The sequence below is a fragment of the Notechis scutatus genome, chromosome 2, assembly GCF_049901735.1.
Source record: "Notechis scutatus isolate UNSWTSFEM ecotype Mainland chromosome 2, rNotScu1.2, whole genome shotgun sequence".
NCBI classification, from domain to species: domain Eukaryota; kingdom Metazoa; phylum Chordata; class Lepidosauria; order Squamata; family Elapidae; genus Notechis; species Notechis scutatus.
This window is the reverse complement of record NC_142010.1, coordinates 248,769,338-248,873,509: the sequence shown is the minus strand read 5'-3', so window position 1 is coordinate 248,873,509 and position 104,172 is coordinate 248,769,338. Positions and strand designations below refer to the sequence as shown.

Below are 104,172 nucleotides of genomic sequence, written 5' to 3'. Positions count from 1 at the left end.
TCCTTGGTTGTTTTCTTACAGACATTTCATTAGGGGCCCTGATGGTGCAGGCTAACTCTGCCTACAGAGCCAGCAGTTCAATCCTGACCAGCTGAAGGTTGATTCAGCCTTCCATCCTTCCGAGGTGGCTAAAATGAGGACTCAGATGGTTGGGGGCAATATGCTGACTCTGTAAACTGCTTAGAGAGGGCTGTAAAGCACTATGAAGTGGTATGTACATCAGGTATGATGTTACCCAATTAGGTAATGTCAGTGCAAGTGAGTGTGGGATTACTCCTGTGTATACGCAAGAAATTAAGGAGTCAAACAGTCAAGCAGAAAACAGTACACTAATCAAGGAACTACCATGGGGGAATAAAACCACACCTACACTCATATTGGCAAGCCAAGGGACTATATAGGGCTTAGTTTGGTGGCCAGATTAATTAGATAAAGATCAAATATTATTTCAGTCAGTTTGGCTCCTGGTTATTTCATAGACACATTCATGTGATTTCCTTGTCTGTTGTGTAGAAGGGCTCAACTACTGATTCTCTCGGAATTTGTTTTTTTTTTTTAATTAATTTTTCAGTCTAGCCCATGGAACTGGGATTCCGCTTCTATCCAAGTGCAAGCTAGATTCAATCCTGCTTGGCTTTCTGAGATCTGGACCTAGTATGGCTCCAATTTCTTGGGATTGCCATCCTCATTCTACACAATTCATCTTTGCTTATAATTACTTAAAACAGATCCTGGGAGTTAAATGGGAATGAATTGCAGTTTTAGCTAAAAATATTACAAAATCAAAATACAAAATCAAACCTTGTGGTTTCCTATTTCCTGGCAATGGACTTAGGCTTTTATTTATTCTTACAGTTTCCCAAAAAACTGTAAACTGTAAAATACGGAGGTTTTTTGAAGTTTTTCTTGAATATTAACTCCCTTCTAAAAAGGACTAAACCAAGTAATTCACAGATGTGACACTAATGGGGATCAATGAAATTTCTACAGTAAAATTCAAGTCTCAAGTACAAATCAAACACCTGGTGATTTCAATAACATACTGTAGTTTTTTGGGGTGACAATATTGAAGTGCTTGGACACTCATCTTTGGGGAGCAGTGTTTTTTCAACTTGACAGTCTATCCTACAGACCAGTGGTGGGATTCAAATTTTTTTACTACCGGTTCTGTGGGCATGGCAGGGGAAGGATACTGTAAAATCTCCAGTCAGAGGTGTATTTGCCAGTTTTCCAAACTACTCAAAATTTCCACTAGCGGTTCTCCAGAACTAGTCAGAACCTGCTGAATACCATCTCTGCTACAGGCTAGGAATTCATTTGGCTTAGCTTTTTATGATCGGCCAAGGTGCTGAAGGTAGCTAGATTACAACTGAATTAAAGCACACAAAAATGCCTTAGTGCCACCACAACCAAGGCATGCCGTGGTGCCATGGTGAAACTTCTGAAGACCTCCTAGCTTGTGTTTCTGTACTTTTCAGCATTGGCGTTGTAGGTACATCAGTGTGGTGTCTAAATTTTACTATCCATGAAATTCGACTTATCTTGGCTTGGTCTTTTTAAAGACTTGGTGAAGTTCTGTGTTTTTTTTTAAAGCATGGCTTAGACGCACTCTGATTAATCTGTTGTCCCTGTATTGTATATGTAATTACATAGTACAGCATGACTCTTGCAGCTGCAAAATGTTTTAAAAATAAGGCAGGTGGGGCCTTTTGCTCTGCCTGAAGCCTAAAGGCCTGCCAAGATGGCGAGTAACAAGAAATTGCATCGGGTTGTCTATAAGGAGGCATAACATTTTATTCTGCAAGGCAGATTCAATAAGCTGTCAGCCCAAATGACAATATTGATCAATTGCAAAAGAAGGAAACATGACCTTTTCTTCCTGAAGGCAAAGGTAGAAGTAGGACAACAAAACTCATTCTGTCAACTTTGTCAAGTTGCCTTTAGTAATCTGGAAGCTAATATTCATTCAGCAGATCATTCCAGTTTTGAAGGATCTAATTTTTCACAATAGCCATACTAGTTTGGGGGACTTTTAACTTGGCTTTTCATTCTTCAAAAACACACATCATTAGACCTGCTGTATGGATGAGATGGCGGGGGGGGGAGTGTGTGGAGGAATTGGGGTTATATGCTACTTTGGTACAAAAGCCAACTATTGAATGCAAAGAACCAATGTGCGGACAACAAATGGTTTTTCTTAAATCCAGTGCCCTCCAGATCAGCATTTCTCAACCTTGCTGGCTGGGGAATTCTTGAAGTTGAAGTCCACATGTCTTCAAGTTGCAAGGTTGAGAAACGCTGCTCTGGATGCTCTTGTTCTGCCCTTCCCAGAATCCACTGTATACATGAAGAATGCTAGAATCCCAGCAATAACTACCCTGGGTTGTCCCCAGCTTGTAAGTCATTCAGATGTCTACCTTCCAGTTCCTGCCTAATCCATGTGGAAATATTACATAGACCTAGGACTTGGAGATGGGCTATGCATACTTAGCTAGCTGGGAAATAAAGATGCAGAATTTTGTCCTGATTATAGGAATTCATTGGTTGGAGCTCTGCTTGTGATTGAAAAGGAGGGACTGCAGGAAGAAATGTCATTCCCTTTTTCTGGCAGCTAAAAAGACCAAAGGAGTACATTATAGTTAAATGAATTTAAAACTAAATAAATAATAAATACATAAAAGTTAATAGGTATTATAGTTCCAAAGCATCTGAGGGCAAGAGAAGAAGTAATGGATGAAGCTTATCAAAGAGACATCCAACTTAGGGAGAAATTTCCTATCATGGAAAACAATCAGTGGAACAGTTTGACTCCAGAAGTTGTGGTGTATGGTGGTCTCTCATGAATAAAGACACTGAGGTGGTGTCTTGAAGCCGATCCATGAGACAGAGCAAACTCTGACATCCTTTTTATTAGAAGGAAATAGGACAACCATTTATCTGGAGTGGTAAAGTCTAAGTTTTAGGGTCTCCTTCTCTGTTCCAGCGCAGAGGTTGGACCAGAGAAGACCCATTTATTGGAAGGTATAGGTCTCCTGGCAGAGGTCCTTCCAATTCTGTATTTGTGACTTTGCTTGTCACAAAGTTTCAAAAGGTGATCACACAACCCCAAGGTACTGCAATCATCATCAATATGAACCCGTTGTTAAGCATCTGAATTTTGATCACATGACAATGGGGATGCTGCGACAGTGATAAGTATGAAAAACGGCCATAAGTTACTTTTTTTCAGGGCTGCTGTAACTGAGTGGTCACTAAATGAATGATTGTAAATCGAGGACTAGTTGTAAACCATTGATTTTTCAAATGAAGCTTCACCCTACTACAATCAGACAGCAATAGGAGGAACCATTGCACACAGTGCCAAATGTTTTTAAAAGGTTTTTCAAAAGTCTTGGTAATCTTTGGGGGTGACAGAAACGGGGCATTTTTCAGAGTCTTTGGGACAAAAATATAGGACTGTTATGAATGCCTGGCTGCTGGGCTACTTCAGGCTTTTATCAGAGGAAGTATATTCAGCAGTCAACATCCTTTCTTAAGGATGTATTTCATGTCTTACACAGATTTGCTCTAATAATAATCTGTTGTCCTTAAGAATCCTTAGTATTTCTGGTCCTGAATCAAACTGTATTATGTAAACTTTCTGCAGGAGGAAGCCGTGGGTGTGTATGGGGTATATATTAACACTATATGGCTGTAAACTAAGAAAGGTATGGTGCTTTTTGTTTGCTTGTGTGTTTGTTTTTGAGGCTATAAATCTTTTGCCGATTCTGGGAAGTTTGCATGTGACTCTTTGATAAGATCAAGCCCACTGGCACTGAAAAAAGTGACTTATGACCATTTTTCACACTTACGACTGTTGCAGCATCCCCACAGTCATGAGAGGCCAGGCGAGGAGATGCGTGCCTCGATGTGAGTGATATTGAGTTGGCCACACCCAGCTAATAACATGACCACCAAGCCATGTCCACCCAGTCACATGACCACCAAGCCATGCCCACCATCTAAGCCACGCCCACAGAACCGGTTATTAAAAAATTTGAATCCCACCCCTGTACTCAGGCAAATACCAAATTCCCCACTTACCAATAGCCAATGGCAGAAGACCTGCAGACTGTAGGCAGGGAACAACTTTGATTCCAGTTTTCTCAAATCTCACCCAGAATCCGAGTTGAATAACATCATGACTGTCCTCTCACCCCCTTATAAGGAACAGTGACAATTTGCAAGGATAGCAGTGGAAGGAAACAATGATCCCCAGATGTTAAGAGAAGAAGTCTGTTAAATTAGCAAGCATCAACAAAGATGAATCACTCCCAAGAGCAATGGAGGAGGAGGAGGAGGAGAAGAAGAAGAAAGGTGCAGGCAACTCCAAGAATAGACATTGAGAAGACAAAATAACAGGGAAGGGAAAATACTAGTCAGCAACCCAGATCCTAAAATCTAAACAACTGCACCTGAACCAAGAGAGAAAATTATTAGATTGATGATTGGGGTGCATGTTTCCAAATGCATAGCAATGATCATTCAGCAGTGAACATATCAGGGTTTTATTGCTGGAGTTGGAAAGGAAATACAGTTACTACCAACCTGCCTTCAATTGAGGACCTGTGTACTGCACGAATCAAAAAGAGGGCTGTGAAAATATCTACAGACCCCTCACATCCCAGACATAAACTGTTTCAACTCCTACCCTCAAAACAACACTATACAACACTGCACATCAGAACAACTAGACACAAGGACAGTTTTTCCCCCCGAAAGCCATCACTCTGCTAAACAAATAATTCCCTCAACACTGTTTAACTATTACAAAGTCTGCACTACTATTACTGTTAATCTCTCATGACTCCTTATCACCCGTCCCCTCCCACTTGTGATTGTAGGACTGTAACCTTGTTGCTTGTATCCTAATGATTTATATTGACTGTTTCCTAGTATGATTTGATTGCTGATTGTACCCTATGACTATCATTAAGTGTTGTACATTATGATTCTTGATTCTTAACGAATGTATCTTTTCTTTTATGTATACTGAGAGTATTTACACCGACAAATTCCTTGTGTGTCCAATCACACTTGGCCAATAAAGTATTCTACTTGAAATGCTTGGCTGTTGAAATACTGCCATCTAGTGACTACTTTATAATTTCATCAAAGAAAAAGAAAAAGAATAGGAATAGGAATAGGAATAGGAATAGAATAGAATAGAATAGAATAGAATAGAATAGAATAGAATAGAATAGAATAGAATAGAATAGAATTCTTTATTGGCCAAGTGTGACACACAAGGAATTTGTCTTTGGTGAACATGCTCTTAGTGTACATAAAAAGAAAAAAAATTCATTCATCAAGAATCATAAGGTACAACACTTAGTGATAGTCATAGGTTACTAATATGCAATCAAATCATACCAGGAAACAAATAAAACAATATAAATTATAAAGATACAAGCAGCATGGTTATAATTATAAGTGGGAAGAGATAGGTACTAGGGAGGATGAGAAGAATAATAGTAATACAGTCTTAGTAAATAGTTTGACAATGTTGTTTATTGTGAATCTAGTTCTTTTGGTGTGCAGTGCCTTATAGCATCGTTTGAGGGTAGAAGTTGAAACAATTTATGTCCAGGATGTGAGAGGTTTGTAGATAATTTCACAGCGGTCTTTTTGACTTATGCAGTATACACTGGCATACAGTACTAAAACCCATAAAAAAGGCATACAGTATTAAACCCAAGCCAATTCATTGAACGTTTTGATAGGACAAACTACTCTATGCTTCTTTCTATTTTTGTTCAGTCATTTTATTAATTATTCCAGGTCTTCCGTGTCAAGCTATGCACCATGCAAATTCAGCTAAATATATCCTCCTCTCCCTAAGGGATGATACTCCTCCAGCATCCTCAGAGGAAAAAGGAACTATTTTGAGCACCTTTGTGACAATCTACTACACCTTGGGCATGGCAAATCTGATGCAGAAAGAATAATATCCTTGCCAGTGGCCAGAGCAAAGGAGTTGGATATGGGAAGCACAAACAAAATTCTTTTGCATAGCTGAGTACTTCACCAGATAGCTCGGGGTCTTTCCATCAGTGGGGTAAACCAGTGCTGGAATATAAGTGTAAAAAGTTATCACCCACCCCTCTCCTAGAAGAATGAAATATTTTGGGGGATATTTAAAAGGGCGGAATATTATATTTCCCTAGATGAGAAATGGAGAAACATGTTTTTTTAAGACAGAAAACATACTCTAAGTCTTTCTTAATAGCCTCAGCAAATGCTGAGGCCAGCTTTTAGAAATGCAGATTTGGTAATCCATTCAAGACAGGGTATTATGAAACAAAGGCAGAATTAGGAAGAATGGTAGAATTAGCCCTCACTCAAGATCCAAACTAGGACAAAGTCATTAAGCCATAATAGGAATTGTCCAACATGCTTTCAGAACACAAGCCCCTTAATTTCATTGTCTCAGTTGCATCACCCCCATCAAACTTCAACCAAACCTGGGAGCTCTGACAACCGCCTACGATTTGTACTTTGCCTATAGAACCAGCTATGACCCCTACATGGCCCCATGGGAGTCTGACAACAACCAATAGAATAATGTTCTTGCACAGGAACAGTAAGCTCAAGTGCAAAGCCCAAGAGAAGGTATAAAAACCCCTCACTCTCAATTCCATGTGGTCAGCTGCACTAGAAGCATGTGCTTGCTGGTTCTGCTTCATCATTAAACCCTCTTTCCATTCAGCCTCCATGTTTCCAGGGTCTTTCTCCCAGCTTGGAACTGTACCAGATGGATATTTCTTCCCACATAAGGTTGATGGTTTAGCAATATAAAAATATAAATAATTAACCAAATAAATACATACTGGGTAGAATGTAGTCTGGATTCCCAGGAGGGAGGAGCATTTTAGAGAATCAAGAGGCAGCTTGGTTGAGGGGAAGAGGGTTAAGCTGCTTCTCCCTAGGTATTCCCACAGTATACCTTTAATAATGCAAGGAGTTTGCTTTAGTTTGGCAAGATTTCTGTCTGAGTGAGAAACAATCAAAGAAATTGCTTAGGAGATACTCAGCGTGTCTTTCTTGCTTTTTGGAGCCTGACAAATTGATTCAGGGTAGGGAAGATGCCTGCTTGAAGCATCAGGCCTTAAATGAACTTCCATTATTGATTTTTCCTTGACTTTTCTACCACCAAAGAATGTTACTGCAACCTGCAGAAGGCTGAAAAATGCCTAGAAGAATTTCAGGGGTTAGATTGGAAAAGAGCTGCCAAACTTAAAGTATGCACCAAAGACACTTGTGGCACTTGGCAGGTAAGCAAAAAAATTGTTTAAAAGTGAACTGATTAATAATGACAGAGATGCATTATCTGAACAGATTAAGGACAGAGGTGACCGATGGGCCACATATACAGGTATGTCCTTGGCTTACAACAGTTTGTTTAGTGACCATTCAAAGTTACAATGGCATTGAAAAAAGTTACTTATGACTATTTTTCACACTTACAACCACTGCAGCATTCCCATGGTTTGCCTTACCTAAATTGGCTTGCTTAAGGTAAAACTCAAAACTTACCTGGGGTCGTTTAAAATTAATTATTACCTAAGCTGACCAGGAAATGACCCCTTTCTGAGTTTTGAAATTCTATATCTTTAAAATGACTCCTGTTGATTGTGATGTGCCAATCCAAACAAAGTATTGTTAGAAGCATTTCTGAATCTTTTAAAAAACATGTTTTTCTAGATTTATGTGCCATATTTCCTCCAGAGGCTGAAGGCCCCATAACTAGCATTTTTTCCTTGCATTCTTCTTCCACAACTGCTATGTTAGATAATTTGGTTTGAGACTGGACCAAAGTCAGGGAACTTCTCTCAGTGAAATTAGACTTGAACCAGATTCTCTCCAGTAAACAATTTGGCAAGTGTACCAGAGGTGGTATTCAGCAGGTTCTGACCTGTTCTGGAGAACTGGTAGCGGAAATTTTGAGTAATTCGGAGAACCAGCCAATACCACCTCTGAGTGGCCCCACCCCATCTATTCTCTGCCTCCCAAGTCCTAGCTGATCGGCTGGGTCGTCTTTGGTTGCCCTGCCCAGGAGAACTGATCTGGAAAGCAGGTTAGCGGGATGGGGAGGGAATGGGGATTTTGCAGTATCCTTCCACTGCCACGCCCACCAAGCCACACCCACCAAGCCATGCCCACAGAACTGGTAGTAAAAACATTCAAATCCAACCACTGCTGGATATATATCTCAATAAAAACAGACTCTTCTGGAAAGCAAAAAAGCCTAAGATGTGATTAATTCTGTCCATATGAGATATTGGTACAGAATTCACTTCACCTTTAGGATAGGTGGGAAGGGTTCAGTTCCAAGTGGGAAGAAAGACACTGGAAACATGGGGTCTGCTTGGAAAGATGCTTTAATGGTGAAGCCGAACCACCAAGCTTGTGTGATTCTGGGTAGCTGACCACATGGAGAGTGAGATATATTTATACCCTCTGTTGGGCTTTGAACTTGCTTCCTGTTCCTGTGGCAAGAAATGTGTCCTGATCAGTTGTCAGACTCCCATGGGGCCACGCAGGGGTAACTTTGTAGGTTGTCTTGAGTCCCAAGCTTGGTTGAAATTTGCTGGATGATGCAATGAAGGGCCATGAAATGGCCCTGTCTGGAGGAAGTAGATCTTTGTTATGTAGAATAGACAGTTGCAGGTCTTAATGGCCCATTAACAAAGTAGTGGGGGCTGAGTTTCTGCCTCTCTGAGTTTCTACTGCTTTTTTTAGGGGAAATATGCTTCCTTTTTAATATATCCTAAAATATTTCATTTTTCTAGGAGAAGGGTGGGTGCTATCTTCCTACAGATAGAAGGAAAACATATTTTTTTTCCCTAACTGGAAATATTTTTAAGCCTCAAAAAGCCAGGGGAGTTAGACCTTATAAAAGCAACCCAAATTCAGTTGATCAATTTGTCTGTGTGGTGGTGGGGGAAATTCCTGTGTTATTACAGCAGTTAGACTTATCGGAGAATGAGTCCTATTAAAGGACTGCCTAGGGAAGACCACCTAAGATGGAAGCCCAGTTTTCCATCACAGCAAAACCAAACCTAGCTCAGTGGAGGTTATGTAAAATCTTATCTCTGCCATTGCATCCATCCATAAATGGTAGGAGCAAGGCTCAATTAGCTTTATGATACACATTGCATCAGGCCATTAAGCAGGTTGGTTTGGTGATGGCTTCCTAACCTACATGAACCCAAGCAATTTGTGAGCTTCATCGCCATTTTTCAGAATTATTTTTTTTCCAGTTGCTCACTGTGGTAGTATCCTATCCACATCCTACTCAGGTCGGAGCATTTTCAGCTTTTAAGCCTAGTTGGCCAGATGCTGCCAGTTGCCAGGCCATTTTCTTTACTAAGAGCATCAAAAATGAAGAATCGGTAAACAAATGAAAGATAATTTATAAGATTTTATTACTGTTGATACTTGAGAATTTACATGAAAACATGGTTCTGAAAGATTCTATTTCGTGGTTGGGGAGTGGAGGATTAATCTGGGATGCTTTTTAGGCAACAGTGGGACTCGGGTATATATGGAGATATTCATGACTCCATATGAGAGTATTATAAATGTCATAGAAGTACCAATAGAAGAGAATATTATAGCATTGATAATGTTACCTAGTTGGGTAATGAAACGTCTGCAAGAAAACGAGCATCAAGAACCCCACTGTCCCAGAAGTGGACAGAAATTGAAATATATTAAGAGGTTAAAATATTTGGAACGGTCCATTTTAGAGTCAACATTTTGCACCTCACCCTAAAACAGGCCTCCATCTTATTGAGTTTATTGTATATTGAGATTGAACTGGGACATAATCCCTGCAGCACTATTTTGAGTATTTCTTACTCCAAAGGCAGTCTCATTGAGTCACAAAAATGCTTACTGCCTGGGAATATATTCCAAAGTAGTTGGATAAGATTGGGGAATATAGAAGAGATATACTAATACATTACATTTTCTCCTTTTTATCTTTTTCAAAAATTGTCACTAGGGGCAGATTACGCTTGTATTTCCTGCAATAATACCCTCGATCCAGCCAATATAATTGAAGACCTTGGTGTAGACGCCAGGTTCAAGAAGTTGGGCACAAGGAAAGCGGCCCCAAGATACAATGCCTTGGATTTGTCCATTACAGATGAGGGGTCCCCCAGAATCACCCTGTTGAGAAAAATCAAACACGAAACATCACATTACTATCTATGAATGGAAGTGGAGCAAACGGTTCCCTTCCATCGTCCATTCCCATATAACCCCAAATGTTTTCACTTCGGTGTTCCCCAATGCAGGATCCTTGTACAATTTAACTCCTAGAGTGTCCCCCACCAGCATCAACGGTATTGAGTATATAACAGTAAATATTCCCAGGCAGTAAACTCTGGAAATCCTAGAAGGCACTGGAATTAGAAAAAGCTGTGACTTGGTATGTATCTTTCTACAAGATGCCTTCAAGGCTCAATCTCTTATCATAGCTTTGAAAACTGGCCCTGTTTCTTTAGGAGTCTGTCTTAGAAGGGATCATCTTACCTTACATGAATCTTTGCCTCCTTCCAGGATACCTGCACACAATGTGTTCTTCCCTGACATTGATGGGTAAGCTGCTTGACACACCGGAATATGGAGTATGTTAATGTCAACACAATGAGGGACTTCAGAATAAGTCACTGAAAAAAATAAAAATAGGTGAAGTTACACAGTTCCACCTTTCTCAATTTACCTCCTAGATACATAGAACTATAACTTCCATTGTTTCCAACCAATAGAGCTTATCTCACTGCCTCAGAGTAGAAAGTATTGTCTTTCAAGATGTCCAAAGGGGACAACTGGAAAAAATAGATTTAGTTAAATGTTTGCAAAAGGTGGTTTTTGTCAAGATATTAATAGGTGAGGGTATCTGAAGGCTTCTCAACTTCTTCCAGTGCTCTGTGCAAAGATTGCCCTATGGGCAAAGTAGGACTTTTGCTAGTTCAAGGGTCATATAATTGATCTTGCATCTTCTGGAGAAGATCTAGAACAGGGCTTTCCACATTTGGCAGCTTTAAGAATTGTGGACTTCATTTCTCAAAATTCCTCAGGCAGCATACTGAAACTTCCAAAGCTGAAGATGAAGCAGCCCATAAGCTTGTATTGTGAAGAAGAACAAAAAGGCAGGTATTGTATCTAAAAGATGAATATAAGTCTTAAGGAAACAAAGGAAAAATGTCATCTGAATCAGACAAAGAAAGCTGAGTCTGAGAACATGGAATAAACTCAATCCCAGCTAATCAACAAATAGCAATAGCACTTAGACTTATATACTACTTTACAGTGCTTTGCAGCCCTTTCTAAGCAGTTTACAGAGTCAGCATATTGTCCCCAACAATTTGGGTCCTCATTTTACCCATCTCAGAAGGATGGAAGGCTGAGTCAACCTTGAGCCTGCTGAGATTCGAACTGCCAAATTGCAGTCAGCTGGCAGCCAACAGAAGTAGCCTGCAGTACTGAATTCTAACCACTGCACCATTGCAGCTCTTACTGCTTTTGATGTTTGATGTTACATCAGTAGCTTGGTCTGAAAGTATAGTCAGAGATCCCTACCTTGAGGAGATGTGATTGTGCCCCAGCCCATAACACTGCAAAATGAGCCCATCCTGGGAGGGTTGGAAGGCAAGCTAAGAGGTGCGATGTGTTCACTATAGTTAACAGAACTGTTCAGCCTGATCAACATGATATCTTGGCCCCATTGGGTACAGTTCTTGGTACTGAGGCAACACAACTTCTCCTTCGGGACTCTTATCTGCTCATCCTCATAGTGTACATGTACATTATGCACACCAAGCCTTATCTGGATATCGTCCCTACAAGAAAAACAATGAAAAGTTAAGGAGTCCATGTGGTTCTGATATTAATGTTATGATTTCGTATTGCGCACATCCTCTGTCAACCCAACCTATTTCGAAGGATTGTAGGATAGATAAAGATGAACGCAAGATCTGCTCTTGTTTTAGAGAACTAATGAAGATTTTATTATTTATTTATTTATTTATTTGTCAAGTATGTATTAGATAACAGATATCAGTATAAACATGATTATTAATACATGAAATGGATATGAATAAAAGGGAACATTTGGACAGGGACAGTAGGCATGCTGGTGCACTTATGCATGCCCCCTTACAGACCCCTTAGGAATGGGGTGAGGACAACAGTAGACAGTCTAAGGTTAAAGTTTGGGAGGTTTGGGGAAGAAACCAGAGAGTCAGGTGTGGTGCCTTGCCCAGGCCTTTGACAAGGGAGAGAGAAGCCCCTCACATGTTTTTATCTTTTATGCTTTTTTAATTTTTAATTTTTTTTTGAAATTTATTTTCTTATTGCAAACCCCCAGAGCCAGGCAGCATATGGTTAATCTATTCTGGTTGGTTGCACAGTCAGTCAGATATTTAGACTGGATTTGCCATTTTTATCCACCTATCGAGTCCTTCCTGAGGACCTGGTGTAGGTAGATGTTGTGGTTCCATGGTATTAAAGGGATTGTCACAGGATGTAAGCTGTTCCAAGTAAAGCTGCCTTTTGCAATTGACTGTGGTGATTTTGTCAATGCTGATGTGAAGGTAATGTTCCAGATATTGTTGTGTTTGTTGTTATTGTATCCCAGAAAAAAAGGAAATACTATGGTGAAGTAGAAGGAAATTGTACCATAAATATAAACAGCATTGCTCAAGATATGATTGTGAGGGGCAGGAGCAGCAGAACGCTCATTCAAAATGCATAGAGAAGTCACTACAAATTAGCAGAAACATTATAACAAAACTCTGGATATTTAAGCACAATCTCCCTCAACCCTGCCACCTTCTGTAATGCCCTCACCTGTTGCAGTGTGCAGCAGTGAGCACCCATTCATGGTTGAGCAAGGTCCCTGAGCAGAATAACCCGGCAGAGTTATACAAGTATACAAGGAAAGGATGTTCGCTTTGGTAACATTCAGAACCTCCCACGATCAGTTTAATAATGGGTGTTTCTGCAAAGAAACCAAGAAGATTCACTGTTTGGCTGTGGAGTCGAACAGAATCACTTTTGTTAGTAGTGTTTCTATCAGTACAGTAATTTTGGAGGGGCCCAGAAGTCTGTGGGACACACAGCATCAAATCTGGATTATTTGCAAATCATATACATGCCTATATCAATATAGGTAAACTATCTGTGAATCTTTAAGTGATTAATATATGTGTGTGTGTGTGTGTGTGTGTGTGTGTGTGGTATATAGACTTATATACCGCTTCACAATGCTTTACAGCCCTCTCTAAGTAGTTTACAGAGTCAGCATAATTGCCCCCAACAATCTGGGTCCTCGTTTTACCCACCTCGGAAGGATGGAAGGCTGAGTCAACTTTGAGCCTGGTGAGAGTCGAACTGCCTAATTGCAGGCAGCTGGCATCCTGCAAAAACAGCCTGCAGTACTGCATTCTAACCACTGCTCTTTACACTAGACTATACTAAACTTAAATAAATCACAGGATGATATAATTCAAGGTGTATGAGTGAAATTAGGAGCTCTACCTGTGACAGTGGTGTTTACTGTACTGTTGCCCCAGCTGCTTCGTTGGATTTCATCATCATATGCAGACTCTATATCAAATGAAGAGCAAAGGTGACATATTAGGCCAAAAAACCCATTTAGATCAGCGTTTCTCAACCTCGGCAACTGGAAGTGAAATAGAAATTTTTAATAACCCCAGAATTCTCATTCAGGGATCATATAGTTATTTAAAGCAGTGTCTTGCTGCTGGAACTGTGGAAGCTCCTTATAAACAGGTGTTGTTGTGGTTAGCCGGCAGCAGGTGCTGAGGAGAGCGAGGACTCAGATGAGGGGCCAGGACCATTAGGGAGTGGACTGCTGCCTTCAGAGATTGTGGGGGCTGGCAGCAGTGATGAGGAGGTTCCTGAGGAGCCTGTGCCAAGTGCATGTGCGTGCAGGATTGCTCGTAGGAAAGAGCAGTTACAACAGCACAGGTGACTTGGGAGTAAGGCTGCAAAGTTATGGCCCCTCCTTCAAGAAGATAAAAGCCAGCTGTGAAATTAACCTTCTTTGCAGAAGGCAAAGACGTTTTGAAACAGCCTCGCGGACATTACAGTTGGTATTTGAAGACTCTTGTATTGTAAACTATTTCTTATCTGTTGTGTTTTGGCTGCCTTGCAAAAACTTGGCAAGGCTCTTTCTTGTCAGAGCTAATTAGTTGGAAGCAGCCTTTTGTCTGTGAAGAAACAAGATTCTTAGCTGAAACTTCAACAGATTATACTGCTGCCTTTGTCTTGTGTTTGCTTTCTTGGAACCAGGTTTGGGTCAGAACAGGTGTTCAGTCCTTTTCACACAGTCCCCCCGCATAGTGGGGGAACTAGTTCTTAATACAGGTAGTTCTTGACTTATTTAGCGACCGTTCAAGGTTACAACGGCACTGATTTAAAAAATGACACGGCCATTTGTCACATTGACTGTTGCAGCATTCCCACAGCCACGTGAAAAAAAACCAGGTGCTTAGCATCTGACTCCTATTTATGATGGGTGCAGTGTGTCCCTGGCTCATGTGATCAGTTCTCACAAGCGAAGTCAATGGGGAAGCCAGGTTCACTTAAGCACCATGTTTCTAACTGAACAATTGTATTGATTCACTTAACAACTATAGCAAGAAAGGTCGTAAAATGGGACAAAACTCAGGGTTAACAGATTTTTTTCATTTAAACAACAAGCATTTTGAGCTAAATGGTGGTTTGTAAGCTGAGGACTACCTGTAGATTGCTAAATCTGACTTTGCGGGTCTCTACAGTTCTACTTTCCAGGACCTTTTTTTGCACACCGGTTAAGGTCCTTGTACTGGAGATGAAAACTGGGATCATCTTAGTCAAATCAGGACATACAATGAACAGTAATTCCTGGGTTTCAGATTTACAATCCAGGAGAAAGTAAGTACAAACAAAAAGGGATTTTCAAGTCTCAGATCTAAAAAAAATAGTATACATCTCTGCAGTAATGTTGCAAACAGGTTAAATCTCATGATTCTGATGGCTGAGATCTAAGGCATCTGGTCTTATCAAAAGTTATGGCATATTTTGTGACTTCCGGTTTGAGCTTCTTCGGCGACAGACCGAAACCTCTTCTCTCCAAGGCTTCGATCCGTGCTCGCCGCTGGAGCACCCCGAGCCGGCTGGTTTCGGGGCTAAGCCACCCCGTAGAGGTGGTGAAGAGGGGGGAGACTGCCTGCAGGGTTGAGGAGAGCCACATCTCTCCTCCCCAGCTGGCCATTACTCCGTTTCCCGAAGGCGGTTGTAGCGGTGGTCAGAAATGGCCACCACAAAGAAGAACTCGACCGGAAAAGAATGTGCAGGAGGAAGATAAGAAGAGAAAGTTTTGGTTGACCGGGTCAAACAGCAAAAGCAACAAATAAGGTACCCTGGAATTTAAACTTAACAACATTGTTCCCAAAGAAGATTTTGAAGCTGCGAAGGAGAGAGAGAAGGGAAAGGATTAGTTTTTTTTTCTTCCCTTCCTTATACTGACAGCTAAGAGACTTAAGCAAGAAACTGGGGGGAAAATCCACTTTGACATTAATAGGCATCTAAGCTGAAAATAAAAGTCAAAGGGATAAATAAAGATTTCTGGACATTTAAAAGTTTTTAAAAGCTGGAAAGGAGAACAAAAAGAATAGAAGGGCAGGATCTGGAAAAATGGAGGAGACTGCCTGGAATTAAGGAATGGAACTGTAATTAAAAGGAACTTACAGTGAAATTTTAACAAGATTCCTCAAAGATACATTTTAATGGAAACTTGGTAACAAAATAATAGAACCCCAGGAAGAGAAAGTGGAAAATAGAAGCAAGTAGAAACAGCCTTGGATTATTTGGATTACTTGATGATTTTTGATTTTTGCATCTAGATGACTAAAATTAACTGGGTGGTTGTTTAAAAGTTTTTAAAATGGTATCACTCTTAGAAGAACAGAAAACGGAACTTAAAAAATGGAAAGAAGACACACAAGAAGGGAGAAGTTCTTTTGGCTTCGTGTCTCAATTCTTAGAAATGGAGATCTGGAACTATGAGAAGCAACAAGAAACGCTTGCAGAACAAGAAGATTGGGACAAAGAAGAAGCCATCTTTAATGATCAAATAATTTTAAGTGGGGGAGAAAAGGGGGAAAGAGGGGTGAAAGGTTTAAGATTAGAAAAACAACCAAAAAGAAGAACAATTTGAAAGATAAGTATAATATTAGAAAGCAACAGAAGAGGGGATTACAGATGAGAGAGTTAGAAGTAGAGAGACTAGGGGGTAAAAAGGGGAGGGAGAAGAAGAGGGGGAAGAAGGCAAGGAGCAGAAGTTGTAAAAGACAGAAACAAGAAATGGAGAAACAGGGAAAAGATATAAGGATTGTAACCATAAGTTTGTTTAGAGATAATGGGTGAAAATTTAATTGTAGAAGGGATTCTGCAAAGGTACATAAGATAGCTTTGTTATATTACAAATAGAAATAACTTTAGAAAATATGATGATGGGTAAAATATTTATTGTAATGTAGTGGGATGTTTGTTAATAAATAAATGAATTAAAATGATTGAGAGAATTAAAAGGGAACATTTTTAATTATTAGTAATGATTTATAAAAATATAAGTGAGAAATATGGGGGAAAAAAGAATTAACTATGGAAAGTTTATAAGTGTTCCCAAGGAAGTATGATATTCAATTGAAAAGAAATGTTAAAGATGTTAAGATTTTAATGCATATTAATGATAAAATTGAATTGGAATGGAATGTGTTTTATTTACATATATATATAATTTTTTCTTTTTAAGAATATAGTGTCTATTTTAAGAATGTACCAAGCAGAATTCGATTGGAAGTTATGTATTATATTGAATGCTATAATCTTAAAGCTATACATTGAAGCTTAAATAAGAGCTTGAATGGATAAAATTAAAGGATATAAAAGTGTCATACTCTAATTGGTAACTACAGGGAAAAATTTGCTTAATAAGAAAAGATAGTGTGAAATGGTAACAGGACAGACAAAAGTATAAATATAATGGTTTGAATTGAGATAATTAAAACAAAGTTGAGAAAATTAGAAGAGGGGAAAAACTATGTAGAAAATATAAAATGGTAATAAGATATGGAATAGAATATAAAAATGAGCATGAAATTGAGTTTTGTGTCGGTATGAAGAAGTGATAACCTGGGACCATGCTATTTTCAAAAAAGATGTTTTATTTGTATTTTGTTTTTGGGAAAACCCAAATAAAATTTTCAAAAAAAAAAAAAGTTATGGCATATTTTGCTCTGTTTCTTTGCTGCTCGCGGTATCACTGCCAGTCAGATTATGCTAATCAGTTGAAGGAAGAAGACTAGTTCAGATTAGCTTCTAAAAAGGATGGGCTTTTAGAAGAAATTGGTCCAGAGTCTGATCTTGCACTACTGGATTGCTAAGCAAAAAAAAAAAATAGGTGGCTTAATGGGGGGCAGAATAGGAGATAGTAGCAGAGAAAGTGGGGAAATGATTGATGAAAAATGGAATATAATCTATGAATTTGGATGGGAAGCTGATACCATTTGGATTTAGTTCACTAAAAACTGTTTGAGCCAACACTGATGGCAGTAAAATCCCTACAGGCAAGTTTTGATATTTCTTTCAGAAGCAATGACCCAGATGTTGCACGTTCTATAATGCAGCAAATCTAACAGAATGGGAGTTAACTTAAATCCAACAGATTTGTTTTACCAGTTGGAACAATAATCAATGGCCATTTCATACCCAATTTTTAAAAGACTATCCTAAGACTAAAAATCCTTCCCCAACCTTTTTCTCAATGAATTTTACATTAATATGTTATCTTCCTCTATTGAATTAGTTGCCAAATAAATGGAAACACGAAAGCACACCAAGCCATGCCTACTATACTTGTGATTATATATTTTTAATTGGCTAGTTTTGCTGATATGAATCAAATGTATCCATTCATATTATCATTACACATACAGCAATGGTCTTCTCCATTTGAACCAACCAGGCCTTCTTCCCCCACTCTCTACCTGTAACCTGCTTGTTCATCTAGACTTAATTTATTACATGAAATTTTACTCATGTAACTCGAGGTTTAAATTGAAAAGATACCTAAAGTCCTGTTTACCTTTTGTTCCATTGTCCAGGCTCTTACTGTAAGAAAGCTGTAGTATCAGAAGGCTTGCTAGCACTCTGATCATTGCCATAGCTTCCACTCTGTGTGGCAAACTGTTTGCTTGGACTTTAGAAATTTGGCAAGAATGCACAGATCAAAATATTTGATTAAGCACATTGTTTGCTTCCACTCCGAGGCCTAGATACAGATGTGAAAAAAGAAGCCAAGTTCTCACCCTTATATAAGCTGGCTCTATATCATGCACCCCGAGGCGCGAAAGAATACCGGTAATAAGATTGGATACCAGAGGTGGTATTCAGCAGGTTCTGACCAGTTCTGGAGAACCAGTAGCGGAAATTTTGAGCGGTTCGGAGAACTGGCCAAAACCACCTCTGACTGGCCCCACCCCCATCTATTCTCTGCCTCCAGAATCCCCCATCTATTCTCTGCCTCCCGAATCCCAGCTGATCGGCTGGGTCTTCTTTGGTTGCCCTACATAGGAGAACGGAGCTGGAAAGCAGGTTAGTGGGGTGGGGAGGGAATGGGATTTTGCAGTATCCTTCCCCTGCCACGCCCACCAAGCCACACCCACACAAGCCACACCCACAGAACCGGTCGTAAAAAAAAATTGAATCCCACCACAGAACTGCACCACAATCCAGCTGCTGTTTTTATTTTTATTTTTTGTCTCTAGGGCAAGTTTTCAGAAAAACAAATTAGATTTGGCATCCAAGTATTTTGAGAAGGCGGTTGATTATCTCATTTCAACAGAAGGAGATGTGGCTGCTATGTGTTTAAATTTTTTTTGTCTTGTGTATTTTATTGTAAACTAGTCACGTAAAAGTGAGACAGGCAGCTATATTTAGCTGAATGATTTGAAAAAATTTGTACTTCTTTTGGTACAACAAAGTGACATCAAATAAAAGAAGGAAAGTGAAATGAACTCATCCATACAACTTCCTTATACTGATTTGTTTTTCAAGATATATTTCATGCAAAATACACCGCACTTGTTTTTCTAGAGGCTGCTGAAAGGTATTTCAACGAGAGCTTGGTAGCCTACAAGGAAGCATTAGGAATGGACCATCCTCAGACAATCAGTGCCCTTAAAGTCTTCAGCAAGTGGACTTGCTGGAAAAAGAAAGGTAACCACACATCTGCTAGCATACAGCTGTGTACCTTTTGTCTATGCAAAAGCTGCAGGGAAGGACAGAGGCCCTCACAGCCAACAATAATAATCAGCTTGGAGGGATGTTCCCACCCCCCCCCCAAAAAAAATGTAGCTATAAATGGGATGAGGACAGGAGTGAGATTCGGCCGGCTTCCACCGGTTCAAGCGAAATGGTTGTTAAATTGCTCCCCGCTCTCAAAGTGGATCCTGGGTGCTCCGCTAAAATGGACAAAGGGGCAACGGAATCGTTGGCGTAAGGTAAGGAGAAGGCCACTTTCCCTCTTTCTTCTCCCTGCTCCTCCTCCTTCCCTCATGCCAGCTGCTCCATTTCCCATTTTTCCATTGCAGTGCAGCACCCAGGATCCGCTTTAATAGCCAGGGCTGGAGGGTAATTTAACAACTGGTTCGCCCAGAGACAAGTTGGCCATCGCAGGAGGCTTGTCCCGCATGTGCGGCTGAGCTGGAGGATGGCAATGGGCCACGCCTCCCACGACAGCCAACTTAAACCTGGCCAAACCGATTATTAAATTATTTGTATCCTACCACTGGATGGGGGGCCCTGTACCAAGGAGGAATATCGCAGCTGGATTGGGAAGAGATATTCCCTTGCGGGGAACTTACTCTTTTCTCAAGCATTATGGATTAAAAAAAATTCCTTTGGATTGGGAGAATTCAGCTCTGTAGAGTATGAAGAACTGAGGTCATCATGATTTCAAGAAACATAATCAATGAGCCCTAAAATTCAAAATGTTAACATAAGAAGCCATAACCTATGAAAGTCTAACATTTAGCAGGATCAAAGCAACAGGGATGCAGCTTTAAATTGCTGCATAATCAGTTGTTCACTAAAGAGAAAAGACTGGCTATATTTCAAAAAGACATATGTGGATGAATGATTGGATAAAGAAAAAAGTTAAAGATACAGTCAACCCAAAAGGAATGAGCATAAATAAACAAAGTATTTGTTTGGAGGACAGAAGTCATAAAAATATTTTAATTTTTTAATTATTTCTTTTAGCAAGCCTATGAATTACTCAAAGAGTCCTTTAAAACTCAACAAAATCCCTGCAATTATTTTAATAAGCAGGCAGCTGAACGATTATATATTATGGGCTGCATTTGTCTAGCGGAGGAGAAAATAAGTGAGGCCTATCAGCTGCTCAGTAAGATAATTACTAACAAGTTATACTATCAGCTTGAATAAAAAGACCATGTGGATGGCTTGTAAAATGTTTTGAATTTTAAATATCTGATAGTTGCAGGAATATCATTTGGAATTCATATTTAGGAATTTAATTTTTATTAAGATCTAACCTTGTGTCACAAAGTTGTTCCTAATGTTTGCATTTAAATTTATTATTGCAAGTGCCCTCAAGTTCAGTACAAAAACTTCATTCTGGTTGCTTCATGAACAAGAAAGCAAGGCTAATTTTATAGTTAGTAGCTCTAAAGCACAGCTTTGGTTTTAAGATTAGTTTTATATTTCAAAGTGGTTTTAAAAAAACATTGGTATACATAAAATAACCACAAGGAATTAATCGTCTCTTGCATTTTGAACCCATACAGAATGTGTGTGCAGATTCAGACTGCTATTTATGGGTCCCACCACAAGGAAACTAAAGAGATACAAGAGCTACTAGATATGATGAATAGGTAAGTTTTAATATTTTTAAAGAACTAGGATTGGAGGATATGCACAATAGATATCCAGGTTTCGTAGCAGCAAGGCTGGGTGGCTGGGAGACAATTCATGAGGCCCCTTACCAAGCAAAAATCTTAACATTACCATTCTAAGATGGTGCACAGAATTTTCAGTCAATTTGCATGAGTTTGTGTGCATAAGAGATACACACACGTGCATTGCACTTGCACTATTTGTTAACTACCATTATCAAATGTCACCTCTTTGTAGCCAGATGCGTTTTTTGTAAGAAAAAGCAGGGTTTCTTCAGGGCACCACTTTTAACTTCCATTTATAATGTGGATTGATCTTCTAAAGAGTTAGTCCAGTATTACCAAAATTACCGTAGTACCAAAACTTGTATCATTTCCTGCTTTGGAACAGGGGCCCTAAAGCTCCTAAACAATCATACAGAAAATATAGTGACTGAATTCATGCTAGCTTATGTCCCTTTTCGAAAAACTTTGTTGAAAACAAATGGGAGTCCAACCTAGAGAGCATCAGTCTTCCAAGAAAAACCAGAAAGTCCAGTTGCCTCTTGAAAAAGCACCTTTGGGACCTGGATGACAGAGAATCTCCATAGATTTTGTTAGCTAAATTCCACTTTTTAAAGAGTGAATGGAATAGAACCGTGTAATCCAGGGGTGGGATTCAATTTTTTAACAACCTGTTCTGTGGGCATGGCTTAGGTGGTGGGCGTGGCTTGGTGGTCATTTGACTGGGTGGACATGGCTTGGTGGTCATGTTATTGGCTGGGCGTAGCCAACTCAATATCACTCATATCGAGGCATGCATCTCCTCTCCTGGCCTCTCATGACTGTGGGGATGCTGCAAGTCGTAAGTGTGAAAAATGGTCATAAGTCACTTTTTTCAGTGTCATTGTAACTTTGAATGGTCACTCCACACAAGCAAAGTACCAGCAAAGGAGGGGGGAAAAACTCCAGAGAAGTTCCTGAGACAGGAAGTCTAGTCCTGCCAAGAATGTAATAAGAGTTAACAGAGAGGCAGTTTCTTTAAGCAACACCAGAATGTTTCCTTCCTGCCTTCCTTACAGGATTAGGCCAGTAACTTCTTCTAACAACCGGTTCTCCAAACTGCTTAGAATGTTAACAACCAGTTCTAGAGAATAGGTGCGAACTGGTAGAATCCCACCCCTGGTGTAATTCCATGATGGCGAACTTATGGCACTGATATCAGAAGTGGCATGCAGAGCTCTCTCTGTGGGCATGTGAACCATTGCCCCAGCTCAGCTGTGCATGCACACATACACTTCCTGCCAGCCAACTGATCTTTGGGTCTCTGCCACACATGCACGGGGGCGGGACACATGTGGGGGGCGTGCACAGGGATGCACGCACATATGCGTGCATGCGTGCGCATGTGCAGGGCATATGCACGGGCGATGCACAAGCATGCATGGGGCGTATGCATGGGGGATGGGGCGCATGCACAGGGATGCGCATTGCATTTTGGTGCCGAAAGGGTTTGCCATCACTGGATCAGAGTAACTGATTCATTTATTGATATGTGCCCCTAACATTTTCTTTGCTATTTTTTTCCTGCTGGATTGCAGGGGAACAGAAATTGACCAAGTGTCTAAAACAGGATAAAAAGCCAATGCTAATTTGCTCCATCCCAGATCTTTAGGCAACACAGGACTGGAATAGGAGACCGGAAAAGATATGCCTAATATACAAGAGAAATTGACCTATAAATTCTTGATTACATTTCTGCAACACACTTTTAAAATGAATTTCCATTCCTTTTTTAGAAAGTACTAAAAAGTAGTATTTTCTATTCCTGTACCAGCAGTAGTGTTTGATACTAGAGCATAACCCAGCTAGCTACAAAATGTGGTTAAAATTTACCTTTACAAAGAGGGTAGAAGGGGCGACAGACTCCTGATTTTAACTCTTCCTTCATGACTTGGTTTATCCGTTGTGCTACACCATAATGCAGGCCGTTTAGTTTGGATTTAGTTTACTGCAGAAGCTCAGCCTTAGGATATGACCCAGCATTTAAAATGACCCCAGTATGGTCAGCACACTCACACAATTTTACTACGAAAGGACACGTGTATCTTGATTTGTGGCTTCCCTATAAGAGAGTGTTTCTCAACCTTGTTCATTTGAAGATAGGTGGACTTCAACTCGCCATTTTTTTTACTTCATATGCATGCCAAGGTAAGGTAGATTCCCCATCTGGTCATTTCTTTGGCCAAAGTAGACACATCAGCTTCTCTGTCCACTTAAAAGTCCTGTCAACTGAGCTTGGACTTTCAATGGTGGTACTGATTTCCAGAGGTGGTTGGTAAGCAGAGGGAAGGATGACTAACAGTTAAGGGCTGTTTGTTTTGCCCACAGTGTAATGTAATGACACTTAGCACCTAACTGAATTTTAGAATCGTCTCTTTAAATTAGTTAATATGGTAGGTTTCCATGTTACTTTTTCTGCTGTGGGGAAAAAAATGTATTTTCTCTTCCCAATACATTTCTGGTCATTCTAATTCTAATTAACCAACAGAGATTATACTACCTGAGACTTCCCAGAAAACAACAACTGAATGAAAAACTGCTGGTGACCTTCTACCGCTTCACCATAGAAAGTATCTTAACTTACTGCACCTGTGTATGGTTTGCCAATTGCACAGTGGCAGACAGGACAGCACTCCAGAGGGTTAACGTCATTGCCCAGAAGATCATTGGTTGCCCTCTCCCCTCTTTCGAAGAGCTTTATAGCTCCCGTTGCCCTAAGAAAGTTCAAAACATTCTCAAAGATCCATCTCATCCTGGGAACCCTTTTTTCGAACTATTACCATCTGGCAGACAGTACAGGATAATAAAAACAAGGACAAATAGGCTGAAAACAGCTTCTATCCCAGGGCAGGAGCTCTTTTGAATTCCACTGTATAGTGCAGTTTTGGTGCAGTGTCAGGGGTTTTCAATTCAGTGCCTGGAGTGTGAAGGATGTGCGTTTGTGTTTATTTTCATGGTCATGATGTGCACTGAAGATGGTGTTTGATTTCATTGTACGAGGTGCAATGACAATAAAGTAAACTAACTAATTAAGCCACTATGAGAAAAGACAGAAGTAGGGCTAGAGGAGGGACACATCATATAAATTGTGTTGCCTCCTTCATTTTTCATCCAACCACCACTCCCTCCTCCATATCCCATTGAATAATTTTCCAAGCATAATGATGGTCTATTTTTTTTATAAAATGTTGAGTGTCCTAGCTTCTAAAATGGTGGTGCTAATTTTTCTTCCGTTTGCTTGGAAAGACAGGAAGCCTGAAAGAGGGGAAGTCCCTCCCACCCCCCCGAGTTCAAAATAGGAGAAATGGAAAGGGATTGCCTGTTACCTTGACGAAAAAAATAAAAATTACATTTAAAGTTATTTCTGAAAATATATTATGCAGTATATAAAAAGAGAAATATATCCATTCACAATTTGGGTTACTTTCTAGATTCAAAGATAAAGTATGTGATACAACCCAGTTTTGCTAAATCTTCCACCAGAAATTCAGTGAGTGACTCATTTTGACATACAACCAGTATCTCTTTCAGCTCTGTTTCAGAGGCTCAATTTCTAGCTTGTACATTGGGTACGTAAGCCTCACTGCCACGGATGTTCCTTGTAATTTTTACTTTCAGATAACTGAAATAAAAATACTTTTGGCTTTACCCTGCCCTCCTTTTGGACGCCAAGCAAAACCTTTGCCGGGGGGAAAAAAATATTGTGTATTCTCATTCTAGAACCTGAGCTGGCGTATTACACACATTCCTCCAGAGGAATTCGCAGCAGCTTCTTCAAAGCGTATTGTCTCCATCTGAATTTTTCCATCACCCTAGTTTTAAGGAAATCAGGTGTGGTTCACTAAATGGCTCAGGAATGTTCTGATCTCTGGCCTTTCAATTGTTCTGTTCTCTTGTCCTGTTTCTTTCCCAGATTGCCTTGAACTAAACAGTTTCCTCGGGCATTAATTCAGTGACATTTTCATGATAGCTACAGTTCTGCTTCTGCCACGTCCTCATCGGGACAACAGTAATATTCCACAAAGCAGATCTCTCCATCTTCGTTCCTTATCATATATTGCAACGAAAGAAAACCTCGGTTGTCTGTCCGAATGGATACTTTGCAAGACAGAGCTAGTGCTTTAATTGATGGCTTGAGTAATGATATCTTGTATCTGTAAAAAAATGAAAAACATAACGTCAAGTATAACATAGGTATAAGCAGCTGCCACTGTCTGAGTTCAAAAACCCGCAATCCTACACAAACAGCATTACTAGGTGGGAAAAGTGAAATGCCATCCTTTCTTTTCATGCTTTGCTTTCAGTCCAATTTGCTCAGCATTTAAAATGAGCTCGATATGATTAGCGCATTCACACAACTTTACCCTGGAAGGACACACCTATCTGGTTTTGCTTCCCTGTAAAACAGTGTTTCTCAAACTCAGCAACTCGAAGATTGTGGACTTCAACTCCCAGAATTCCCCAGCCAGTATGAGGAATGTAATCAAACTCCCACAGAAAACCACACTCCCAACCAAAACTGGCTGGACAAGCTACTGTATATAAACAGGGAATATATAAACAGCAAACCCCACAGAAAGCACCAAGGATGCCACAGATCAATCCTGAGGTGCATATATTCCATTTCTCTTTTCAAAAATATCCAAAATCTCACAGTATTGGACATCCTTGCTAGATTTCTCAATATCATTTCTGATTTGGGCTTTAAAAATTTTTTTTTTGACTGTGCAGGATGACATGTATGGCATTCAAAACGTTGTCAATCCTGCAACAAAAATTCCAATTAAACAATATTGATCACCTTTCTGGCCAGGAATATGCAGTCTAGGATAAATAGTAAGAGTTGTATGATACAAGTGGTCACCGTGATGCTTTGAAGGTAAATGCATTGGTGTAGCTCACCTGTTTGTTTGTGTTTCATTACAATGAAAGGCTTCAATAAGATCAGAATCTTTGGGGTAATCCAGGTGAGTGCTTCCAGCATTCCCAAAAGTAGATAATCTTAAGAAGAAAAGATGTACCAGACTGAATAACAAAAATAGCAATGTCGCATATGTAAACACAGTATATGACAAAATTGAGCAAACCTAATTTAGAATGTGTCATTAACACTCTAAATTACTGAAGAATTATGCCTGGCATCGAAGTCTTGAAAATATTAAATATTTTTGTCTAAGAGAAAGGAAGACAATGGCTGACTACTGCTGACCTCATTTTCATTTTGGGATTAGCAGGATTTAAGGAGCAAAATGAACTTAAGTCTTACAGAGTCATGTGACATGCATTATGTCCATTAAAAAATTAGCAAACGGTATAAAAGCTAATTTTTCCCTTTTAAGTAGCAAGAAGAGTTTTCAAATGTTCAAGGATTCTTGCTCCTGAACCATGCCGGCATACAATTTAATCAACCTTAGTCATTTCTGTTTCCCACTAGTTCTTCTGCCATTATAACATGTTTGTAGTGCTTTCCCTTTATCACTAAAGGAAGAGTGTTAAATTTCTGGTTCCTCTCAGTCACATTCCAAAATGGAAAACAGGTTCCTCCCTGGTGCCTCTGCTCATGTCATGAACCTCAGCACTACATCCTCTGAAGGCCTTGAAAGCATAAACATCTGCAAGACCAGCTGCAGAAAGGTTACTCATGGCTGAGCTACTCTGACTTTTGGCAGCTCTCCAAAATCTCAAGCTGTAGCTTTACTACTGGCTAATTAGAGGTCCTTTTTGCAGCTACAATTTTCCACATACATAATTGGGGTGGGGAGGAAGCCCTGGAATTCAACAGGACTTACGTTTAGATAAGGGAAGGGCTGCTGTGCTAGAGCATAATCAAGATTGAATTTTAAATATGCAAAAATACATTTAGCGTTACTTTCCATTTACTCATTTTATGCCACATGTCTGCACTGTGCTCAGGATCAGAGTTACCTGATTTTGAGCCATGATGATCAGACTAGGACAATTATTTCTACTACCTGAAATAAGGTTTGTCTGGAGACATTGTAATCTGCAGCACTTCACTGGTCATATCTAGTTCGGAAAACGCCTCTCGGAGTCCCTCTGACTGCAGGATAATTTTATTTACAACATTAGTACTGCAGAAGTCAAAATCGAGAATTTCTTCAGGTTCCTGAGTGTTGATTTTACATGCAGTCACCACCCCTCCTTCCTCCAGGTAGAGGGTTAGAGGGTAGCCATATCCCTGATAACACATCCGAAGGGCTGTCTGAGTTCCTGAAACGGAAAAAAAAAAACCTATTATAATATTGCAATTTAACTATGCCTATTCAGTAGAGCTGGGCAGTGTTTAGATTTAAAGCAAAAAAAGAGGTTTTGAATGGAAAGGGGTACCCATGTAGCTTCTAACAAAACTCTAGAAAGCACTTGCATCTGTTGCCAGGATTGTGTGGCTGCTCTTCACAACTGCAGCATGAGCCTGGAAAAATATGCAATTCAGGGCTTGCCAATAGCTGTACAAATGTGGACCATAAGTCCTCTGAAGCACCTTTCTGCCTTCAACTGTGAAGCCCCACATAATGGTCACAGTCTTCTTGGACTAGATCTCCACAATTTTCTTGGCAAGTTTTTTTCAGAAATGGCTTGCCACTGCCCGCTTCTTAGAGCTGAGAGAGTGTAATTGGCCCAAAGTTGCCTTGTTGGTTTCATGCCTAAGGCGATAAAAGTGCATGAGCTACACTGCAAAATGGCCACGCTCCTTCCTGATCAATCCATCAGTAGAACTATGGAAGAAGATATTAGGCATATTGATATGGGCAAATATGAGACATTTTTAAATTCAATTCACAGTTCAGGATAATGTTCACATAGTCGTAAGAAATAAGTTGGCATCATTCAGTACAACATAAACTCACACAATACCTGGCAAAGAATTTGTTCCAAAGATGGTCAAACAGTCCAAAAGTACAGACAGATTGATTCTGAACATCACAGATTCTTCTCGCACTACAAATTCTTGGAAAATTCCGGCCTGTAAATTAACAATTCCAGAAACTATCAGGCGAAGTAATATAAAAATGGCACTCTTATTTTCAAACTGCAATCCGATGGTGCTTAACAAGAGATAGATCAAGCAGAAAAGTGTTTTATAAAACAGCATATGGAACTGATAATTTGCAATAATACACACAAGGGCAAGGCTGGGATGATTAAATAAAGTCTACTAGAAACCCTGCTATGCACAGCAGGGCTGGAACAACCATTTCTTTATTTTCAAAATATCTTCTCTTCCATAAATACAAAATCTATTTTAAATTATAGTATTTATTATTAAATGTATATCAAGAAATAGTGTTGGGATAACATTACACCAGATTCCATGACTCAACCACCTCAAAGTAGCTTAAAGAGTTCCCACTGCTGGAAATAAGATATGCTGAGAAAGTACAGCAGGATTGTTTTCATTTATTAGAATACGCCATTTCTTTCGGAAGTCTTATATTGGCTGTCACACACATTGGCCTAATTTTTTTTAGCCGAACTAAAATTCCTTGAAAGTCCATAGAAAAGAAATCCTATGGTCTAACCTGAATAAAAGCATTGGCTTGCAAAGACTTTGCATTTTCCACCGTGACTTTGAGTCCATTTGATGTAGCGAAACAAGTAGCATGGTCTTTGAAATGAATGGCTTTCAAAATATTGGAGAGGTTTCTGACGTTATCAAGAGTTGCTACCAGAACATTCTGCTCTTGGCCTGTTTCAGGCTGGGTTGAGAAGGGCATGGCTTCAGGGCTCTCTTAAAGCCCTCCTTGGAGAGCCAAAGAAAGAATCTGCAAATTCTGAACGAATGAACCTGTAAAAATCCAAACAATTCTTTTTAAGCAACTACTATATTATCCTGAGATTCTTTTTATGCAGCAATTATACTGTATTCTAAGACTCCTTATAGACTTGGCTCCCCCTGAATAAATGCCTTTAATTTCCTTGTATGATTTTGATTGCTTATTTAGTATCCTATGACTATCATTAAGTGTTGTATCTTATGATTCTTGATGAATATATATTTTTATGTACACTGCGAGCATATGCACCAAAGACAAATTCCTTGTGTGTCCAATCACACTTGGCAAATAAATAAAAGCCTATCCCATCCCACCCTATCCTATTCACTTTGCCTGAAGTGGGGACGAGACACTTTGCTAAGATATGAGGTGTTTCTCTCTCAAATTCAGGGACAAGGGTTTTTTCCAGCCCCAGGCGAGCTCAGTTGCCTGCATTTTTATGTTCAACGATTACGGGAGGCTAGAAGAGTTGCCAGTCCAAAAACCTGTACTGCAGTTACAGTAGTTTGTTTTTTGCTCCTTAATCCTGCAGAATGCATGCACAAGGGACACCTCCTTCTTTTCCTTCGTTTTAATCTGATTTCAAAAATTAAAAAAAAATCAAAATCAACCTTTTTGTCAGAGTACAACATGTGTACAGTGAGATTGGCTGAGTCTCCCTTCGTGCATCCCCCCCCCCAACACAACTCACAGTGAACACAAAAAAGAAAAAATCCCTAACCCAGTGAATCCTAACAAACACACTATCTTATTGCACCATGTGAACTTATTGCACAACGCGAGGGCCCCACAAGTCTATCATACTATGTTGACATAGTATGATTTCTAGATTGTTCAGTACAGTTTTTCCCCCTTCACTGTGTAACTCTTTTCTTTCTTAAAAACCAATTCGGTTTTTAAAAATCATAGTTTTCACATAATGCAGAGTTATATATTCATAGTTATATAATTGCTCTATACAGCACCAGAAACCATTCTTTTTAAAAAAGAAATATCGTGACAGTTTTAAAGTTTAATAAAAGAAACTATTCTTTTAAAAAAAAGGTAATACGGGTTAAGCCCGTTGTAACGGTAAGTTTATTACGTAATCAATAAAACACACGGTACCTTCTACCAAGTTCTTTACGGCACAGGAAACCAGGCGGGCTTTCCCAGCATTCCTAGCGCGCCCGCGAGGAAACTCTATCGCTCTTTCAGCCGTTCCCGAGGATCCTAGAGCGGTCGAAAGGGAGGCAGTCTGGGAGAAGGCAAATGGCGGCGACCAAGAGGCGGCGTGGAGCCGGCAAGGCAACCGCAGCCGCCGGGCCGAAGACCAAACGCGCGAAGGGAGCTTTGGAAAGGAAGGAGAGCGAGGAGGACGAGAAAGGTCCGTCCTCCGTGGCGGGCCAGGATGAATTCCACATCCCTCCCCCGGTCTCGCAGGTGAGGATGCCGAGAAGGGGGCTTCTGGAGGGGTTAGGGTGGGGATGCCTCTGAGCCCTTTTCTTCTTGAGGTTGAACCAGCCGAGTCTGTCTTGGCCGGGTAATGCCGCTGGTTCCTCTGAGCATGTGCAAAGTGCCTCTGGTATTAAGGGGAGGGGCTGCTTTTTCCTCCTCCAAAAGATTTTAATACAGGGGTCCCCAAACTTGGCAACTTTAAGACTTGTGGACTTCAACTCCCAGAATTCTCCAGCCAGCATGGCTGGAGAATTCTGGGAGTTGAAGTCCACAAGTCTTAAAGTTGCCAAGTTTGGAGACCTCTGTTTTAAACAGAATAGAATAGAATGAGCCGGAAGGGACCTTGGAGGTCTTCTAGTCCAGCCCTCTCCTCAAGCAGGAGAACCTATACCATTTTTAGATAAGTGACTGTCTCTAGACTCTTCTTTAAAACCACCAGCAATGAAGCACCCACAACTTCTGAAGGCAAAGCTGTCCCACTGGTTAATTATTCTCTCTCTTAGGAAGTTTCTCCTTAATTCCAGGTTGCTTCTCTCCTTGATTAGTTTCCATCCATTGGTTCTTGTCCTGCCCTGTGATTCTTTGGAGAAATATTTGACCCCCTTTCTTCTGCAAATTCGATGAGTTCCCCTTCTATCCCTTCATCTAAGTCATTGATGAAGATATTGAAGTGTACTGGGCCTAAGCTGAGAGATACCCCCCACCCCACTAGTTACTTCTCTCCATGTGGATGTAGTACAATAAAGGACTACTCCTTGAGTACTCCTTTGTCAGCCAGCTACGGATCCATCTATCTGGTAGCGATGTCTCATATTTGTTGTTGAAGAATATTTGAAAGAAAAAACGAGCTTTGAATGAATTTTATCAAGGCTGTAACTTTGGAAGTGAGCTGAGGGCACCTTACGGGTGAGCTGTAACTCCCCTCTTCCTTAAGAAACTGCAAGGTCTTTCCATCTGATAATTTAATAGCTGTACAGGTAATCCTCGACATTTAGTGACCGTTCATACTCTACCTGACTCTGTGGTTTCTTTCCCAAACCCCAAAAACTTTAACCTTAGACTGTCTACTATTGACCTCACCCCTTTCCTAAGAGGTCTGTAGGGGGTGTGCATAAGCGCACCAATGTGCCTACCGTCCCTGTCCTATTGTTTCTTTTATTTTTTATTTTTCTTATATGTATCCATGTATTCATAACTATGTGTTTACTTATACCTATTATCTTGTAAGCAATTGACAAAAATAAATATAAATAAATAAATAAATAATCAAAGTTACAATGGCACTGAAGAAAGTGAGTTGTTTTTTTACACTTATGACCCTTGTAGCATTCCCTATGGTCACGTAATCAAAATTCAGATGCTTGATATACGTGCAGTACTGGAAAAATGAAACCATACCACCAGAAAGAGAAATAATAATAAAAAAAAAGCTTGTGCAGAATCGTATTGGTTAACCTTAGAATTGAAAAATAAAGGAGAATCAGCTTACTATGAAACAAGGAATAAGTTTTATCAGTGGCTACAAAAAAGAAGGGAAGGTCGGGCGGGGGAAAATATAGACAGAATGAACAGAACTAAATATGAAAGTTAACGGTTTAGCAATATCTTTGTACATATGGTATATGTAACAAAACAGCAGCACAGTTGTATATTTACAGTTGCAAACTATATGTATGTATGTATGTATATACATACATGCATACATACATACACATATATATATATGTGTGTGTGTTTTATGTTTTCGCGGGTATTTATATGTATAGTATTTAGGCTTCGGGTATTTTCCCACGTCTTAATAGTTGTGCTTTTAAAGTTATAGTGACGTTTCGGCAGAATCTCATCTGCCATCCTCAGGCTTGTGTATTGGGGTTTTTCTCAATACTGCCAAAGCCTGACACCCACTATTGAGAAAAAACCCAATACACAAGCCTGAGGATGGCAGGTGAGATTCTGCCGAAACGTCACTATAACTTTAAAAGCACAACTATTAAGATGTGGAAAAATACCAGAAGAAACCTAAATACCATACATACATACATACATACATACATACATACATACATAAAATTCAGATGCTTGGCATCTGAAGTGGTTCATATTTATGACGGTTGCAATATCCTGGGACTGTGTGATCAGCTTTTGTGACCTGACAATCAAAGTCAATGGGGAATCCAGATTCACTTAACAACCAGGTTACTAACTTAACAACTTGCAGTGCTTCACTTAACTGTGGCAAGAAAAGTCATAAAATGGGGCAAACTCACTTTAACAAATGTTTCACTTAGCAACATAAAATTTGGGTTCAATTGTGGTCGTAACTCGAGGACTACCTGTATAATGAAAGGCTTTAATGCTCCTATATCCTACCTTATGGGATGGTGTCTTTGGCCAAAGTAGTTCTGCCTATATAACTTGGGAAACTGTGTGGAGGGATTGATTGGTGAGTATAGTTTCAGTAGCAATTGTAAATTTTCATATGATTGGAGGCTTCCTTAAGGAGTCTTTGGAGTTTGGCTTTGAAAAGTATTTCTAAGGTTAGAGCAGTGTTTCTCAACCTTAAGATGAGTGGGTTTCAACTCCCAGAATTCCCCAGTCAACATGAACTCTACCTATAAAGATGCCAAGGTTAGGGCATGACCAGACGTAATTATTGTTGGTTTTTTTTTTAATCTGTAAAATTGGGGACATTGGTTTGAGATATTGAAGCCTCTGCCAGATACTTTGTCATTTAGCACTGTTTTCTTTTACATGAAATAATTTATTAGCATATTTAACTACTGCTTTGGTTAAATGGTTTAATTTGGTTTCTTGTTAACTGCTAATGCTAATACTTCTGTTTTCCAGGGTAAATGGAAGAACAAAGAGAGGGTCCTCATTTTTTCTTCCAGAGGAATAAATTTTAGGACAAGGCATCTAATGAAGGATTTGCGTACATTAATGCCTCATTCTAAAGCAGGTAGTTTATGATTCTACTTGTATTACCTCTCTGTCTTTTTAGTTAGGCGATTATTATTTCAATTTATGAAAGCCTGCACAAATCTGTACACTAGGAATGATTAGTTTTTGAAAAGATATTGGAGTTGGAATAAAACTGAGTGAATCAGTAGTTATATAATTATACCTATTGTTGCCTCCTCTTAAAGCCAGGTAGCTTATGATTTTTCCTGCCCTTACAAAAGTAAGTATCAGATGGTATGCTAAACAACATATGAATACAAAACATGTCCCACTTTTGCAGACAGAGGTAGTAAGAAATAAATACACGGAAAAACTTGAAATAAACATCACCTATAAACTAAATGTGTCAAAGCAGTTATTCTGAATATTAATTTTTGAGGGAATCTTCAGTATCTGTAAAATAAATTCTATATTGTTGAAGTTTATAAGCTTAAAATATGCTTTCTATTTGTGTTATAGATACAAAAATGGACAGGAAAGACAAGCTATTTATCATTAATGAGGTAAGTTATGTAAATTTTCTGCCTTTTCCAAGTTATTGATTGTCCTGGAACGGGAATTTAATTCTAGCTTTTCCTGTGCCTAAAACTTTCCACTGTGCTATATTATAAATTACAAATTTGAGGATTATCTAAAACAACGTAAGTGAGCTTCATCTGCACTCATAAAATCCTGTTTTATTCTAGTTATTAGATAAAAACAATGAAATACTTTTCTTTGGTCTGAATATTGTTTTTCTTACTTTATATAGGTCTGTGAAATGAAGAATTGCAATAAGTGCATATTTTTTGAAGCCAAAAAGAAACAAGATCTTTACATTTGGTGAGGAAAACTTCTGCCTATATATTCCAATTATTGATATCTAGACACGGTAACCTGTGCACTTTAGCTCCCATGCTAATTCTGGAATTCTGGGAGTTGAAGTCCACAGTTTGTAAAGTTGCCATAATTGCCCTGAGGTTTGGATGTTCCTACTACTAAAAACAAGCCAAAACATCACTGTTCTAGTGTCAATTTGAAACTTGGCAAAACTGCAAATTTGGGGCACTTTCAGACATTTCTTGTCAAAAGTATTGTCTGTTTATTTATCTTCATTTAGTACATACTATAAGCCAATTACTAAGAAAATGCAATTATCAAAGAAATGCTAATATTTTTTCTAACCATCTTCCATAATTCTTTTAGGCTTTCAAATGTTCCCCATGGACCATCAGCCAAGTTTTTAGTCCAGAACAGTAAGTACAGCCACCTAATGAAATACCTTCTAATACAATCATTATGTTTTAACTGCCTCCAAACAATCCACAAAAAATATGCTTGTGGTAATTATGTCAGGCATTTGCAAAAAATTAGTCTTGTAGACTGTGATCAGCTGCTATACTGTTCTGTTCTTTTAAACTTCTTACCCACATAGCAGACAGTCTATTCTCAATTGTTCTTAATATCATTACAGTTCACACATTGGCTGAGTTGAAGATGACTGGAAACTGTTTGAGGGGCTCTCGACCTGTTCTTTCTTTTGATCCAGTAAGAATAAACTTGTAGTTGTGGGGCTACTTTCCTTTATGGTCTATAATTCTCGTACTTTTCTCCTTATTCCTAAACTTTATTGTTTTATTTCCTAGGTTTTTGACCAGAAACCGCATTATGCTTTGCTGAAAGAGCTATTTATTCAGGTTTGTATATATTTATTATTCCTAAGGGGCAATCTTCCATCTGTAATGATGTGTTTTCATTTGGAATCCTTTGATCGGGAATTTATATACATGTTTAAGGAACAAAGTTTTGTTAGACTTATAGTAAGTATAGGTTGCCAAGATCTCATGCTACTTCAGTAGGAACGGCACATTATACATTACTATTAGTCTCTGTAAGACTCTGTCCACAAGGAAATACAATAGTAAGACCTGAAGAATTCAGCTGAGATTTTTGTTTTCCGTATTTTACCTCCACTTCTGTGAACATATTTGAACTAAGTGTGTTGGAATTCATTTCTTCAGTGCCTCCGTAAACACGTTGACATCATGCTCTGACATCAAGAATGACCTGGATGGAAGTTACGTTGAAGTTGCCTTCAACAAATATGAAAGAAAGTAGACAGTCTTTGTATTATGAAAACAAATACATATATATATAGCCTGACTTTGTGATAACAATTTGTGTATTCAAACTATTTTAATAGCAACAAATTGACCAGACTGGAATGGAATGTGTGATCTTTGTGATACCCATCTGGGACTATGACTGCATTAATCATTCAGTGCTCTCATTTCTCTTGACCAGATCTTTAGTACTCCACAGTATCATCCCAGGAGTCAGCCTTTTGTAGATCACGTTTTCACCTTCTCCATCACGGACGAGAGGATCTGGTTTCGAAATTATCAGGTTACTTCCCATTTTACTTACGGGTGCTAGTCAACAATAGCGACAGGAACCTCTGAGTTCCTGTCCTCTGAGAAAGAACAGGACCATAGAGTTCCAACCCAGAAGAGATTAAATGGTTATTTTTTTCAAGTTATTTTTTCCTTCACTAGATTAGCTTTGGATGATTTATGTATATTTTTAAAACCCTTCATTAAAATTGATCAGGTGATGTCAACAGCAAAGCCAGGAATCTGAATTTGGTAGTGATATATGTAACAATGGTGCATTGTGTTACAGTAACAATTGTGAAAACCATCCTAGACAAGCTCTGAGTTTGTCTACTTCTCGGGTTGTTGTTTTTTGCACATTTATTTATTTAGCGTATGGCAAATACATAGACGCCATTCAAGGACAGGGTGGTCTGTGTTGAAAAAAAATCAGACATTGGGCCAGTGTGGGCTCTTGATGGGCATTCGGACACATTGTGATGGATATTTTTGTCGAGGAGCACCACAGTCACACTGATGGGTAGAGACAAGACCCTACTTAAACAATGAGTCCCAGCAGACTCACGGTTACGGATCCTGTTCAGAGTTGACCAATGCTGGCAAGGAAATTCAAAATCTGGCACCTTTTGTGTAGGGTCATCTACGTAACTGCCTGTATCTGGGTGTTCAGCAGCCCATTTGGCTTTCCACCGTGTGTTGATGTCAAAGTTGTTAGATAGCTGTTGAGCGAGTGCCAGAGAGGGCTTCCTGGATTTAAGCCTGCCAGTTGATAGATGAGGAAGATCAGCGTGCACATGAAGACATAGGTTTCTCATACTTTTTTTTTTTTTTTTAAAACAAGTTTTATTAATTTTTAAAACACACAAATTATCATTATTCATTACATGTTTAAACCTTTTTCCCTTGTAAATTTAACAAGTCAGATAAATTATGATTCTGTTTTAAACCATTTCCATATAATATACCAAAACCTCTTATTCAATTTCTCTTTACTTCTCTTTACTCTTATTCAATATCATTATTATTATTTCATCTGTTTCTTTCTGACTTAGTTACCATTATTCTCATTCTATATTTCTACAAGTTTTTACCAATTCTCCCCCAAAAAGACATATACACACAACACACAAAACATAAAAAAATATCTTTTTGGAAAGTAACTTGGACCCAGGTGTCTCTCTCTTCATGGACTTCAATTATATTCATGCTCATCTTACATATCATTACTTATTTTATTTACCATTCTAAGCCTTCTATATTAACTTCTCCACATATTTCACACTTCTTAATTCTACCTTAATTAATCATCTTAGTTTAAATCATTATATTTGTATCTTTTGTCCATTTTTATCATCCCTTTGTCTCATCCCTTATGAAAAAAAAAGAAAATCAGTTTCTCCTGAAATCATTAATCAGAGTATGATGCCTTTCTATCTCCCCCTAAGTTAATCAAATTAATCTTTAAAATAATATCTAATACCCAATCAGATTTTGCTTGGTACATTCTATCTAACTAATACATCCAACACAATTAAGTGCATAATTAGAGAATAAATCCAAATATTAAAAAGAAATACTATAATAAAAATTTTATAATAACATCAATACCATAATTTTATTAAACTCTTTAATTAAAACAATATTCTAAACCTCTCCTATTATTAAGTTTTAAAACCAATCATTTTTAAACATTTTAACATTTTAATCTCTTATCAACTCTTAAACCATTGCAATACTACCATCTCATGTACCTTGCAAAATCTTTTTTTTTTTTTTTAAATTATACTTTATCCATTATCCATAAAAAATTCCTTTTTTCCATTTAATTTCAAAACGTTGTAGCTTTTCTCCACCTTTTCCCTTTCTTTCTTTTCCCAACAAACCTTTCTATCCCCCCTTCTTCTAGCCTCTGCCTTACCGGCTTCCCTTCTCTGTCGTATTTCTTTTCCCCTTTGTTTACAATCATCATATTGGTTTTGCACTTTATTTTTCCCTTTCTTAAATGTTTTTTTAGATCTTAAGTCCTTAAATCCTTTAGTTTTCTTCTTTTCTCTTCTTTTCTTTTCTTTCTCTCTTCCTTTTTTCTGGATCAAATTCTGAGATTCATTAAAGATGGCTCCTTCCTTTCTTTCTTGTTCCTCTGCTGTCTTCATCTGTTGTAATTTTTGTTGATAATTAGTAAGCGCCATTTCTAAGAAAAGGAAAGCTTCTTCCACACCATTTCTTAGTTCCTCAACAGAAAGAGCCATTATAAATCTTTTCTTTTCTTTTCTCCTTCTTTCTTCTTACAACAACCAGAATATTCAAAAGAAAATAAAAAAGATAGAACAGTCCCAAAGTTATCAATCAGTCCAAACCAAGGCAGAGTTCTCACTTTCTCCTTCTGGGGTGATATCAATCAAAGAGAAAGAAAGTCCATAATCTGTTTAAAGTCTTGTTACAATATATTCTAGTCTTCAAATCCTTAAAGCATCTGCTCCAACAAGTCTTAGCATACAAATATTTTCTTTTTAATCCTCTCTCTTCCCACTCATCGCTTAAAACCAATTTCCACCTAAAAATAGGTTTCTTAATATCCAGTTATTTATTCCGTAGGGAAAAGAGGGAAAGCTATCCTTTCAGCACCTTCAAGCAGCCGCTTTTTTCCTCTTCTGGCAGGTATTATTCAGAAAGTCATACTTTTCAGGAATTTTATTAAATATGTCTTAGAGTCCTAGGAGCCAAGAAAAACTTTCTCCTCTCAATCACTTTCTCCACTTCCTCCTGCGCATTCTTACCCGGCTGCCAGCTTCTTTGTGGCGGCCATTACGGACCGCCGCTGCACCGTCCTGGGAAAAGGGGTTCTGCCGGCCAGGAGGGGTCTGCAGCACCCCAAACCCTTCTCCGGATCCCCCTACCTTCAGCTGCCCCTGCAGGGCAGCCTAGCTCCGTACCCAGCTGGGTCGGAGCCCCAAAAACGGCTAGCGCGGCAGGGATCGCGCAGCCGCAAATCCCTGCCGCTCGCGAAGCCGACAAACCGGAAGTCCCAGGTTTCTCATACTTTTGTTGTACTCCTTCACTAAGGCTTCCTGCCTTTGTAGAGTTGGTGGTGAAATGGAGCTCAAGACGGGGAGCCAGCAAGCAGGAGTAGATTTGATGCAGCCGCTTATGATCCTTATTTTTTCCAACAGAACTGGAAGAATTGTTTTCCTTCAGATTAATTAAGTTTTTTTTTCAGTTTGTCATTCTGTACAGAGACAAATTGTGAAATTTAATTGAAGTTTAATGAAAATTAAATAAGAATTCCATGATTTCTTTTTCAAAGACACAGTAATTAACTAGAGCTTGGAATTTATTTATTTGGTTTATCAAATTTGTATGCTGTCAAATCTCAATATATAATGGGAAAGTGCATTTACACAAACTTAATTGTTGACGATGCAGTGTTAAAAGGAAGAACACAAAGTTTGAACTTAAAGCTTGCTCAAGCTGATTTGTATAACAATGGACCATATACAGTATAATGGTTACATAGCCACTGAATCATATTTCAATTTCATGCTGCAAGCAATGGCTTTCTCTTCCAGTGATAATTTTCCACTGACCTCCTAGTTTTCAGGGTTTTTTTTTTTCCTGGGTCAAGAAGAGATGGATTAAAGTTCGGGTGCTCAGGTTATAAAAGTCCTTAAACTCCTGTATAATAAAACCAGGAAGATTTGGGTACACTGAGGTTGAAGGTTCTGGAAAAAAAAATAGGCGATAAAAGAGGGCATTTAAGCACCTACATCAAGGCTGTCAAACTTCCGGCCCGTGGCCAGGATGCGTCACGCGCTGGCCACGCCCACACCCGAAGGGGGGAAAGTCCAGATATGTCATGTGACACCATCGTGAGGTGAGTTTGACACCCCTGATCTGCATTAAGCATATACACGGTGCTTCAAAGTTCTAATCAGAATAAAATGTTAACACATTGGATCAAATGGTGCTAAGTACTTTGGTTCCAAATGCCAAAACATTCCTGTTTTTTTTTCTTCTGTTGCAGATCATAGAGGACGATGGAGCTCTTGTTGAAATTGGGCCTCGTTTTGTCCTGAACCTTATCAAGATCTTCCAGGGCAGCTTTGGAGGACAAACCCTGTATGAAAACCCCCATTACCAGTCTCCAAATATGGTAATACTAGATTCTTGTTTTCATTATTGGTTAGATAACTCGGACCTTTTTTTCTTAGGTACCTGAAGTGGTTTATGTTGAAGGAGAAGGGAGGACAACTGCCTTCTCCAGCATAAAATGCTGTATTAAAAAGGTTGGGTTGAGAGAGTAATTGGTTCAGTTGTATTCCAGCAAGCTTTCCTGGCTGATGCTGGATTCGAACTGGGCCTTCGCATTTAGTGTCATTCTGTCTCACACTTACTGCAACTTGGCTGGTTACCCTGGTGGCTGTGACTGCACCATCTCAAACCATTAATAAAAATATCCGTATTTTGTTATTTTTCCCAATATTCTATTGTGCTGGGTTGTCTCTTAATGACTACTGCACTTGCCCAATAGTTCATCTTAGGTAGTTTCCTTGGTCTTTATTTAAAAGGCGATGATTCCTTTGCATGCTATATATATCCAAACTATATTATATATGGAAACTGCTGCATCAACTTCAGTAGAGTCTTGTAAACTGCTGGCTGTTGGCTCACAGTTACTTTGAGTCAAGCTCAAGATACCTGAAACAAGAATTCTGTTGATTATTGATCTTGTCAGATTAACTTGTTACATTTTTCTTTAAACACTTGATATTCTGTGCACTTAGAGTATTCTGCACAGAAATGTTTGTGCAAATGTGCTTTGCATGGACTAGAAATGTGTACATTTGTACAAGTTTATTTGCAAAACTATAAATGATGGCTCTATACTAAAATTATAAAATAAGTTTAGATCAATGGTGGGCCGTGAAAATTTTTTGGTGGCCACCCCAAGAGCACCCCCCCAAAGCAATTAATCCAGGCCTCACAGAAACACAAGGCTGCGCCACCCACATGGCCTGTGGGAACCCTCCCTGCCCATTCACTCCTTACCCGGCAAACTTGCCTGCTAAATTGCTATATTTACTTTTTCCGACCATCAGCTGTTCTGCTGTGCCGGGAGATTTAGATTAGCTAGGAAGTAGGAAATGGTTGGATTTCTTGCTTTCTAGCTAGTCTTTAGATCTTCGGCTCTGCTTTTAAGCACAGCCGAACCTCCCTTAGGACTGAAGGTTCTATTATTCAGTGCAGACTCACAACAAGCAAATTTTATGTGACAGACTGAGCGAGCCGATGGCAGATAGATCACTGAATGATTCTGTGAGCAACTCAATCTGCCTGCCTGCTTTGCCTGATTTTGGGTAAAAGTTGCTCTTTTTTAAAAAATAAAAAATTCAGTATTTACATACATGGTGCATTGTGAGTTAATTTTGTGAGTTTGCTTGCAAGCAAATTTTATGTGACTGAGCTAGCCAATGGCAGATAGATAGATCTCTGAATGAATCTGTGATTCTGTGAGCAACTCAATCTGCCTGCCTGCTTTGCCTGATTTTGGGTAAAATTTGCTCTTTTTTATAAAAAAATCAGTATTTATATAAATATAATATTTACATACAAGCCATGCCGAGCCAGTCACATGACTACCAAGCCATACCCACAAATTAGGCCATGCCCACAGAACCGGTTAGTGGTCCCTGGGATTTAAAATTATGAGTTTGGTGATCCCTGAGGTCCAAAAGGTTGGCGACCCCTGGTTTAGATTGACCCCTATTACTAATTAGGAACAGTGCTCAGTCTTTAGTATCTTGTTGCACTTTGTGATTTAATTTCAATGTCTAGACCTTTGATGGACATTCATGTTCATTATTTGATATAGCAGAGAGCATAAGACTACTAAGTTGCATAATTACATGGTTTTAGGTAATATGCCCGAAAGTGATGTAATGCAATCCCTTTAGATATTAGAACTGGAGATCCAAGTTCAAATTTATCCTCAATATGGAACCCATTGGGTAGATTTGAGACAGCCAATGCATCTCTTAGCTCATTCTTATCTCACAGGATCATTACTGTGGAGAAAAAGAACTTATGTAAACTATCTAAATTCCGGGACAAACAATGAAATACCAGTCAATGCAAATTAATCATTAAAATTTCTGGAAACTGAAACTGGTAAGAGGGAGAAACTGATGGCAGATATTCTTTGCACATTGGGGGCTCTGATTCTACCCCTGGAACATTCTGGTTCAGTTGCACAAAACTATCTGAAGGGCTGCAGAGCTTTTTCAGTTGCCATAAAAAAAAAACACCTGGAACTAGCTAGACTAGGGGTCTTACTTGATATATATGCAGTTTTTTGATGACTTACAGTATGCCTGTTAATTTGCTTTTATTATTATTACAGCATCGTCGGGAATTAAGATTGGCCCTAGTTGCTAAATTTAGAGAAAAACAAAACATGAAACAGTTACAGAAATTGAAGAGTACGGAAGACCCAGCACTCATTCCTAAAGATCCCACCGAGGAAGTTTTTGAAACGCCTGCTGAAGAAAAGCCAATGGAGATCGAACTGGTGAGGCCAGAACCAAAAATGAGTTTGAAAAAGAAAAAGAAGAAAGTACACCAACGACAGAGGAAGTGGAAGAGAAAGCTTGGCAGAAGTGGAGTGCAGAATTAGAACTTTGAAAAAAAGATGATTAACTGAACTTTATAGTACGGGAGTCTAAATCAGTTACTACGCTACTTTTCTAATCAAGTTATCTACTGTAGCATCACCTGTAATCACTTATTGGCTGGTCTTAAATATTTTTACAAAAATAATTGGATTTTCTTGCTTTTTTTTACTTAAAAAAGGAAGTTGGTGATGGGTATAACAGGGTTAGAGAGAGCCAGTGGCTCTAGCAACTTCTCTCAGATTTGCTTTGGGGGAAAAATAGCCCACTGGAACAAACAAAACCTCTTTTAATCTACTGTTTGGAAAAATAAACTCAAGTCAACTGAACACAGAAATCACCCACTCAGAGTTTCCAATAGTTTAATAACTGAAATGCCTTCTCAGTCGGAAGACTAACAGTTTATGAAACTAGTATGCTTTCTGCATTTTTTGCTGTAGATGTCCTATAGTAATTCCTACCTGAAGATTCATGATAACTTTTAATCCTGTATTATAGAGGTTGTTTACTTCTTATCAGTGAGGGAAAACATTGTTATTAATAGCTGGAGGTAAAATTTTATATATACATGTATTCAACTAAGATTCTTCAGCCTCTGGAATGTTTTCCTTGTATTCCATATCATTTACAGTTTTGGATATACTGCACCCCAATTGCTTTCTTATTAAAAAAAAAAAAGGACAAAAAGTACAGGCTAAGTGTATACAGTTGGGGTTGGCTTGCTTTAGAAGTCATTATGAATAGATGCTTTGAAATGCACAGGAGCACAGCACTTTAAAGCAGTTCTTTTTTTTCTGCATGAAAAAATGCACGTTTGAATGAGAATTGAGAAAATACAAACTTGCTTTAAAGAAGTAGTGTACTCCTTTGCTTATTCAAATAATTTGAGCTATGCACAATCCTGTAATACTTTACTGCTTTAACCAACAACTAATATTTGTTAGTTCAATAGCCACTGCCAAGCAATTTAAATTCAAGGATGTAATTTCTTGTGTTACAAGTTTTCTCAGCATTGGCATTGCTGAATTTTTGAACTATTAAATTGGAGGGACTAGATTTTTCTTACCTTTTTAATTCCTGTTGTATTATTTGTCAATCAACTGAATAATTACAAAATTAATCATGTATCCTATAAGCGCATATGGTGCATATGTTCAATATTTCTTGCCTTTCTGCTAAAATACATTGTGATGGAACTGCTCCATTTCTAACAGTCAAATAGGTTAGACTAGTCAGAAAGAATTAGTGATTCAATTTCTGCACAAGGTGTTCATCTCCAGAATCTTAAGAACAAGTGTTGGGGAGGGGGATGAAAGGATCCCGGATGTTGGCTTTTTATTTTTTATGTTTTTGTCGCTTGCTGCCACATACATAACATTTACCAGCTAGAAAGATGGCCTTGCTTTCAGTGAAATTAATTTTACGTACAAAATGAGCGCTCGGTATCCAATGTCCTTGGTCCACACTACAGAAATACAGGCAGTCGTTGACTTACAAATCACAATTGAGCCCAAAATTCACGTTGGTAAGTTGAACATTTGTCAAGTGAGTTTTGCCCCATTTATAACCTTTCTTGCCACAGTTAAGTGAGTCATTAGTAACCAGTTATTAAGTGAATCTGGTGTCCCCAGATTTTGCTTGTCAGAAGGTGTGTGTGTGTGGGGTTTCACATGACTCCGGCGACACGTAACCTTCATGAATCTATTGCCGACCATCCAAAGTTTAATCACGTCCTTCAACGGTCCTAAGTGTGGAAAACGGTCCCAAGTGGCTTTTTTTTTCCAGTGCCGTTGCAACTTTGGTCATTAAAGGATCGGTTGTAAGTGGCGGGCTACCTGCGGCCACGGATCCGCGTGGCTAATTCCGATCCGGCCCACCCTCGTTCTGATCAAGAGGCAGAGGCGGCTTCGAACGAACCGGCTCCAAACGCCGCCCCTTCCCGGCCAAAGCGACCCCGGAACGTTCGGTTCCCGTCCCGACGTTCCACGCCATCAAAAGCAGCTCGGCGGCCTCGGAACGTTCCCGTCCCGACGTTCCACGCCATCAAAAGCAGCTCGAGGGCCTCGGAACGTTCCCGTCCCGACGTTCCACGCCATCAAAAGCAGCTCGAGGGCCTCGGAACGTTCCGTCCCGACGTTCCACGCCATCAAAAGCAGCTCGAGGGCCTCGGAACGTTCCCGTCCCGACGTTCCACGCCATCGAAACCTCCTCCTCCTCCTCCGTTTCATGATCCTTTTCCCACGGAAGCCCTTCCCGCGCCAGCCGTCAGTTCCGCCTCCCAGCCCGGCAGCGAGGAGGAGGAGGAGGCTCGGCCTAGATCCGGCCTACTTCTTCCGGTCCTTCCCCCTTTCCTCCGCCGGCTGTCGTCCCTCGCGTGCCGGTGCCGGCCGGCGGGAAGGTGGGTGAGTCCCTGGGGACGCCGAGCATGAGGTGTCACTACGAAGTGTTGGGGGTGAAACGCGACGCGTCCGATGAAGACCTCAAGCGAGCCTATCGGAAGCTGGCCCTCCGCTGGCATCCAGGTATTCCCCCCCACCCCGGCCGGACCCCGAAAGCGGGTTTTTTCCACGCCGCCCGAGGCCTCCTCCGACCTGCCTTTCTAAGGGCAATATTCTCGAAATGTTTCACCCAAGTGGGTAGAATAAAACCATGGGCACCAGTGCTCGATGTGGGGCAGGATGGGAACTGTAGTCCATCAGGGTGATGTCAGTAGTGATCCAGGTGTTGGGAGTGGAGGCAGCTCAAGCCACCGTCAGCCATGAAAACAACCCCCTTGGCCGGCCACTCTCTTCCTTAGCCCAGCCTACCTTACAGGGTGGCTGTTGAGTGGTATGGAAAAAATAGGAGAAGGTGTTTCCTTGCTACATTGAGCTCCTGAGGGGGAAAAAAGGGTAATAATAGTACAGGTAGTCTTCGACTTGAGCCAAAATTTATGTTGCTAAGTTGAGACATTTGTTTAAGTGAGTTTTGCCCCATTTTACAGCTTTTCTTGCCACGGGTGATAAGTGAATCCCTGCAGTTACGTTAGTTAACCACGTTAAGTGAATCTGGCTTCCCCCTTGACTTTGCTTATCAGAAGGTCGCAAAAGGGGATCGTATGACTCTGGGACACAGTAACCATCATAAATGTGAACCAGTTGTCAAGCATCCGAATTTTGATCATGTGACCATGGGGGATGCTGCAGTGGTCGTAAAGTGTGAAAAATGGCCGTGTCACTTTTTTCAGCGCCGTTGTAACTTTGAACAATCACTAAATGAACTTGAGGACTACCTGTAATAAGTTAAACTGGTATGCCATTCTAGCTCAATGACTCTGGGTGACTCACAACAACATACTTATGCTATAAAGATAAATACTGTTAGGAAATTACTGCTTATGACAACAATTGAGCCCAAAATTTATTGCTGCTAATTCAGAAATTTGTTAAGTGAGTTTTGCCCCATTTTACGGCTTTCCTTGCCACATTTGTTAACTGAATCACTGCAGTTGTTAAATTGGTAACAAGGTTGTTAAGTGAATCTGGTTTCCCCATTGACTGTGGGGATGCTGCAATGGTCATAAATGTGAAAAACAGTAAAAAGTCGCTTTTTTCATGGTCATTGTAGAAATGAACTGTTGTAAGTTGAGGGCTACCTTTATAGATATTTGGAAGGCACACAGCTGGAAAAAATTACTTGGTCATGAGAGAAAGAACCTCAAAGAGACTGAAATCTTCTCACTTCCTTTCCCCTCCTTACCTGTGAATTAGTACAGCTGAAAACAATTAACAGTTTGTTTCCCTGATTTGATTAAGAGCAGTTTGTCTGAGGAGATTCTCAATCATATAGATCAGGGCTGCTCCAAAGATGCCTGCCTGCCTGTCTGCCTTTCTTTCTTTCTTTCTTTCTTTCTTTCTTTCTTTCTTTCTTTCTTTCTTTCTTTCTTTCTTTCTTTCTTTCTTTCTTTCTTTCTTTCTTTCTTTCTCTCTCTCTCTCTCTCTCTCTCTCTCTCCCTCCCTCCCTCCCTCCCTCCCTCCCTTCCTTCCTTCCTTCCTTCCTTCCTTCCTTCCTTCCTTCCTTCCTTCCAAAAAGGCTACTGGACTTTCTTGTTTGTTTTTTTCCTTTGAAAACATTTCACTTCTCATCCAACAAACTAATGTCTTGGTGCTCAGAGTTCAGAAACAATATTTTATAATATGTATTGGTTGCTAGCCGTATATCCGGCCCAGTGCTAATCCAGTACTTTAACCACTCACTATCTCTCACTGTGCTAAGCTTTTAAAATTAAATTTAGTGTAGTATTTGGATTTTTCTATTATATCGACCAATGTAATATAATATTATATCATATATACGTATGTATGTACATACATAGGTATATGAGCCGCAGTGGCACAATGGTTAGAATGCAGTACTGCAGGCTACTTCTGCTGACTGCCGGCTGCCTGCAATTTGGCAGTTGGAACCTCACCAGGCTCAAGGTTGACTCAGCCTTCCATCCTTGGGATTCCACGGGGAAAATGAGGACCCAGATTGTTGGGGGCCATAGGCTGACTCTGTAAACCGCTTAGAGAGGGCTGTAAAGCACTATTAAGTGGTATCTCAGTCTTAAGTGCTATTGCTACACACACACACACACACACACACACACACACACACTTTATGATTTTAGGTGTATTCTACCTTTAGTTACTTTTCAAGGCAACAGGGCAGCTCAATGAAGCTTGATTTCTGGTGTTCATATGGAGCCATCCATATACCATGGAATGGAAGTAGCTTCCTATTAATATTTTCCGGAATGCTTTTTTTTGGCTTCCCAATTTAGCCCATGAATAAATAAATAAATAATAAATCTGGGATTTATTACTATATTAGTATGCAAATTCTATCAGAGGTAAGCTAGTAAATCAACAGCCTGATTGTTTATATTGGTGCTCTTATTAATTAAATCCCAGCCGGATATCTATAAATAGTTTGGTTATGAATCATTTTCATGAGGTCATAATAGGTGTGTCTGGCAGCAAGGCTTTGTTAAGATGCTTCTTAAATATAATTTCAATTTAATACCCGCCTGACCATAGAAAATCCTTTTTATGATTATTCGAAAACAAATCCTGTTGACCCAGATAAGTAATTTTAAAATTGCAGCCTAAAGGTAAAGAAAATAATAAGGCTTGTAACAGCAGTTCAACTGCTGGCCTTCCCTGCAACTCTTTTATTGAAATATAAATTAATGGTATGTCATGCCTTAATGCCACATTACCTTTTATTGTCTTTTGTGTACAGTATGTGCTTCTTCATATTCATAGTACTGTTTAGCATGCATTAATCCTGAATGCATTGATTTTTAAATCCTCAAATAGCAGTCAGGTCTAGACAATTATCCTACTGCATTAGATGCCTTCTTTTTGTGTGCAGTTGAATATATTGCAGCAAATGAATGACAAACCAATTAGTATCATTTTTAGGGATGCAAACGCATATTAGGCTCTGTCTTAATAATGCAATAGATTTGAACATTTTTTATTCAGTCATTCATTCATTTACTTATTTTTCTGAGCATGCCTCTATACCATTGAAATTCATTGGTGGTTTATCTCTGAATAAAGAACATGGTCATCTCTATATACCAATGGCAAACTCATTCACTGCAATTGTAGCCTTATGTCTACCAAAATATGAACAAGATCCAAAACTCTTTTGAAGGGTGGAAAAACCAGTCCACTGAAAACAGAGCTTGCCTGGTTGAATTGTTTAAATACTGGTTGAATTGTTTAAAAACCCAAATCTTAGCAGGATAAGAAGTGGAATATCTTGAAAAGAGCATGGTTGGCTAAACTCCTGATCAACAGGATACTGGAACATATTGTTGCACACATTATAGTTATTGTTTCATTCTGATCTTAAGCATTGTTTTTTGGAATTAGATTCTATTGGAATTGACAGAGTTTACTTCCAAATAAATTTGATAGTAGCCCTCAAATGTGATACTCAACTGAAGTCTAATGGGATGTGCTAGAGCAGGGGTGTCCAACCTTGGTAATGTTAAGCCTGGAGGACTTCAACTCCCAGAATTCCCCAGCCAGCAAAGCTGGCTGGGGAATTCTGGGAGTTGAAGTCCTCCAGGCTTAACGTTACCAAGGTTGGACACCCCTGTGCTAGAGCCATATAGGTTGGAAATGTGAACCAGGAATTGTGTTTTTATATTGGTTTCTTAACATCTGATAATCACAAATAGATTTCTCAAGACTCGTGGTGGTGGGGTTGTTTCTGTTTTGGGATGAATTGATTAGACTCTGCTTCACTGACGTTGCAGATAAAAATCTAGACAATGCAGAGGAAGCAGCAGAACAGTTCAAATTGATCCAGGCTGCATATGATGTGCTGAGCGATGCACAGGAGAGAGCGTGGTAAGTTTTGCCTTCCATTCAAATCTTTTTCACTTGGGATGAAAGCTTGACAATGGTTAGAGGTTAACCAGATATATATTTTTTTTTTTGCCATAATTTTTAGTTAAGTTTCATTATAAAATAAAAATACAGGAAAAAAATTAATAAAACTAAAAGAGAAAAGTAAAAAAAGAAAAAAAGAAAAAGTGGTGACTGACTTTTTTCAGTGCATTAAAATACACAAAGACATGCTTTACATTTCACAATATTTCAAGCTATTTCTATAGTAATAAAATCATTCCCATCACCAAAATCTAAAGTCAAAGTTTTATTTTTTTCCCCCCAGTTTCGAGCAAAACATCCAGAAACTCTTTCCAAGTAGAAACAAAACTCAATATGTTCTTCTCTTTAATTTAAAGAGTTTAGGCAGAGTTGCACCTAAGTCAATCAGACCCTGAGTTGGCTGGGGTATTCTGGGAGTTGAAGTCCTCCCATCTTAACATGGCTAAGGTTGGGAAACCCTGTTATAGTAAGACCTGAAAACAGCCCACCTTTTAGCTGTGATTCAGAAAACTAAATTGGTTTTCCTGCTAATAGATACCATGCCTTGTTTATTCTGCAGTAGAAAGCTTCAAGGACTCCAAGTTAGTTTGTTCTCTCCTTTTTTTGTAGGTACGACAATCACAGGGAAGCTCTTTTGAAAGGAGGCATTGATGGAGGCTACCAAGATGACAGTCTGGATTTGCTCCAGTACTTCACCGTTACGTGTTATTCCGGCTATGACGATGATAAAAAGGTCAGGCTTAAACACTCCCCTGAGCAAGTAACATTTACCTTTGGGTGACCCCTGAGACCAGACAGCTTCTTGCTACTGGTGGTGAACCAATAGTGTGATTACCCGGGGCATGGCACAAAAGCAACAAAGTCACAAAAATAGGTAAAGTCCTTTTAATACCTCCAACTTGGCCCCCAATGTCCAGATATCATCGGCTGGAGAAAAAACTGTCCCAAGAAGAGTTTTTAAAAGGAAGAAATTCCATCTGAACACAAAGTACATATAAATTACAAATAAAAACCAACACAAACCACGCTGCAGCAATTAACAAGATAGGGCAGGATAAGGAATTGAAGACTTCCAAAAGATTAACAAATCACACATAGTTGGGAGGATGCCAGAACTCAGATAAGACTTGATAAACCAGAATAATTCACAGCAAGGAGCTGTGCGCAAACACCCTCTTTATCCTGTTTTCCCAGCTGCAGCTAATGAAGGGAATCGGGGCCTTTTTCTCCCCTGTAACCCAAGTTGCTCCTTTATCCGTTCCTACCTGTGTGCCCTAGGATAAAAAGGGGGTGGGCCTGGGTCTTCCTCTGAATTCCCTCTCCCTTGTTCTATCTCTTCTCTGCTCTGCCCAGCCAGACTTTGCCCTTCTCCAGTTTCTTCCACAGCCAACGGAGCCACACTCCCATTCCCTGTCAGCTGTTCAGCTTCCTTCTCTGAGTCACATTCCTACAGGGGCATCATCGGTAGAGGTAAAAGTTGAAACAGAACTAATTCTTCTAACTTCTTGGGCCACAAACTCAAATAATCTATCCTTGAGCCCTAAGCAGGGGTCTCCAATCTTGGCAACTTTAAGACTTGTGGACTTCAACTCCCAGAATTCCTCAGCTCAGGAATTCTGGGAGTTGAAGTCCACAAGTCTTAAAGTTGCCAGGGTTGGAGACCTCTGCTCCAAAGCACCTGAAGGCAGGACAAGAAGCAATGGGTGGAAACTAATCAAGGAGAGAAGCAACTTAGAACTAAGGACAGAACTGTTATGACCCAGATGGTCAAGACAAGGCAGGCGTTTAGAGAGTTCTTTATTACTCTTACCAAATGTTCCAGCCAAAGGCCCTCCCAACAACCAGTAAGGCTCCACCTCCACACTACCCTTCAGGCAGCCACTCTCAGACTCCCCAAAACAGCCTCCGTAGTACAAAGAAAGCCAACAGGGTAGGAGCACGCTCCCAGGGCAAGGCCCAGGTTTCCCAGTCCAACCCACCCAGCAGAGTCCAGGCACGATACAAAGGCCAAGAAACAGGGTCACAGAAAAGCACTTCCAAAGCCCCAGGGAAGCAGAGGCCAAACACAGAGGCCACAAGAGAAGGGTAGGTCCAAACTAAACACATTGCGAAGAGCAGCCTTCCAAGCAAGGCAAAGCAAAGGGCAAACGGGCATGTGTCGAAGCTGGGGGGGATAATGTAAGCCAAAGCAATCAATTGTTCCTGGCAAAGGCTAAGGCTTCTCCTTAAGTTACTCCCCTCCAGATGTTCTTTGTGAGGGGAGGGCGACCTTCTCCCGAGTAGCCTTGCAGCAGTTAATCTGGGCTTGCCTATGCTCCACTCCCTTTGCCCTTGGATGGAGTGGAGCAGACAGCTGTTCCTCATCAGAGGAGATTAGCTGCCTGTCAGCACCACTGTTGGTCAGCAGCCGATCCTCCCCTGTGTCTGGGCCGGCAGGCAGCTCCCCTAATGCCTGAGGGACCCGGGAAACCATCGTCCTCAGCCCCTGGAATGCCTTCTCTGTTGGACAGCCAGGGGTAGGATTTTACCAGTTTGGACCAGTTCGGTCGAACGGGATGTTGAATTTGCATCTAGTTCGCCAAACCGGTATTTGAACCAACTGGCTGGCCACACCCACCACACCACACCCCTCCCATGAGTCTCCACGTGGCCCATTTTCGATGCAGGTAAGTGCAGGGTCCGCACGGAGACTGTGGGAGGGGGAAAAATGGGCCTTCCAGAAGTCTGGAAACGGGCTTGTTTCCAGCTTCTGGTGGGCCTCCAGAGCCTGGGGGAGGCCCGAGGGAAGCCTCCGGACTCTTGGGAAGGCAAAAAATGGCCACGCCCACCATGCCTCATGCCCACCCAGCAGCTGGGCAGCGAACCGGTTGCTGGGATTTTTGAATTCTGCCCCTGCGGACAACCCAAGTTCCAACTCCTCCTCCTCTGAACTGGGCTCTTGAGGAGGCCATGGCAAGAACAATTAGTGGAACGACTTGATTCCAGAAGTTGTGGATGCTCCAGCCCTGGAATTTTTCAGAAGAGTTTGGACTGCCATTTGTCTGAAATGATATAGGGGTTTCCTGTCTGAGTGGGGGGTTGGACTAGAAGACCTTCAAGGTCCCTTCTAACTCTTGTTATTCTGCTGATTCAGCTAGAGCAGGGGTGGGCAACTATGGCCCTTTTATGAATTATGGACTTCAACTCCCAGAATTCCTGAGCAAGCATGGCTTGCTCAGGAATTCTGGGAGTTGAAGTCCATAATTCATAAAAGGGCCATAGTTGCCCACCCCTGAGCTAGAGAGTAGTCATTTATTTGTGGAAGGAGATGGCAACAATTTTATGTGATTACAAATAGCAATAGCACTTAGGCTGCTTTATAGTGCTTTACAGCCCTCTTTTTACAGAGTCAGCCTATTGCCCCCAACAATTTTGAGTCCTCATTTTACCCACCTCGAAAGGATGGAAAGCTGAGTCAACCTAGAACCCAGTGAGAGTGGAACTGCCAAATTGCAAGTAGCCAGCAGTCAGCAGAAGTAGCCTGCAGTACTACATTTTAACCACTACGTCACCACAGCTCTTAGAAAACTCCCATCACTTATGCTGGTATATAATTCTAATAAAGATTTGATTGATTGATTCCCATCGCTGGATGAAGTGCCTCATTACAACACCGAATGTGCTATGCCCAAATATGAGCTGATAACCATGTGGTTGATTTAAAAGTTGCATATGCTGACTCATTAAAACAGCTGCCTGCAATTTGGCAGTTCGGATCTCTCCAGGCTCAAGGTTTACTCAGCCTTCCATCCTTCCGAGTACTGCACTCTAACCACTGCACCACTGTGGCTCTTATGTGAGGAATGAACCCTTTAAGTCTACCAGCTCTGTTTTCAAACACCTGCCTGATTCACCTCAAAGCAACATTGGCTCTGATAAAAGATAGGAACCTGGCTGGAGATCTCGCTGCTTAGGCTCAGAAAATGAAGCCATTATTCCCAACGACATGCCGAGGTTTTTGATTGTCCTCTGCAATTAACAAGCCTCGTTTTCTCTCTGAATGATCATATTGTTTGTTTCAGGGGTTCTATGCAGTCTATCGGCACATCTTCGAAATGATTGCAAAGGAAGAAGAGGAATCCATAGTAGATGAAGATTTTGAAGGATTTCCAAACTTTGGAGACTCTCAGAGTGACTATGATACGGTAACAACTCTGAAATTCATAGCTGGGCAGTTGCCTTGTTAGGGGCGGCTCACATGGCACCAAATAATCCATAAACTTTTGAGGTCCCCACAACTTTTCCTTAATTAAAGGAAAAGGAAGGATGTTGTTAGAGTGGAGAGAAACCAGCATTTCAGCCTGAGTCCGAAGTTGCAAATTCCTTCCACTTGTATCTTTTCTTGTGCGGTGCTGCACTTTCAGATTCTACCAGCTGCTTTCCGACTCAGACAGCAGTGAGGCGGGGGAGATTCCGGAACCGGTTCCCAGCCTGCGCATGCGCAAAGCTGCCAAAAGGAAGGCGCAATTAAGAACTCAGGGTCGATGTGGGAGTAAGGCCCCTCCCATCAGGATTAAAAGAAGAAGCAGAAGGGGAGGGGCCTTTTGCAGGAAACAACTCGTTCATTTGTTCCAGCCTCGTGAAGATTTATCTGTATAACCCAGCCCTTCCCTGTTAGCACTGAGTGTGGAATTTTACCGGGCACCTAGGATTGATAAAGGTCTGAGCTAATTAGTATACCTTCACAAGACTGTTTGCCAAGCCGTTGGCCGACTGTGAATGAAATAAATTCACATTAACGTAATAAAAGAAGTTTTTGTCGGGACTCAGAATTGACTTTTTTTTGGGGAGGCCTAGGACAAAGCACTTAGTGAAAATGCAAAAAAATAATAATAATCCATCACCCCACCATCATCCTGCTTATGCAGCATGGCACTTCAGTTTGGCTATTGCCTCTACTTTTCAAAAAATGTTAAGTCAATACAGGAAAAAAAAATATCCATAATGTTGGCCCCACCCCATAAATAGTTTTATCTGCTGCCGTGTGCTGTACGTTTAAATATGCAGACTCGGTTTTAATAAATGACCTTAACAAAATCTCACAGCCTTGTGATGGGCCTCCTCTGATTATTGGTCAATGTATATTTCTCTTTTTTCGCCCTCTCTTCCCAATTAGGTCGTCCATTGTTTTTATGCGTACTGGCAGAGTTTCTGCACCCAGAAGAATTTTGCATGGAAGGAAGAATACGACACTCGGCAGGCGTCCAACCGCTGGGAGAAACGGGCCATGGAAAAGGAGAACAAGAAAACCCGAGACAAAGCAAGGAAGGAGAGGAACGAACTGGTCCGTGAACTGGTGGCCTTTGTGCGGAAAAGAGATAAACGGGTGCAGGCGCACCGGAAGCTCTTGGAAGAGCAGAACGCCGAGAAGGCTAAGAAGTCAGAAGAGCTCCGGAGGCAGCAGAAACTAAAGCAGGCCAAGTATGAGGATTTAGACCAGTGATTCTCAGCCTTGGTAACATGTTTTTTTTAAAAAAATCAGGGCACCCTGGTCTACCCAAATATGGGACGGAGCATACTGCTTCTACTTTCACCTTTCAGCCCCAATCTAGGAGCCTTTGCAGAGAGTTGCTTTCAAGACAAACTATTTTTATGGTGAATTTATATTTACTGACAAAGAAATAAAGGGGGAGACTAGTATAGATCTATTTCAAGCTATTTAGCTCTCATCAGCTAGCCACACCCGTTGGTATGGGTTCGAATCCCAGAAGATATGGCTAGCTGATGAGAGCTAAATAGCGTGAAATAGATCTATAGTAGTCTCCCTTTATTTCTTTGCCGGTAAAATATAAATTCAACTCGGCCTTGGTAGTTTTCCAGAATTTCCAAAATTCCCCAGGCAGCATGCTGCATGGACACCATCTTTATATAGTGCAGACCCCAAAAGGCAACACAGTCATTAAAAACAGAAACTGACATAAACTTTTTTTCCAAGCCAGGTGCTTTCCAGAATTTGTAGGTAGTGACCATACTAGCTGGGCAATTCTGGTCTAACTGATGCTTCTCAAAGGCCACATGGTGAAATCCAATCTAGTCCAATTCCTTATTGTGTATACCTAATAGACAGAATCTTGCCAGATTAAAGCTACAGCCTTCTAACCTAATAGATATATTCTGAGAGATTCTAGGGTATGTCTACCCTGAAGCTCTTCTTCCTTCCCCATCCAATTTGGATCTGCAATTTGGTTGTTTTGGGCTTCTCTGGAATGTGCTACCCCCTCCCTGGGAAACCACAGAGTTTCCACCAAGATTACCCCCTACTCCTTCTGCAAGTGCACGTTACATCACAGCTTCTATGCATGAAGGTTCATAACTGTTCTTCCTGCACTGGTGTAGAAGGAGAAGTTGATGTTCTAAGTTTCCACCTGCCTTCACGGTTGTTACAGTACAGCCTCTAAAACTCATCCGAAGAAGTTAAGCTTATAAACGTGGGGACTGAGTTCTTGTAAAGGCTGGGCAACCAGAGAGAAACATGATAAGAACTCTTGGTGCTCTCTGAGCTTGGTTGTTTTCTTGCAGACATTTCATTACCCAAACTAGGTAACGTCATCAGCACACTGATTCTTCTTCCTTATTGATAAGAACGCTGTATATTTAGACAGAACCTTGCAATAGTCAAGAACGAAGAGTGAAATATTGATTACTAACTGGATACCCATGTTTCACTACGAAAGTATGTGATCGGGCTTAGTTTTGGGGGAGGAAAATGGGGGGGGGGGATTCTGCCTCTGCCTACCAGCATCCATTGGTATTCATCTGGCTGGCATCCTGTCAGTGTGTGAGAGAGTTGAGGGCTATTTGGAAAGTGAAAGAGTATTTGCTGTGTGAGCAAGAAGGAGACAGCAAGGAGCCTGGGCGTGGCTTAGCTCAACTGTTCTGTACTAAAGCAGCTTACTGCTGTGAAAGTAAAACTGAAACTCCTCTCCTCTGCTTGTGTTTTGCATTTGGAACAGTTTTTTTCTGGTGGGGAGGGGGGAGTAGAACTCCTTAGCATCAGAGTGTGTTAATAATAATATAGAAAATATTAATGCTCTGATGGTCATTTCGAAAAATCCTTTCTTAGTGAGCCCCTAGAAGTCAAGAAGAACATATGTGCCACATTTCAAGTTTGTAGCCTTTACGGTTCTGGAGATTTCGTGATGCTGCGTGAGTGGTATTTCGCATTTATATATATAGATAATACTTATGTTCTGACAAAAGGCTTATCTAGCTTTGATTGGTAGCATCCAGAGTTTGCACAAGGGAACTGGGTCTCTGTTTCATAACACTTGGTCAGCATGAAGCTGTCTGCTCAAAAGAAGCTTTCTTGCTTCAACTTGTGTAGGACAATAAATATGTCCACAGTGTAAGCTTATCCTTCTTCAGTCTGGCAGTTGCCAATGCTTTTGAAAATCCTGTGATTTCTAGCCTGCGTAGACATTAAATCATGAAGTGCTTTATTTGTTTGGAATCGATGCTGTAAGCTTCACCAGGTGGCAGCATCTGACCAACCTTGTCTAGACACCAGGTACAAAAGGAGATTATTTGAAAAGGTCAGGGCTGTAGATTAGCCAAAAAAGCTTGAAAAAAGATACCACTTTTGTTTTTGTTGGTGAGGAGATTAGATGTCCATCACCGCTAGGTCACCAGTAGTTGAGCTTCGATCTTGACTTTAGCACATGGACCAATCTCCTTTCTTTCATTAACCATGTTTATTGTTTAGGGTATTACACAAAAACCAGCCTGGGAAAATCCTCACCTTTTGCCTCTCTCTTCCCTTGAAAGGCTGGCAGAGCAATACAAGGAGCAGAGCTGGATTACCATGTCTGACCTAGAGCGAGAACTGCAGCAGATGGAAGCTCAGTATGAAAAGGAGTTTGGAGATGGGTCTGGCGAGGAAGAAGAGTTAGAAAAAGAAGAGAGGAAAGAGAACCAAGAAGAGGGTGAGGACCAGCTGGCGCACAGTTAGTTGCTCCTTAAGAACAAGTGTGAATTGTTTTTCTGGGAATAGCTTGCTAGGTAGCCTAATTTCCTCTCTTGATTTCCAGAATAAGGACTTCATAACTTGTAAACATTAGTGCAACTTGTGGAGTTTTCATTCTCACTGCTGCAATTTGGTTGTTCTGACCAAGGCTTCCTGAGACAGTAACAATCACACGCTGTTCCCAAAAACCTTTTGTTTTATTCCAATGGCTGTGGATTATATGCATGCACAGCCCGTAATGAGTCCCAAACAGTTTATGAATAGTCCAGCAGAAGTCTGCCACAGTCTTTCGGGATAAGACTGATAAGCACCCACCTTTATATCCTTTGAAATGCTGCCAACGACTAAATTGCCAATTAGCTGTACAAGGCCAAACAGAGCACAAAGTTCACATGGAATTTCAGAGTTTAAACCAACCCGAATGAACAAAGTTGCTTCCTGCAAATGCTCATGTCCCTTTGCTTTATGTCTTATGAGAGGGGCCAATCATCTCCAAGCCTTACTCCCAAGTTGCCCTTTTTGTCTTAACTGTTTTTGCCTTCTGGCAGCTCTGTGCAAGCGTGCACTGGGAACTGGCTCCCCCTGTTCCTCTGCCTCGCTGATGTAAGATTTTGGAGGCTTCGGAGTCAGCACATAACTCCCAGATGGCCCTGGCCCCCATCTTTGTGTCGGACACAGATCCCTCGTCCAAGCCCTCCCCAGACTCCAAAACTGGCCCATGTTCCTCCCCACTGTCCAACTATGCTGCCAGCTCCGCAGGCCGCCGGCGGACCACAACATTGGTAGCTATTCCCCCCTTTTACCAAGAGGTTGATTTTTCCCAATTCTGTGATCCCTGGACCAGATCAGTCCTGAGTGCTACAGTTCTTTCCATGTGATTCCCGGAGACTGTACTCTTCCAGTTGTTGAAGCTCCCTTCAACTTGGCTGATTCCTTCCTCTCCTGCACAGGTGGACTGCTTTGGTTACTTAAATACATAGCTGGATATTGACAATAGAACTGGATTTCTTTGAGGGCTGGATCAGCATTGTGGTTCTCCGTGGGCCGGTAAGGGGAGGGGAGATGCCTCCTGCAGCACCCTGCCGGTCAAAATGGGCCTCAGGGGGGCTACGTCCGCCCCCATCCCCCACTCCTGTGGCCTATTTTTGGCCTCCACAGCCTCCTGCAGCACTCTGCCAGCTGAAAATGGGCCACACGGGGATCTCACGGGGCCTCAGTGGGCCTGTTTTTGGCCGGCAGAGTGCTGCAGAAGGCTGTGGAGGCTGAAAACGGGCCATGGGAGGGCCGCACGCAGCCCCCCCCCCCCCAGGCCCATTTTGGCCAGCCGAGGCACTGCGGGCCGGTCCTTTGATATTTCCAGGCCTGCCCCACGGGCCAAATTTAAGTGCCCTGCGGGCTGGATCCTTGACACCCCTGCAATAGAAGAGAAGACGGTCAGATCATCAAGCATCTCACACAGAAATATATGTATGTATTTCAGACAAATTAAGTGAAGAACACGATGCCGCCAGCCTTTTTGATGAGCTCTACTGTCCCGCTTGTGACAAGTCCTTTAAGACGGAGAAAGCGTAAGTTTGTCTTTATATGCAAACTAAAATGGATCAGCACAGGCTTCATCTGCCATCTTGCCCTGATTTATTCAAACTCCTCCTTGGTTCCTTCCTTTAACAAAAGGCAGCCCTTCTTTCTGGACTCAAATCTTGTTCCTCGCGGTAACGTCCCTCTTGATCTCTCTCTCTCTCTCTCTTCAGGATGAAGAACCACGAGAAGTCCAAGAAGCACAGGGAGATAGTGGCTTTGCTCCGACAGCAATTAGAAGAAGAGGAAGAAGCATTTTCTGTCTCTACGGTTGATGAGAACGGGTGGAACAGCGAAGAGGAGGCAGGAGAACCAGTGCCCAAACAAAAGTACTTTATGGAAAATATGTAGAAATTTAGATGACCAAAGAGCATAAATTATTTCTGGTTTCCAAAAGCTTCATGAGGGAGATGGCCAGGTGCCCTATTACAGGATGTGCCCTTCCATGCTGCTTTTCCCCAGCCCTGGAGAGACAGCTAACAATCTGTTTGAAATTGAGCTGTTTTGTATTTATTCCTCTCTCCGCTCTCTTTTCTTTAACCTTCGTGGTTTCTCTGAGTTCGTTGATCTTTCCTTTCTCTGCCTGGATACATGGATCCCCCTTCCTCTATAACAGGGGTGTCAAACTCGATTTCATTGAGGGCCGGATCAGGGTTGTGTTTGACCTCAGAGGGCTGGGAGGAGGACTGGCTGGGGGGGCATGGCTGGCATGGACGTGACACAGGACTTGTGTCGAGGGGTACCTGTGGTGGTCAAGTGCTAAGGCAGGACTTCCCTGAGACCCTCCCTCACTCCCTCATCTATCTTCCTTCCTTCCTTCCTTCCTTCCTTCCTTCCTTCCTTCCTTCCTTCCTTCCTTCCTTCCTTCCTTCCTTCCTTCCTTCCTCTCTCTTCTTTTTCCTTCCCTCTTTATTCTAATTTCTTCTTCCTTCCCTTCTTTCCTTACTTTTCCTTCCTTGCTCTCTTCCCATCTTCCCTTCTTTTTCTTTTTCTTTGTCTTTCCTCTTTCCCTTTCTCCTTTCCTGCCCCCTCTTGCATGCTCAAATGCAAAAGGGGAAGCATTTCTCTTTTTGTCTTGTTTTTAGTGTTGATAGCCTTCTGCCAGCCAAATTGGGGCACCGAGGGCGGGGGGGAGGCATGTGGCTCCCTGTGCCCCATTTTTGGCCTGATCGGCCTCCTGCAGCACTCTGGCAGCCAAAACAGGGCATTGAGGCTAGCAGAGGCACCATGGGCTGGTCCGTTGCTATTTCCAGGCCGCCCCGTGGGCCAGATCTAAGCACCCCATGGGGCAAATCTATCCCGTGGGCCTTGAGTTTGACACCCCTGTTCTATAAGAATCCATCATGAGAAAATCGGGCTACCTACAGCAGGAATGCTTAGCAATAATCTGTTAACTACTACTTGATGGGCATGGCTAAAACAACCAGTTGGTCAGGACCAACTCCATATTTTCCCTGGGTATATATAGAACAGAGGGATGCAGTGGCTCAGTGGCTAAGACGCTGAGCTTGCCAATCAGAAAGGTCGACAGTTCGGTGGTTCAAATCCCTAGCGCTGCGTAACAGAGTGAGCTCCCGTTACTTGTCCCAGCTTCCACTCAAAGTTATGACTGACCTGCAAAAGGGACCTACAACCCAGGTTCAAGCTTCCGATGGTTGGACCCCCTCTGCAGAGTGACGTGACCTAACACTGGGCGCTCAGCAACATGGCTGAATGTATGGCCCTTTGCAGTGTCCTGCAGTCACATGACCATGTCTTACTCTAGTTTTGCTGAAAACTGGCACTTTCATTAGTTCACTTCATGACCACGGGTCGCCACTTTATGACCACTACCAAAAAAGGTAGTAAAATCAATCAACCTGTTTTACAACCGTTACGACATATGGTCATAACAGGCAACTTCCATTCGTCATGTGTCAAGGACTTCCTTGACACGGTGAAGGGATGCGGTGGCTCATTGGCTAAGAAACTGAGCTTGTCGATCAGAAAGGTTGGCAATTCAGCAGTTCGAATCCCTAGCGCCGCGTAACGGAGTGAGCTCCCGTTACTTGTCCCAGCTTCTGCCAACCTAGCAGTTCGAAAGCACGTAAAAAATGCAAGTAGAAAAATAGGGACCACTTTGGTGGGAAGGTAGCAGCGTTCTGTGCGCCTTCGGTGTTTAGTCATGCCGGCCACATGACCTCGGAGACGTCTTCGGACAGCACTGGCTCTATGGCTTTGTAACGCAGATGAGCACCGCCCCCTAGAGTCAGAAACGACTAGAACGTATGTGGGAGGGGAACCTTTACTTTTACCTTTATATATAGAAAAGATTTCAAATTGTACCCAACATTTGTCTAAGGCCGTGTTTCTGAACCTTGGCAGCTTTAAGATGAGTGGACTTCAACTTTCAGAATTCCATAGCCAGTTTTGCTTTGCTGGCTGTGGAATTCTGGGAGTTGAAGTCCACCCATCTTAAAGCTGCCAAAAATTAGGAAACCCTGCTTTAGAGTTTCAGAAGGGATTTAACAAGCAAAAGAGGTTGAACTAGGTTGTTTTGACTTTGCGGGTTTTTTTTCCTGTCCTTAACAGGCTGTCAAAGAAACAGCGAAGGAAGCAGCGAACAGCAGGTGTAAGTTTTTTGTGTTTTGTTTTTAAAGCAGATTTCCATACGCATGCTTTCATGATCCGATCTGCAAAACCCAATGATGGCATTATTTTGGAATTATTTCTGCTTCCGTTGGAATGTGGCATTGATTGCTGGCGATGCCCTGTCTGAATAAATTTGCTGAAATATTGTGGCATTTTATGATGAGAGCTAGCTAAGTTTTCAAGGCTGGTTGCAACTCTGCCTCCCCCCCACATAGCTTCATATTTTATTTTATTTTTTGGAAATAGAGATGGCAGCCTTCTCTTTGTAGAGCATCTTAACTCTGCTTCACATCTTTTTAAAAGGCAGAATATTTGTAGCTTGGGATTGAATTTTGGAGTTCTTGGAACTCTCTGAGCTTGGTGGTTTTTGGTTTTTTTGCAGACGTTTCATTACCAAACTAGGTAACATCATCAGCGCTCCGATATTACCTAGTTTGGTAATGAAACATTTGGAGAGAAAAAAACAGACAAGCTCAGCAGCAAGGACCCCATAACTAGACCATTGTCTGCGAAGTGTAATATGGCTTACAGGAGAAGGTGGCTGGATTCCCCAACTTCAGAGCTGAAAAGGTTTTTAGGTGGGGCAGACAGGGGTGGGCTGCTGGGGGATCGCAGAGGTTCAGGAGAGCCCCTAGCTAAGATTCTGTGCAGTTTGAAGAACCCCCAAATCCCACTCCTGGCTGACCCCGCCCACCTCCTTCCCTCCCAGGAGTCCCCAGGTGGCCTGTTTTGGATGCAGGTAAGTGCAGGGTGTGCGTGGAGGCTCGGGGAGGGCAAAAAATGGGCCTCCCGGAAATTTGAGAAGGCCAGAAATAGGCCTGTTTCCACTTCCAGAGAGCCTCCGTAGCCCTTGGAGGCTGTTTTTGCCTTCCCGGAGGCTCAAGGAAAGCCTCTGGAGCCCATGGAGGGCAAAAATGGCCGCCTCCCCCTCTGCTGTGGTGCAGGAGGCCAACTAGGCCACGCCCACCGTGATCACGCCCAACAGCAACCGGGCAGAGAACCCGTTGCTAAAAAAATTTAAGCCCACCCCTGAGGGCAGATGCTTCCTCAGAAAGTCTGCGCATGTAAAACTTTGATCCCTAGCCTACTTCATGATTTCTGTGCTGGAGCTAAGGGCTTCCTTGAATGGGAACAGATTTAACGATGCCCACGTTGGAAATACATAAAGATGTTCCCCCAAAGTGGTTGGTTTTTTTTTTCCCCCCAGTTCCAGTCTAATTTGTAGCACCTGGAGGGCACCAGGTTGGGGAAGATTGGTTTGCAATTGTTCAGACGTGATGTTCTAGCGTGATTTTCTTCATCTGGCAAACAGGCTTTGCAGATCTCGTTGCGATCATGATGGGTGTACAAGTATAGTCCTCGGCTTACAACATTTCATTGAGCGACCGTTCAAAGTTACAACGCCACTGAAAAATGTGGCTTACGGCCGTTTTTCACAGTTACAACCTTGGCAGCCTCCCCAGGATCACCTTGGCGATCAAAATTCAGATGCTTGGCCACGGGTTCATATTTATGATCGTTGCAGGGTCCTGGGGTCGTCCCCTTTTTGTGACCTTCTGACAAGCAAAGCCCATGGGGAAGCCAGATTCACTTAACAACCGGGTTACTAAATGATCAACTGCAATGTTTCACTTAACAACTGTGGCAAGAAAGGTCGTAGAATGGGGCAAAACTCACTGAACAAAAGTATCTCACTTGACAACAGAAACTTTGGGCTTAACTGTCATCCTAAGTTGAGGACTACCTGTTTCTGGGCCAGGGGTCCTCAAACTTGGTAACTTTAAGATTTGTGGACTTCAATTCCCAAATTCTCCAAGTCTTAAAGTTGCCAAGTTTGGAGATCTCTGATCTAGGCCATTCTCTCCCATCGTTCCTCTGAAGGCCCTCTTATTCTTCCGACAGGCCCAAGAGGATCCGCAGCAAGTCGAAGAGCCACGGCTGGTTAGCAGCAGTGACCCAGAGAGGATATCTCCAGAATCAGAAAACGCCAGCAAAAGTAACAATTCAGATGATGCTGGAGAAAATTCAGCGCCTACAGTAGAATCCACAACTGAAGTGAAAAGGTAAACATGACACCGAAGGGAATTGTTGCAAACGAAACATAAAGGTTTTGACTTGTGAAAATGTCCAATCGTGGCTAACCTTTTTGGGGCTCCTGTGCCGAAAATTGTGCGCATGTATGCTTGCGTGCTGGCACTCGCGTGCCAAGTCCCAGAAGGCAATCCGCGCGGCATCCCCACGCCCCCTGCGCATGTGCACGCGATCCCCCCCACGCCACTGCCGCCCCCTTACTTGCACTGCACACCTCCCAGCTGATTTTTGGCCCGTTTGAGCCTTTTTCGGCCTCCCAGAGGTTCGAGGGAAGCCTCTGCGGCCTTTGGAGGCTGAAAAATGGGCCCATTTCGTCACTTCCGGTATTTCTGGAAATACAGGATGTGATGAAACGGGCCTGCTTTTCAGCCTCCAAAGGCTGCAGAAGCTCCCCTCGAGCCCATGGGAGGCTGAAAAAGGCCTCAAATGGGCCGAAAATCAGCTGGGAGCCACGTGCATGCGCAGTGCAGGTAATTTTGGCTGGGGCTCGCGTGACCGCACAAATGGCTCTGTATGCCCCCTGTGGCACTTGTGCCATAGGTTCACCATCACGGATATAGTCTGTAGCACCTGTTCAGAGACTAAAAATGTCTTTTTTTATTTTAGCAATCCTAAAGGTAAAGGAAAGAAAGCAAAAGAGGCCAAGAAAACATCTGCAAAAGTTTCTTCAGAGGACCAGGTAAAGGTATGTACAAGAGACAAACTGCGACAAAACAGGTTACTGTTAGGGATAACATTGTTTACCTAACTTAGTTTGGATAAAAATAATATATAAACTATGTTAGTGAGTTTAAGTGTATGTATCACTTTAAATCACCATAAGAGGAGCAAGAGAGCTCACTGTTTTCCCTGGCTTATACTGGATTGCTGACAAATGATGAATTGATGGTGATAACTGCGTGTTTGCTGAGAGAAGAAAAGGGTTTGATTTTTCTTCGTATCTCTGACTGCAAAAGAGATATATCACAGGACTGATTGATTGTAAGTTTAATGAACTCTTTTTCGACACTGGACTTTGCAAACTGATTAACCCCCGGACTGACTGATGCATCGAGTTAGCATCGAGTCCTAACTGTATCTAAAGGCTGTTATCTTTCCCTTTTTGTGTGTATGTGTTTAATGAAAATGTCCTTCAGGTTGACTTCTCTCCCCCCACCCCACCACCCTGTGATTTCCTATATCTGCCCATGCCATTCTTTGGACTATAACATGGGAGTCATCTAGCATTTAGACAATAAGAACAATTAATCAGTGAAACAACTGGACTCCGGAAGTTGTGAATGCTCCAACCCTGGACGTTTTTAAGAAGAGATTGGATAACCATTTGTCTGAAATGGTGTCAGGTTTGCTGCCTAAGCAGGGGCTTGGACTAGAACAGGGGTCTCCAACCTTGACAACTTTAAGCCTGGTGGACTTCAATTCCCAGAATTCCCCAGCCAGAAAATTCTGGGAGTTGGGAAATTCTGGGAGTTGAAGTCCTCCAGGCTTAAAGTTGCCAAGGTTGGAGACCCCTGGACTAGAAGACCTGTAAGGTCCCTTCCAATTCTGCTATTCTATTCTATTCTATTCCTATTCTATTCTATTCTATTCTATTCTATTCTATTCTATTCTATTCTATTCTATTCTATTCTATTCTATTCTATTCTTTCTATTCTATTCTATTCTATTCTATTCTATTCTATTCTATTCTATTCTATTCTATTATTATTCTATTTTTATTTTATTTATTTGTCAAACATGTACAGGATAACAAGTGTAGGTATGAACATAAACATGAACAAATACAGCTAAATGGGAACAGTAGGACAGGAACGGTAGGCATGCTGGTGCACGCCCCCTTTAATGACCTCTTAAGAATGTGGTGAGGTCCACAGTAGACAGTTTGAGATTGAAGCTGTGAGGATTTGAGGCTGTAACCACGGTGTCAGGTACAGCATTCCAGGTGTTGACCAGTCTGTTGCTGAAATTGTATTTTCTGCAACCGAGTTCGAAGCGGTTTACCTTGAATTTGTATCGATTGTTTGCCCGTGTATTACTGTAGTTGAAGCTGAAGAAATCATTGATAGGCAAGATGTTGTAGCAGACAATTTTGTGTACCATGCTTAGATTGGACCTATTCCTATTTTATTCATTACCCAAAGACATTTCTCAAAAAATGCCAGTTTTACTGCATGTACCTTAAATGAAAATGACACTATATCAAAAAACATACATTTGTGACTATGCCAGTTTTATCTTCTCTGACTTATATGCCGCTTCACAGTGCTTTACAGCCCTCTCTAAGCGGTTTACAGAGTCAGCATATTGCCCCCTAACAATCTGCGTCCTCATTTTACCCACCTCGGAAGGGTGGAAGGCTGAGTCAACCTTGAGCCTGGTGAGATTCGATCTGTCAAATTGCAGTCAGCTGACAGCCAGCAGAAGTAGCCTGCAATACTGCACTGACCACTGCACCTTTGTGTACATACAACAATAGTGATAAATCATTATCATACAGTTGAGAGCCAGATGTTAATAATCAATGGGTGGCTTCTTCCTTTTTCTGCCTGCTTGAAAGCTTGTAGAAATACGTTTTGAAGCCAGTGTAGGACTAACCAGGCCTTAGTCTACTCCAATCAAGTAATTCTTTTATTACATTTTTGCTGCCATCAAAGAAATGCTATGTTAATGGTAAATGTCTATATGGAGATTCTCCTCTATTATGCATTCATGCTAATAAGGTTCTTCCTGCCTTTGTTTGTTCTGCTTTTCCCTTTACAGCCTGAGGCCCCACTGCACTGTGTTACCTGCAGCTGTGAATTTCAGTCGAGGAACAAATTGTTTGAACATCTGAAAACCACGGGGCACGCCAAAGCCTTAGCCCCCTCCACTGCCAACACAGCCGTCAGCAGCAGAAGCAAGAAAGAAAAGCGGAGAAACAGATAGGGCTTCTGGAAAGCCTTGAGAACTGTGGAGTTATTGTCACATCCATAGGCACCTTGTTGGCTCAGAAAGGGACAGGCCTTTCCCGCGTGACTTAACCGGGGTGGAGACTTGCTAGGCCCAGCCATAAACAGAGCAGAAACACATTTAAACCTGTGCAGCATTGGGTACAGTATCTGTTTGTGTCTGTATTTTGTTTCATAAATTGGGCTAAAGCCTCCAGATTGTCCATAAAGAGAGCCTGCCTGCTCCTTAGATTTGTAAAAACCTACCTGTACAGGTAAAGGAAATAAATTATTTTACTGTACATTTCTGTTTGTTTTCACAAATTGCACTATGCACTTCATCTAGCCATGTCCTCTTTACATTAAATGCACCTTTTTTTGCTACCAACCTGCCTACATTCATTTTTAGCCCAAGCCTGGGTTGGCTGTCTCAAGGCAGTGGCTGTCAGCCAGAAGATTACAAGTGTCGTCCCTCCCTCTGTGAAAGAGGGCTTGCTCCATCCATGATAGAAACAAACATTTCTAGACAAAAGCATAACTTTAAAGCAGAGGTGTCAAACTTGATCTCAGCCGGTCTTTGAAAACTTTGCACACAAACCACCATGCAGAGTGGAAAGCAGGTTTCAAAGGTTTTTAATGTCAAACAACAAATTTTCCATCTGACAAGAACGGTATCCTAACAGGTCTAGGTTAGTACTGGAAGCTTCTGCCTTACAGTGCTGTTTAAAGGTATAAACTAACCCACGTAAACGCTTCTATCTCCTAATTATTCCTTTAATCAGCCTTTATTCCCATCATCGGGTTTATCTCATAAGTCCACTATTTCCTTCCCTATCCAGCTATTGTTCTCTCTCTCTGTTTGGCTTTGGCAGAATCATCTAATTAACGTCCAACAATCCATCAAACACAGATAGTTTCCCTTCAAGTTATGGACAACCGAAGATCCCATTTGCACGTCATAATTTTCCAATGCTGCAGCTGTCGCTATTACCAGGAAACTTCTATCGTTGGCAGGGTGCCACAGCTCCTGCAAATGTGCTGACGGGCTCAGATCATCTATCATCCCTAATGGAGCCCAACACTGGATTTATTGAGGGCTGCATCAAAGTTGTGCTTCACCTGGGGGGGTCGAGGTGGGTGTGGCCAGCTCGGCCACTTGTGTCGGGGGCGCCTGTGGTAGCCCGAGTACTCTGCCAGCAAAAATGGGCTCCTGAGCTCCATTTTTGGCTGCGATGGCAGCCCTCCAGAGCTCCGTTTTCACTGGCAGAGGCTCCGCGGGCCGGTCCTTCACTGTTTCCAGGGCAGCACTGTGGACCAGATCTAAGTACCCTGCGGGCCGGATTTGGTCCACGGGCCTCAAGTTTGACACCCGTGCTTCAGAGGTATTCTGTTATTGTATGTTTAAACTTCCAATATCTTCCCTATGCTGTGTATGAAATTTAAAAACCCCACCTGTGGTATACATTCAATCACTGACCCAAAGGTGCTTTTTCAGGAGGCAACTGGACTGTTTTTTCTTTGAAGACGTTTCACTTCTCATCCAAGAAGCCTCTTCAGCTCTGACTGGTGGGGAATGGAAGGATTTATATACTCCGTGCAGACAGCTGGTCATTTGCCTCCTTTTAGCTGGTCGTTTAGCTGTGTCATCAGGGTCACTTGAGTGGTGCAAATTCCCCACCATCCAGTCAGAGACGTAGAATCTTCTTGGATGACAAGCGAAATGTCTTCAAAGAAAAAAACAAACAAACCAGAAAGTCCAGTTGCCTCTTGAAAAAAGCACCTTTGGGACAAGTATGACCTGGATGACTCAGAATCTCATTCAACCATTAATTGAAAACCACTGCTGTAAAATATATTTGGGAAATTGTAGCTCTCTTGTTCTTGCTGTATTCTGTTCTTCAACAAAAAAAGACTTGTGTAAATTATCTACTTGGGGAAACGCAGGAACTTCATCTGACTTTTATGTCCACAGACATCTCAACCTGGACAGCAAGATTTGCAAGTGTCAATTGATCCAAGAACTAAAAATTAAGATTCCTTTCTCTTAATATTATGCTAAGTCTATTTGTTAAAGCACTTATCAGCGTGAACCTTCACTCTGTTCTAGCTGGTGCAGATGCCCCTCAGAAATTTGTAGTAGGGTTTCTGAATGTTCAACATAACACAGTGTTTCATGTTCTATTTTTGCTTTATGAAATTGCATTCTGTCAAAACATGAAAGGATTTGGATATGTGCTTTCCCACCTGTAATTCAAAGCGAAATGGCAACAGAATTAGTGTGTGCCCTTCCGGCAGAGGATTGGAAAGAATTTATATTCTGCTGCTCAGCTGTGTTTCAAACCTATTTCTGGCCATTTCCCCCAGCAGAGGCTTATCCCCAGCACTCAAATATTTAAAAATCCCGATGTGGAGAGAGGAAGAAAAGATGACTCCCATGTACTTGGCTGGGCTTTTCTAAATAACCTACAAGCACTATGTCCAGCTGCTGCACAAGTTATAAAACAGCCAAATGGTGTTGCAGCCTGGGAAGCCTGCTTCTTTTTGCATGTAATCTTATCCGGATTAATCTCAAAAAAATGGACTATTATGAATCTGTAGGAAGTTAGCACCCACCCCTCTCCTAGAAAAATGAAATATACTCGGAAATATTAAAAAGGCAGAATATTTCCCCTGAAAAGAGTAGAAACTCAGAAGCAGAAACTCACCTTTGTTAGTGGGTGGACCATTAAGGTGTGGGCCAGAGTATTTTACATAACAAAGATCTCCAGGTAGAACTATAGGAATTGCCCAAAGCCCTTTTCATTACATCATCATCCAGCAAGCTCAACCAAGCCTGGAACTCAGGTGAAGCCATGTGGTCCAGACAAAGCCTACAAAGTTAGCTAAGACCCCCGCCCCTGGGAATCTGACAGCCAATGGGATACATTTCTTGCACAGGAACAGGAAACACTAGGGTGGGGCCCAACAGAGGGTATATAAGGGTCTCTCAGCATCTTGGTCCTTCTCTTTTCCTTCACCTTGAAGCATGTGATCATCCCTTCCTTCCTTGGAGCTCCAAGCCATGTGGTCCTGTCCACCATTAAACCATCCTTCCAAACAGCTTCCATGTTTCCAGTGTCTTTTTCCCCACTTGGAACTGAACCCAGAAGGATAATCCTTCCAATAAATCAATGCTTCAGGCAATGAGTGTTGGTTCATGGATTTATTCACAGTGAGTCCAGTGCATCTCAGGAATGTGTGTGTGTGTGTGTGTGTGGTGTGTTCTACATTTCGGCTGTTCTTTTCATATGTCTTATTAAGGCTTCCTGGAAGACGGCCACTGCAAAATCTGCATCTTCCTTAGTAATGCACATTGGAGGTTTAATTCTAAATGTCTTGGGGAAGAGAAAAAAAAAAAAAGGAAAATATTATACAGAGAAAAAACTTATTTATCAGTAGAGATGTTTTGGTCATAGATATAATCACAGAGCAACTTACTGTACAGTCGCCGCTTAAGGGGCAAAGGATGGGGATGGACCAAGTTAAAACAATTCCAGCCTACCACAAGCTAAATTTATTGGTCCATCGGTATGGTCCTGCTCTACAATTTATTTTGCAAGCTGTACAATTAAAAAAAAAAGAAAGCTACAACCAGCCCCTTCCCTTCTCATGCAATCATTTTATAGTGCTGGGCAACCAGCCCACATTTACAGTATCATGTGGTTGCAAGGCTAATTCACAATATTTTTTGCCAGAAATTGGTATTTCTGGTTTTCTGCAAAAAAAAAAAAAAAAAAAAAAGCTCATTGTGACAGTGACCAGCATGACATATGACAGTACTTCTGGGCTCAGTTATGATTGTAAGTTGAGAACTGCCTGCATTTTATCTCCCCATGTTACCATGCACAGGCTAATATACCTAAAACAAGCAGGTTTGGAAACAAATATCAGATGCAGTTTCATGCACAGACAGTTGTATGTGTTCCTTTTTTGACAGTAATGCATTGTTTCTATCAGGGCTGGCTAAACTTTTTCCTCTCTGGGCGAAACCTTTTTTATTATTTTGAGGTCTGGATTTAACAGATAAACAGATAACAGATAATCAGAATTGGAAGGGACCTTGTAGGTCATCTAGTCCAACCCCCTGCCCAAGTAGGAGATGGGAGTCCAATCTCTTCTTGAAGGTCTCAAGTGAGACCTTCCCACAACTCCCACAACTTCCAAGGGCAAACTGTTCCATGGATTGATTGTTCTCACTGTCAGGAAGTTTCTCCTTATTTCCAGGTTGAATCTCTCCTTGTTCAGTTTCCATCCATTATTCCTTGTCTGTTCTACAGGTGCTTTAGAAAATAGCTTGACCCCTTCCTCTCTCTGGCAGCCCCTCAAATATTGGAAGACTGCTATCATGTCTCCCCTGGTCCTTCTCTTTACTAGACTAGTCAAGCCCAGTTCCTGCAGCCGTTCTTCATATGTTTTAGCCTCCAGTCCCCTAATCATCCTGGTTGCTCTTCTCTGTACTTTTTCTAGAGTCTCAATATCTTTTTCATAATGTGATGACCAAAACTGGATGCAGTACTCCAGGTGTGGTCTTACTAAATAAAGTGGTATTAGTACCTCGATTGTATCCCTCTGTTAATCCAATTTAGGGTTGCATTGGCTTTATTGGCTGCTGCTGGCTCTATTCAGCTGATCGTCCACTAAGACTCCAAGATCCCTCTCACAGTTACTGCTAACTGAGCCTGGTTTCACCCAGTCTATATGTGTACTTTTGGTTTTTCTTACCTAAGTGTAGGACTTTACTTTTCTCTGCATTGAATTTCATTTTGTTTGATACGGCCCAGTGTTCTAGTCTGTCAAGATCCATCTGGATCTTGAGCCTATCTTCTTGGGTGTTAGCTATTCCTGCCAGCTTAGTATCATCTGCAAATTTGGTAAGTTCCCCTTCTATTCCCTCATCTATGTCATTAAGATGAGGATGGTGAAAAGCAATTTTAACCTCACCTCGGCTCCAATGACCTCACCATGAGAATGACGATGTCACTGGAGCTGGGGTGAGATTGAAATCGCTCTCTACCATCCTAAATGTTACTTGGTGTCATCCATCGACCTGGCAAAGTTCAGCCTTTTGAAATACCTACAGAGGAATACTTGTTGCCTTACAAGGTAGTCCTTGACTTACAACAATCAAGCCCAAAATTTTCACGGCTAAGCAAGGCAGTTGTTAAGTGAATTCTGGGCCCCATTTTACGAACTTTCTTGCCACCGTTGTTAAGGGAATCACTGCATGTGTTAATTGTTCAGTGAATCTAGCTTCTCCATTGACTTTGCTTGTCAAAAGATAATTGTGTGACCCCCAGAACACTGCAACCGTCATAAATGCAGGCCAATTTTCAAGAGTCCAAATTTTGATCACATGATCATGGGGATTGACAACTCGTAAAATATTTCTATGGTCCTTGTAGAGTTGCCAACAGAAAGGGAGGGAGGAGCAGTGGGCAGCTTGCATTCCATAGATGTTTTCAAAGATAGTTTCTAGGTGACCCGTTTCTGTTGCGCAAAATTCTAACTGGAGAGCATGATTGATGACTCTTGGCTATGAATGTGTCCCATTGGTGAATATGAATTACGATACACCCAAGAGGTGGGGGGGAAAACCAGGGTCAAGGGTTACAATGAATTATGTGTCTCAGAGTCGGCTACACCCAGGCAGTGCTGGCATGTTTACTCCTAATAAATCTTCTTTAAACTTTGGAAGTCTGGCTTGAGACTCATGATTTAAATGGGGGTAACTGATGGAGTCCTGACAGGGATGCTGCAATGGTCATAAGTGTGAAAAACTGCCATAATTCACTTTTTTCAGTTCCATTATAACCTTGAAAATTCACTAAACGAATGGTTGTAAGTCAAGGACTGTATTTTTATCATATGCCTATCATTAGTTTTTCTTCAGCATAAGGCATCCTTCTGTCTACTAAAGAACTGGCTATGGTCACAGGCTCAACATTTACAATACCTGGAGATACATTCCTCCTTTGCCAATCAGCAGTCCCATATCCTTACAGTCTTCCCAAATCTGGTCCATCTCTTCAGCTGGAAGTGGCTCACGAGTTTCCTAGGAAGAAAATTTAGACTTCAGTTTAATCACCTTTTTTTTTTTTTTTTTAAAGGAAAGCATGAAAGAAAACAATACATATCCATTAATCACAAAAAGTACACTTTTGTGTTGTGAGTCTATGCATGTGCAGACATTCAAAAGATTTATTTTATTTTATTTTATTTGGTTTGTCAATTGGTTACAAGATAATAGGTATAAGTAAAAACATAGTTATGAATACATGGATACATATAAGAAAAATAAAAGAAACAATAGGACAGGGACGATAGGCACGCTTATGCACACACCCCCTACAGACCTCTTAGGAAAGGGGTGAGGTCAATAGTAGAAAGTCTAAGGTTAAAGTTTTTGAGGTTTGGGGAAGAAACCACAGAGTCAGGTAGAGTATTCCAGACATTGACCACTCTGTAGCTGAAGTCGTAGTTCCTGCAATCAAGTTTGGTGCGATTAACTTTGAGTTTGTATCTATTGTTTGCTCTAATGTTGTTATGGTTGAAGCTGAAGTATTCATTGACAGGTAGGACATTGCAGTGTATGATTTTATATACTATACTTAGATCGGACCGAAGGCGGCGTAGTTCTAGGTTTTCTAGGTCTAGAATTTCGAGTCTGGTGGTATAAGGTATTCTGCAACGAGTAGAGGAGTGGAAAACTCTTCTTATGAAATATTTCTGGACTTTCTCAACTGTGTTAATATCAGATACGTAATGTGGGTTCCAGACTGATGAGCTGTATTCGAATATTGGTCTAGCAATATTTTGAGTTTTTAATTGCAGAATCTTGATTTAATCAATTAATCAAACAAGATGTAATGTTGGCTACATTAACATGCAATTTCACAGGTTTTAGAATTGCATATTGACATACCCAACATTATATTTTGTATTTTATTGATATATTGATGGAATGCATACTCTGCAATTAAGAACTCAAAATAGCTTTTGAATGTCTGCGCGTGCACAAAGACACAAAGTTTAATTTTTCAGTAATTGCCATAGTGAGTAGTGTTTGCAAGAAGATTCCATAGGAAGTCCTTAAAGGTAAAGGTTCCTCTTGCACATACATGCTAATCGTTTCTGGCTCTAGGGGGCGGTGCTCATCTGCGTTACAAAGCCATAGAGCCAGCGCTGTCCGAAGACGTCTCCTAGGTCACGTGGCCGGCATGACTAAACACCGAAGGCGCACAGAACCCTGCTACCTTCCCACCAAAGTGGTCCCTATTTTTCTACTTGCATTTTTTACGTGCTTTCAAACTGCTAGGTTGGCAGAAGCTGGGACAAGTAACGGGAGCTCACTCCGTTATGCAGCGCTAGGGATTCGAACCGCTGAACTGCCGACCTTTCTGATCGACAAGCTCAGCTTCTTAGCCAATGAGCCACCGCATCCCTTCACCGTGTCAAGGAAGTCCTTGACACATGACTAATGGAAGTTGCCTGTTATGACCATATGTCATAACGGTTGTAAAACAGGTTGATTGATTTTACTACTAGATCAGGAGTCACCAACCTTTTGGACCTCAGGGACCACTAAACTCATAATTTTAATTCCCCTGGACCAGAGACCCTGGGAAAATCCCCCCAAAAGTCTGCAGGAAAATTCCCCATCCTGTTTTCCTACTAATCAATCATTCTTTATCTGGGACTGCAGGATACCGTCTTCAGCTCCATTCTCAGGGGGAGAGAGAGTGAGAGAGAGAGAGAGAGACTTTTGGCTTCATGCAAGGAAAGCAGCAGAAGCAGCAGAAATCTTTCTTTCTCTCCCCCAAACTCAGCCAGAAATGAGTCTTTGTGAGACTTGTTATGCCGGTGCAGCTTCTTGGAGCACGATGCCTTGCAGGGTCGCAAAGACTCATTTCTGGAGGAGTTTTGGAGGAGAGACAGAAAGACTTTTGCTGCTTTCCTTGCGTGCAGCCAAAAGCAGAAGAAGCGGAAAGAAGCAGCCTGGTGGCCAGGCCAGGCCCGTGGGGAGAGTGGGGCAAGTTCCCCCCCCTCCGCCCTTTCCCCCCTCCCCTCACTACCTCGTGTTGTTTGCAGTGCAAGCAATGCAAGCCCTGTATTCCCGTGGGCCATGTGGTCGGCACAGCCTTGTGTTTCCGCGCAGCCTGGATTAATTGCTTTGAGGATGACATTTCTCTGCGGACCACCAAAATTTTCTCCTGGACCACCAATGGTCCCTGGCCCACTGGTTGGCGACCACTGGACTAGATGACTATTGTTGTCCTTTCCAGTTCAACGCAAGTACCTTACAAGCACTATAGCCGCCACCCCCCCAAGTGCAGTCCGTACCTTATTCTTGACCATCTCTATCCCAATCATCAGTCCTTTACCACGAACATCTCCAACACTTTCAAACATATCCCGCAGCTTTGCAAACTCTAAGAGCAAGTGAGTTCCGATCTCTTGGCAATTTTTCTGCAAGCCATCTTCTTCTATTGCCTGGACACACACAAACCATAGAAGGAAACCATCAAGCATTGCCAGTACATTTAATTCTAAAAGGGGCCTTAAAAATTAGACAGAAAAAAACTTTGATAAGGTCATAGCCAGGCAAAAAAGATTAAAATATCAAATCAACTTCATTACATGGAAAACTATTGAAGTTCATTTGATTTAATACAATACAAGTAATCCTTGACTTACAACAGTTCATTTAGTGACCATTCAAAGTTACAACAGCACTGAAAAAAGTGACTTATAACAGTTTTTCACAGTTATAACCTTTGTAGCAACCCCACGATCCTGTGATCAAAATTCAGACGCTTGGCAACTGGTTCATACTATGACCGTTGCACTGTCTCCAAGTCATGTGATCACTTTTTGCAACTTTCTAACAGGCAAAGTCAATGGGGAAAATCAGATTCACTTAACAACCAGGTTACTAACTTATCAACTGCAGTGATTCACTTAACAACGGTGGCAAGAGATGGGGCAAAATTCACTTAACAAATTCTCACTTATCAACAGAAATTTTGAGCTCAATTGTGGTCGTAAGTTGAGGACTACCTGTATTGAGGGGCTTTGGGCGGAAGGGGATCCACCATTAAAATAGGGGTACAGCTGAGGCGAAGTCCGGCCTCAATATATTTTCAAATTTTTTCAATGTTCAATTATTGCATCCAAATTTATTGCATGCAATGTTTGTGCCCCACATTAAAAGAGGGGTAGAGCTTCAACCACCCAAAGTATTGGCCCCAATATTTTGCAAATATCTCTGGCAATATGGAGAATATGTAACTTTCTTGCTGTCAAGTATAGTAGAAATTATATATATATATATATAGGGATAGAATATATATATATATTTCAGCTGTTCCACTGTGTTCGATTCTTGGAAACTGGACAAATCCCTGCAAAAGTGGTTTGCCTTCATCTCCTTCCCAGGCAGTGGTGGGATTCAAAACTTTTTACTACTGGTTCTGTGGGCGTGGCTTGGTGGGCGTGGTGTGGCTTGGTGGGCATGGCTTGGTGGGCATGGCAAGGGAAGGTTACTGCAAAATCCCATTCCTTCCCCACTCCACTAACCTGCTTTCCAGCTCTGTTCTCCTGTGCAGGGCAACCAAAGACCCAGCCAAACAGCTGGGACTTGGGAGGCAGAGAATGGATGGGGGCGAGGCCAGTCAGAGGTGGTATTTGCCGGTTTTCCAAACTACTCAAACTTTCCACTACCAGTTCTCCAGAACTGGTCAGAACCGACTGAATACCACTTCTGTTCCCAGGCTGAGAGAAAGAGGTCACCCAATTGGCTTCATGCCCAAGGTGATACTAGAACTCACCATCTCCCAGTTTCTGGCCTGATGCCTTAATCATCAAACTGACTCTCTACATATACAGAACATCCCATTAATTTCACTGGAATTTGCAACAGATGAATAGTCTGCATTAATCTATCTACATGGAATCCATAGTGTCAGTGCTTATTACATGAATGGAACCCTTCAGCCTGCCTTTGCTTTCCCTGCATTTAAGCAGAGAAGGAAGTTATGTTTGAAAAACATAAAAGATTCCAGATCGTTTTGCTAGAAATGAATTAAGAATCTCTAGCCAAGTTGATTAAACCTGCATGCATTAAGGCACACCAAGCCATCCTTTTGGGAACCAAAAGTCCTTTAATTTAAGGAGCTGGTGGGGAGGAAAGCAATTTTGTCAAAGCTCATAAATAATAATATAACTAAAAACCAATGAAAACATTTTCTTACATCCAGGACTGCAGATCCAACTGCACAAGCCACAGGGTTGCCCCCAAAAGTGTTGAACTGGAGGTTCTCTGTCATACTATGTGCAATTTCTAAAACCAAAACATACTAGTCTTAACAAATGAAGCTGTAAAGTCATTCATTAAAGAGATCAGCAGCTGGAAGAAACATAAAAAGAGAGACCTTCATTTACAATGCAGGTACTCCTTGACTTACAACCGTTTGTGACTTACAAGAGATCCTCACATTTACAGACAGGGCAGTTTTCTCCCAATCATGTGATCAAAATTTGGGTGTTTGGCAACTGGCAGGCATTTACTGGTATTGTAAATGTTGAGATGCATACTAATGATCAGATGCACGTTAACGATCAGACATGTTGTGGCCATGTTGTGGAATCAGATGAGGAGGGGAGGCATGGAAGTCAGGGCCAGCATCAAGGCAACCTGAGAGCTCCGCGGGGAAGAGGGAATGAGACAGAGGCGGAGCCTGGGCTGTCCGTCAGCCCTAAGATGGAGAGTCAACGGCCCCCAGGTCTGGAGGTGGCTGATGAGGAAGAGGAGGAACAGCTGGGTCCAGTGCCTGACACGCAATGCACAGAAGCCAGAGAAGGGAAGAGCAGTGGAAATCTGTAGGCAGAGGATAGATAGATAGATAGATAGATAGATAGATAGATAGATAGATAGATAGATAGATAGATAGATAGATAGATAGATAGATAGATAGATAGATAGATAGGCAGGCAGGCAGGCAGGCAGGCAGGCAGGCAGGCAGACAGACAGACAGACAGACAGACAGACAGACAGTAAGTAGAATTCTTTATTGGCCAAGTGTGATTGGACAAACAAGGAATTTGTCTTGGTGCAAATGCTCTCAGTGTACATAAAAGAAAAGATACATTCATCAAGAGTCAAGAATCATAAGGTACAACGCTTAATGATAATCATAGGGTACAATAAGCAATCAAATCATACTAGGAAACAGTCAATATAGATCATAAGGATACAAGCGACAAAGTTACAGTCACAAGTGGGAGGAGATGGATGAAAGGAAGGATGAAAAGATTAACGGTAAAAGTAGTGCAGACTTTGTAAATTGTTGGACAGTGTTGAGGGAATTATTTGTTTAGCAGAGTGATGGCATTCGGGGAAAAACTGTCCTTGTGTCTAGTTGTTCTGGTGTGCAGTGCTCTATAGCGTCATTTTGACGGTAAGAGTTGAAACAGTTTATGTCCCGGATGTGAAGGGTCTGTAAATATTTTCACAGCCCTCTTTTTGACTCATGCGGTATACAGGTCCTCGATGGAAGGCATATTGGTAGTAATTGTTTTTTCTGCAGTCCTAATTACTCTCTGAAGTCTGTGTCTGTCCTGTTGGGTTGCAGAACCAAACCAGACAGTTACAGAGGTGTAGATGACAGACTCATGTGATCAAAAATCTGTGGGCCGATCCTTAGGACAGAAGAGCCACCGCTGCTAGCAAAGCCCGACCCTAGTTCTGGGGATAAAAGGCAGGAGTCGGAGATGAATAGATGTGGCAGACAACTATTCATTTCTCTGCCGGATGGACTCGCTAGCCTGCTGTAAGAGAGAATTTTTTTTGCCGAGGCTGCTGGTGCTCCTAATAAAGGAATCTTTGAGTTAACTTCAGAGGGTTTGTCGTGTTTGGGGAGCCAGGTCAGAACAAGGCCATAGGATGATGATTGCAGTGTCCCGGGGTCATGTAATTGGCTACAATCTTCTCAGCTTGCTTCCAACAAGCGAAGTCAACAAGTGGGAAACCAGATTTGCTTAAAGATTGTATATTTAACAACTGCAGTGATCTTCTTAACAACTGTGTCAAGAAAGCTCGTAAAATTGGATGCAATTTGGTTAACAACCTCTTTGTTTCGCCATGGAAACTCTGGTCCCAATTACAGTTGGGTACTAACTATATGTGAAACCTCAGTGTTACCAGAGTGACTCAGAAGATCTTTTGTGAACCTATGCTCTCAATATTCAGTGGATCAGATGGAGAATAAGTTTGTATGCAGTCAAAGCCCTTTCCACTTAAAATATTTTTTTTTCTAAAGGTGTCTTTGGTTTATGCAAATACCAGGTGCAGATAGTCATTCATTCATTCGGTTCACCTGAATTAATTATGCATTTGAACTGGATTTTTTTTTACACTGCAAAACCAGAAGCAGGCCAGATTGTATTAAAAAGTAATTCATTTATTTTATCCTGTCAAGGTATCAAAAAAAAAAAACCTACAATATTGCATTATTATTCGACAATCAATCACTGCAATTCTACCAGTTCATTTTCATACCACTGAGTTGATGGAGGTGCAAAAAAAAAAGGAAGATCTAAATAACCTCATTCAACCATGTCTGTAGAGATTCTCAGTCACTGAACTATATTTGCCTAATCTTTGTATTTTTAAACTTATGATTATAAAATTTATGACTGGCTGCTTCCTAGAAATATGAAAATTTAATAGAATAAGGGCTTTGGGGTTTAGTTTCTGTTGACTGAGAGTGGAATAAAAACTGATAGCATCTTTGAAACATTTATTTTAATTTAAAGTAGGCAGATGGAACATAATGGAAGAAAAGTGGAAGATTATTTTGTGGGCCACCTGCTGTTAGCTGGAGATTACATCTGTTATGTTAGGGTAACTCTTAAAGAAATACACAATCATTTCATAAGCATACATGAATCACAGTTTGGTTTATCCTATTAACAGAACATTGTGGTGACAGCATTTTTATAAGCCCCAGCTGAGACAAGGGCAGGAAAGGAGGAAAAAAATAAGAGAGAGAGAGAATAAGAATTAGAGTCAGTGGCCAATTATAGAGTCCATTCAGCTTGTGATTTTTCTCTATATGAGATAAAATGCTACTGATCCAGTAAAATTTATTCTCTCATGCATGTTCAGAAATAATGAATGTAAAGCTAAGGTAAAGGATAACATGCAACCAAAATTCTTTTTCATAGCTTTCCAGAACTCTGGGAAAATGATTTTTGAAAACTGTGAAATGGCCTCCTGCCATTTTGAAGCAGGGAACATTGCCTTAAGGAACATGTGAAATTGTTGGGGAAGAAAATCCCAAAATTCCTCTCGAACCCAGAAAAACAACAGAGAATCACCTGACCTTTCTTTCATGTTGATGTGATTGCACCCTCTATGTGGTCTCCCCCAGACCCTGTGCATGAAAAGGTTGTTCATTCTGAAACCCTCCAAGCGTGAAAGCAGTTCTCACCTGGTGTAGTCACAACTGCAGCCATGGGAAAGCCGTTACCAATTCCTTTGGCCATGGTAACTATGTCTGGAATGACATCGTGGCTTTGAAATCCCCAGAAATGACTGCCTATTCGACCAAATCCAGTCTGAACCTTCACAGGGAACAAAGAAAAGGTGCTTTTAAAAGATTTAGAGCATGGCTGGCTAGGGAATTGTGGGAGTGGAAGCCCACAGATCTTAAAAGTTGCCAAGGTTGGACACCCTGCTATAGAGTTGCTCTTTATAAATAGCATCTATATTTTAAGGCAATTGTTTTCTGATAGGAAATTGCCTATATTTGCTGTCAGGCACGGGTGGCCTTCAAAATTTTTAGCAAAGGGTTCTCTGCACGGTTCTTGGGTGGGCGTGGCCATGATGGGCGTGGCCTAGTCAGCCTCCTGCACCACAGTGGGGGAGGAGGCGTTTTCGCCCTCCCCGGGCTCCGGAGGCTTTCCTTGAGCCTCCTGGAAGATGAAAACAGCCTCTCTGGGCTCCAGAGGCTTTCTGGAAGCTGGAAATGGGACCCATTTCCGGCCTTCCCGAACTTCCGGCCTCCGTGCACGCCCTATACCAGTGGTGGCTAACCTTTTTAGGCTCTTGTGCCAAAAACTGTGCACGTGCTTGCACGCTTGCGCTCATGTGCCAGCATCCAGAAGGCAATGCGCGCCCCCCCCATGTCCCCTATGCATGCAATCTCCCCCACCCACCCACCCCCCTTACATGCACTGCACCTCACAGCTGATTTTTGGCCAATTTGAGGCCTTTTTCGGCCTCCCAAAGGCTTGAGGAAGGCTTCTGCAGGCTTCTACAAGCTTTGTAGGCCGAAATCTAGCCCTGTTTCGTCACTTCCCGTTTTTCCTAAAATACCAGAAGTGACTAAACGGGTCTAGATTTTGGTCTACAAAGCTTGTAGACGCCTGCAGAAGCCTTCCTCAAGCCTTTGGGAGGTCGAAAATCAGCTGTGAGGCACGCACATGCACAGTGAGGTAAGTTTGCCTGCAGCTCGCGTGCCGGCACATCACGGCCCTATACTTACCTGCATCCAAAATGGGCCGTGTGGGGACTACTGGGAGGGGAGGGGGGGGGCAGCCAGGAATGGGATTTGGGGGTTCTCCAAACTGCACAGAATCTTAGCTAGGGGCTCTCCCAAACCCCTGCAAACCCCCAGCAGCCCCTCCCCTGCTGTCAGGTTTGATAGAGATTCTCAATCATCCAGGTCATGGTTATTATTATTTTTTTCCAAAGGCAACTTGGTGTTTTTTTTTTTCTTTGAAAATGTTTCACTTCTCATTGAAGAAGCTTTTTCTTCTGAAGAAGAAGTTCTGAAGAAGATTTTTGGAAGTGAAACTAAATCTTTTCAAAGAAAAAAAAAAACCCCAAGAAAGTCCAGTTGCCTTTTGAAAAAAGCACCTTTCAGATATACTGTCAGATATACTACGTGCAGGCCAGTATTTCATCAGCTGTTCTTACACAGAAGTGACTTCCAAACAAAAATCTGTGTATGGTAAAGTCCTTGGAGAAAGCACCACCCACTTCCCTCCCAAGTTCGGGATTCAGTTTAAATTTTGTTCTGTGTTTGTATTCCTTTCTAGAAGACACACAACTGCCTTGCTTGTAGGAGGCAGAGGTGGTATTCAGCCAATTGTGACAGGTTCTGGAGAACCAGTAGCGGAAATTTTGAGTAGTTCAGAGAACCAGCAAATACCACCTCTGACTGGCCCTGCCCCCATCTATTCTCTGTCTCCTGAGTCCCAGCTGATCGGCTGGGTCTTCTTTGCTGCCCTGCACAGGAGAACAGAGCTGGAAAGCAGGTTGGTGGGGTGAGGAGAAAATGGCATTTTGCAGTAATCTTCCCCCAGGAGTAGGGAGGGAATGGAGTTTTTACAGTATCCTTCCCCTGCCATGCACACCAAGCCACACCCACAAAACCGGTAGTAAAAAAATTTGAATTCCACCACTGGTAGGAGGGGTTAGTTCCCTCAGGCCAACTTGTTTTGCAAAGTCCTCTTCAAATGCTTTGTAGGGTCCCAATCCAAGCCCTCAGCCAATGGTATCTCAAATAGCTGTCCTTGTAGAAACTCTGCACGTATAATTTGGAGAAGGGAGTCACATTCAGATATTCACCTCGTCTGCAATGCAGAGGCCTCCCCTTTCACGCACCAACTGATAAGCCTCCTTTAGGAATCCTTTGGGAAACTGAACTGTTCCATTTATGCCCTGGAGAAAGCAGACAGACAGGATCAAAGGAAAGGGTGACCTTCCTTTCATGGAAGAAAATTCCACACAGAATCATAGCGCTGGAACAGATCTCGGAGGTTTTCTGGTCCTTGCTCCAGACAGGAGTCTCATTACACCCCAGTCAAATGGTCATCCGGTCTATTTTTGAAAACCTCCAGTGATGGAGCACCCATAACTCAAGGCAACCTATTCCACTGATTAATTGCTCTCACTGTCAAAACAATTTATCCTTACTTCTGTGTTAGATCTCTTTTTGACAAGCTTCCATGCATTATTTCTTGTCCTGACTTTTGATGCCTTAGACCAGAGGTGTCAAATTCCATTTCATTCAGGGCCGCATCAAGGTTTTATTTATTTTATTTGTCAAGCGATTATAACAGGTATAAGTATAAACATAGTTAGAATACATGAAATGGATACATATAAGAAAAATAAAAAGAAACAATAGGACAGGGACGGTAGGCACGTTGGTGCGCTTATGCACGCCCCCTACAGACCTCTTAGGAAAGGGGAGTGGTCAATAGTAGACAGTCTAAGGTTAAAGTTTTTGGGGTTTTGGGAAAAAACCACAGAGTCAGGTAGAGTATTCCAGACAGAGGTGGTATTCAGCAGGTTCTGACCAGTTCTGGAGAACCGGTAGCGGAAATTTTGAGTAGTTCAGAGAACCGGTGGTAACCTTCCCCCTGCAGTGGGGAGGGAATGGAGATTTTACAGTATCCTTCCCCTGCCACGCCCACCAAGCCACGTCCACTAAGCCATGCCAAGCCCACCAAGACACGCCCACAGAACCCATAGTAAAAAAATTTGAATCCACCACTGATTCCAGACATTGACCACTCTGTTGCTGAAGTCGTATTTCCTGCAAGCCAGCTCGACATTACTCGTGTTGGGTGTGCCTGTGGTGGCCCAAGCACTCTGCCAGCAAAAATGGGCTCCCAGGCTCTGTTTTCCCCTATGATGGCCTCCTGCAACCCTCTGCCAGCAAAAATGGGCTCCCGAGCTCAGTTTTTGCCTGCAACGGTCTCCTGCAACCCTCTGCCAGCAAAAATGGAGCTCAGGAGGACCTCCCATGGCCCTCCCACATTCTGTTTTTGCTGGCAGAGGCTCTGTGGGCCAGTCCTTTGCTGTTTCCAGGGTAGCCCCATGGGCCAGATCTAAGCAGGCCTTCAGTTTGACACCCCTGCCCTAGACAATAAGTCAATCCTCTCTCGACAGCCCCCCAAGTACTGGAAGACAGCTATCTGCCTCAAGTGTTCATCATACAATTAAAACCTCCAGGCCCATTATCATCCTTTTGCTCTTCTCTGCACACTTTCCAAGTTCTCATTGTCTTTTTTGTATCATGATGACCAGAATTGGATGCAGTATTGCAATTGTGGTTTCACTAGTATCCGGGATCATGAGGTCACCATTTACACCTTATGTAATATATATTATGTAATATACAAACTCAATGTAAGATACAAACTCAATGTAAACCACTCCAAACTTGATTGTAGAAAGTACGACTTCAGCAACAGAGTGGTCAGTGCCTGGAATGCACTATCTGACTCTGTTGTTACATCCTCAAATCCCCACTCTTTAACCTCAAACTATCCACTGTTGACCTCACCCCATTCCTAAGAGGTCTGTAAGGGGCGTGCATAAGTGCACAATTGTTCTCCCTATCCTATTGTCCCCATTTATTCGTACCTATTTCCTGTATTCTTACTCATGTTTATACTTTTACCTATTATCTTGTAAGTGATTGACAAATCAAATCAAATCAATAAATAAATAATTGCTGTAGTCCTAGTGATGCACTTCAATCCACACAACCAGGAGATGGCACTGTTGAATTTATTTTCCTTTTACCCCATTACCTGTTTTACCTTTTCTTTGCTACCGGTAGTAAGGAGCCCTACTTCTTTCACTTGCTGGAATTACAATACCTGGTGAAGTGATACCCATGGAAGATATGTGGTGGCAGCGGTGGAAGGCTCAGCCATACTGCACATTACACTTATCATGTAAGATTACATGATGGCCCTCTGGGCCTAAACAAAAGGAGTCCATTAATAGCAGGAGATCTCAACCCAGGATGAGCAGATCATCTGAAGGGTCTTTGGTGCTCACTGAGCTTGCTTCTTTTTTTTGCAGATGTTTCATTACCCAAACTAGGTAACATCATCAGTGCTAGTCCCGCTGATGTTACCTAGTTTGGGAAATGAAATGTCTGCAAGAAAATAAGCAAGCTCAGAGCACACAAAAGAACCCCTCTGTTCAACCTTGAGCTACAAATATTCTCCTTTATTAGTGGATTATCTGGATAGGAGAACGGCCAGCTGGTCTTTGCATGTGTGGGAGTGCTGGAAACTGGAAGAGCAGCTCCCCGGCATGCATGTGCGCATCAGGGATGCTGAGCTTCCGGTTTTCGGTGCGTGCATGCACACGGGCCAGCTGGTCTTCCTGCGCGCATATGTACCAGAAACTGGAAGACCAGGTGACTGCCACACATGTGTGTGCTGGAAACTGGAAGCTCAGTTTTCTGGTGTGTGCATGCGTGCAAGGGAACTGCTGTTCCGGTTTCCGGCTCTCCGCCACGCTCATGCTCCCATTTTGGTACTCAGTGCCAAAAAGGTTCACCAACACTAGTTCATCCAAGATTTTTGCAACGTAGTTTGTACCAGTACATGGGAGAATTAAAAGTCCTCAGTTTAAATCATGAAAGGAAATCCCTTCTAATCTCCTGCAGATCAAAGGAAAGAATTAAGATGTCCAAGAAATCAGGACTCAGAACCAACCACCAGAGAGGTTGCACAGGGATCTGAAATATCTGATGTCTTGCTGGTTTCTGCAATTTTTGATTAAACTGGTTGATGATCCCACTGACATTTTCTTTTTCTTTCTTTCTTTCTTTCTTTCTTTCTTTTGGTTGTGCCTCCTCTTCCTCATCGATTTTGTCTTAATTATAATGAAATCACAGCTTCATATACTGTAACTATTTTCTTGAACTAAAGTAATAATAAGCAAATCTTCTAGGTGAGGCTGTGAGAATCTATTTCTCAAATGAAAACAAAGCATATTTTATAGTGTGATTCCATGCATTCCTAATGCCATCAAGGAGGCCGACTCCCTGGTTAAATGTATATAGGATAGCAACTATAATCCTAAATATATCTACAGAAGCAGCAAGGTCTTCTGATTACAACATGTTCAAGATGACATTATGTTTTATAATGAGGAAGATCTTATTTTAGGAATCAAACATAAAGGTAGTTTCCCATTGTCTCTGACTCTAGTGGTGCTCATCTTTGTTTCTTAGCTGAAGGAACCAGCATTGTTCAAAGACATTTTTGTGGTCATGTGACTGGCATGACTACATGCCAAGGAACACAAAACACTTTTACACCCTCCAACCAAAGTGGTACCTATTTATCTACTCACATTTGCATGCATTCAAACTGTTAGGTGGCCACAGCTGGGGCAAGCAATGGGAGCTCACCTCGTTGGGTAGCATTTGGGTCTCAAACCTGGGCTATCAGCTTTCCAGCTGACAATCTGAACATCTTTAACCACTGAGCCACTGCACCCATTAAGAATCAAGCATTGTATGAACTAATCTGTGTTGGAAAGAGCACTGAAAAGTTTTAGGTCCTTGAAGCCTTTTTTTTTTTAAAGAAACCACTTACTTGAATTGGCTCAGCAATAAATGCAGCGACTTTCTTTGAAACACAAGTTTGGAGTGTGTCCTTGAATTGCTCAATGTACTGGTCTTTAGCATGGCAGGTTCCTGTATCGGGGGAGATGGGGAGAAACATGTTTATTATTTTAAACTATTATTCATGAAAGAAACATCACGGTCCTGTTTATCATCTAAAATGCCAAAAGGCTTTTCTCCAGTTGGCTCACTGTAGCATGAACTTAACTGTGCTACATACTTTTTTGGGTCAAATCAAATGATGTTCCATTCACTACTGTGTGGTGGCGCAGTGGTTAGAATGCAGTACTGTAGGCTATTTCTGCTGACTGCCGGCTGACTGCAGTTTGACAGTTCGATCCTGACTGGCTCAAATTGGGTTCAGCCTTCCATCCTTCCAAGGTCGGTAAAAATGAGGACCCAGATTGTTGGGAGCAATAGGCGGACTCTGTAAACCGCTTAGAGAGGGCTGTAAAGCACCGTGAAGCGGTATATAAGTCTAAGTGCTATTGCTATCTAGGTAGGGATTGGGAACAGAGGCAGCAGAAGCAGGAAAGCGACCAATCATGGGGAAAACAAATTTTATCCTAGTGAATTTCTGCTGAATAAGGGTGGATAGACAGCCCAACATTAGGAAGGGATTCTACGATGGAGGGCTAATTAAATACATCCTGACACTCGAGTAATGACTAATTGGGTCTGGAATTACAGTTGTTAAGTTGCCTTGATTGTCAAGTGGATCAGCATGCAACCATATCCGATTTTACAACCTTTGTTGTGGTAGTTGTAAAGTAAATGAGAGGTGATTGTTAAGTGAACACTGCAGTTAAGCAAATCTGCTTGTCTGCAGTGGGCATTTTTTTTTTGTTTTTGCCAGAAACTAGAAGTAAATGCTGTTTCAGGCAAAAAAAATATTTTAAATCGTGGTTGTCAGGGCTCCAGTAGATTACCCACATTTAAATCATGAGTCTCTAGCTGGATTTTCAAAGCTCAAAGATTTATTAGGAGAAGACATGCTGGTGCTGCCTGGGTGTAGCCAACTGAGACACATCATTCATTGTCACCCTTGACCCTGATTCCCCCGGCCACCTGGGTATAATCATAATTCATATTCTCCATTGGGACACACCCCTAGCCAAGAGTCATCAATCATACTCTCCAGTTAGAATTTTGTGTGGCAGAACCTTCGGTCGCCTGGAAACTATCTATGAAAACATCCATGGAATGCAGTTTTGGTTTTGCAAGCTGCTACTCTGCTCCCCCCTCCCTTTCTGTTGGCAACTCTAAAAGGCCAGAGAAATATTTTATGAGTTGACAGTGGTCACATGATCATGGGATCCTGCAAAAAGCCATAAATGTGGAACTGGGAAAATCAAGAGGATTTTCCTTACTAACTAACCTGAGGAACAGGAGCACTTTCGAATTGTTTGCACCGGAGAATCGCGACAGTGGCTTCCTCCCCAGGGACCACGGAAAACGTCAGGTAACATTGTCTAAAGAAACAACAGACCCAATGATGTTCATTGCTCCACCAATGGCATAATTGAGTGTGCTAGATTTTTAAGAAGTACATTCATATAGAAAAGATAGAACTAAAATAACAAAGAGAGATAAAGATGAACCCATACACTGGAGATCTCACCATTTAATCCCTTGTTTATAAACCAAGTTTTCTTGGCATGAAAATCAGAGAGGGCCACCTGGCCAACTTCAACCTTGGTTGGTGTAGACAAATTCAAAACATCCATAAAATCTATCAGAAGTCAAATAAACTATGGGATTTTATTACCTATCATTTCACTTTTATGGATGCTACTGGGCCCAGCAGTATAGTTGGAAATATAATTATGCTTCCACTTGATTCTTACCTTTGTAATATGCTAGATTGTTTTCCTTTTTTTCATTAAAGGAATCGAGAGTGTAAAATTAGAGTAGACAGTTTGGTGGGTGCTAATGACATTATATAGCTCCCAGGTACCACATTGGAGGCACAACTGCTACCCTTAAATGAAAGCATCAAAGTACATAATAAGAATTTTCAAGTACTTTTTAAAAGTCTCAAAAGAGTTTTTAAGTTGAATTCGCCCACCTATAATCCTGGCTATATCTACTGCTTCTCCTGGGCCCACTCATATATTGCTTCTGACATGCTTCGTGAAAAATAACACCCACCCCAATGCACAGCATCTTAAAATGTGGATAGTTTATGGATAGTTTATGATCATGTTGATGGACAATGAAAAGAAGCAGCTGACAATAGTAGCTGCTGCAGTTCATCCCCATTCGAGTTGGAGCCTTTATACAAAACCACTTGGGATCACAAGATACGATTGACTGGCAAGATGAACAAAAAGGAAGGTCAGACGATGGTATCCCAAGAAGAATATAAATAAGGGTACTGAGGCTGATGGAGACCCCCCTATTTCATCCAAGTCAAGGACAGAATTCTATTAAAGCACTTTCCTATAGCCCTTTTTTAAAAGGGCAGATTTTGATCGGGCTCATGAATCAAGAAAATATTTAGCTCAATTCAGAGGTGGTATTCAGCAGGTTCTGACCAGTTCTGGAGAACCAGTAATGGAAATTTTGAGTAGTTTAGAGAACCAGCAATTACCACTTCTGACTGGCCCAGCCCCCATCTATTCTCTGCCTCCAATCGGCTGGGTCTTCTTTTGTTGCCCTGCACAGGAGAACGGAGCTGGAAAGCAGGTTAGTGAGGTGGGGGAGGGAATGGAGATTTTGCAGCAACTGAGAGGCAATGGAGATTGTGCAGTATCCTTACCCTGGCACGCCTACCAAGCCACACCCACAGAACCGGTAGAAAAAAAAATTGAATCCTACCACTGGCTCAATTCATTTCCAACACAGCTATTTTGCTCCAAGTGGCAATAGGAATAGCCCACCAAGTGACAAGAAGACGCTTGCGTTTAGCATCAACCTGCATAATTCCTTGAAAACTGGACTCTTTTTCGATTCTTCACGATTAAGAAGTAACACCAAAGCAGATAAGGTCCAATACAGATAGTCCTTGACTGACAACAGTGTGTTTAGTGACCAAATGTACAATGGCTCTGAAAAAAGTGCCACTTGACTGTTTTTCACGCTTACAACCATCACATGATCAAAATTCAGAAGCTTGGCAACTGGCTCATATTTATGATGTGTGTAGTGACCCCAAATCACGAAATCACTTTTTGCAACCTTCCTACGTAAGGTTGTAAAATGGGAGCAAAACTCAGTTAATAATGAACTTGCTTAGCAACAGAAATGTCAGGCTCAATTTTGGTTGTAAGTTGAGAACTATCTGTACCAGCAATACCAACAACCAGTCAGGAATATGTCCAACGTGCTCCAAAAACATGTCCTCCCCCCAAAAACAAAGCAAGATACTGACCGAGTGGCAGTTGGCTCCATTGCCAACACCAAATTTGTACCTTCCAATGGCTGTGATGCCCATAGCATAGGTACTACCTCCATGGTATCCGCCTCTGCAGAAAGAAAGGCATCATATTTTCAACTTTAGGGTGGTGAATTTGTCTACTAATCTTTTTATATATTTAGAATCTCATAAGTTGTGTTAATTGCAAAGAAAAACGACACATTTCTGAAACTCAAAGAACTCTCATTTAGTGGACTATGTTTTCATCAAGTTGCCTGCTCTTGGCAGCTCTTCTTTGTTAGAACTTCCTCTCTTCTTGAGACTGTATCCAATGGTTTCCTTCTGTTGGTGGACAGATGCAATTGGCATATCAAATACGTGCCTCCAATTCAATCAAATGTGTTTTAGGAAGGCCAGGGAATCTTTTGGAAGTGGATTAGAATGGGCTTTCAAGAACAACATAAGGAAAGGAAGTTACTATTTCCCAGTAAAAGTTTGTGTTCCTAATAGGGAGTTGAGTTGATTCAATGAAATTTCACAGGATTTGCTCTGTGCATGACAGACTCTTTCTGTTTAGACTGTACACCTGTATAGTAGCTTCTTTTTGGACCAGATCATCACCAGTTCTTTTTAAATTTGAGTGGTCTAGAGCAGGAGTTGACAATTCAGCACCCATATATGTTGACCCCAGTTTTCCAGAGCTGATATAAAATTACAGATGGTAATATTGAAATATTACAATATTTCTCATATTTTTCACAAGAATGCTGATAGGTTATAAGGTTTATGGGTGATATTGCTAAAATTGTACCAGATTTATTGATCTCACATGTTTAGGGGAAGGTCTGGTATGGTTGCAGGCCTTTATTCCAACATTGGTCTTAAGAAAATATGAATATTTGAACTGATAAAGCTATTTCATATATTTCCTCATTATTAGCTTTCATTATTAGACTATATATTTTGAATTATCGAGAGGCATGGTGGTTCCATGGCTTAAAGACACCGAAGAAGATCTGTGCTCTGGTGGTTTGAGTCCTAGCACCACGTGATGGGGCGAGCTCCCATCACTTGCCTCGCCTTCCACCAACCTAGCAGTTTAAAAGCATGTTACATGCAAGAAGATAAATAGTCACCACTTCGGTGGGAAAAATAAGGCACTCCATGCAGAAGTATGAATCCAACTGGTGCCGGACCTGCCCAAATGCAATGCCTGAATGCAAGGTGACATCAGTGGAGGGAAAAAGCCCCATATGACACCAAAGACTACCATTAGCCATTCCAAGTGTGGAACTAGTTCATCCCCTATGGTGCATTTCTGGATAGTGCGGGCGGATGAACTGAACAAACGGCCAGTCTTGGGCAGCCAAGCAACTATTCCAGTGGTGAGATTCAAATAATTTAATAACCATTTCATCCAGGGTCAGGTTGGCTGCTGTGAGAGGCATGGCCCATCCATGTCCTCCAACTCTACTGCACATGAGGGACGAGTATCTTGTTACAGCCAACCTGACCCTGGGTGAACCGGTTGTTAAAATTACCCCCCACACACATACTATCAAAATGGATCCTGAGCACTGCACTGTGCTGTAATGGAGAAATGGGCAACAGAGTGGCTGGCACAAGGGAAGGAGGAGGAGCAGTGAGAAGAAAAAGGGAAAGCAGCCTTCTTCCCTCGTGCTGGCCATTCCATTGCCTGTTTCTCCATTGTAGCACAGCACTCAAGATCCACTTTGATAGCAGGGGGAGAGGGGGTTGTGTGCAATTTAACAACTGGTTTGCCCAAACCGATGCAAACCGGCTGAATCCCTCCACTGAACTATTCTGTATAAACACTATAGTCTCCCGGCTAATATACCATTGCTATACGCTAAACAAATAAATTTGAATTATTAACCAATGATCTGTCTAGTACAAGAAAGGCCAACTAATAGAAAAATAATGCAAAATCAAATAACATTTAATATTAATGATATTATAGCAGCTCAGGAGGTTTTTGACCAGAAGAAGGTTGTGCAATAGAAATTCTTTGGCATGAATATCTGCAAGCCATTTATGGGAGCTCTGTTAATCCTTAGCGAAAACACAGAAGTCAACTGAAGAGAACAAACCACAATGCACAAAAGAGAATTACCTCAAACCAATGACGTCAGTGTTGCGGGTGAAAACTCTTGCTATTAACACTGCCAGGTCGTTGGCTTCAGTACCACTGTTAGTCAGATAAGCTACCTATGGCAAAGATTGTGACGAAAATGCATCGTTAGAGAAGAGACTGAAGCTGCCACGTATCTAAATTTATGCACAATTACCAACCCAACCTAGGGCAATGCAAAGTTATTATAAAGGTAGCCCTCAACTTACAACCACAATTGACCCGAAATATCTGCTGCTAAATGAGACAGTTGTTAACTGAATTTTGTCCCATTTCATGACTTTTCTTGCCACAGTTGTTAAGCTTTAGTAATGTGGTTGCAAAGCGAAACTGGCTTCACATTAACTTTGCTTGTTAGAAGGTCGCAAAATATGATCACATGATCCGAGGACACTGCAACCATCTTAAATATGAGCCAGTGGCCAAGTGTCTGACTTTTGATCAGGTGACCCTGGAAATGGCTGCAATGGTTGTAGGTCTGAAAAACAGTCATAAGTCACTTTTTCAGCACTATTGTAACTTTAAATGGTTATTAAATGAATGGTTGTCAAGGATTACCTGAATCTACCTTTCAAAATATATTTTGTGTTATTGGTAGTGATTTGTTCTTCGAGCTGCCTGTTAAGCTTCCAAACATTTTGTCACCAAGCAGGATGACATCCTCAGCGGGACTTTGGTTGAAGCATCTTGTTTCAGTTCTTCTCTGCTTTTATTGACCTCATGTGGTCAGTGGGTTGTGTGACTAGCTGGTCATGCTATGTAACATGCCGTGTGACTGGCTGATTATTATGTGTGAACGTCCGGAACAGAAATAATTGGCCATGCTACCACATGCCACACACAAGAATTCATTGAAGCCTGGTATTCAACCGATGGATCTATCAACAAATATGTCAACTTGGAGGAAACCTAAGTTTGATAAGGCCGAAGCTAGCTCTATCAATCAAGCGACCAGACCAACCAACAACAGCACTGACCACCTCTTCACTTGGTAACCTTCACACGTAATGACCAGCCAGTCACACGGCATGACCAGTCAGTCACATGATCCACTAACCACATGAGATCAATAAAAGTAGAGAACAGAAACAAGATGTCAACTCATAAAATAATTCTATGGTCTTTTTAGAGTTGCCAACAGAAAGGGAAGGGGGAGCAGTGCAGCAGCTTGCAAAACCAAAACTGCATTCCATAAATGCTTTTAAAGATAGTAACTAGGTGACTGAAGGTTCTGCCAAAATTCTAACTGTAGAGCATGATTGATGACTCTTGTCTATGGATGTGTCCCATTGGAGAATATGAATTATGATACACCCAGGGGGTGGGGGAAAACCAGGGTCAAGGGTGACAATGAATTATGTGTCTGAGAGTCGGCTATACCCAGGCAGTGCTGGACATGTTAACTCCCAATAAATCCTTTTTAAGTTTTGGAAGTTTGGCTCGAGATTCATGATTTAAATGGGGGTAACTGCCAGAGCCCTGACATAAGATGCTTCAACCAAGGTCCCGCTAAGGATGTCATCTAGCCTGGTGATAAAACATTCAGAAGCTAAACAGCAAGCTCGGAAAACAAACCAACAACATCTACTACCCAAGCTAGAAATAATATTTTCTATTGTTTCTAATATATATTTTGCATTTTCCACAGCTCCAACTCTCTGATTGTCACCCTAACTCATAAAACTAAATTATCTAATTTTGATATTAGGGCCCAGTTCTTTTTTCCCACTACATAAATAACATTCACAACCTGCACCCACCCCAGAAGTAGATGCCCAACCTGACACACCTTTAAGGAGCCGGGAAGCAGCGAAGTCAGTTTCTCGGTATATTCTTGGATTCCTGGATGCAAGTAGATGTTGCTCGTGTGTCCCAGGCGGCCGAACTGTTTCTGAGCTGCTGCTGTTACTTTCCTGGATTCATGAGGGGGGGAAAAATGGCACTTCCAATCTGATTTGTGGCAATGTTGGTTCTTAATTAGGAGGCTAAGACTTGAAAAAAATATCTCTCCCTGTATGTCTCTTCTTGAAGATTAAGGTCTGGGGGACTGGTGGTATCATCCCATAGCTGCAGAAGTGGTATTCAGCAGGTTCTGACCAGTTCTGGAGATCCGGTAGCAGAAATTTTGAGAAGTTCGGAGAACCGGCAAATACAACCTCTGACTGGCCCCGCCCCCATCTACTCTCTGCCTCCCAAGTCCAAGCTGAACATCTGGGTCTTTTTTGGTTGCCCTGCCCAGGAGAACGGAGCTGGAAAGCAGGTTAGTGGGGTGGGGAGGCAATGGGGATTTTGCAATAACCTTCCCCTGCCATGCCCACCAAGCCACGCCCACAGAACCGATAGTAAAAAAATTTGAATCCCACCACTGCATAGTTGGGGAAAAAACCCATCAGGGACTTCATTGTGGTGCTCTGGCTTTGAACCTCCTTCTCCCACAGCCCACGTTTGGTTAGTTTTTTTCAAAAAAATATTTATTTATTTTATTTTATTTTATTTGTCAAGCAAGTATTAGATAACAAGTATAAGTATAAACATGGCTATGAATACATATATGGATACGAATAAAAGGGAACATTACAACAGGGACGGTAGGCATGTTGGTGCGCTTATGCACGCCCCCTACAGACCTCTTAGGAAAGTGGTGAGGTCAACAGTAGACAGTCTGAGGTTAAAGTTTTTGGGGTTTGGGGAAGAAACCACAGAGTCAGGTAGAGTATTCCAGGCGTTGACTACTCTGTTGCTGAAGTCGTATTTCCTGCAATCAAGTTTGGTGTGGTTTACTTTGAGTTTGTATCTATTGTGTGCTTGTGTATTGTTGAGGTTGAAGCTGAAGTATTCATTGACAGGTAGGACATTGCAGTAGATAATTTTATATACTACACTTAGGTCGGACCGAAGGTGGTGTAGTTCTAGGTTGTCTAGGTCTAAAATTTCAAGTCTGGTGGCATAAGGTATTCTGCAATGAGCAGAGGAGTGGAAAACTCTTCTCATGAAATATTCCTGCAGTTCCTGCTTTTTGATGACCGACCTTCTCACATCTGGGTCCTAACATCTGAAAACTCTTTCCTCTTGATACCTTAAGTCATTATCTGTCAGTCTTTTCATAAACAACGTGTGGCTGAAATGAAGATATAACGTGAATTACATAAAAGGCATTACCGGTATATCAATCAGTGTATGGCTGTGTAAGAAGCAAGGTTGGTTTCTCAGGCTAGGAGATGTAGAAAAAATGGAATGATGCTCATGTAAATGAAATTAAATTAAAGTTCCTTTTCTTTTTCCTCCTGCTTTTAATTTATTTTGCCTACTACTCCTGGGTCTCTTTCTATGCGTTGCATAATTTTTACCCAAAAGGAAAGGTTGGATAAATAAAAAAAAAAAGAATGTATGTGGTTTTACTGTTTTTCTTTGCTTATATCCTGAAATATCACCAGTCACAAGCTTTTTTTTTAAACTAGTGGGCAGGCTGTATTTAAATAATAATAACAACAACAGTGAACTAAGATGCTGCATAATTTACAGAAATGGAAACAATCTTAAGTCCCTAGAAAATGAAACATTATAGGAACACTTTCAGAAGAATAATATCTTTTAAATAAATAAAACATCACTGTGTGTATTTCGCTGCTCATAAATCCAATTAAATAATCCAATTAAATAAGCCTGTTCAATCCCACCCCCTGAATCCAGCCATGCCAAATCCCCGCATACCAACTTGGTTGTCAAAAGCTTACTTACGGATGGCAGTGACCAACACTGACAGTAGCGATTCCAGCAAAAAAATCAAGGTATCTTTGTCCTTCGAAGTCAAACAGCCACTGCATGTGTCCTTGATGGATCAAGAGTGGTTTCTTATAACAAGTGTACAGGGATGGGAACACATTTTCTTGACGAATCTTCAGCATTTGTTCATAAGAATAGGACTACAGGTTGCAAAATGTTAAAAAAAAAAAAAGTATACGTGTTGTGAATCTCAGCACAACATCAGACCACATAAAGACCAAGCAGCTACATTCAAACAACGTATTAAGATTGTTTCATTTTAATCTTAGGTTTCCTTTTTCTTTTTGGTGGCTATGTCTGATGTGTGAAAACCCAGACCCTTTTGCATCCAGAAGAAGATAAAGCTATTCTTCCTTTCCATTCTAAATCTGTCAGACTGCACAGAAGGTTTTGAGTGTTAAGACTTCTGTTTGAGGACAGACATGGATAAATTAAAATATGTGCAAAGGAAAACATGTTAGCTAAAGAATTCTGAGAGTTGAAGTCCACGCATCTTAAAGTTGCCAAGGTTAAGACACATTGATCTAGCCCGGGTGTCAGCAACCTGCGGCTCTGGAGCCACATGAAGCTCTTTGGGTCCTCTGCTGTGGCTCCCTATTGGGTGATCCCACCACTGGCTGGCCTCGCTCCTCACCCTCCCAGTCACTCCTCACCTGGCCTGAGAAGATAAAACACAAAAAACAGAAATGAGAGGGAGGGAGGAAGAGAGGGAGAGAGGGAGGGAGGAAGGGAAGAAGGGAAGGAGAGAAAGGGGGGAGAGAGAGAGAGAGAGAGAGAGACCCATTTTCCACAGAAAACACCGGGAGCCACAAAACATGGGTAGGCGTGATGGTGGTGGGGGGTGTCATGTGATTGAGTGGGAGTGATGTTGAGTTGGCCACGCCCACCCAGGTTTTGAGGCTCCCAGTGTTTTCTTTTGTGTGGGAAACTGGTCCAAAGGGCACTTTCAAGTGTTTAAGGCTGCAGACCCCTCGAGTCTAGCCTGATGAACATTAAGTGGCAGTGATTGTTTAGAATTTCTGGCAGGAATATTCCCATCTCTTCTTCAAGATGGCACAGGTAAGACCAAAGTTCTGCTAGTTATCACACATGCCCAACCCCTGAGCTACAATCTTACCCAAGTTTCTGTATGATAATAGCAATAGCACTTAGACTTACATACCACCCCATAGTGCTTTACAGCACTCTCTGAGCGGTTTTCAATGTCAGCCTATTGCCCCCAACAATTTGGCTCCTCATTTTACTGAGCTCGGAAGGATGGAAAGCTGAGTCAATCTTGAGTCAGTCAGAATCAAACTCCTGACTGTGGGCAGAGTTAGCCTGCAATACTACATTCTAACCACTGCGCCACCAGGGCTCATTTACAGTGGACATTTGTTTGATTTGATCCATTGCATTTTAGTTCCCACTGGCATCAATAATATCAATCATCCATAATAACCAAGACTACCATATGCTTACATCATACTTCTCAGGCACAAAGTCACATGGAGGCATTTTTGGTTGGAGGCAGGAAGAGTTTTTCAGTTTTGGATACTGATGCACCTCTAACAAAAGGAAATGCAGATTAATACACTTATCAAAGCCCATCGCAATAGACACCTGTCTGGAATGTAATTCAATTTCACAGCAAATAATTTCCAAAGACATTGCCCCTAATGGATGAAATGTCACCTCAAACTTTGTGAATGGAGCTGAAATTGCACTTCATGGGCCAGGAGGGGAAATTGAAGAGAATTCTTAAACAAATCTGAGCTCTGGTTTTTGTGGAATATAGACAGAGGAAGTCCTGGAGTTAAATCCTCCTCTTTCCTTCAGGAACAATTTTCATATCATGTGCTTAGTGGAGTTTCATTGGACATCCTCTGCTCCACCTTTACACCTCCCAAATGTATTGGATGACAGTTCCCACCATCCCACTGGCATGAATATTCTGTTCCTTGCAGGTTAGAAAAAATAGGAATTGTAGCCTTTCTATCATGTCTGGAGAGCATATCAAGAGAGGCAAATCGTATCTATTGACACAAAGGTGCTCATATTCTCCTTCACTAATGTTGACCAGAATTTTTGACTCCCCCAAGTCTTTTTTTTTTTAAATGGCTGCTCTAACAAAGTAAAAAAAAAACATTCTGGAAAAAAGCAAAGATAATTATCATCACTGTGTAAAGAAAGCTACACCAGCCTCTCCATATAGATCATAAGAGGTTATCTTGCTCCACTTATAAGTTAGCTAAACCTGGTAAAAGCATCCTGGAAGAGAGAGAAAGAGGAGTAACTGCACCAATTGGCTTTTTACACCTACCCTTTTATTCTATTCCTGTTCTGTTCTGATAACAGATAATCAGAGTTGGAAGGGACCTTGTAGGTCATCTAATCCAACCCCCTCCACCCAAGCAGGAGACCCTACACCATTTCTGACAAATGGCAGTCCAGTCTCTTCTTGAAAGTCTCAAGTGATGGCGCTCCCACAACTTCCGAGGGCAAGCTGTTCCATTGGTTGATTGTTCCCACTGTCAGAAAGTTTCTCCATATTTCCAGGTTGAATCTCTCCTTGTTCAGTTTCCATCCATTATTCCTTGTCTGGCCTACAGGTGCTTTAGAAAATAGGATGACCCCCTCCTCTCTGTGGCAGCCCCTCAAATATTGGAAGACCGCTATCATGTCTCCCCTGGTCCTTCTCTTCACTAGACTAGCCAGGCCCAGTTCCTGTAACCGTTCTTCATACGTTTTAGTCTCCAGTCCCCTAATCATCTTGGTTGCTCTTCTCTGCACTTTTTCTCGAGTCTCAACATCTTTTTTATAGTGTGGTGACCAAACCTGGATGCAGTACTCTAGGTGTGGTCTTATTAAGGCTTTATAGAGTGGTATTAGTACCTCCCTTGATCTCGATTGTATCCCTCTGTTAATACAACTTAGAATTGCATTAGCTTTTTTGGCTGCTGCTGCATACTGCTGGCTCATATTTAGCTGGTTGTCCACTAAAACTCCAAGATCCCTCTCACAGTTACTGCTCTCCTCTCCTCTCCTCCCTTACCCTACCCTACCCTACCCTGCCCTACCCTATCCTCGGCTGTGTTATTTCCCAAGGAAGGGGAAAGTCAATCAGATTCCAATGTTGCTCTAGGTTTTCAAGGCTGGCATATGTTGGGCAGTTTTGGCTTCCGGGCTTATTGACCCTGGTATAGAGAACAGATTACCTGATATTTCAATGGGAGACCCCAGCCCTCACCAACGTCCACCAGTCAGAAACCAGTTTGGGTAAAGACCAATCAGAGGTCCCCTCTGGGTATAAAGCCAACAGCCTGCTCCATTGCCTGTGATCTGCAAAGCAGCTCCCTTCGTTTCTGAATATGTTAATTGCTGGCAAAACATCAGGAGATGTGTTTGCTAGACCTTGATCATTAAACCCTGAAGCCCAAGGCTGCCCAATGCATTCCAGAGCTCATTCAAGTAAAATAATGTAATGGTTTGGTGTTGTTCTTCCTCTTCCAACTGCAGGTCAACGAGTTTAGGAGGCTCGCTTGGCTGACCTCAATTCTACCCGTTTGGGGCTGGAAGTCCAAGGGGTAGCCCGAGGGAGGAGCACTGCAAACACCCACAGGCGACGCCAATGGGGAAACCCCTGGGGGAGGGACAGTTCAGCAAGAGTTCAGCCACAGTCATCCCCATCTTCAAAAAGGGAGACCCAAGCCTAGTTGAAAATTACAGGCCAATCTCCTTATGCTGCATCACCTGTAAAGTCATGGAATCAATTATTAACCAATCCATCATCCTCCACTTAGAGACAAACAACCTACTCTCCAATAAACAATTTGGTTTCAGAAAAAAACTATCCTGTAATCTGCAACTCTTACACTGCAAAAACATATGGACGACACAACTCGACCAGGGCAAAGCAATAGACGCAATCTACATAGACTTCTGTAAAGCCTTTGATTCAGTGGTACACGACAAACTACTCCTAAAAATAAAATCCTATGGTATCTCTGGACAACTGAATAACTGGATAGAAGCATTCCTGGCAAACAGACAACAAATGGTCAAAATTGGGAGCGTCCTATCCAATTCTGTACCTGTCAATAGTGGTGTCCCCCAAGGCAGTGTTCTAGGACCAACTCTCTTCATACTCTACATAAATGACCTCTGTGATCATATTAAGAGCAATTGCGTTCTTTTCGCTGATGATGTAAAGCTGTTCAATACCACAGACAATACTGCTACCCTACAAAAAGATCTTGACTATGTATCAGAATGGTCAAACAAATGGCAACTTCAAATCTCAACAAATAAATGCTCTGTCTTACATATTGGCAAAAAAAATCAGAAAATAAAATACAAGCTGAATAGTCAAGATCTTGTTGATGACCCAAGCTCTGTAAAGGACCTTGGAATACTCACCTCTAATGATCTAAGTGCTAGAGCCCACTGCAACTACATAGCCAAAAAGGCATTAAGAGTTGTTAACCTAATCCTACGTAGCTTTTTCTCTGGTAATATCACACTACTAACCAGAGCATACAAAACATTTGCTAGACCAATACTCGAATACAGTTCATCAGTCTGGAACCCACATTACATATCTGATATTAGCACAATTGAGAAAGTCCAGAAATATTTCACAAGAAGAGTTCTCCACTCCTCTACTCGTTGTAGAATACCTTATGCCACCAGACTTGAAATTCTAGAACTAGAAAACCTTGAATTACACCGTCTTCGGTCTGATTTAAGCATGGTATATAAAATCATACATTGCAATGTCCTACCTGTCAATGAATACTTCAGCTTCAACCATAACAACACAAGAGCACACAATAGATACAAACTCAAAGTTAACCGCACCAAACTTGATTGCAGGAAATACGACTTCAGCAATAGAGTGGTCAATGTCTGGAATACTCTACCCGACTCTGTAGTTTCTTCCACAAACCCCAAAAACTTTAACCTTAGACTGTCTACTATTGACCTCACCCCTTTCCTAAGAGGTCTGTAGGGGGCGTGCATAAGCGCACCAACGTGCCTACCGTCCCTGTCCTATTGTTTCTCTTATTCTTCTTTTATTTTTCTTATATGTACCCATTTCATGTATTCACAACTATGTATACACTTATACTTATTATCTTGTAAACAATTGGCAAATCAAATAAATAAAATAAAAATAAAATAAAGAGTAGAACCACAAAAAAAAAAACAAAAAACACTTGGCCTGTGGCTGCCTTGGCTGGGTTCTCGCTAGTGCATCGTCCTGGCTGGAGAGACCAGCTCTGGCTCGAACTACGGATGCTGGCAGCTTCCCCACTGAGAATGGGGGATGGACTTCAACTCCCAGAATTCCTTAGCCAGAATGCCGTTTTCAATTTCACCTTCAAGTTGCCAAGTTTGAAAAACTCTGATCTCGATGGTCTCAAAGGTGCTTTTTTTCCAGGAGGCAACTGGACTTCCTTGTTTTTGTTTTTGAAGACCTTTCGCTTCTCATCCCAGAAGCTTCTTCAGCTCTGACTGGACAGTGGGGAATGGAAAGGTTTATACTTCTTGCAGACAGCTGGTCATTCATATGCCTGCATTCCCCACCATCCAGTCAGAGCTGAAGAAGCTTCTGGGATGAGAAGCGAAAGGTCTTCAGAAGAAAAAGAAAAAAACACAAGACAAGAAAGTCCAGTTGTCTCCCGAAAAATGGGAATTCTGGGAGTTGAAGTCCTCCAGGCTTAACGTTGCCAAGGTTGGAGACACCTGCTCCATAGAACCCCCAGTTACCAGGGCTACCAATGACAGTTGCTTGGGAGGACTACCAGATGAAGGATTAACTTCCTCGGTCATCTCCTGCGTAGCCTGGGGTTATAAGGGAGGTCAAGAGTTTTTCCAATTTGGCAACTAGAAGCTGGGATGGACTTCAACTCCCAGAATTCCTCAACCGGCATGAAGTCCACCCCTCTTTTAAGTTGCCAACCCGGTGCGTTTAGGTCAGGGGTCTTCAAACTTGACAGCTTTAAGACTTGTGGACTTCAACTCCCAGAATTCCTGAGCTAACATGACTGGAGGAGGAATTCTGGGAGTTGAAGTCCACAAGTCTTAAAGCTGTCAAGTTTGAAGACCCCTGACCTAAATGCACTGGGTTGCATTAAGTCAGTGGCTTGCGAGTGAATCCATTTTTCCCCCACGGTCCTTGTAAGGAAGGGTGGGGGAATCCAAGCCTCACCTATCCTCCAAGTCTCGAGTCTCTCACCTCGCTCTGGTACTTAGAAGGAAAATCCTGCATTTTTCCCCTTGCTAAACCTAATCTCATGCAAAAGATCGAGCTTCCGGGATTGGGACAGACATTGAATTGCATCCTAACGTACTGATTTCCAAGTGAACATAGGAATAGAATAGAATAGAATAGAATAGAATAGAATAGAATAGAATAGAATAGAATAGAATAGAATATAGAATATAGAATATAGAATAGAATATAGAATAGAATAGAATATAGAATATAGAATAGAATAGAATATAGAATATAGAATAGAATAGAATAGAATAGAATAGAATAGAATAGAATAGAATAGAATAGAATAGAATAGAATAGAATATAGAATAGAATAGAATATAGAATATAGAATAGAATAGAATATAGAATAGAATAGAATAGAATAGAATAGAATAGAATAGAATATGGAATAGAATAGAATAGAATATAGAATATAGACTAGACTAGACTAAACTAGACTAGAATATAGAATAGAATAGAATATAGAATAACTAGACTAGACTAGAATAGAATATAGAATAGAACATAACAGAACAGAACAGAACAGAATAACAGTTGGAAGGGACCTTGGAGGTCTTCTAGTTCAACCCACTGCCTAGGCAGAAAACCCTGCACCACTTCAGATAATCCAGTCTCTTCTTAAAAACTTCCAGTGTCGGAGCATTCACAACTTCTGGAAGATCGGACACACAGCCCCCATCTGCAGCAATGAGCCGATTCCGAGGTGCCAATTAGGAAAAGCGCAACGCGAACAGGCGTGGGTGGCTACCGTATAATTTTGCCCGTGCTGGATCCCCAAGTCACGAGCGCAAACTCGCGCGTGCGTTCTCGCCTTCCCGCCACACTCTTGACCCGGGCAGAACGCAGGAGGACAGAGCGGGTGCCCCCAACCTCTCTCGCAGCCTCCGCCAGATCTTTCACTCTCACGTTATATAGGGTATTATATAACTGCATGCAATATTATGCTAATAATACTGTGTATGTATACACTGTATTGTATATACATACTGTATGTACTTAATGTTTGTGGTTATAGTAGGGAGGGAGGGAGGAAGGAAGGAGAGAAAGAGAGAGGAAGGAAAGAGAGAGAGAGGATAAAAGGAAGGAAAAAAGAGGGAAGGAAGGTGAGAAAGGGAGAGAGAAAGAGAACGAAAGAAAGAAGGAGAGAAAGAGAAAGGAAGGAAGGAGAGAAGGATGGAAGGAAGGAGGGAAAGAGAAAGGAAGGAAGGAGAGAAAGAGAGAAAGAAGGAAGGAGGGAAACAGAGAAAGGAAGGAAGGAGAGAAAGACGGATGGAAGGAGAGAAAGAGAAAGGAATGAAGGAAAGATAGAAAGAGAAAGGAAGGAAGGAAGGAAGAAGAAAGAAGGAGAGAAAGGAAGGAAAGAAAGATGGAAGGAAGGAAAAAAGATGGAAAGAAAGAAAGAAAGAAAGAAAGAAAGAAAGAAAGAAAGAAAGAAAGAAAGAAAGAAAAAAAGAAAGAAAGAGTAACAGGGGCTGCGGTTTGGAAGTGCGACCTCACTTTCAGAAAGCACTTTTGTGACTTCTCCTCTTTGAATGAAAGGGAAGTGGATCGCGACAACACCCGCCCCTCTGGGGCTGTGGGAGAGCATCCTGCTCTTTGCAACGGCGAATGCACTCTGGACATGCTCAGAGGCACGGCGGTCACCATCCCCGGGGAAAAGGCTGACACTCCTCTCGCCGAGCGAGCGAGCGAGCGAGAGAAAGAGCGTCTCCAGGGGCTCCTTCCCGGCTGCCTCCACTTACCTCTCCCCGGGAGAGCCCGCGCCTGCCCGGCCCTCTTCCCGGCCAAGAACCGGGGCAAACGGGCGAGGGGGAGCCGCGCTGAGCAAACCATCTTTTCGCTGCTTCAGCAGCCCAAGCGAGTGGCGTGGACTTTAAGACCGGCGCGGCCCACCAATGGCAACGGAGCTGCCGTCGCCGCCTCTTGGAGCAGCCGCTCCTGTGCTCCCCCCTGCAAGCCCCGAGTACTGAGGGGGCAAGTGGGGCCGAGGGGAGGAGCGTGGTGCCTCTCGGTGGGAGAAGCCCGGGCATCCAAGACAGTCTCTGTGCATGTGCAAAGCGTCCCTCTCCTTCCTATCCCCTGTGGGGGGCCTCCTTCCACCCTCCTTCCCTTCTGACAATGAGAACCTGTTTATACTTGTTTATACTTTATACCTGTTTATACTTATATGTTTATATGTTATGTTCATACTTATACTTGTTTTCTCATACATGCTTGACAAAATAAATAAATACATACATACATACATACATACATACACACACACACACACAAATAAAACAAAACAACAAAACAAAACAATAATCAACCAATGGAACAGAAGTTACCTTCAGAAGTTGTGGGAGCTTCAACACTGGACACTTTCAAGAAGAGACTGGAGTGCTACCTGTCAGAAATGGTGTAGGTCAGCGGTGGAATTCAACTTTTTTTACTACCAGTTCTGTGGGCATGGCAGGGGAAGGATATTATAAAATCTCCAGTCAGAGGTGGCATTTGCCGGTTCTCCGAAGTACTCAAAATTTCTGCTACCTGTTCTCCAGAACTGGTCAGAACCTGCTGAATACCACCTCTGGTGTAGGTATAGGGTCTCTTGCTTGGGGGTGTGGGGGTGTGGGTTGGACTAGATGATCTACAAGGGCCCTTCCAACTCCTAATCTGCTAATCTTCCCTAATGGATGCCTTCAATTGCCTTCCTGTAGCCTTCTCCTACTTCATCTCTTTCTTTGTCTTTCCCAACCAGCAGCCTTCTTATCTCTATACTGGGATGTCCCAAAAGTGTTTGTTTGTTTTTTCAAGAGGCAACTGGACTTCCTGGTTTTCCCTTGGAGACGTTTCGCTTCTCATCCAAGAAGGTTCTTCAGCTCTAACTGGATGGTGGGGGGAATGGAAGGATGAATGGAATTCTTTCCATTCCCCATCATCCGGTCAGAGCTGAAGAAGCTTCTTGGATGAGAAGTGAAATGTTTTCAAAGAAGAAGAAAAGTAAGAAACTCCAGTTGACTACTGAAAAAGCACCTTTGGGACAACCCTGGCCAGGATAGCTGAGAATCTCCCTAGACTGGGCTGGTTCGGATTAAAACCGGATTCCTCCATTCATACAGTCCCTTTGACCTGAGGCATTGGGTAAAATGGGTAAAATGGGTAAAAATAAAATGG

At 41.7% G+C, this 104,172-nt stretch overlaps 6 protein-coding genes and 1 long non-coding RNA gene across 7 annotated transcripts; 3 read left to right on the top strand and 4 right to left on the bottom strand.

Annotated features, from left to right (window-relative positions):
* Positions 1 to 4,092: 4,092 nt before the first annotated feature.
* TTC23L (tetratricopeptide repeat domain 23 like) lies at positions 4,093 to 24,413 on the top strand. Its single transcript, XM_087954236.1, is given in 10 exon segments — positions 4,093 to 4,113; positions 5,763 to 5,983; positions 7,190 to 7,294; positions 7,296 to 7,313; positions 18,888 to 18,983; positions 19,172 to 19,324; positions 19,326 to 19,338; positions 20,383 to 20,546; positions 20,931 to 21,017; positions 24,327 to 24,413. Coding segments are annotated over 10 exon segments (891 nt in total). The 3' UTR covers positions 24,340 to 24,413.
* Positions 9,444 to 18,300, bottom strand: LOC113411373 (snake venom serine protease NaSP). Its single transcript, XM_026666390.2, has 6 exons — positions 18,206 to 18,300; positions 13,591 to 13,659; positions 12,901 to 13,051; positions 11,632 to 11,891; positions 10,582 to 10,718; positions 9,444 to 10,215 (listed from the first exon to the last, which is right to left on the bottom strand). The coding sequence occupies exons 1-6, from the start codon at positions 18,282 to 18,284 to the stop codon at positions 10,045 to 10,047; spliced, it is 867 nt and encodes a 288-aa protein (XP_026522175.1). The 5' UTR covers positions 18,285 to 18,300; the 3' UTR covers positions 9,444 to 10,044.
* An 18-nt stretch (positions 24,414 to 24,431) lies between the features above and the next one.
* Positions 24,432 to 30,088, bottom strand: RAD1 (RAD1 checkpoint DNA exonuclease). The gene is made up of 6 exons (XM_026666389.2): positions 29,984 to 30,088; positions 28,622 to 28,887; positions 27,957 to 28,065; positions 27,053 to 27,311; positions 25,983 to 26,081; positions 24,432 to 25,234 (listed from the first exon to the last, which is right to left on the bottom strand). Exons 2-6 carry the CDS (start codon positions 28,814 to 28,816, stop codon positions 25,051 to 25,053), a joined length of 846 nt encoding a protein of 281 aa, XP_026522174.1. The 5' UTR covers positions 28,817 to 28,887; positions 29,984 to 30,088; the 3' UTR covers positions 24,432 to 25,050.
* Positions 30,089 to 30,127: 39 nt separating this feature from the next.
* BRIX1 (biogenesis of ribosomes BRX1) lies at positions 30,128 to 42,459 on the top strand. The gene is made up of 10 exons (XM_087958528.1): positions 30,128 to 30,298; positions 33,161 to 33,272; positions 33,734 to 33,777; positions 34,026 to 34,096; positions 34,460 to 34,509; positions 34,728 to 34,801; positions 34,900 to 34,950; positions 35,558 to 35,659; positions 39,668 to 39,796; positions 42,044 to 42,459. The coding sequence occupies exons 1-10, from the start codon at positions 30,128 to 30,130 to the stop codon at positions 42,314 to 42,316; spliced, it is 1,077 nt and encodes a 358-aa protein (XP_087814654.1). The 3' UTR covers positions 42,317 to 42,459.
* A 1,164-nt stretch (positions 42,460 to 43,623) lies between these two features.
* LOC148132592 (uncharacterized) lies at positions 43,624 to 44,599 on the bottom strand. The gene is made up of 2 exons (XR_015748260.1): positions 44,477 to 44,599; positions 43,624 to 44,321 (listed from the first exon to the last, which is right to left on the bottom strand). It is a non-coding gene; the product is annotated as an uncharacterized LOC148132592 (long non-coding RNA).
* On the top strand, positions 44,585 to 66,359 carry DNAJC21 (DnaJ heat shock protein family (Hsp40) member C21). The gene is made up of 12 exons (XM_087958527.1): positions 44,585 to 44,833; positions 48,607 to 48,700; positions 49,352 to 49,475; positions 52,804 to 52,926; positions 53,898 to 54,202; positions 56,546 to 56,703; positions 58,225 to 58,312; positions 58,496 to 58,651; positions 60,894 to 60,933; positions 62,856 to 63,016; positions 63,651 to 63,729; positions 65,805 to 66,359. The coding sequence occupies exons 1-12, from the start codon at positions 44,737 to 44,739 to the stop codon at positions 65,967 to 65,969; spliced, it is 1,590 nt and encodes a 529-aa protein (XP_087814653.1). The 5' UTR covers positions 44,585 to 44,736; the 3' UTR covers positions 65,970 to 66,359.
* Positions 66,360 to 69,158: 2,799 nt separating this feature from the next.
* On the bottom strand, positions 69,159 to 103,082 carry AGXT2 (alanine--glyoxylate aminotransferase 2). Its single transcript, XM_026666393.2, has 14 exons — positions 102,759 to 103,082; positions 96,213 to 96,298; positions 94,707 to 94,891; positions 92,758 to 92,881; positions 90,951 to 91,045; positions 88,832 to 88,925; positions 86,837 to 86,930; positions 85,430 to 85,530; positions 81,645 to 81,737; positions 79,501 to 79,633; positions 76,261 to 76,349; positions 74,351 to 74,500; positions 71,964 to 72,062; positions 69,159 to 69,345 (listed from the first exon to the last, which is right to left on the bottom strand). Exons 1-14 carry the CDS (start codon positions 102,847 to 102,849, stop codon positions 69,235 to 69,237), a joined length of 1,545 nt encoding a protein of 514 aa, XP_026522178.2. The 5' UTR covers positions 102,850 to 103,082; the 3' UTR covers positions 69,159 to 69,234.
* Between the last annotated feature and the right edge of the window lie 1,090 nt (positions 103,083 to 104,172).

Excerpts from the sequence above, each read along its gene's own strand:
- LOC113411373 (XM_026666390.2), bottom strand. The coding sequence starts at position 18,284 with ATGGCAATGATCAGAGTGCTAGCAAGCCTTCTGATACTACAGCTTTCT. Across the intron at positions 13,660-18,205 it reads CCTGGACAATGGAACAAAAG|AGTCTGCATATGATGATGAA; the intron begins GTAAACAGGACT and ends CATTTGATATAG. Across the intron at positions 10,719-11,631 it reads CACAATCACATCTCCTCAAG|TGACTTATTCTGAAGTCCCT; the intron begins GTAGGGATCTCT and ends TATTTTTTTCAG.
- RAD1 (XM_026666389.2), bottom strand. The coding sequence starts at position 28,816 with ATGCCCTTCTCAACCCAGCCTGAAACAGGCCAAGAGCAGAATGTTCTG. Across the intron at positions 28,066-28,621 it reads AAGCCAATGCTTTTATTCAG|GCCGGAATTTTCCAAGAATT; the intron begins GTTAGACCATAG and ends GTTAATTTACAG. Across the intron at positions 26,082-27,052 it reads CCAGACAAACCTTATTTCAG|ATTATCTACTTTTGGGAATG; the intron begins GTAGTAGAAATA and ends TTTCTTCTTAAG.
- BRIX1 (XM_087958528.1), top strand. The coding sequence starts at position 30,128 with ATGGCGGCGACCAAGAGGCGGCGTGGAGCCGGCAAGGCAACCGCAGCC. Across the intron at positions 33,778-34,025 it reads AGCTATTTATCATTAATGAG|GTCTGTGAAATGAAGAATTG; the intron begins GTAAGTTATGTA and ends TACTTTATATAG. Across the intron at positions 35,660-39,667 it reads TCTGGTTTCGAAATTATCAG|ATCATAGAGGACGATGGAGC; the intron begins GTTACTTCCCAT and ends CTTCTGTTGCAG.
- DNAJC21 (XM_087958527.1), top strand. The coding sequence starts at position 44,737 with ATGAGGTGTCACTACGAAGTGTTGGGGGTGAAACGCGACGCGTCCGAT. Across the intron at positions 49,476-52,803 it reads GCTATGACGATGATAAAAAG|GGGTTCTATGCAGTCTATCG; the intron begins GTCAGGCTTAAA and ends TGTTTGTTTCAG. Across the intron at positions 63,730-65,804 it reads CTTCAGAGGACCAGGTAAAG|CCTGAGGCCCCACTGCACTG; the intron begins GTATGTACAAGA and ends TTCCCTTTACAG.
- AGXT2 (XM_026666393.2), bottom strand. The coding sequence starts at position 102,849 with ATGGTTTGCTCAGCGCGGCTCCCCCTCGCCCGTTTGCCCCGGTTCTTG. Across the intron at positions 81,738-85,429 it reads TTATTGCTGAGCCAATTCAA|GGCATAAATGGAACAGTTCA; the intron begins GTAAGTGGTTTC and ends TGCTTTCTCCAG. Across the intron at positions 69,346-71,963 it reads AAGGAGGAATGTATCTCCAG|ACATTTAGAATTAAACCTCC; the intron begins GTATTGTAAATG and ends CTCTTCCCCAAG.